This window comes from Melozone crissalis, unplaced genomic scaffold, assembly GCF_028551555.1.
Source record: "Melozone crissalis strain CALT ecotype California unplaced genomic scaffold, PUWL_Pcris_2 ptg000041l_1, whole genome shotgun sequence".
In the NCBI taxonomy this organism is placed as follows: domain Eukaryota; kingdom Metazoa; phylum Chordata; class Aves; order Passeriformes; family Passerellidae; genus Melozone; species Melozone crissalis.
Window position 1 is genome coordinate 10,317,027 of NW_026535819.1, and position 140,092 is coordinate 10,457,118.

Consider the following 140,092-nt stretch of genomic DNA (forward strand, 5'->3'; position numbering starts at 1 on the left):
GTGTCTGTACGTTATGTTTACTCGCCTGTAAATGATGTTTACACACTTGTTTACTCACTTGTTTGCTGTGTTTTGTAAACTGGGGAAGAAGTGAAAATGGGATCTTTGCTTTGGACTAAGGGAGACATTGTGGCAGTGATGGTTTCAGTCCTTGGATTCTCTGGGGGTGTTGGGAAATGTTTAATTTTGGGTCGATCCAGACCAGTTACACGATTAGACACCTTTCAGTGCCATTAAAATCTGCACATCCTGTTGGGGCTGGCAGGCCCAGCTCCTGGGGAACCTTTAGGGAGGACACTGAGAGGGGAACAGCTCACCCTGCACCCCGTAACCATCACACCCCGACCTTGACATCACCCTGGGCTGAGCCCTCTGTCAGTCTGGGCCTTTGGGGGGATTTCTGGGCTGATGCAGAGCTGCCAGTGCTTGCAAAAGCGAGGGGATGGGTGTGAGCAGGCTGGCAGAGCAGTGGTGCTGCCCGGGGTGCTGTGCCCTCGCCCAGCAGGGCACACTCTGCTCTCCTGCCCAGGGCTGGCAGTGCTGATCTCCAGCCTGAGCCTCTGTGAGCTGGGGGAGGGCAGGATGTGCCTGGCCCTGTGTGAGCCCTGCAGCTGAGGGGTGGCTGGGGCCCTCAGCCTGTCCCTCAGCCTGTCCCCTGTGTCCCCAGGCCAGCTGAAGCTGTCCATCCCTCAGCCTGTCCCCTGTGTCCCCAGGCCAGCTGAAGCTGTCCATCCCTCAGCCTGTCCCTCAGCCTGTCCCCTGTGTCCCCTGTGTCCCCAGGCCAGCTGAAGCTGTCCATCGAGGCGCGGGGCCGGACGCTGGCGCTGCACGGTGAGTGTGCCCTGGGCATCCCCAATGAGCCACCCTGGGCTGGGGTGGGACAGCACTGCATGCTCCTCCCTCTTGGTCCTGGTGGGAACAGCCCTGTGGTGCATTGGCATAACTGGGAGCTCTTTGGTTAAGGGACCAAACTGAAATTTCCAGAAACCTTCATGTGTTTGCACCCATGTGTATAAATTACTTTTATTCCACGTGAAGACAAAAAAGGCAAAGACAATTTGGAAAGTCTGGAATGCTTTGTGTCTGCCAAAACACTTTTGCCATATTTGCCAGGATTTCCAAACTGTTCTGTTGCCTCCAAATGCTGCATTTTTAACACCAGCAGCATTTCTTCAATGAAGGTGTTTTGATGGTGATTGTCAGAGAGGCCAATGGGAGTGTCAGAAGGATCTCTTTTTTTGGGAAACACCTGTCTGGGGATCTGGCACAGGCTTTACCCCAAATCCCTCCATCTGGAGCAGCCCCAGCGTGAGCTGGGTGTGAGTGGTGGGGTCTTGTCCTGGCACATGCCAACACATCCCTTGCACATTCCTGGCACATCCCTGGTACATCCCTGACAGAGCCCTAACACACCCCTGGCACACCCCTGGTACATTCCTGGCCCATCCCAACACATCCCTGCCACATCCCTGGCATATCCCTGGTACATCCCTTGCATATCCTGGCACATCCCTGGTACATCCCTGACAAAGCCCTAACACATCCCTGGCACATCCTGGCACATTCCATGCACATCCCTGGCACATTTCTGGTACACCCCTGGCACATTCCTGGCCCATCCCAACGCATCCCTGGCACATCCCGTAACACATCCCATGGCACATCCCTTGCACATCCCTTGCATATCCTGGCACATCCCTGGTACATCCCTGACACAGCCCTAACACATCCCTGGCACATCCTGGGCATGACCCTGGAACATCCCAACACATCCCTGCCAGATCCTGACACATCCCTGGCACATCTCTTGCATATCCTGGCACATCCCTGCTAGATCACTGGCACAGCCCTAACACATCCCTGGCATGCCCCTGGCACATCCTGGTACATCCTGGCCCATCCTGGCCCATCCTGGCCCATCCTGGCACATCCCATGCACATCCCTGGCACACCCCTTGCCCCAGACAGCCTCAGGGTCCCAGCAGTGGGGCTGAGGCAGCGGGGCCAAGCAGCGTGGGCCAGTGCCAGGGCAGTGTCAGGGCAGTACCAGGGCAGTGTCAGTGTCACTGCAGTGTCAGAGCACTGTCAGAGCAGTGTCAGGGCAGTGTCAATGCCAGGGCAGTGGCAGTGCGGTGCCAGGGCAGTGCCAAGGCAGTGTCAGTGTCACTGCAGTGTCAGAGCAGTGTCAGGGCAGTGTCAGTGCCAAGGCAGTGTCAGTGCCAGGGCAGTGCCAAGGCAGTGTCAGTGCCAGGGCAGTGCCAGGGCAGTGCCAAGATGGGCTGTTGATGTTTACCTGGAGGTTCTGTTTGGCTCCAGGGGAGGGAGGGCAGGGCTGGGGAGGGAGGGCAGGGCTGGGGAGGTCGGGCACAGGGAATTGCAGTTTGTGCCACCCGGATGCTGAACTGCTCTGCCCCAGCTCAGCCCAGGTGCATTTATAGCACGGGTGGGTTAAAGGGAAACCATCAACCCCTGCCCCTGTGTGAGGGATCAGCCTGGGGAGCAGAGGGCTGTGGGGAAGGGAGATGCCTCCCCTGCTGCTCTGGGATGTGATAATTTCATTTCCTTTCCAGTCATGGAAGCCAAAGGTCTGATGGGAGCAGAGTGCCATGTGTGTGACTCCTATGTGAAGGTGGGTGCTCCTGGGGCTTTGCCCAGGGACCTTTGTGCTTTTTGGGGACAATTTTGGCGTTGGCTCCTCCAAGCTTGCTCTGCACTGTTTTTCCCTTCCCCTCCCTTCTCCATCCTGCTCTGGAAGAGCATCCCCAGCATGCAGGGACAGCTCATGGGTTTTTTTGGCAGTGTCTGGGTGAAGCAGAAAAGGGGAGGGCAGGACCCTGCTGAGGGCTGTGCCCACCATTCCTTGCAAGAACCCCCCAGAGGGTGCCCCAGGCCTGCTGGGGGTGTTTGCTGGCACAGGGTGGGCACTGCTGGGATGGGCACAGTGCAGGAGGCAGCTCCTGACAGGGCTGTGGGTCAGACTCAGCCAGCCACACTCGGGTGCATCACTCCTGATTTTCTGCTCTGTTCCCTCCCTCCCCTGCCCTGAGGGGTTTGAAATGCAATTACCTGGCAGGAGAAGGGTGGGATGGTCCCAGCCAGGCTTAGCATGGGCTCAGCAGGATCTGAGCTCAGCCATCCATGCAAGTGCCTGTGCCAGTGTCCTGCCAGGGCAGCTGGGGTGTGCTCTGGGAATGTTAACCCTGCTTGTTTTCCTCCCAAAGATGTCCATTGTGCCAGATGCTGGCTGCAAGTGCAGGCAGAAGACGAAGACAGTGCCAGACAGCAAAAACCCTGTGTTCCATGAGCACTTTGTGTTGTGAGTATGGCAGGGCAGGGGCAGCTCTGGGCCATCCCCGTGTCACACAGAGCCCTGGGGACCCCGTGCCACTGTCCCAGGGCTCCCTCCCTACGCCACAGCCCTGTGTTTGCTTCTGCTTTGTGATCTCTAATAAACACTGAGCACGCCTGAGCAGCCCTGCTGCTGAGATGAGAAGTGACAGACATTATTCTGCTGCTTTTTGTGGCTGGAGTGCCTTGAACTTTTGGGCAGAGCTCTCAGCACACTCAGCATGGCACTGCTGCTCATGCATGCTCAGACCTTCTTGCTGGGCAGGAGCTGGACAAACACACTGCATTTCCAAACCTGGCACCTGCAGTGGTGTGACTGAGGAAGGTAAAAGGGTTTCCTACAGCTCCAGCATGTCTCTGCATGGGGAAGGAGTGCATGGCTTAGTGTTTGAGTAGAGCTTGTCCCTGCTGGTGGCAGGGGCTGTGCCAGCCCTCTGACCCATGCAGGGCTGGGTTTGGCACAGGGTGCTGCTTTCAGAGCATGAACTGGGGGATGTTCCTTGCATTTATTTACCCTTTGGTGTTGGATGTGTCTTCCTGCAAGATTATTTGCCCCTGAAGCCACGTGAGTGGTGTCCCCACACCTGCCCAGGAGGGGTCCCATTCCCTTGCAGCTGTCAGGGTGAGCAGATTGCTCTTTGGGGAGGTGCTGCAGGGCTCTGTGCAGGGACTGAGGGAGAACACCTGGCTGTGAGGAGGCTGAGGAGGCTGTGCCTGTGAGGGCAGCCCTTGCTGGGTGCTCCTGGGGGGCTGATGGGCTGTGCCCCCCTGTTACAGCCCCGTGAAGGAGGAGGATGAGCAGAAGAGGCTCCTGGTCACAGTCTGGAACAGAGAGAGGAATTCCAGGTAAGGGGCTGCCAGCTGTCAGAGGATCCTTTTCAGGTGTGGCTGCTGTGGCAGAGACCCTGTCCCCTGCTCTGGTCACCCCATGTGAGCTCCTCCAGGGCCCCATGGGCTGGCCCTGACCTCAGGGCTGCTCTGCTCAAGGCCTTGGGCCAGGGATGTCCCAGCTGGGTCACACTCGTGGGCAGCCAGTGCTGGGGAGCACCATGGGCAGCAAACCCTGCCCTTGGCACTCTGCTGGTGCTGCCTGGTGGCCACCAGCATTTAAACCCCTGTGGCCACTCGTGCCTGCACTGTTGGCCAAAGGCAGGTGGGGCTGGGGTGGGCTGGGACCTCCCCTCCCTGTGGGGACAGTGCAGGGGGGCACAGGGGGCTGGCACCTTGCAGGCTGTGCTGCCAGCCCAGCAACACCACCTTGGCCAAGCTCCTGCCAGCACCAGGTGGGCTGGAGGTGACCAGGGGGCTCCAGCCCAGCTCCTCCTTGCCCTGCAGGTGTGCTCACACCAGGGGCACGTCCTGGGCACTGCCTGGCACCCAGCATGGGCAGGGATGTTGGGGTGAAATGGGGTGCCAGGGGGGATCTGGTGCTGACAGTGCCTGAACTCTGGTTTGTCCTGCAGGCAGAGTGAACTCATTGGCTGCATGAGCTTTGGTGTGAAGTCCCTCCTGTCCCTGGACAAGGTACCTCCGTGTCCCAGTGCAGACTGTGGGGCTGGGGCAGGGCTGTGGGGCTGGGGCAGGGCTCTCTGGGCTCTCTGGGTGGATGAAAAGGCTTTTCCCATGGTGGGAGAGGGTGCCTGGGGAGTTGCCTGCTCCCATTCCCAGTGTGGATGGGCAGTGTGAGGCTGGGTTGCTGTGGGTGCTGGGGTGGTGGGGAGGCTGTCACAGGAGGGATCCTGGCACAGGGGGTGTCACTGAGGGCATCCTGGCACAGGGGTGTCACTCCCTTTGGCAGGGACACAGAGTGGCAGCGATTGGGGGTGCACAGAGCTGTCCCTCCCCCCCAGTTTGCAGGGGGGGACACAGGACATAGGGCCAGGCTGGCACGGGTCACATCTGACCCATGGGACACACTCAGGAGTGTGCTGATGATGGGCACAGAGCAGCCACAGAGGTTTTTTTTGGCTGTTCCTGCAGGAGTTCTGTGCCAGAATCCCCGTCCCTGCTGCCGAGGGTTTGGTCACAGTGCTGCTGCCCCAGCCTGGCTGCTGCTGGTCAGTACAGCCGGCTCTGCTACCCGAGCAGGGATCCCGGGGAGCACCATAGCCTGGGAACGCTCCATCCCATGGGAGTGCTCCATCTTAAGGGAACTCTTCATCCTATGGGAGCTCTTCATCCCATGGGAATGCTTCATCCTAAGGGAACTCTTCATCCCAAGGGAACCCTTCATCCCAAGGAAATGCTTCATCCTAAGGGAACTCTTCTTCCCAAGGGAGCCCTTCATCCCATGGGAGTGCTCCATCTTAAGGGAACTCTTCATCCTATGGGAGCTCTTCATCCCAAGGAAATGCTCCATCCCATGGGAATGCTCCATCCCAGTGCCTGGTTCTGTCCCTGGGCAGCAGAATGTCTCAGCAGGCTGCAGGGGTTTCATGGAAGTGTTAATACATCCCCTGAGCTCACAGACTCACAGATTATCTACACAGGGAGCATTAAGTCCAGCTCCTGCACAGACAATCCCACCCAGTGCCTGAGAGCGTTGTCTGAAAGCTCCTTGATTTTTTAAAGTTTCACAGCTGAGGTGTGGATGTTTTCTGCATAGTAGGACACAAAAAGGAGCTGTTGGTGGTGGTGGACTGAGAGGTGGGTGAAGCATGGCCTCCTCTGACATTTGGACAAGTGAGGTGCAGCTTTTTTAAAACAGTTTGGTGCTCACAGGAATTCAGCAAGGCTGAGATGAAGTTCTGTCCCCTGGCTGCTGCATGATCCTGCTGGGTATTCCTCTAAAAACCTGGAATCTGCTGGGTATCCCTCTAAAAACCTGAAATCTTGGTGCTTCAGTAAAAACCTGGAGTCATGGTGCTTCAGTGTTGCTCATTCCCCCTTGCAGGGAGGATGGAATTTTAGCTGTGGCTGAGAGCAGGACTGTGGGCTGTGTGTGTGTGAGCAAATCTGGGCACCTCTGGGGCTGTAGCTGGGGCAGCTCCTGCCCTGGATGGGTGCAGGGGGCTGAGCAGCTGCCCTGCATGCACATCTACCCTACATGCACATCTGCCCTGCATGCACATCTGCCCTGATGCACAGCTGTTTCCCTCCCCACAGGAGATCAGTGGCTGGTATTATCTCCTCGGGGAGGACCTGGGCAGGACCAAGCACCTGAAGGTGGCCATGAGGAGGCTGAAGCAGAGCTCAGGTGTGTCCCAGCACGGGAATGTCCCAGGGGTGTTGGCAAGGCTGGCAGGAGGAGTCACTGCTGTGTCTGAGCCCGTGTGTGGAGCAGCCCCAGCCCCATTCACCCTGTGGGCACTGCTCGGCCCTGTGGTCTCTGGCATCCCAAAATCTTGTGGGGTGGGGATTTTGGCTGGTTCAGCAGTCCCTGTTCTCCCCTTCAGCCTCACTTCTGGAGCTCTTTGGGGACCCCAGCCCTGCAGCCATGTCCTTCTCTCTCTTGCTTGGCTTGTCCTCCTGCTGCCTCCTGCCTCTCAGACTTGGGGCTCATTGCTGTGGCCACTCTCTCTTTGTCCCTGGGGTCTGGGCTGGATGTTTGGGGGCTTTTTCCTCCTGTTTTGGTCTCACAGTGCTGCAGAGAGAGGAGGAGCAGGGGCTGGCAGAGGTCAGGGTGGGGCAGCAGTGCCTGTCCCAGGCGTGCCTGGGGGGATGTGCCCATGCCATGTAAAGGTCCATGTGCAGTGTGGGCTTGTCAGATGTGCTGTCACACTCATAGAGACTTTTCCTTTTTAAAAAATGTTTTAAAAATCATTTCAGAAGCCAAGCCAGGAAGTCAGGGTGCAGCCCAGGAGAGCCAGGACGCTGTGAGCCTGCAGCAGCTGAAGGTGAGTGTGACAGGGCTGTGACCCACAGCACGGGGAACATGTGGGGTCAGTGCCTGCCTGAGGGGTTTCCAGAGAGCCAAGGTGTGGTGGTGTGCACAGGGGTCTTAGGATGAGGGAAGAGATGAGAATGTTGACTCCATATTTCAGAAGGCTTGATTTATTATTTTATGATATATATTATATTAAAACTATACTAAAAGAATAGAAGAAAGGATTTCGTCAGAAGCCTAGGTAAGGATAGAAAAGAATGATAACAAAAGCTTGTGACTGACTGACACAGTCTGAGCCAGCTGACTGTGATTGGCCATTAATTAGCAACAACCACATGAGACCAATCACAGATGCACCTGTTGCATTCCACAGCAGCAGATAACCACTGTTTACATTTTGTTCCTGAGGCCTCACAGCTTCTCAGGAGAAAAAAATCCTAAGGAAAGGATTTTTCAGAAAACATCGTGGCTACACCAAGGGACAGTGTTTTAGTGGGGTGATGCTGGGGTGAGGGAGCTCTGTCACCTCCCTGTCACCCCATGGCTGTCACAAGCAGTTTGTTACCCCAGCCAGGCCCCAGCTGGTGATTTGGGTACTAACCCCCATTGCCCCAGGGATCTCCTGTTTTCCAGAGTGTTCCCACTCCAGCCAAAGCCCCAGCAGTGCCTGGGCTGGCAGGGCTGGGCTGGCAGGCTCCTGCCCCACCCCACGGGCCCTGCCCGGTTCTGTGGCTCCTTGGACACGTCTGCTCCTCTCCTCCTTCCAGGACCGTGTGCTCTGGGGAGGGAAAGGCCCACGGTGGAGCCTGGGTGATTTATAGGAGAGGCAAGGATGGGAAATGGGAACACAAACACATGGTTTGCATCGGAAATGGGGCTCGGGCGGCCCCGTGATTTATCTGTGCTGAATTCCGCCCTTCCCCGCGCTTCCCTCAGCTGCATTTGCAGTTATTTGTTTTACAGCACAGGGCTGAGCAAGACAAACAAAGCCAGCGCCCCTCTCCTCCCTTCCTCTCCGGCAGTCGCCACTGACTTGAGCAGAGCTGGCTGGGAAGGAAAGCTGCTTCTCCTCCTCCTCCTCCAGCCCCAGCCTGGCAGCGTGGCTGCCCTGACAATGCTCTGATGGCTCTGCCACCACAGCTCCCCTGGCAGTGCTGAGGCTCCTCAGCTCCCTGCCTGGCCCTGCCACCCTGGTTACTGTGCAGGAGAACCTGGATTTTGGGTTCCCTCCAGCCTTCCCTCCTTTATCATCCCCCTGTAGGAGTGTGGAAGGTGTTCTCTCCTGTTGGAGCCCCATCTCCCAACTCTGGCAGAGGGGCAGCTGAGCCCTGCTGCTGCCTGTGCTCAGAGCTCCTCTTGCCTTTAATTCCCAAATTCCACCATGGATGCAGCTCAGTTGACTTCAGTGCTTCCCCCTCGGTGACTTTATGAGCACAAAGCACAGGGACATGCACATCCTCTGGGTCTGTGCTTTCAAAAACAAACTTTTTCTTGTTTTTTTTTTTTTTTTCTTCTACAAACCCAAACCTCTGATTTTTTTACGAGCATGGAGTCATGTCCTTCATGGAGTGAGGCTCTCACAGCCAGTCCTGTGAAACGCCGCTCAAACATCCTCCAAGTGTTTGTGAGAACGTCGCAATAACAAAGCGCTCCGTGCGCCCCAAGAATGCCACGGGAACAAAAGCCACATCAACAGAGCTGGGACTGGGGAATACTAAAGAGTTGACAGGAATTTTAATATAAAACTCTCTCCCTTCCTCGTCAGTGAGGGCTTTCAGGAAGCCTCTGGCTTATCGTGGAGCGGCATACAGCGCTCGCAGGGGCCGGGGAGGTGAAAGGTGGCTTCCTGCCATTCTTCTCGGGAGCTGGGTTCCCATGGGCGGTCATGCCAGCGTGACTGGGGCTCCTTCCAGAGCCAGCAGTCCGGGAGAGCCACGGGAGCTGCGGGGTTTTCATGGGCTCGGGGGGCACAGCCATGAACCGCTTCCATGGGCTCTGCAAGGTGTGCTCGGAGCCGCGGTACCGGCAGGTCTGTATCCCTGCACCCACCCTGGAGCTGATCCCTGAGAGCCTGGGAGATCCCTGAGAGCCTGGGAGGTGCCTGAGAGCCTGGGAGATCCCTGAGAGCCTGACAGATCCCTGAGAGCCTGACAGGTCCCTGAGTGCATGGCAGATCCCTGAGAGCATGGCAGATCCCTGAGACCCTGGGAGATCCCTGAGTGCATGGCAGATCCCTGGGAGCCTGGCAGGTCCCTCAGAGCCTGGCAGGTCCCTGAGAGCCTGGCAGTTCTCTTGCCATGGCTGGATATGGGCAGTGGATTTGTAGGGCTGGATGTGGCGAATGAATTCATAGGGCTGCATGTGAGGAATGTATTTGTAGGGTTGGATGTGGGGAATGCATTTGTAGGGCTGGGTATAGGGAATGGATTTCTATGGCTGGATGTGAGGAATGGATTTATAGGGCTGGATATAGGGAATGGAATTGTAGGGCTGCATGTGGGGAATGGATTTGTAGGGCTGGATGTGAGGAATGGATTTGTAGGGCTGGATGTGGGGAATGGATTTGTAGGGCTGCATGTGGGGAATGCATTTGTAGGGCTGGATGTGAGGAATGGATTTGTAGGGCTGCATGTGGGGAGTGGATTTGTAGGGCTGCATGTGGGGAATGGATTTGTAGGGCTGGATGTGGGAAGTGGAGTTGTAGGGCTGGATATGGGGAATGGATTTGTAGAGGATTCTTAAAGCTTGACAGAAAGCTCACATAGTATATAAACTTTGAGATAAGAAATGCTGGTGTAAAACTGTCATGGAATAGGACAGACATTGTTGTGAGAGGAATGGAGCTAGAAACAAATTTCAAAGCATGGCCTTGTAAATAAGACTGGATACTTTGGAGAAATAGAACTATGAAAGATGCATTGTAGTGGGACCCATGAGGGGTAATTTTAGATAATTGGCTTTGAGGCATTTATAGCATAGTGTGGCAAAAAGTTGATAGGCCAAGAGACACTTATAATGTATTATAATTAGGAAATAATTAGCTTCTGATTTTGATGGTGTGCATTATAACATCTGTATTGTCTCACCCTTCACATGAGACTGAAAATGGAAGAAAAGTTTTTAAAATGCCTCTCAATTGCCCCATCTCTGGGTCAGAAAAGGGCATAACCCAACAAATGGACTCTGTGGGTGCTGCTTGTGAGGCATCACCTTGATATCGTTACAATTTGTAAATTACAGTGAGGGTAGAAGGAAAGCATCTTCACATGGGTGCCTGTGGCTCATCTCTGCTTGTTGCTGCAGTGGAGAAATGTGCAGGGAGTGGTGCTTTTTAAATATATATAAATTATTAAAATATAGAAATATATGCAAATATAAAAAGATATATTTACTGTACAACTTGCAGGTAGCATGCTGATGGTAACAGTGTTAAGCTGCAAGCTTAAACAGTGTTAAGCTGTCCTAATTTCCCCCTTATTAGAGAAGAAGCAGAAGCTCTTTTAAAATTATTTTAGTGGTTTTGGGAGCCACCAGCACTTGTTTCCTGTGAGTAGCTCACTGTGCTGGTTCCAGTTCTCCCAGTGCACAATGCCAGCTGCTGCTTTTCCATGTGCAGGTCCCAGTCTCCTGCATTTCAGAGAAATATTCTCTCTGTGGTCTGGACTGAGATTCCCAGCTCAGGGTCAGCTTCTCCCTGTGCTCCTGAGCTCATGGTTCAGGTTCTTCCAAAGCTGCTGTGGGGGACAGCAAACACTGGGAATTACAAAAGCTGCAGAATTCCAAACCCAACTGCCCCCTCCTTGCCAGGGCTGTGGTGACCACCTCGTGCAGGAAAGCTGCTCTGCCTTGGCTGGATAACAACTGACTCTGCCTTGTCTCTTAGAGCTCCTCAAGTCTTTATTTTGAAAATTTCCTTTGTGTTTTCTGGTAAAGTTTGGGTACATCAAGTCTCCCCACCCACCTCCCAGCTCATGGCAGATGCTCATAGTTCTTTAGCTGTGTGCATGGCACCAAAATGGGTAAAAAATGGGCAAAAAATGGGCAAAAAATGGGAAAAAATGGGCAATGACTGCCTGTGATAGCCCTGGTAGTGGGAGGTAAGGAGCATCAGCAGGGAGAAGTGGCACAGGGCAGGTGGGGGGCAAGGTCAGCCAGCTCAGGGAGAAGGTCTGGGAGATCTGACACAGGGAAACCTTGGGCTGGGAAATGCTGTGGAGTCTCTGTGGTGGGAGAGATGCTGGGCTGGCTCCTGAGGTGTTGGAGATGAAATTGTAGGATCTGGAATATGCTGAGCTGGAAGGGACTCACAGGGACCATGGAGTCCTGGTTTATTCAAAGTACAGAGCCACCTCTTTGAGGAACCAGCAAACTCCAGAGAGAAAAAGGTCAGCACAATGGGACTGGATCTGTGTTTGAGTCTGCCACGGCAAGCCAGTTTCTCTTTTGAAGCCTGATTTTGTGCTGAGCAATCACACAGGGACAAGGTGCAGGAAATGAAAGGAGTGAAGAACCATATCACCCCCTTGGCAACTTCTGCTGAATTCCTCAGCTTCCTTCTGCCTGTTTGTTCTCAAAATAATACAGGTCAGATGTAGGATTTGTAATTTGCTTTGCTCTGTCAGTAAAACAAGCATCTTGACTGATGTCTTGGGGGCTAATCAGGTATTTACAGGATCTGTCACACTGAGCTGCTGCTGGAAGCCAACATCAAAAAAATAAGGATAATTTTATTAATAAGCTCAATGCTCCTCGAATCAGGAGGAGAAATGAGCCTAAATCAGCCCAGCATCCATCCTCTCCAAACTCAGTGAGGGAAAACACTCTCAGCCCAGGGAAGGGGTGATGCACACAGATGTCTGGAGGACAGGAGCGTGCTGAGCTCCCTCCGGAGCAGGGGAGTGCTGCTATTTCTGTATTCTCCAACAGGAAATGAAATGTTTAAGTGATTTGCTTAGAGAAGTCAGTGTCAGGGCCAGACTGCCAGGTTTTCCTTTCCAGTGGCTTCTCAGACCTTTCCTTACACTTGGGAGGGCTGGGAGCAGAGTGTGTGCTAAACAAACACTCCTGTGGTGTTCCAGAGAGCCTTGGCTCCTTCTGGCACTGCCTTTAGCCCCCAATCCACCCTGGGGGTGTCAGGGACAGCCCTTCCCCATCTCCAATGCCATGTGCCAGCATTGCCAGGGCTGTGGGGCAGTGAGGGGGGGATGATCACACCCAGTGGCTGCTCTCCCACCTGACAGGTGTCTCCCTGCAGATCACCATCCCTCGGGGCACTGACGGCTTTGGCTTCACCATTTGCTGCGATGCCCCAGTCCGTGTGCAGGCTGTGGACTCTGGTAAGAGACTGGATCCTTTCCATCACTCTTGATTTGAATCAATTCTTGCTCTTTTGCTTCCCAGGCTGTGGACTCTGGTAAGAGACTGGATCTTTTCCATCCCTCTTGATTTGAATCAATTCTTGCTCCTTTTTTGCTTCCCAGAGCTGGTTGTGATTCTGGAGCTCCCATGCCTCGCAGGACTCTGGGTACCTCCAAGAAAGTTCATTAGATGAATTCTCTGTTGCCTCTAATGAGGTCAGAGGCCCCTGGGTTAGCAGTGTGTCACTATTTTGACAATGTTTTGCAGTAATTTGCAGAGATTTTGTTCCCTTCCCTCTCCAACCTGAGAACTGTCTGGGTGGGTGACCTTCAGAAATCATTTGGGGGGAAAACAGGTCAGAGGGGATCGGGACTGTGGAAATCCTCAGTTCCCTGAATAGAACCTCTTGCTGTGGACCTGTGGGATGGACTGGTGTCTCCAGTGTGCTCTGCTGCTCCCACTGCACCCCAGGAAACGTGGGGATTGCATGCAGCAGCTCTGAGGGAGCACTGCTGGCTCTGTCCTGGTGCTCTGTGTGTGTGGATGTGCTGCAAGGTGAAGCTCCAGGCTGGCTGACCCCATTTCATTTTTGAGTGTGGGTGTCAGATGGGGTTTGGAGGAGTGAGGAGCTCTCTGGGGGTCTCCAGGGCTTCTCCTTCCCCTCCCATCACCCTCCTGCCTGGCAGTGACTGGAATTTATCCCCCTCAGGTGGCCCAGCAGAGAAGGCAGGGCTGCAGCAGCTGGACACGGTGCTGCAGCTGAACGAGCAGCCTGTGGAGCACTGGAAATGTGTGGAGCTGGCCCACGAAATCCGGTGAGTGCTCCCAAAAACCCCAGGGCAGGGAGAGCACTGAGGGACTGAGGGAAGAGGAAAGATCTGAGGGATGCAGGGAAAGGATTCCCTGGAGGAGAAGGAAGAATACAGGAAAGGATTCATTGGAAAGGAAGGATGCAGTAAAGGATTCCCTGGAGAAGGGAGGATGCAGGAAAGGATTCCTTGGAGAAGGAAGGATGCAGGAAAGGATTCCCTGGAGGAGAAGGAAGGATACAGGAAAGGATTCATTGGAAAGGAAGGATGCAGTAAAGGATTCCCTGGAGAAGGAAGGATGCAGGAAAGGATTTCTTGGAGGGGAAGGAAGGATGCAGGACACTGGGAGAGGATTCCCTGGAGAAGGAAGGATGCAGGAAAGGATTCCCTGGAGGGGAAGGAAGGATGCAGGAAAAGATTCCCTGGAGAAGGAAGGATGCAGGAAAGGATTCATTGGAGAAGGAAGGATGCAGGAAAGGATTCCCTGGATGGGAAGGATGCAGTAAAGGATTCCTTGGAGAAGGGAGGATGCAGGAAAGGATTCCCTGGAAAGGAAGGAAGGATACAGGAAAGGATTCCCTGGAGGGGAAGGAAGGATGGAGGGGCGGGGGAGCACGGGAGAGCAGCAGAAGCTTTGGAGGGAGGAAGCTGCAGGGCTGGGTGCAGCACACGGTGCTCCAGCCCTGATTTCCCCACCCATGTGTGCCAGGAACTGTCCCTCGGAGATCATCCTGCTGGTGTGGAGGCTGGTGCCGCAGGTGAAGCCGGCCCACGAGGCCATGCCCCGCCGCTCCTCCTGCAAATCCGCCTACGACCTGCAGTCCCCGCCGCAGAAGCGGGAGAAGAGCGGCCCCGCGCAGGCCGAGCAGCGCCGCAGCTGCCACATCCTGTACGACGGCACCGAGGGGCTGGGGCTGCACTCCTGGGACAGGTACACGGAGCTGGGCAAGCGGGGCCCGAACACCCTGCCCGCCCTGTCCCGGGTGCCCTCGGCTGCCGACCAGAACTACATCATCCTGGCGCCGCTGAACCCCGGCAGCCAGGTACGGCTGGGGCTGTGCAAGGCCCGGGGTTGCAGCCTCTGCTGGGCCTGCTTCAGCCTTATCCAGCATCAGCTCTAAATACTTGCCCGTTTTACAAGCCACACCTCTGTCTCCTTTCACTGTTTTCCTAAAGCATTTCCCTGCTGCCTCCCCTCAGGGCTCACCCCGGGGTGTGGGGAGGATGTGGGGAGTGCTCAGAGAGCCTCGGCTCCATCTGGCACTGCCTTTAACACCCTTTCCACCCATTACCCGTGGGGCTCACAGTCACAGCCTTGTTCCCACTTCACAAACCACACTGTCGGTCACTGCTCTCATTTTCTGCTGCAAAAATGATTTTCCCCCCTCTCTGAAGTGCTTTGGCTTGGCTAGGTTTGGCATGTTGCCTTCTGTAGCTGGGTCACTGTCCCTGGGGCCTGCTGCAGGTGACCATGTCCCCACTGCACAAAACCACACTGTCGGTCACTGCTCTCATTTTCTGCTGCAAAAATGTTTTTTCCCCCTCTCTCAATTGCTTTGGCTTGGCTAGGTTCGGCATTTACCTTCCGTAGCTGTGTCACTGTCCCTGGGGCCTGCTGCAGGTGACTGTGTCCCCACTGCACAAGACCACACTGTTGGTCATTGCTCTCCTTTTCTGCTGCAAAAATGTCTTTTTCCCCTCTTTGAAGTGCTTTGGCTGGCTGGGTTTGGCATGTTACCCTCTGTAGCTGTTGTGTCACTGTCCCTGGGGCCTGACCGTGTCCCTGTCTCTGTCCCCACAGCTGCTGAGGCCCGTGTACCAGGAGGACAGCACCGCTGTGGGTGAGTGTGCCTGGGCTGGGGCGGTTGCTCACGGCCCCCAGCTCCAGCCTGGGCCTCCTGGCACCACCAGCTCCCTGTGCCAGCCCTGCACAGCTGGGGTTGAGGGCAGGAGCAGCCCAGGGGCTTTGGGATCATTGAACCCAAAGGCATAGGGGAGCTGGGCACGGGGCGAGCCTCACATGAGGGGTCTGGTGGGCTCTCAGAGGGCTCTGATGGTGGGGACCTCCAAGGCAGAGTGAGACCTCTGAGCATCCTGCTTCCCACTGTCTCTGGGCCCATCCATTTTCTCAGAGGAGAACTCTCTGTTCTCCTCACCCACGAGGCCTTGCTGGGGAGCTGCTCCCTGCTCTGAGACTCCTGCAGTGCCCCAGGAGTGAGGGTGGCTGTGCCTCACATCAGTGCCACCAGCTGTGCCACATTTGGGGAATATTCAAGCCCTGGGCTGCTGCAAAGTCTCTGGGCCAGTTCTCCTCAAAAATCCTTTGAAACATTAGCTCATAACACAAACCACAGCTGTGAGAGGTGTGTGTGGGAGCTCCCTGGGGATGGGTGGACTGTGGGAAGAGTGGGCTGAGGTGGTGGCAGGGCTGGGCACTGCAGGAATCCAGGTCCATGTGGAAATCCCCCTGTCTGCTGATGGATTTGGGAGCTTTGGGAGGCTGTGCTTGCCCGGGCCTGGCTGGGTGCCCTGAGGATGAGCTGAGCTCCCAGAGGATGTGAACCCCTCAGCATTCCCTGTTTGGGGAGGGCACAGCTGGCAAGCTTGGTGCTGTCTCTGAGGTGGGGCTGTGTCCAGAGACAGCCAAGAGTGGGGCTGGCAGAGCCATGGGGCAGTGCTGGGGAGCAGGAGGGAGCACTGAGAGCCAGACCCCCCTGCCTTGGGAGCTCCCAGCCCTGGAGCTCTGCACCAGGAGAATTTTCCACTCTCAGCTGCAGGGGATGTTTTGTTCTCTGGATAATTGCTGCTCTTTCCTGCTGTTTGTGGGTCCTATGAAAAGATGAGCTGGACCACAGGGACTTGTTCTTACAGTAGGGCGGGATTTGAAAGGCTTGGGCTTCTTCCTGTAGCAAATTTTGGATTTTTATGGGTTTGTTTTTAATTATTTAATGTTAAGTTCAGAGGGAGGGAGGTATCAGTTAGCCTGAGCAGGGATGAAGTGTGGCAGCACAGAGCTGACATTTGGGTGTGTTTTTGTGCCAGGACCTGTGCAGGTGATTATTTCCTCTGATAGAACGAGGTGATTTAGGGATAAGAGCAAAAGCAAATCCTGAACAGCCCAGACAGATCTTATCTGGCCTGTGCTGAGCTGTCTCTTGAGCTTTGATGTTATCTGCCAGTGCAACCAGGAAAAAGGGAAAAGGGAAAATGTCAGGGTTAATGCACTTAGAGGTAGAAACAAGCTCTTAGGTCATGAGGGTGCCCCCAGCAGAGGCGGCTGCTCCAGCCAGCAGTAAACAGCCAAGCTGGCTTCCCAGCCCAGGCTGGCTGCTCTGCTGCCTTTATCTGGGAGTAAATGTGCTATTTCCTAATGCTTAATGGAATATGTAATGCTGGGCAGCTTTGTGTGTTTGCTTTGGACCAGACCTTATCTGCCCTGGCCATGGTCAGGAGTGTTTTGGCTCATTTCTGCCTGGGAAGGTGCTGGGCATCCCTCACAGTGCCAGGGTAAAGGCTCTGGGTGGGAGCAGGAGCTCCAGAAGCTCTGTGGTGGGAGCAGGAGATCCTAAAGCTCTTTGCTGGGAGCAGGAGCTCCAAAAAGCTCTGGGTGGGAGCAGGAGCTCCAAAATCTCTGTGGTGGGAGCAGGAGCTCCAAAGGCTCTGTGGTGGTAAAAGGAGCTCCAAAGGCTCCGTGGTGGGAGCAGGAGCTCTAAAAGGCTCTGTGGTGGTAAAAGGAGCTCCAAAGGCTCCGTGGTGGGAGCAGGAGCTCTAAAAGGCTCTGTGGTGGTAAAAGGAGCTCCAAAGGCTCTGTGGTGGGAGCAGGAGCTCTGTGGTGGGAGCAGGAGCTCTGGGGTGGCTGCAGGGAGGAAGGGGAGATGCTGGGGTCCCCAGGGAGCTGCAGGAGAGATGCTCATTCCTGTTCCTGGGACATTCCTGTGGGGGAGAAGGAGAATGCTCCAGCTCCTCACCTGGATGTGTTCAATCCCAGGGGAGAGCTCTGCCTGCAGCCCCAGGCTGGCTCAGTTCACCAGCTACAGGAGGAGGGAGGAAGGAAATATTGGTTGATTTTTCAGTGGGGCTTCTCCTGAAGATGTGAATTTGGTTAGAGAGCCATGCAGCTCCTGTTGGATCTGTTGCCTGTGAGTTTTAGGGCAGTTTTAGGTTGCTGGGGTCCAGCAGGACATGGTCTGGGGTGGGAGGGTGCAGGAGGAAGGCTCCTGTAATCCTCCTTTGGGTGAGGATAACTCTCCTCAGGGAAGAGGGACAGACTGAAAGCCAGTCAGGCTGCTTGGGCCTTTTCCAGCCCAGAATGTAATGCTGACAAACAGAGGATGATGTGATGCCAGCCTCATGAACAGTGAGCTCATCCTTTATAAATACACCCAATGTCTGAGGAGCCACTGCTGGCAGCAGCAGGGATTGATCCAGCCATGAGTGTTTGTGACTCCTGCCTGCTTCTCTGACTCCTCCAATCCCAGCATCTCCTGAGAGCTGTCATTAACCCACTGCCCCATGGCATGGCATTCCTGCACTTTGCTAATTCCATGCCCACAATGCAGAGCAGGCAGGGCTTGTGTGGATAAAAATGTTGAAGTTCCTCTCCTGGGGCCCCTTCAGGCCCTGGCAGGGGCTCTGAGCTCTCCCTGGAGCTTCTCCTCTCCAGGTGAGCACCCCCAGCTCTGCCAGCCTGGCTCCAGAGCAGAGGCTCCAGCCCTGGAGCAGCTCTGGTGTCTCTGGACTCATCCAGCAGCTCCAGGTCCTTGCTGGGCTGGGACCCCAGGGTGGGACAGAGCCCTGCAGGGGCAGACTCAGAGGGCAGAGCCCTGGTGGGATGTGCTGGCCTGAAGCAGAGCTTGCTGTGCCCTCCCTGGGGTCTGTTTGTACCTTCCCAGCTGTGTCTGTGCTGCTGGTGGCACCCACTGGAGTCCTCAAGCCACCAAGCAACAGCCCTGGAGCAAACCCACCCAGGGGCCTCTTGTTTGCTGTGACAGTGTTCACAGGGGTCTCAGGATGAGGAAGAGATGAGGATCTGACTCCATGTTTCAGAAGGCTGATTTATTATTTTATTATATACATTACATTGAAACTATACTAAAAGAATAGAAGAAAGGATTGCATCAGAAGGCTGGCCAGGAATAGAACAGGAAAGAATGAAAACAAACGTTTGTGGCTCAGGGCTCTGTGTCCAAGCCAGCTGGGCTGTGATTGGCCATTAATTACGAACAACCACATAAGACTACAGATATACCTGTTGCATTCCACAGCAGCAGATAGTCAATGTTCACATTTTGTTCCTGAGGCCTCGCAGCTTCTCAGGAGGAAAAATCTTAAGGAAAGGATTTTTTATAAAAGTTGTCTGCGACAGTTTGCCATTAGAAACAATGGAATCAGTGTTGTTATTCCTTGAATCCCTGGGACTCCTGGGTAGCTGAGTGCTGCGTGTCCCTGCAGCTCCTGGGCCCAGCAGCTCCCCAGGGTTCCCAAGCCCTGCTCCAGCCTGGGAGAGCAGGACTGAGCGGGAGTGACAGAGCTGGAGCTCCCTCCTCATCCTGTGTTTCCTTCTGCCTCCTGTGTCCATCCAGGAAATGGCTCCAAAGGGAAATCCCACACGGGCTCTGGGAGGAAATCCAGGCTGATGAAGACTGTGCAGAGCATGAAGAGCTATGGGAACTACCAGAACTGCACCATCGTGAGGCCGCACATCCCCCATTCCTACGGCACCTACGTGACCCTGGCCCCCAAAGTGCTGGTGTTCCCCATCTTTGTGCAGGTCAGTGGATGTGCTCAGTGCCCAATCTCACCCCAAAGTGCTGGTGTATGCCCTATCTTTGTGCAGGTCAGTGCAGCCTCAGGGCTGGATGTGCTCAGTGCCCAGTCCCAGCTCCAGGGAGTGCCCATCCATGCCAGGATCTCCCTCCCAGCAGGATCCCTGCCATGCTCAGCTCTCCTCTGGAGCTGGCTGCACTTGGCACAGTGCTGGGGCTGTCTCAAAGGGAATTGTGCCCTGCCCAAGCAATTCTCTGTTGGATTTTTTATTCTCCTTTTCAGCTTTCAAATGTGGCCCTTGGTAATTGTTTGGGTGAAGAGGAGGTGTCCCAGCTTTTGGGTTTCAGAGCTGACTTTGGAATTGCAGATCAGTGTGGTTCTTCTTGATGGTTCTTGTGCTGTCAGTGTGTGCAAAGGGTTTTTAGTTTAGCTGGTGGTTACACTAAAATTTGGGCAGCCAGGGCCTCACCATCCTCACAGGGAAGGGTTTCTCCCCAGTATCCCATCCAGCCCTGCCCTCTGGCACTGGGAGCCATTCCCTGTGTCCTGTCCCTCCATCCCTTGTCCCCAGTCCCTCCCCAGCTCTCCTGGAGCCCCTTCAGGCCCTGGCAGGGGCTCTGAGCTCTCCCTGGAGCTTCTCCTCTCCAGGTGAGCACCCCCAGCTCTCCCAGCCTGGCTCAGAGCAGAGGACAAGGGTTCACAGCAGTAATGGCTCCACAGGGGATGTTCTGCCTCTGCAGGTGCATGAGCTGTTTTAAGAGAACAACCCTGAATTTGGTGGTGGTAGCTCTAACTCCCTCCGTGTCCTTCATGTGGCCAGAACCCCAAAAATCTCATCTGCTCCATGTATTTTAGCACATTGCTGATGAATCCCTTCCTTCCTGAGCCTGTGGGGAGCCCTTTGTCCTCCTGAGCCAGTGGCAGTGGCACTGTCACCTCAGCCCAGCCTGAAGCCATGGTCCCCATTCCCTGTCCCTCCTGCCTGAGGGCAGTGTGGGCTGGGCTGGAGCTGGGGCTGGTGTCTGATCACCCCCTCCTCCCTATGGCCCCTGGCTGAGCCCTCGGCTTGTGTTGGCAGGAACACAACTGGAACTTCTGCCTCCTTAGTCCCAAAGCTCATTCTGGGTTGTGCCTGGGAATCTGCCCCTTCAGGAGCTGCTTTTCCCTCTGCGGTGTCACCCTGCAGGGCTTTGTGCAGATCCCTCCTGCTCCCACTGTGCTGCCCCTTCAGGAGCTGCTTTTTCCCTCTTCAGAGTGTACAGATCCCTCCTGTTCCCACTGTGCTGCTGCTGCAGGAGCTGATTTTCCCCCTGGTACTGTCACCCTGCAGGGCCCTGTGCAGATCCCTCCTGTTCCCACTCTGCTGCTCCCCAGGCTGCTGCTGCAGAGTTTGTTGTGCACTCAGGACACGTGGACCTGTCCCATTCTCCAGCACTGAGCTGGGTGTGGCACAGAAAGGGACAGGAATTCCTAAAAGTTACTTTAGGAGTGATGCACACCATCAGGTACAGCGCTGGTGCCTGAGGGACGTGGGAGCCTGCCTGCCAGCCCTGTGGTTGTGCTTCCTGCTGACAAACACCCATCACCCCCTGAGAGCAGCCCCTGTCAACTGCTGCTCTTTCACAGCTGGGCTGCTGGAGGTGTGAGTGCAAGGCTCTGTTTTCTCCCCTCACTGGATTGCAGACTCTGTGTCCCTCTGAGCGCAGTGCGGGGTGGCGTCTCCCCGTGTGAGTTACAGCTCAAAGTGAGACAAAGAGGGTTTGGTGGGTGGAAAGTGTATCTCACTAACCACACTGCCACTGGAAGGTGTGACTGTTTCTTTTGTTTCCTTTTTTTTAATTTTTATTTTCCCATCCAAATGTAGCCCCTGGATCTTTGCAACCCAGCCCGGACTCTGCTGCTGTCGGAGGAGCTGCTCCTTCTCGAGAGCAGGAACAGAACCACACAGGTAAAACTCTTCCCCTTTGTCTGGGCTCTCCAAACCTGCTCTTCTGCTGTCTTAGATAGAGGACTGAATTGTAGAATCACCTGCTTTGAGTTGGAAGGGACCTTAATGCTCATCCTGTCCCATTCCATGGGCAGGGACACCTCCCACTGTCCCAGGCTGCTCCCAGCCCTGCCCAGCCTGGCCTGGGGCACTGCCAGGGATGCAGGGGCAGCCACAGCTGCTCTGGGCAGCCACCCTGCCAGGGAACAATTCCCAATTCCCAATATCCCATCCATCCCTGCCCTCTGGCAGTGGGAGCCATTCCCTGTGTCCTGGCATTCCACAGCCTTGTCCTTGCCTCCAGCTCTCCTGGAGCCCCTTTAGGCACTGGAGGGACTGGAAGGGATTCCTCATTACACTGAGAAGGAAAATGTTTCATTGTGCAGTGATTGTATTGATATGATATTTGGAAAGAGTTCTGGACAGTTTATTGTGGGAAAAACTAAATATCAAAACTCTTTTGTGCTAGAAATCAACTGTTGTTCCTGTTGCCTTTGGGCTCAGAGAGGAAACTGTGGGTGGCAAATGCACATCAGTGACAGCCCTGAGGCTCAGGACGAGGGGGTTTGAGATGTTTTGTGCCAGGTTAGAGAAGCACAGAGTGGTTCAGGCTGAAAGGCACCAGGGGAGGTCATCCAGCCTCATCCCCTTGGTCAGGGATCCCCTGAAGTCACTCAGGGTTGTGTCCACATGGCTTTGATGGCTTTGCAGCATCTCTAGGGAAGGAGAATCCACTAGAACTAGAACTAGAAACAGACAGAGAACTTGCTGCAGATGTTCTCAGAATTTCAGTTCCTGAAACAGCTCATGTGTCCTGCCCAAATTCCTCTCGTTCTTCTTACTTCAACTTTCCTGCCATGTTGTTGGGGAGCTCTTGGACTCCGGGGGCACTACAGGACTTTGGCACCCTGGGGATGAGACAGCTCTTACCAAACTGGCAGGGTTTGGATGTGTTGATCACATTTGCTGCTGGCTTCACTTGCATCCAACTGCAAAGTCTGCAAAGCCTTGGAATGTGGGAGGGAGGCAGAGCCCACTTGTGCACTGCTAACCAGAAACATTTATTCTGGGGTAATTTCACAGGCTCTCACAGGGTAATTTGGGGTTGAATTCAGTAGGAGTGAACAATGTGTCATCTCCACTTTCTCTACAGAAAGTTCTGCTTCACTGGTTTGAGTTTCTGGGTGGCCAACAGCAGAAGGCCAGAGCCACTTCCCACCACTGGCCAGTACAAACCAGCAGAGGGTTGTGCTAAGTGACTCCTCTCTCTGGTTTTCATTGTGTAATTCATCCCTTGCTTTGACTTGAATCACTTTTCCTTTTTTTTTTCTGCCAAAAAGTACATGAAAATACATCAAAGTACGTCAAAATTTCCATGATTGATCAGAAAACTTGGCACTAACTTTTAACTAAACCCCTTTCCCTGTCTGCCCTGCTGTCCTGTGCTGCTCAGGCTCTTCTGGGCACCTGCAGAACTGAAACCCAGGTAAACTGCTGGTTGTGTGGCACAGCTGTGCTGGGTGGCTTGGGGGTGCAGAGAGCTCCTCCTGGCTGGGTTGGAGGTACCTGCCTTCAGGCCAGACTCAGATATTTGGAGCAGCAGCCACATCTGGAATATTTATGGATAATTAATGCTGTTTGCAGCCTGGGTGGGGTATTTGTGCATGCGGGGGGGATGAAGAACCCCAGGGCAGGTGTGTTTGGAGGAGCAGAGACCTCACTGTGGGCAGGGTGAGGAGGAAAATGTCTCAGGGAAAGGACTCTGCTTATGATGCTCTTGGGATGAGCTGGAGCTGGGAGAGTCTCAGGTAGCTGATTGATAATTGCTGCCCCAGATGTGCAGGGTGTCTCTGCTTCAGCCCATGCAGCTGAAGAACGAGTCTGGACTCTTCACTTTTCGGTCTTTAAGTTGTTTATTAATTCTTATCTATAAAATTTTCTTTCTGCCCAGCCGAGATCTGCTCAGCAGGGCAGCCACAGGCACTCTGTGTTGTCCTTTTATACTACAAACTACCTATAACATATTTACACTTAATTCCCAATACCTATCACCTGTGTTAGACAGTGCACTTCTACTCTGAACCAATCCCAAAGTGCCAACATCACTGCAGAAAATGGAGAACAAGAAGAAGAAGAAGAAAGGTTGGACACGCCCAGATTCCTCCATCTTGTCCCCATAACCCCCATACCAAAAATCCTAAAATCTACATTTCCGCCCTGTGATAATTTTATTATTACACCATTCAAACTTGTGTGACTTTCATGTCCTCATACAAAGCTGGTAACTTGCTCCAAGGGTCAAAATCAAATCCCCAGGTGCTCTGGGCAGCGTGCCAGGGTCTCTGAGCCCCCTGGCAGGGTCCTCAGCAGCTCTGGACACCCGGAGGGATGCACTGAGCTCTGACAGGAGAGGATTTCCCAGCTGGAGCTGGCGCCAGGCAAGGGCAGGGTGCAGGCCAGGGGTGTGAGGCAGTGTTTGGGAATGCTGCTGCCCTGGGGCTGTGCTGTCTGGGTGAGCCGGCACAGGGGCAGGGGCAGGGCAGCAGGGCTGAGTCAGTGGGGTGAGGAATGAGCAGTGCTGAAGGGAACAGCCCGTGGTGCTGAGCCCCTGCTGGCAGGGACAGTGGAGAGAGCAAGGCTGGGATGTCACCTGTGGCCCTTGGGAAGGGCTCTGTCCTGCCTGAGTGTGTGGCACGGCCATGGAAGGCTTTGTGGAGCTTGTGCAGGTCTCTCTGGAGTGCCAGGCTCTGCTTTGGTCCTGCTGGGCTGTGAGGGGAGAGAACCTGAACCTCTGCAGCCAGCAAGGCCTAAAACAGCCTGGACGCCACAGGTGCAGGAGGGCTCTGACTCCTCTCTTTGCTGGCCTTGAATTCTCTCCCTCTCTGCCTCCTCTGATGCCTGGGCAGAGGCTGTCTTGTGTCCAACCAGTCCTTCCTTCCTTGCTCCATGAGGTTTTCTGTTTTCCCACTGCTCTTCCCACACAGCTGGACTCTTGTGGTTTGCAGGACTGTTCTCTGTGTGTTGTTAATCTGCTTTGCCTGAGAGGCTCAAGACAGGAGGGCCTGGGTGCAGGGGCTGGAGCTGCTCCTTTCTTTCTTTCCCAAACCCCAGAATCTTTTCCCTGTGGCAGTTTCCACCTCAGGCACTGCATCCTTGTCCCTGAGCAAACTCTCTCCCATCTCCTGAAGGAGCCAACCTATCTCTCTGGAGGCTTGCCAGGGTCTGTCCTTTCCCTGACCTTACCTCTGGGGCAATCCTTATTCAGGCCTTAATCACATCCTGTCTAGACTTTGCTGCAATTCCCATTTTCTGGCCTCCTGAAATCCCTCCAGCCCTGGAGTGCCAGAGGAGCCAGCGGGCGATGGCCCACGGGGTGTCCAAGGTGGCCTCTGGCCCTGTCCATCCATCTCCAATGGACCTGGAGTTCTCCCAAAGCCCTGAGGTGTCTGCTCAGTGTGGGCCACACTCCTGCCCTCCTCATCCCTCCTTTCTGCCTCTCTGGTAGGGTCTGCAGGTCAGGATGGATGGATAAACTGTCTAGAAGCCTTTTCTTCTGAGTCCCGCAGCCTCGTGGATGGGCTTGGCTGGGTTAATTCTCCTCTCTAGAGCAGGAGGCTTTCTCCTCTTTCTCCTCTTTCTCCTTTTTCTGCTCTTTCTCCTCTTTCTCTCTTTAAGGCTGCATTTCTGGGCACCTCTTCACAGTGATTTTGTTGCCACCTTTTTCTTCCCAAGGTGTGACATTGGCTCCCTCCTGCCCAGGGCAGGGCTCAGTGGCAGTCCCAGGGTTATCCCCCTTGGCAACACACAGGCCCATTGCTCCTGCCTTCCCTCTTGGCTTTCAGTTTCTCCTGGTTTCCCTCTTTAAATGTGTCCCTGTCTCCTGTGCCAGTGCTTTGCCAATCATGTCCTGTAGCTGCTCAGGTCCCTCAGCAGGAGAGCTTTGCTGTTTGTGGTGCAGAGCACACCCAGATGAGCAGTGTGGGGACATCAGGGTCAGCTCTATGAACAACCTTTCCCCCCTGTAAAATCTGTTCAGACCCCTAAAAGGCCCATGTGACAATGGCCATTGGCCTCAGTCACTGCAGCAATGACCCAGGGTGCCCATCCCTGTGTTCAGAGAGTCCTTCTGTCCTGGCAGCTCCTGGATTTCTGACTCTGGGCTAGGAAATTCTGCTAAATACCCAAAGCTACTTTCACCCTCCAGGGATCAACTCTGGTGAATTCTGTGACTTGCCTGGGTGAGCTCAGACGTTGTGTTTGTTGTTTGTTTGCTCTTGGCTTTTAGGAGCCCTGTGGTTTCTCAGGGTAGATCTGTTTGCCAAGGGCTGTTACAGACAGGTCACAGCCTGTGGGTGTGGGATGGCAGCCCAGGGCAGAGCTCCACGTTACTCCTCCAGTCTCCTGCTGCCCTGGGCTCATCCCTGAGTGCCCTCCTCAGCTCTCAGGTGTCCAGGTCTAATCTCTGGGTCTGCCAGAGCCCCAGGCCCACAGTGCTGGGCTGTCCCTGCCTCTGTCCCTGTCCCTGCCTCTGTCTCTGTCCCTGTTCCTGCCTCTGCCCCGTCCCTGTCTCTGTCTCTGCAGATGGAAGGGGAACTTTTATTTTTCCTTCCAACAGCCTGGAGGAGCAGAGGCACCACTATCAACTGCTCTCAGATCAATTGTCTTCCTGGAAGCAGCATCTGACAGAGATGCTCCTACAGAACCTGCACTTTTGTGCTTTTACCTTCAACATCCTGAATACAATCCGTCCCGTTTTCCTGTAAAAGCTCAATGCTACCTGTAAATTCTTAACCATGTAATTCCATTTCCAAGATTCCCTATTGAAACTTGCTTGGCTTTGAAGTGATTTTCTTGCTGCTCCTACTCTTTTTTCTACCCTTTAAACTTCCACAGGCAGTAGGTTTTCAGTTTCTTTCCTCCATTTCTGTGTGACTGTTAGCTGATCATGCTTTTATCTCCTCCACTTTGGGTTGCTGTTCCCAAAATCCCTTCAGCATCTGTTCTTTGGGGTTGAGGGGCCTGAGATGGCACCAGACATGTCCCAGAGCATGGCACAGCTTTGGCACAAGGTGGGCATGGGCTGAGGGTTGTAGTGCAGTTTCTGCCTGGTTATTCCTTGTGTTACCAACAAGATCAGAAGGAATGAAGAGGGTGGATGTGGGCACAAGGCCAGCAGAGTGTTGAGAGCAGAGGAAGGGATTTTCCAAATAACACAGACAAGAACATCCCCTCCCTGGTTTCACTGTCAATTAAAGCTCCACCAGCAGCTTTGTACTTACTGAGAATGCCACAAAAATGAACTTGCACTGCAAGGAGAAATCTTGTGGCAAGGGCTTGGTTTTGGATTTGGAGCCAGATGCTCTTCCAGCATGTGACAACTGTTACCCAGCTTGTCCTCCTCAGGATGTGTCCATCAGCCACAGACACAAACTGTGCTGTCAGCTGGGACTTGGTCCCTGTGGGAGCAGAGTCACCTCTCTGTGCCCCCTCACACCCCTCTGCGACTCTGGGTGTTGTCTCCTTTTGCTAAAAGACCACAAACCCTTCCTTGCTGTGGCTCAGTGTTGCAAAACTTTCCCTTTGTTGTGGGAGGTTTTGGGGGGCACTGCAAGTGCCTCACCCTGAGCAGGTCTGGCACCCACTATGCCAGTGCCACCTTGCAGCTGCTTACTGGCATCTCTGGTGACCAGGGCACAGCTGGGGCTGGGCCAGGGCAGCTCAGGCTGGAGCTCAGGGCAAGGCTCTGCCCCCAGAGGGTGCTGGCACTGCCCAGGCTGCCCAGGGAATGGGCACGGCCCCGAGGCTGCCAGAGCTCCAGGAGCCTTTGGGCAGCGCTGCCAGGGGTGCCCAGGGTGGGGCTGCTGGGGGGGCTGGGCAGGGACAGGGGCTGGGCTGGGGGATCCTGGTGGGTCCCTCCAGCTCAGGACATTCTGTGATTCCATGGTTCTGTGATCTTTGAGACTCTCTGTGTGCCCCAGCTCCTGGAGGCCAGGACAGGCTCACACCAAGCCTCTCATCCCTGGGGGTCTTCTGGGTCCAGGATCTCCAGGGCAGTGGAGAAACCCATTCTTATACTCAAGGTTCCATTAATCTGAACTGATTGGACTGAGGACCTCAGGCAAGTAAATGCAGGGACAGCATTTACTGTCCCTGGCCTGGAGGAGCCCCCAGACCCTGGGACACCCAAGGCTCTGCTGGAGCACAGCTCTGGGAGACTCTCGGGTGATGTTTCCTGTCCACCCCCACAGTGGTTTGAGGTGTCAGGTTTGTCCCCTGCAGCTGCTCTCTGTGGTCCTGCTCTTGTAAAAACCAAACTTTACTTTCTCACTGAGAGCAGCGAGGGTGATCAGAGGGATCAGATTTGCTTTCAGGCTGCAACTTCTGCACAGTGCTGGGATTAGTCGGCAACTTCTTCCCTCCTCCTGCTGTGATTTGTGACTGGTGTAAGTGGGAAGTGACCGGAGGGAGCAGAGGGTGTGTTTGTGTGGTGTGGAACTGCCAGGCAGGTTTATCCCTCCTGTCACAGGACTCACCAGCCTCAGGAAGCGGCTGCCAAGTGAGGGGAGCCTCATCCAAAGCTCGCTGGGTGCAGCAGCCCCTTGCGGAGGGCTCTCTGGGCTCCCTGGTGCCTCTCCCCAGGGCAGGGGACATTTCCAGGACATTCAGTGCCAAGAGATGAGCTCCCTATAGCTCCTCCTGTGCTTCCAGGTGACTCTCTTTGTCTACTCCGACCTGCTGCTCTTCACCAAGGAGGACGAGCCCGGGCGCTGCAACGTGCTGAGGAACCCTCTGTACCTGCACAGTGTCAAGCTCCAGGAGGGTGAGTGTTTGCAGCAGCAGCTGGAGGCATTTTGGGGGTTTTCTGGCTGCTGGCTGCAGAGGTTTCTGGCCAGAAGCACCCTGCTGTCCTGATGCTTCCAGGTCATCCTTGCTGGGGTGCCAGCAGCACCCCTGCTGTCCCTGCATTTGCCTGGGACCTCCATTTCCTGGCACACCTCAGGAGCACCCAGGCCCTTTCCAGCCTTTCTGGGTGCGTGGCTCAGGATGTGGGCTGGCATTGCCCAAGTGGTGTCGCACTGTGACAGCAGGCACTGGCCAAGGCTGGGAAAGGGAACTGAAGCCTTGAGGTTTCCCCCATGGTGCCTCGAGGGAGTTCAGAGATTGGCTCCAAGTGTGGCTGGCCAAGCTCTGATGACCTTGACTTTGCTACTTCTCTCTTGAGCTGCCCACGGTTTCCCTGTTGCTCACATCCATCCCCCTGCTCACCCCTCTGGGGAGGAAAGAGCAAACCCTCAGAGCAGGGCTGGGGACCTTGCCCTCACCCTGCACCTTGGCTGACACCTTTTGTGTCCAGCTGAGGGCTCAGAGAGGGCTGGGATGACTGGAAATGGGTTAATTCAGGCTGTACAAAAGACTGCCTTTAGCTCCACGTGGTCTAAAGAGGAATAAGGGAATTGCTCTACCACATCCTATTTGCTATGGTGGAGCCACTTGTTGGCCCTGGGCCCAGTTTCACCTTGTTCCTTGTGTTGCTTTTGGGTATGGGCTTGTCTTATGTACAGTTACCTGAGTGTGCCACAGCTCCTCCTGCAGCCCAGGCAGCTGCCCTGGGACCCCACAGGGGAAATCAGGATGAGATTGAAGGAGAAACTTTCCTGTCATGAGGTTGGCCAGATATTGAGTAGCCCAGAGAGGCTGTGGGATCTCCAGTCCTGGAAGCATTCAGGACTCCTGAGTGCCCTGCTCTGGGTGCTTGGTCAGGGATTGGACTCCAGAGCCCACCAGAGAGGCCCCTTCCAACCCAAATTACTCTGGAAATCATGAGCCAATGTCTTTGTGCAGTCCTGTGGCCCTGACCAAAAGGAATGAATCCAGATCTGGGCTGCTTCTCCAAAGGGATCCTTTTCTGGGTGAATTTTGCTGCTTGCCATGACTTTCCCCAGCTGAGCCACGAGCCCTGTGGATGGGCTGTGTCTCTCCACATGCATCACGTTGTTCTGAGCTCAGTGCTGGACACCACAGGCTGCCTGTCACTTGTTATTTCCCATTTCCAGCAACGTTTCTGTTTCCAGATGAATTCCCTGACCTATTTGGTGGGAGCAGAAGCACGGGGGAGGGAGATGGGGCACCACAGCCATGAGCCACTGAGAAAAGCCATTGAAGCCTCCCTGGGCTTTGTTGAGTGTGTTCTCAGCACTGCTTATTTCTAAGAAAGGGACAAAAGACATTGTTCCTTGTTAAAGTGCTTTTGGTCAGCTCCTGGGCTGTGTGTGTGTGTGCTGCCTCTGGCTGACCCCAAAGGCTGGGGAATAGCTCTGCTATCAGCATCCCTGCTGCTGCTCCTGGCTCTGCACTGTATTGTGCCTCCTCACCTTGGGCATGGGGGATTTATGGGCAGTTTTCTGCCACTTATTTCCTTCTTGCCATAATGACTGGATCCTGTCTGGAACAGCTTCCCAAGGCTCTCCAAGGGAGATGGGGTCCCTGCAGCCCTGAGCCACTCCCCCCGCCCCGTGCTCTGGGAATCCAGCCCAGCTGCTGTTCAGGCAGCTCAGACCCTCCTGCTTGGGGCAGGGCTGCTTCAAAGGCGGCTGGAGGGAACTCAGAACTGTCTGTCCCTCTTGGCAGGGGTTTGCTGCTGCTCTTCTGAATGACTGAGAGGCCCATGAATAGGAACAGGCGTGTGGCTGCCTCCAACAATTGAGACATCTCCGGTGCGCTCAGGGCCATTGTGCTGTTTCCTGTTCCTGCTCTGTGCGAAAGCAAATCAGTCTGATCTGCCTCACAATGCTGCCTCTTCCTGTTTTACAGCCCAGCACGGGCTGATGAGCTGGCTGCAGTGACACAGGGCTGGCTTCCTCAGCAGCCACTGTGGGAATTTCCACACACGGGATCCTGGTTCCCCCCCGTGGGTGTGCTCAGCTTTGGGACAGTGAGTTTTCCTTTATCCCCACTCTGGGACCCCATCCTCAGCTGGGATCCTGCAAACAAGGGCTTCTTGACATCCCAACTTCTGTGTTGTGCAGCCCCAAGATGCTCAAGGGGCAACAGTGGGGTTTATGGGCCTACTGTCCTTCCTTGGGATGCTGGGGAGCACCCAGGGCTTGCTCTGCCACACACCCCCAGTGGGATGAGCTTATCCCCTCCTGCAGCTGGGTTTGGATGTGCTCAGCAGCATATCCCACACACCAGGGCCTGGCAGCGCCTTGTCCTGGCTGCTGGGTGCAGTCCCAGCCTGGCTGAGCAGAGCTGAGGGTTTGGGCTCGGGGTGCCTGCCCTCAGCAGGGCACTGCCACAGCCGCAGCACCAGATTCCCTCTTTGCCCATCTTTCTGACCCAACACCAGGCATGCACCCCCAGATCCTGAGAGCAGCAGGTGCTGTCCATGGGCTGCTCAGGGAAGTGGCAGAGGCAGAGAGGAGCTGCTGTGCTGGCTCAGGCAGTGTGGGTGTGCAGGACAGGGCTTAGCTGAACAGGGGATGTGTCCCTGCAGAGCTCCCACTGATTCTCGTGCCCAGCCTGGCACAGGCTCAGCTCACGTCACTCTGGAAGGCAAACCAGCCCCAGCTCAGCACATCAGGAAGAGATGGAAATACCTCCAAGTGAGTTCTTTCCTCCTGCTTATTTCTTCTGAGCATTTCCCTGACTTTGGCTGAGGGAATGTGCTGTGCTGCTGTCACGAGAGCAGAGCTGGGGATCATCCCAGGTATCTGCCACCTCTCCAGTGCCAGCTTGTGCCTCTCCTGTGTATTTCTGTGCTCTGGGCACATCAGGCTCTGCTGCTCCACCCTGACCCTCCAGAGACATTGAAGGAATCCTGGCAAACCTGGTTTGTGGTGAAATCTGCAGCCAGGTCAGCCCTGCCTGGCTCTGCCATTGCCCTCCAGCCTCCCCCTGTGCCCTGCCAGGGATCAGCCCTGCCTCAGCCCAGCTGCTGGGATGGGCAGCCAGTGCATTACTGAAGTTCTCCCTAAAGGCTGGTAGAAAATGGGATTTGAGCCATTCCTTAGCCCAGACTGGCCCCCTGCTTTGTGTGTCCTGCTGGGCCGTGTGTGGCAGTGAGTCCTGGAGGGACAGGAACAGCAGCTGCTGGCTCTGGAGGCTGATGGTGCCAGGATTCACAGCTCAGGGGAGAGGAATTTGAAAGGGAACTTAATTCTGGTGGGTTTGCACCTTGTCAGGATCACTTGTTACTGCAGAAAGAATCCCCAGAGGCCCAAGGGGAGCAGGGTCACTCCCTGGGTGTCACACTCCAACAGGACATTGCTTTATGAGGATCCTCACATTGAGAAAAACACTTCATTCTCCTGTGAAAATGTAAAAAGTTTAATAAAGGACAATAGGAGACAAGGACCATGGAGCAAAGGTTATTAGGGCTGGGTGCATCTTGGCACCTAAGTGTTATCTTTGGGAATACCCCTTAAATACCTTTTAATTACATCAGCCCTTTGCATATTCACAGACCTTATGCACAGTAAACTTTTCCCCAAATTAGTTTACTAAGAATTGTTTAGCATATCTGCTCCTCAAATCTGTTTTTTAAGAGTATGTGTATTTTTTGGTTGTGGTTTTAGTCTATTTTTATTATTTCTAGTTTTAGGGCCTTGTTCCACACTGCGACACTTCATGGTGAGTGCTGATAGTTGGCACATCTGTAGTAGGGTCTTCTTCATATGTTTATTGAATGTTATCTCATCTAAGAAGGCAGTTTAATGCAAGTATAGCTATTTCACTAGTATGTCTAAGCTTAATTAACAACAGAAATAAAAACTGTATCTTTATAACAAAGTTACTTTTACACTACTCATATAAAATCCATTTTTATATTTGTGAAAAGCCAATATTATAATATGTATCTATAACAACATCATCAGGGAAAACCTGGTTAAAGCTCCTAAGGAAACACAGCTGGGATGTGCTGCTGGTCCTTTGTGACCTGCTGTGCCAGTCAGCCTGGAGGGTCCTAGGGCAGAGCAGAGCAGGGCCCAGCTCAGGAGCAGCAGGAGCAGCAGGACTTGTGGTGTGCCAGCCTTTCCCAAGGGGAAAAGCACAGGGTGAGGGGGTCCAATGGGCTCCACAGGGAAAACGCAGCCTGAGGGTCCTGCTGGGAGTGATGGGAGAGGGCTGGGAGCACTCAGGCACTGCCATGGGGGCAGTGGGTGTTTGTCTGTGTCCAGGGGTGAGGGATGGGCTCCCAGCCAGGCCCAGCTGCTCCTGCTGCCAGGATCCAGCTCCCCTCCCCTCCTGGGAATGAGGATTTGGAGGGGCAGCCCTGGGGGAGCACAGGGAAGATTTTGGGAACACCTGAGAGGGCCACAGCAGCACTCCCAGTGGTGCTGCCTCCAGCAGCCACTGTCACACAGTGTCCTGGTGTCCCTGTAGGGATTTTCCAGCCCAAATCCTGCAAAATGCATTAAAACTGAAGCTGGCAGTGGAGGCAGAGCTGTGACCCCACAAAGGACAGCTGGAATGGACACCCAGCAAAGGGCTCCAGGCCACTCCTTCCTGGTTTCACGTGGCCCAGGGAGTGACTGCAGAGGCACCCGAGTCCCTCGGTGGGTCCCAGCTCTTATCTGGACATTTGGGCTGCTGCCTGCAGCAGGAGAATTGTTTTCCTCCAGGGAACAGGGTGTTTCCAGCCCTGTGCAGAGCCTGTTCCCATCCAGCAGCTCAGGCTGCTGAAATGAAGCAGAGCTTGTGCTGACACCACTGGCAGTGGGATCTGCAGCCATGCCCAGGCTGCAGCCCTGAGCTCCTGGCACAGATAATGGCATTAGGAGGGCCAGGGAGACAGCAGCCCCACAGTGCTGCCAAGGGGCTGTGAAGGGGCCAGCCAGCTCCTGGAGAAGGGATGTTCTGCTCTGGAGATGGGATATCCTGCTCTGGAGATGGGATGTTCTGCTCTGGAGAAGGGATGTTCTGCTCTGGAGATGGGATATCCTGCTCTGGAGATGGGATGTTCTGCTCTGGAGAAGGGATGTTCTGCTCTGGAGAAGGGATGTTCTGCTCTGGAGATGGGATATCCTGCTCTGGAGATGGGATATTCTGCTCTGGAGATGGGATGTTCTGCTCTGGAGATGGGATATCCTGCTCTGGAGATGGGATGTCCTGCTCTGGAGATGGGATGTCCTGCTCTGGAGAAGGGGTGTCCTGCCCTAGAGAAGGGATGTCCTGCTCTGGAGCTGGTCCTGCTCCAGAGCTGAGGTGACCCTGTCCTGGGCAGTTCCATGTCCTCCTGTGGGGCTGGTGTGTGCCTGGAGCTGGCTTCGCTTGAGGCTGGGGACACACCAGGGCCAGGTAAATCCTCAGGAATGCCTTTTGGTTGGGTGCAGGGAAGGCTGGACCTCCAGGGTCCCTTGGCTAGGTCTCCTTGGTGTCCCCATGCTGGGCAGTTTGTCCTCAGCCCAAAGGAGCAGGATGAGCTCCTGCCCCTGCCCCATCCTGCTGCTTCCCATTGCTCTGGGATTTGGCTCCATGCCCTTGCAGAGGCAGGGCCCCAGCTGCTGGCACTGGGGGAGGCTGGGACAGACAGCAGGACCACCAGGACCACCAGGACCAGGCAAGACTTGGGGCAAGAAGCTGGGAATGAGATGCAGGAACAGGAGTTTCTCTGTGAGTCCTCCTGGGAGCAAAGTGCCCCCAGGGATAGGATGGAGACACCCATCCCTGATTCCCAGGGTGGCTCTGTGGGTGCTGCAGGTCCTGTGCAACCCCTGGGGTGCTCCCACAAGCTGCAGGTGCCAAGGCAGGGTGGGCAGCAGAGCCTGCAGTGCCTCTGAATGCAGCAAACCCTTTCCAAAGGAGGAACCCCGGGAGGATCCCTGCCAGGGCACTGAGTCCCCGCAGGGCCCCGCCGTGCCCGGCCCTGGCAGATGCCACATACATCACCCAGCTCACAGCCTGGTACTGGGGACAACAACAAACACTCATTCAGGGCTGTCTCTCAGCCAGCTCCTCTGCCAGTGGCTCCTCTTGCAGAAATGCAGCTGCAGCTTCACCCTGACCCTGGTTTCTCTTCCCTGCAGGTTCAGAAGATCGCAAGTTCTGCATCCTTTACCTGGCAGAGGTGAGTGCTGCTGGTTTCCACTTTAACCTTCCAGTGAGAGCTGGGCAGGTACTGACAGCTCTGATTCTTTCCTCTGGGGCAAGGAGCACTGAAAAAAATGATTTTAACTTCTCTTTAAATGAATTTGCCAGAAGCCTGGAAAAGAAACGTAATGGCTGTAGAATATGTGAATAAGAAGCTGCTAAAAGGAGCTTGGGTAGCACTAGGACAGGTTTCTTTTCCCCTTCTCCCTGTGGATCTTCCTTGAGACATCTCACTTTTGTTTTCTCTTAGGATTCTTACCCCTGGGGGCAGATTTCTTTGCCAAATGTTTTGTCATTATTTTTAGGTACCTTGCTTTTCTTGCCTTCAAACATCCAGGTTTGGAGCCCTCCAATAAAATAAGGAAGCCCAGTGTGAAAGCAAAATCACAGCTGTAAACCCACATGTAGCTGAGTGCTCTAAGCAGCTTTGGAGTCACCCAGACTGTGGCACAGTCCCTTTTGTCAAATCAAGGACTCTGCAGAGTTGGTTCTCACTGCACCTCCCTAACCATTGAAGGCCTTGGGTTTTTTTTGCTTTTGCAGTGACTTTGCTGTGTTCCTGCTTTCAAGGCCTTGCACTCTCTGAGGTGGGAAGGTGGGTCTGGGAAAGCTCCCCAGGGCACAGAGGAGAAAGGCAAACACTGCTGAGCAGCCCTGTGCAATAATGAGCCATTGTGAGGGCTGGGTGCAAATGCTCAGGGTGGAAGTTGTTCACCTTGAGAGGCTGGAGCTGGGCCAGGGCACGACTCACTGCAGAATCCTGCACTCCTCTCCTGTTCCTTCCTTCCTTGTCTGCTGTGTGCTCTGTGGCAGGGGCTGAGCCTCCCCTGGCTTTGCTCACTGTGTGTCCCAGGCAATGTCACCCTGGGCTGGGGACAGCTGGGCTGTGACTCAGCCAGGCTGGGCTGGGTGCTTGGATGAGTCTCTCCTGCATTTCTCAGGCACTTGGAAAAATGCACTCAGAGCCTGATGTTTGGTTTGGAAGCTTAGTGTCCCTAAGTAGAAGTGACCAAAACAGAGCTGGCTGTGTTTCATGAGATCCTGAGTTGTGAAGAGTGTCTTTGTCAGGCTGTAATGAAGGGCTGGGCTCTCTTCTGAGGGGCCTAATTGGCTGTGAGAGCTCTGGTGATGGAGATCCCTGGCATTGCTGTGGCTGGAGGGGAGCACTTGGATAGAAAATGTGAGAGTTTTGCTTTCCCACCTCCTGTTCCCTCACAGATTTCAACAGTTCTGGAGTGGCCACGCTGTGGGACTCTGCAAACCCTGGCTGCTCCTCCTGGGCTGCTTTGGGGCACTCACAAGGGCAGTGGAGCTTCCCAGCAACTCTGCCACGAGCTGGACCCCAGGGCTGGGTGATCCCCTCTGCACTGCCAGCCCAGCTCTGAGGTGACACTGGGCAGCCCTGGCTTGGGGACAGCAGCACCTGGCCAAGCAGGACATGCCCTGTGCCACCCTTCCCTCCCATCCCCATGGCTGTAAGAGCTGAAATGAGAGATGTGGGACTCCAGGGGCTCTCCAAAATGCACTTTATTGTATACAAAATGCAGTTTATTGTACACAAAATGCAGTTTATTGTATACAAAATGCAGTTTATTCCATCTGGGATGTTACAGCAGCCCAGGGCCGTGGGTGACAGAGCTGTGCCCACAGCTGTCAGCTCCAGCTGCAGGCAGGCCTGGAGACCCTTTGGTTTTGGTTACAATGCATTATAGACTTTTCCTTGCTCAGCATCTTAATACAGTAGAACCAATCTATACCTTAACTTTTATCTATAGCCTATCATAACTACTGTAATTACCATATTCATGTTACTGTTCTCCAATCACTAAAAGTCAGTACATCACAGATTAAGAAGAAGTTGTTTTTCAGTTTTCTTGCAGTGGAAAATTCTGAGACTTTGTTTTACTTGCAACTTTGCTGCCTTGTTTGCCTGTGCTCTCTTTCTGCTTGGTAAAAACATCATCTTGTTTGGGGTGGGTTTATCCTTTGCTCTGAGCCATAAAAACCCCTTCTAACTAACACACCCTTTGGCTCCTTGGTTAGTCAGTAAGATTGGCTCAGCAATTCTTTTCTTCTATATCAAAATTTGCTTCCATCTCTATTCCTTCCTCAGACTCTACATTTAAAAATCTTTCTGCTAAGCATCTGTGAGACCTTCTTGTCAAACTTTCATCCTTCCCAACACAAGGCTGCTGCTCTGCCCTCACCTGGCTCCAAGGTGGAGGGGACAGGAACCTGCCAGCTGTGGGTGCCCTGGGGCTCTCCAGCAGTGGGAAATTGGGGTTTGAAAGGGGAACAAGGTGGGGATGTGCCTGTGAGTCAGCAGTGAGCCAGGGCAGCATGGGGCTCTCCCAGCACACTTCTCTCAGACGTCTCTTCTGGGAAGCAGTGACCTGTGACATGCAAGTCACCTCCCCAGGAGCCACAGGGAGGGGGGACAGGGCTGCAGGGCTGGGGATGGGGCAGGAGAGCAGGAACCCCCAGATGTGCAGCACAGGGGCTGTGCCTTTGGCCCCAGGTGGAGAGTGAAAGGATGGGATGTTCTGGGAGCCAGCCTGGGAGCATTCCAGCATCTGATTCCTGCAGGAAAGCCAGAAAGAGCATCTCCTTCAGGTTATCTCTCTTTTCTTTTTGGCACTCACATTTTGGGAGCAGATCTTTGTTTACAGGCCTATGGGGTGTCACCAGGAGGCTGGGAGGGGACAGTCCCCTCAGAGGTGTCCCTGCAGGCTGGCTCTCACAGAAATACTGCAAGGGGACAGTGGGGAGGCTGTGGGCACCCCTCTGGCCTGGTGGGAGCCTGGGTTTGTGTGATAAGGTGATGTTTGCAGTGGGCCTGCTCTCAGTTGAGGGCTGGGCACTGGGAAGTGGCACTTGCAGCAGTCCTTGGGTCATCTCAGTGCAGCTCTCCCCAGCACCTGGCAGCTCTGGTGTCCAGCGGGTGCCACACTCTGCTTGTGGCACCTTCTTCTGCCCTGAAAAGCTCAGTCTCCTTCCTGGCTGTGGGAACAGCCTCTGCAAGGATGGGCTCTGCAAGGATGGGCTCCCCTGAGGGTCTGGCTGTGCCCTGGGGACAGGGAGTCCTTTTGAGAGGGGCTGGCTGTACCCTGGGGACAGAAATCCCTCTGGAGAGGGCTGGCTGTGCCCTGGGGACAGGGATTGCTCTGCAGAGGGGCTGGCTGTGCCCTGGGGACAGGGATTGCCCTGAGAGGGGCTGGCTGTGCCCTGGGGACAGGGATTGCTCTGCAGAGGGGCTGGCTGTGCCCTGGGGACAGGGATTGCTCTGCAGAGGGGCTGGCTGTGCCCTGGGGACAGGGATTGCCCTGAGAGGGGCTGGCTGTGCCCTGGGGACAGGGATTCCCTTTGAGAGGGGCTGGCTGTGCCCTGGGGACAGAAATCCCTCTGGAGAGGGCTGGCTGTGCCCTGGGGACAGGGATTGCTCTGCAGAGGGGCTGGCTGTGCTCTGGGGACAGGGATTGCCCTGAGAGGGGCTGGCTGTGCCCTGGGGACAGGGATTGCTCTGCAGAGGGGCTGGCTGTGCTCTGGGGACAGGGATTGCCCTGAGAGGGGCTGGCTGTGCTCTGGGGACAGGGATTGCTCTGCAGAGGGGCTGGCTGTGCTCTGGGGACAGGGATTGCCCTGAGAGGGGCTGGCTGTGCTCTGGGGACATGTTCAGGTTCCTGAGGGGGGTCAGGACTGTCTGGCTGCTCAGCCCTGGCAGCTGGAAGGGATGAGGATGGATAGGGGCAGGATGTGTGAGCTCTCATGGCATTTTGGCCCCGTGTCACCCTCAGGGGTCTCTCCCCATCGTGACCTGCTCCATCCCTGGCTCTGTGTGCCCTGAGCCTCTCCTGGCTCTGTCCCTGCTGCTGGTGGCCCAGGGGGGTTTGTGGCTGCTCTCAGCTGGGCTCCTGTCGCCCTGGGCTGGGCAGACACATCCATTGTGCTGCTGTGATGGGCTGGGAGGTCGGAGGAAGCTCTTGAGCTGCTGTTTGTTGCCCACAAATCATCTGCAATGAGCACTAATGTGTTTAGTGCTGCTGAGAGCTGAGAGGAGCCCACGGGGCCAGGCTGCCACTGCCTTTGCTGCTGGAAGAGCTCTCTGCTGAAGCCTTGAGCTGCAGCCTCCTGCTATTGCTCATCTTGAGGGTTTCTGAGTAATGTTCTGACCCATAAGGTCACAGATTTGCATCTGAATGTGACACATTACAAAACGAAAGTATGTTCTAATACCTGTGAGTTCCTTAATTTATTATAAACAAGAGAGAAAATTCCAACCTTCAGGAAGTGTCACAAAAAAAGCTTCTGCTGCTCATCCTGTCTAATTGTGTGTAATAAATCACTGCACAGAGTTGGAACCCTGGGCAGTGTGGCTGTTTGCAGGCAGAGCTAGCAGGAGCTGCAGAGCCTGCTGTGGGTTCCAGCATGAAGGGTGTTTGTTTTTCAGCCTGTGCAAGGTGAAAACTGCAGGGTTTGGAGATCCTGAGTGAACATGGACCCGGTTCTGGAGGGGCACTTGGCATGCTGGAAAGGCTGAATGTAGAATGGGATTGGAAAGGATGTGAGAGCAGAGGGAGGCTCTGCGGGGGTTTGGTTCCTTCTGGTGGCTGTGATGGCCCCAGCACAGACATGAGCCAGGATTTTGGAGGTGGAGGTGGCACCTTTAGATCTCAGGAATGCCTGAGTGTGTACCTGGGATCACAGAGTCCCAGAACAGCCAAGGCAGGGGCACCTGGGGCAGGTGGCACAGGAAAGTGTCCACGTGTCTCCAGAGAGGGACACCCCACACCCTCCCTGGGCAGCTGTTCCAGAGCTCCGCCACCCTCATGGAGAGTTGCTCTTCCTCATGTTGGGTGGAACTCCTGGTGTTTCAGTTGATGGCCATTACAGCTCCTCTGTTTTTTCTGTTTGCCAGCTGAAATGTTAAAAACTCCTGGCAGTGCACTGAGACCCTGCCTGGGCCATCTTTCCTTTTGGGATTTTAAATCCAAAAAGCACAGTTTGAAGTTGAACAGCTCCTGCCTGTGACAGCCTCTGGCTGATTTGGGCACTGCAAGAACTGGCACAGGGTGCCCAGAGCAGCTGTGGCTGCCCCTGCATCCCTGGCAATGCCCAAGTGTTGGACAGGGGTGGGAGCAGCCTGGGACAGTGGGAGGTGTCCCTGCCATGGCAGGGGTGGGATGGGATGAGCTTTAAGGTCCTTTCCAACCCAAACCAGTCTGGGTTTCTGGGATTCAGTGTGGACCCACATTTCTGCACCCCACAGGATTTGGGATGTGAGAGTTTGTCTGCATTTTCCCCATTCCCTGCAGGACACACACACCCCTCATGGGGTGTGTACAAGCTGTCAGCAGGGAATGTTTGCTGCCTGCTGGGCATGGGCAGCCTCAGAGGGAGCTGTGTGGAGCTGTGAGTGTGCTCCAGGGCTGCATTCACACCCTTCCCTGCTCCGGAAATATCCTGCTGAGAGGAAACTGCAGGTCAGGGGTTTAATGCATTGTTACAAGTGTTTGATTCCAGCCCAACACATTCAGACCAAATCGACTTAAAACCAAACAGCTCAGTAAGTTTTTCCTTTGAAAAGCACTGGCAATTTTGATCTTTTTTTTTTTCCTCTGGAAGTTTTCATCTGCAGACACAGGAGTTTGTCCTGGGAAACAGAAAATCCTTCCAGCAGCAACTCCTTGTGCTGCTGTGGTGGGCACTCATTCAGAGCTGAGCAAATTGATGCTGTGACTGTGCCTGAGCTGGCTTTGCCTTGGACATGCCCATCCTGCATGGGAGAGCCTCTGGACAAGTGCCAGGGAAATGCCACTGTCCCCCACCTTGGCCATCAGAGAATCCCAGACTGGTTTGGCTTGGGAGGGACTTTAAAGATCATCTTTAATGATGATGGCCAGGGATGGCACTTGCTGGGCAGGCTTGGACACTGCCAGGGATCCACAGCTGCTCTGGCAGCCTGGCTCTGTGTGGGCACATCCCTGCTCCTGTTCCCACCCTCAGCTGTGCCCAGGGGATGCTCTGGGAAATGATCACAGAATGCTGTGCCCTGTGTACTGTGCCTCTCTCCATCCATGGCCCAGCTCATTCCACAGCAGCATTCATTTCCCAAGGTGTTCTCTGCTCACTGGGTGCCCTTTGGGATGTGGCATTGGCCCAAAGGGAGGAGCCAGGGAGAGCCCAGGTTCTGTCTCCAAACAGCAAATCTGAATGCTGGGAAAAGCAATTTACTGATGGCACTGAGGACGAGTCTCAGGGACACTCTGGCAGATTTTAAACACCTGGGTAATTTGGAGCTGGCTGTTCTGGACACACCATCAGCAGAGTTTGCAAGGAGCATTTTGGGCACTGTCTGGGCAGATCCAGAGGGCACTTGGGCACATGGTTTGGTGATAGGGAGAGGGCAAAAGGGCAGGGCTGGGGTGACATCAAAGCTAGGAGCCCAAGCTGAGGGGAATTTGTTCAGTGAGAAGGGAGTGGAGGTGAGCCTTTGTGTGGGAAATGGGCTGTGTGCTCTGCTGGAATTGTATCTCAGTTTCCTCTCATTCACAAGAGGACAGGAGAAGGTGCTTGTCAGGTTTGTGGCTGTAATCTGTGTGATCAGCTTGTCTTGCACAGGGGAAGGGTCCCCTGGGCTGTGGGGGAGGCACTGCAGGCAGGGCTGGGATCACTCAGGCAGGGCTGCAGGGGCTGGGATCATTCCCAGGGCAGAGACAGCCTGGACACTCCTTGCTCTCACCACTTCTGTGACATGAATATTGTGAGAGAACAGAACTGGGCACCTCTGTTCCCATCCTGTTCAGGGGAAGGGGCGACTCCCTGTGCTCCATTCTGCTGCTGGTGGCCAGGAGATGTTACCCAAGGAAAAATCCTTTCCTGCTCTCTGGCATTGCCTTTGTTTCCTCCATGGCTCATTTCTGGGATGCTGGAGAGATTCCCCAAGCCTTGAGTCACCCCTGAGAGCTGGGCACTGGGTCCCTCTGCCATGTCACACCCACAGCAGCAGCTTAACTCATTCCTGAACTGAGCTTTCCATTTCCCCCTCCAAAGGCCCTCAGGTCCCAGCCCCTGCATTTGTCTGGGTGGTGCTGAGCAGTCCCAGCTACAGCTGCAGGGAGGCAAGGTCAGAGCAATGCCAGCCTGTGGAGAAGCTCCTCTGGGAATGCTGTGACATGAGCCCACGTGCAGATTGCCCCAGATGCTGAGGTGTTCTAAAAGTGCCCAACCCAGCATCCCACGGCAGCCCCAGGTTCCAGTGCAATGTCCCCCTGGCCCTGCTGTCTCCTGGGATGTCCCTGGAGCTGGGACACCCAAGGCAGTGGCTCTGGAGCTGGGACACCCATGGCAGTGGCTCTGGAGCTGGGACACCCATGGCAGTGGCTCTGGAGCTGGGGCCAGGCTGCTGCTCTGTGCAGACAGACCCTGGGCTTCCCTTCCTTGGCCTGGGGCTTTCCCTGGCTCAGATGTTGGGTGACACCAGTGGCAGAAACCCCAGGCTGGCACAACCCAGAGCCTGGGCACTGCCAGCTCTGGGGCACTGCCAGTTCCCAGCTCAGGGCTCCTCAGCAGAGCAGGGAGTGCTCCTGTCCCAGCTGGAGGAGCAGATAAACAGGGACACTCTGCTCTCCTGGTTTTGTGCATCTTCACACAGCTCAGCCTGACCCGGAGTGTTGAGATGACCAAAAAACATTAGTTTTCTCCCCCCAGTTTAATTTTGGGGTCATTTCCCAGGTGTTGGCAAAAAGAAGCGTTGATATGGTGCAGTTACAGTGCTAGAGAGATTTTAAAAAGGCCCAGACAGCACAGAGTGATGATTTCAGAGGGCCCTGGGGCTGTTTGCACAGGCTGGAGCTCTCTGCCCATGGGGCTGTGCCAGGGAAGAGGCAGGGAAAGCTCTGGGGGAGCTCTGGGGCTGTGCTGGGCCTGGGTGGGTGAGCTTGATGCTGCTGGGGCCACTCAGCTCTGAGAGGAAAGGATGTCTGCAGAGCAGGAAGGTGCTGGCCCTGCTCTCTGCAGTGTTTGCAGTGGGAGCTCCGTGCCTGGCTGCTCTCAGAGATTCCTGGGAAGGCTTTTACCTGATGAGCCACTTAAACACAACTGCCTGGTCTGGGAAACAGCCTTGTGTCCTCACTGGCTGCTCCACAGGGGGTGGAAAAGGTTCTCCAGGCTGATTTTCCTCCTGGAGGTTTAACAGAGAACCCCAGAATAGCAGAATGGTTTGGGTTGGACCTTAGAGCCCATCTTGTTCCAACCCTGCCATGGCCAGGATGCCTCTCCCTGGGTCAGGTTGTTCAGGGTCCTGTCCAGCCTGGCCTTGGACACTTCCAGGGATGTGGCATCCACACCCTCTGGGCATCCCCCAGGCCATGCCACCATCAGTGCTCCCAAAAACATGACCCAGAGCAGAGCCATGCAGGGACTGCTGTGTCCTGCCAGTGTTATCTCCATGCACATCCTCTCCTGCAGCACCCCTGGCACCTTTTGGGCATCCCAGCTCTAGACGAGCCCCTGCTGTTAGTGCCAGGGTTTGTTTTTTGGGCATCACCAGTGTGCCCAGCAGTCCAAAACGCACAGGAAGAGCCCTGGTCCCCCCCACTCCCCCAGCAGGGAGCAAACAGAACTTTCTCAGCAGCCCTTGGTTGGTGGAGCATGAAGTCAGCAGGCAGCAGTGCCCTGTTTTGTGCACAGGATATTCCCAGGGCTGGCTGTTTCTCCCTGGGAAGGTTTGCTCTGTGATTTGGAGCCATTGTAGTCTGGAGCAGTTTCCGAGGTACTTCCCCTCTGGGATCTCTGCTGCCCTTGGCCAGGACCCAACCCTGAGCCTTGGAGGGCAGGGCTGGGCTGGGAGCCTGTCCCCAAAGCACCCTGCCACCAGGCTGGGGACAGAGCCCAGGGAAGGAGCACCAGAGCATCCCTGCATCTGTGAGCAGCTGGGGCTGCCCCTGGATCCCTGGCAGTGCCCAAGGCCAGGCTGGGCAGGGCTGGGAGCACCTGGGACAGTGGGAGGTGTCCCTGCCATGGCAGGGGTGGCACTGGATGGGCTTTAATGCCCCTTGCATCTCAAATCAATCTGTGATTGATTCCCTCCCTCTCAGCCTGGGAATGTGTCCCTCACACAGCCAGGACAGACAGTGGTGAGAGAACAGCCCTGGGCTCTGCTGGGCACTGAGCTCAGGGCACCAGAGGTGTCAGACTGAGTCTGGCTCCTCATTCCTGTGCTGTCTCAGCTTTGCAGTGTCACACAGAGCCCCAGGGGACCCTGCACAGAGGGGTGTCTGCAGTCAGGGGCTCGGGGTGTGGGGTCTGGGGGCTCCTCTCATGATTTATGGGCTGCAGAGTGCACAGCCCCTCCTTGTGTGCTGTCTGCTGGGGTAGGCAGGAGCTCTGCATGGCCAGACCTGTCCCTGGCTGCCGTGGGGTTGGGTCCCAGCCTGGGGGAGCTGTTCCCATGGAGCAGGAGGAACTTTTCCTGCAGAGCATCCTTGGCTGTGGCAGGGCCTGGCTGGGGCTGGTGCTGGCTTGGACCATTCTCTGCAGTACCTGCTGTGTTCTCCTGCCCTCCCTCGGGCAGTGTGGGGTGCTGGGACTGCCCTGAGCACACAGCACCTGCAATAACATGTTTGTCACTGTGGGAAGGCAGGCACAAAGCCACTGGCAGCCACTCCAGTCGCTGCCTTTATCTGGTGGCAAAGGCCCCCTTCACACCATCTGCATCCTCCTTTCCCAGCCCTAGAGATCAAACCCTGTTTTCTCTCTGTAAATATTGGCAGGCCAGCAGCAGCCTCCCTGAAGGAAAACAATCAGGGGAGGCTGTTCCCAGCTCCCAGGGCAGCGTGTGCAGGCACAGCTCCCTGACCCCTCCCCAGCCTCCCCTGGGTGGGCAGCTCAGCACCCAGCCTGGACCAGGCTCCAGGGACACAGGACACGAGTTTTATCCCAAATAACACCCAACCCTTCATCTGGCTGCATCCCAAAGGGCTTTGCCTGGGTTTGGAGGCAGCTGTGGGTGCTCAGCCCCTGCAGGTTGGGCTTTCCCCAGTCCAGGTGAAGCTTTTGGGCAAGCAGGTTGATGGGAGAGGGAAAACCAGAGCTCTTTCCTTGGGAAATGCACATTGGAGAGGTTAAATGTCACTGTGGTGCATTTATGTTGGATAAATGCAATTTTGGCTGTTCATGTGCCCCCCTCAGCCTTGCCCACAGTACCTGGCACACACTTTGGGCTGGTTGCCCTTCCCTGAGCTCTGGAGCAGAGGGAATTGTGCTCTCCTGGCTGTGCCACTCCAGGGTGGCCGAGGTTGGGGAGCCTGCAGCAGCTCAGGGGGAGCAGGAGGAGCAGGGGGCACTTTGCTCTCAGCAGCCTGCAGGAGCTGAGCGTGGCTGAGTGCTAAATTCAATCAAAGAGATGGGCTGTAATTGAATCAGGGAGGGGCTCAGGGCAGGGCTAGGTGAGCTCTGTGTCTGTCACAGCCAGGGCACAGAGATGTCCTTGGAGCTGCTTTGAGCCTGGCTGCAGGGGAGCCACAGGAGCTTGGCAGGGCTGGGGGTGTGCAGCACTTCCAGCACCAGGGTGGGCTCCTCACAGCTCCCCAGGGCTTTGGGGCTCTGCTGAGCTCCTGCTTCCTTCTCTTCTGACCACAGATGTGGGGCAGGGAAGTGCCAGCCTGGATTCCATCCCAGCAAAGGGTGCCCATCCTCCCCTCTAAAGTGGGAATGACTTCCTAGGGATGAGTGGGTGTCACAGTGGTGCAGCCTGGTGACCTGCTGGTGTGGGACTGGGACAGACTGGGACATCCAGGATGGGAAAAACTCACTGTGACACTCCAGGGATGCTCTGAGCATCACTGCCACCCAGGATCTGGGGGCAAGAGGGAGCCCCACCACTTCTTGTCCCTGAATCCCAAACCTCTGCTTATTCTGATTGTGCTCAGGAAGCCTGAGAAGGAATTTTCAGTGTTAAAACCTGTAGGAATAAGTGTGGGGATGTCCAGGCATAAGAAAGCTCAAACTTTCTCCTCGTGGAAGTCTCCTTGCAGGGGCAAAGGACTGAGCCAGAGCCCTCTTTCCCAGGAGGTGATGTGGGAGCTTGGTTTATTTACCACTTCAGGGGATTTTGGATGGAACATGAATGAATTCCCATCCAATGCAAACACTGATTTAAATGGTGTGACTAAAGAGCATTTCCCCTTCTGGCTGTGTTATGTCTCTGGAGTCACAAAGCTGCAGGTTCTCTCTGACCTTTCTGGGAAAAACCAGCTACTGGGGACCTGCCCTTCTGGAAGGAAATTCTGGGGGGAAAGAAAAGGTCTTTTTTATGGCCCTCAGTGAACGACTCTTTTTCCTTTCTTTGCAGTCTGTCCTGAAGTTGTGCTTTGATATTTTTTTCTTTTCCCCTCTGGCCACTTAAGGAGATGATCCAACCTTGGGCATTTCTTTATAAAGTGAAACGTGCAAAATCCCAGCAGGCAGCAGATGTTATAATGCTTAATTTTTAGCATGAGAGATAAGCAGTTGAAGGGCTGGGAGGCAGCTGCTGAGGAGACTTGGTCAGAAAGTTCCTTAAGTGAGTGAGATTTGGCCCAAAGAAAACCTGTCCAGGAGGAACAGAAGGTGTGTGCAGGGAAGGGCACAAGAGGAGGTGGGCTCAGCTGGGATGACTTCTCATCATTTCTCTTAATGCCTTCCTTGTTGCATGTTGCTAACAGACAGTGTGTGACCAGAGCTGGAGCTTCATCCCCAGATTCATCCTGGTGAGGAACAGGACAGGGAGGCTGGAGTTTATCCCAGATTCATCCTGGTGTTCAGTGAGGAGCAGGATGGGGAGGCTGCTGTGAAGTTTATCCCTAAATTCTGGTCCTGGTGTTCAGTGAGGAGCAGGATGGGGAGGCTGCTGTGAAGTTTATCCCTAAATTCTGGTCCTGGTGTTCAGTGAGGAGCAGGATGGGGAAGATGCTGTGAAGTTTATTCCCAAATTCATCCTGTTCAGTGAGGAGCAGGATGGGGGACTGCTCTAGAGTTTATCCCCAAATTCATCCTGATGTTAAATGAGGAGTAGGATGGGGGACTGCTCTAGAGTTTATCCCCAAATTCTGATCCTGGTGCTCATGAGGAGCAGGATGGGGAGGATGCGGTGAAGTGCACCCCCAAATTCATCCTGGTGTTCAGTGAGGAGCAGGACAGCAAGGCTGCTCTGGAGTTTATCCCCAGATTAATCCTGGTGTTCAGTGAGGAGCAGGATGGGGAAGATGCTGTGAAGTTTATCCCCAAATTCATCCTGATGTTAAATGAGGAATAGGATGGGAAGCTGCTCTGGAGTTTATGCCCAGATTCATCCCGATGTTAAGTGAGGAACAGGACAGGGAGGCTGGAGTTTATCCCCAAATTCACCCTGGTGTTCAGTGAGGAGCAGGATGGGGAGGCTGCTCTGGAGTTTATCCCCAGATTAATCCTGGGGTTCACTGAGGAGCAGAATGGGGAGGATGCAGTGAAGTTTATCCACAAATTCATCCTGGTGTTAAACGAGGAATAGGATGGGGGCTGCTCTGAAGTTTATCCCCAGATTCGTCCTGGTGTTCAGTGAGCAGCAGGACAGTGAGGCTGCTCTAGAGCTTCCCTGAGTTCTTCCTCCCAGCCCCACCCAGCCCAAAGGCTCTCATTCTCACCAGTTCATGCTCTGGTGCCTCATTAATGTTTGCATATGGCAAAGAGCAATTTCCACCCTCGGTTTCCCCTGCAGTGGCACAGGGTGCAGGACTGCCTGTGCTCTGCCTGTGCTGCTCCCCTCCTGCCCATGGAAGCTCCCCTGCAGCACTCTCCCTGTCCCTGGAGGGAGCTGGTCTCCAATCCCTTTGCCTCTCCTGTGCCCAGGGTGCAGGACAGGGCTGAGAGCTGTCCCCTGCTCTGCTGTGCTGTGTGGGGACAGAGGAGTTTGCAGGGCCTGTGACACACAGCTAATGACCTTCTCCCTGCCTGTGTTTCCTTTACGTCAGAAGTCGGAGTGCTTATTAAGTTTGGAGGCTTACTCCCAGGAGCAGAAGAAGAGGATCTGCTGGTGTCTGGCTGAGAACATCACCAAGCAGCAACATCCGGCAGCGGCTCCTACGGAGAGCAAGGTAAGAGAGCCACGGGAGCTGGGCATTCCTGCCTGGAGCACGGCAGGCTCTGCCTCTGGGGGGCTTTGTCAGGGATGCTCCTGCCAGGAGGGCGTGCAGGAGGCTCTTTGTTTGCCAGGTGAGCAGGGAGTTTGTGTTCAGGCACTGCTGTGTCTGCAGCTTCCTGCCCTGCCTGGGGAGCAGTGGCTGCATTTGCATCTGCTGGCTGGAGCTGAAGCAGGCTGGGCTGACACCTCCCAGCATCTGCATTTGGATATTTGGACAGCTGAAGCTCCACAACCCCGTGGCCAGCCTGCTCTGAGAGCCTCTGGGGCAGGATGGAGAGCAGAGGGACAGGTTCAAGCTGGGATCTCTGGATGCTGATGAAAGGGCTAAGGTGATAGGAGCAGTGGGGCAGAGATTTGCCCCTTCTGTGCCCTTGGGTGGGCTCAGGTGTTTGATCCTGACCCCACAGATGTGCTCAAAGCATAGAGGGCTCGTTTGGGGAGTGCTGTTTTTCATGCCCAGCAAGGCAGCCCCAGCACTTTCCCCACACTGAGGAGCTCCAGCCTGGCCCGGGAGCGCTGTCTCAGCAGCTCTGGCACAGAAATGTGTGTGAGCAGGGCTCTGAGGCTCTGCCTGCCCTCTGTGGGTGCAGTGAACACCCTAAACCACTTCCTCTGGGGCCGGGGCTGCCCCACGGAGCTGTGTGGGACAGTGGCACTCTCTGCTGGGTCCTGTTGTGTGCTGGGGGCTGGGTTTGGATTGCTGGAGAGCGACACTGCTGTGGGAGAGGAGAAACCCCTGGAGGGTGGCACTGCTGTGGGAGAGGAGAAACCCCTGGAGGGTGGCACTGCTGTGGGAGAGGAGAAACCCCTGGAGGGTGGCACTGCTCTGGGAGAGGAGAAACCCCTGTGTGGGGTGTTTGAGGAGTTTTAAGTGCTGCAGATGGGGATTTTGGGGGTAAAACCCCTGGATCCCTCCCTTGGCTGGTGCAGGGTGGCGGAGCAGCTCCTGTCCCCGTGTGGGTCCCTGTCCCCTCTCCATGTGGGTGCCTGTCCCCATGTTGGTGGCTGTCCCCACGTGGGTCACTGTCCCCATGTGGGTGGCTGTCCCTGTATGGGTCCCTGTCCCCGTGTGGGTGGCTGTCCCCTCCCCGTGTTGGTGGCTGTCCCCTTGTGGGCCCTGTCTCCGTGTGGGTGCCTGTCTCTGTGTGGGTGGGTGGCTGTCCCCGTGTGGGTGCCTGTCCCCTGCCGGCCGAGGGCGGGTGCCTGTCCCTGTGTTGGTGGCTGTCCCCGTGTGGGCCCTGTCCCCGTGTGGGTGTCACCGTGTTGGTGTCACCGTGTTGGTGGCTGTCTCCTGCCGGCCCAGGCCGGTGGCTGTCCCCCTGTGGGTCCCTGTCCCCGTGTTGGTGCTGTCCCCGTGAGTTCCTGTCCCCTGCCGGCCCAGGCCGGGTCCCTGTCCCCGTGTGAGTCCCTGTTCCCTGCCAGCCCAGGCCGGGTGGCTGTCCCCGTGTGGGTGGGTGCCTGTCCCCTCCCCGTGTTGGTGTCTGTCCCCTGCAGGCCCAGGGCGGGTCCCTGTCCCCGGGTGGGTCCCCTCCGGCCCAGGCCGGTGGCTCCTCCCGCAGCCGCAGCCGCGGCCCGGCCCGGCCCGGCCCGGCCGGCGCTGCCCGGCCCCGCTCCCGGCGCTGTGGCTGCGGCTCCGCAGGCTCCCAAAGTGGGTCAGCACAAACAGCTCCGCAGGAGACACAGCCTCCGGATTCCTTTTCCTGCACGTTTCAGACGGACTAAAATAGCAACAGCAGCGCACAAAGCCTGAGAACCTCGTTACCAACCCAAGCTCCTGCTCTGCGGGCGGCCCCGGGCCGCTGATGCACACAGGTGACAGCTCGGCCACCTCTGCTGGCCCTGGGGCACCCGGCTGGCACTGCCCGGGCACGAAGCCCTGCTGGAACCCACTGATTCCAGCTCTGTGCTGGGCTGGCTGTGATCCTGACACGGGCTGGGGACCAGCCAGGGTGGAGCTGTGCAAGGACATTTCCAATCTGAGCATCTCAAAAGGGCATCTTGGGGCTCCATCCTGGCAGGAGCTCTGGGCTCTGGGGTTTTCAGGGCATGGGGCTGTTTGTCCTCCCCAGCCCATGGCAGGGTAGGGGGCTGTGCTCACAGCAAAGCCCTGGAGCATCTGCTCCCTGAGCTCTGGAAGGAGCCTGGCCACTGGGCAGGTGAAAAAGTGCTCCAGAGAACATCACATCTCTTTCAAAAGCTTTTCTGTGCCTCAGTAGCCAAGAGGGTGTTCTTTGGGTGATATGGAGAGCCATCATGGGCCCTACAAAGTCATGACAAAGGGGGGTTGGTTATCTTGGCTTGCCAAAGCTGATGGAAATCCCACTGCTGGGGTGTGGGGCCAGGAGGGAGAAAAGGAGTGTGACAGCAACTACCAGGCACTGTAAATTGAGTTTATAGCATCATTTCCATCCCAGCAAGGTGTAAAGAGCCCAGGATGCAATTTTAAAGCAAATCTGGTGTAAAATGCAAGAAGGAGCAGTGAAATGCAGGAAGGAGATCCTGAGGAGGAGGGTGCTTGGGGCAGGGTGGGCACACAGGGCTGGGCAGGAGCCTGAGCTGGGAGAGCTGCAGCTGGGGCTGTGTCCAGGCTGGTTTGTCAGGACAGACCTCTCTGGGGATGCCAGAGCAGTGGGAGACAGGAGCTGGGAAAATCAGCTGCTTCTTGCAAGGGAGAACTGATCCATTAGCTTGGCTTACCAGTCATTTGATACTAGGGCTATTCAGGGAAAAACCCCGGTGTCTGTGCTCTGTGAACAGACAAATTAAGCTGGAAATATCAGCCTGGGCAGGAATCTGATTTGCAAAGCCTTCAAAACTGCTGCAGCTCAGCAAGAGGCAGCTCATTTTGCTGTGGCCACAGTCTGGCCAAGGGGATGTGGGCTTTGCTGTGGGGTGGGGATGAAGGGCCAGCACAGCCCATGTGCCAGCTGTGTGCTGCAGCCAGGAAAAGGGACACTGTCCAAGCACAGAGCAGCTCCTCAGGAGCCTCCATGGCTGCAACCTTCAAGCTGTGCAGAGATCAGACAGCTTTGGGGCTTTGGGTGGTGCCTCCTGCTTTTCAAGGCCCCCCTGAGCCCTCCTGGGCAGGGCAGCACTAAGGGCAGGAAGGTTCCTGTGGCTCAGGGCCAGGCTCTGCAGAGCTGTCAGTGCCTCTGGCAGTGCCCCTGGCAGTGTCCCCAGGGAGGACGGTGTCAGGCCAGGAGGATGAGCCCTGCAGGGGCTGTGTTGGCACTGCTGCTCTCAGAGCTGCTTTTGGAGCAAAGCTGTTGGTTTCTGGGGGACTTGAGCAAATGCAGCATCTGCTTCTGGAGATGGAGGAAGAGACATCCATGAGGGATGCAGCTGTGATAGCCCAGCCCTGCTCCCAGTGGGCTTTTCCTGCCAGAGTCAGGGCAGGAGGAGCTCTGGGGACAGCGTGGCTGTTGTTGTGGTCCAGCTGTCTGTCCCCAGTGTCAGATGTCAGTGTCAGGCATGTGCTGCAAATGGGGCTCTGCTGGCACTGTAAGACTTGGCTGAACTCCCCTGAGCTGCAAACCCACCGTGGCACTTGCAGCAGCTCAGGAATTGCCCTGTGAGGATTTTCTCCACCTGCAGAGCCTTCCCCCTCTCGTCCTTGTGCCCAGGTCTGCTCTGGATGCTGCCCCTGCCCTGTGACTGTGCTGAGCAAGCCCCTGTAAAACACATCCCCATCTTGGAGCAAACCTTCCCCTCTGGGGCTGTGAGGAGCCTGGAGGCTGGCTGGGGCTGCCAGGAACCACAGCCTCGGCAATGTGATTACAGAGGAGCAGCTTTGTGCTTTAACTGCGTTAACCCTGGCTCGGGTGCTGACCATCAGCGCTGGGCTCCCCTCACATTGCTGCACCAGCTGGGGAGATTCAGCCTGGCTGAAGGGAGAGAGGGCAAATGCAGAGACCAGGGGCAGGGCAGGCACCGGGCTGGGGCTGCTCCAGCTGCTTTGGCTGCCAGGGAAAAGCTCCACCGACAGCAAACCTGCTCTGTGTGTGATGGAAAAGCTCCACACACACCAAACCCCTGTGTGTGATGGAAGAGCTCCACAGACAGCAAACCCACTCTGTGTGTGATGGAAAAGCTCCACACACACCAAGCCCCTGTGTGTGATAGTAAAGCTCCACACACAGCACAACCCCTGTGTGTGACGGACCTGCTGCCACCGTCTGATTCTCACTGCTTGTTTCTTTGTGTCTTCCACACTCAGAACGGCTGATTACTCTTCCCTTCTGGCTCCGTGACCTGAGATTACCTCGGAGATGATGGCTGGCTGTATCTGAGAGATGCAGATTATCCTTAAGCTAAATAATTACGGACACTCGGTGGCGTGGACTTTGGGAGTCCAGGACGGGTGCTCCCCTTGTTTCCCGAGGGCGGTGGTGGATGCTCAGCGCTTTCCCAGCCCTGCTGGGAGCAGCGTGGATGACCCGGCCCCTCCTGGCAGCGCTGGCTCCGGTGCTGGGAATGAGCGGCGGGGGGACCGGCCCCTTCCTGGCCGTGCCTTGCTCAGGAAGGGCAGGGCTGTTTCTCTCACTTATTTACAACGTGCTTGACAAGTGCGAGTAAATGAGCTGTCGGCAAAAGCAAACAGTGTGTGATGGAGGGCTGATTGAAACCGGGGCTGGGAGGGCTCCGGGGCTGCTCTGGCACCTGCGGCTGCTTCAGTGGGGGTCACCCCTCTCCTGTCCCACCCCCTGCCTCCTCTTCCTCATCCCGAGCGCCCCAGGCACCCACCCTGCTGTCCCTCCCCAGTCCCTGCTCCTTGGCACCCCCTGCCCCAGTAAATCCCCTCTCCTTGCACTGGGGCATCTCCTGGCCCTCAGTGCACAGTCCAGCACCAGGCTCTGGGGTGGCTGTGACAAACACTTGGGGACAAGGCTGTGGACAGCCCTGTTCCTCCCTGTGTCTCTGAGCAGTTTAACCAGAGTGTGATCAGCTCTTTGATGGGGAAGGAGGGGAGGATTTTGTACCTTCTGATTTTGTTTTCGGCCAAAGTCTTCCCATTTTGGGCTGGGAACCTGCTGCCCCATGGGTGCCATCTGCTCATCTAGGGGGTGCCATCTGCTCCAGGGGGTTCTGCTCATCTGCTGCTGTGGGGCAGGACATGGCCAAGGGTGCAGGAAACCTGGAGCTTCACTAGAGCCTCTCCTGCCACATACTAACATGACAGGCTGGCCAAGGCTGAGCACAGCAGCACCTGGAGGGCCAACCTGAACCTGGCCATACCCTCTGAGCACCTAACTGGGCTGTCAGGGGTTCAAAGAGGGGAGAAACCTTGAGGGTGATTCTGCCCCAGTGAGGGATAAAGCATCAGCTGGCAGCATGTGCAGCCAGGTCACAAAAACAAAACAAAGTCTTGTTCCACTGTTCCACCAGCAGCTCTCATCCTGGACTGGGGAAACTCATTGCTGAGGACAGCCAAAGGCTCCATGGATCTGTGAGGCTGTGGGACCAGAGATGCTCCTCCTCTCTGAGTCAGGCTCCAGTGCAGCTCTGTCCACTTAAAATCTGGAGGAAGCTGTCCCTCCTTAAACAGTCATGGAGCTACAGACTGGTTTGGGTTGGAAGGAACCTTTAAAATCATCCAGTTCTATCCCTCTGCCATGGACAGAGACACCTTCCACTATCCCAGGTTGCTCCCAGCCCCAATATCCAGCCTGGCCTTGGGCACTGCCAGGGATCCAGGGGCAGGCACAGCTGCTCTGGGCACCCTGTGCCAGGGCCTGCCCACCTCTATAGTAAAGAATTTTTTCCTAATATCTGACCTAACCCTGCCATCCTTCAGCTTAAGGACATTCCCCTTTGTCCTGTCACTTCAGGCCCTTGTCCAAAGTCCCTCTCCAGCTCTCCTGGAACCCCTTTAAACACAGGAAGGGGTTCTAAGTTCTCCCCAGAACCTTCTCTACTCCAGGCTGAGCAGCTGCACATCAGTTGCTTGCCAGCCTCCATTGTAAGGACACATCCCAAAGCCCCAGGGAGCTGGGCTGTGCCTGTGGGGTGGCTGGGATGCTGGGCTGTGCCTGTGGGCTGGATGGGATGCAGGACTGTGCCTGTGGGCTGCATGGGATGCAGGGCTGGGTGCTGATCTGTTTATCACCTCCCCTGAGCCCTGGGTCACTGAACCCTGGCCCCCTGGCCTCGCTGCCAGCCCTGTTGCCATTCTGGTGGCACTGAGGGACTCCCAGTGCCCGAGGCAGGGACAGGAGGAGGGGAGCAGAGGGGCCCAGAGCCACAGCTCCCCTGGGATCGTTCCTTTGCTTGGCTGGGCTCCTGAGCCATGAGCAGAGCAGAGCAGGGCTGTCCCCTCTCACACAGGTTCCTGGGGCAGATCTCTCTCTGCCTGCCCTCACCCCCTCACCCCCAGCAGCAGCACAAGGCTCAGGGCAGCCGGGCAGGAGCAGCTGCCAGCGCTTCCATCAGGGCCAGAGGCAGTGTCAAACCCTGAAGGGCTGCTCCTGGCCATCCCCAGAAGGGCTGGGAAGGGGAAAGCGCTGGCAGCAGCGGTGCCTGAGCAGGGTGAGATCATCTGCAAGGGTGGGCAGAGCTGAGTGCTCTGAGCCAGCAATGCTGTGATTTAATGGAGGTGCTGCAAGTGCTTCTTGCAGCCTGCCAGGCTGGATCCCTGTTCTTCTGTGCCCAAACCCCTCCTGCCTGTGCCCAAACCCCTCCTGCCTGTGCCCAAACACCTCCTGCCTCGGGTGGCTGCTCCTTCTCTTCCCCCCGGGCATGGCAGGGCACTGTGAGAGTGTGGCTGTGCAGCCTCTGAAGCCAAGTTGAAATAACTTCGTGCAAAAGTTATCCAAACCCTGATATCTCTGCAGAGTTAAAGGATTTATTCAAAATTCCAGGGGCTTTGGGTGGTGATGCCCAGAGGTGTGTGGGACTGGTAGGCACAGCTTCATCCTGTCCCTGTGGCACCCTGGTCCTCCACCAGGTTTGGTGTCCTGCCCTGAATGAGCACCTTCCCATGCAGCAGCAGGGCAAGGCCTGCCAGCACCACTGCAGGAGGGCTGTGTGTGCCTTTGGAGCCACCAGAGTTGGGTTTGGGACCATTTGGGATTCCTCCCTCCTGTGTGTGGCTCTGGCCATGGTCCTGTTGGAGGCAGTCACAGCAGAGCTGCTCTGCCAGGTCCTCTCCTCCTGGTGGATGTTTCCTTCCAGTGGTCTCTGCTAGCACAGGAACAGCTTCCAGCCCCAGCCTGGTGGTCCTGTGTACGTGGTGTTGGATGAGTCCTTCCCAGTGGATCTGCTGTGGCTGAATGCATCAGGCTGTGGTTGTCACCCCCCTCACCCTGCCCAAGGGACAGAGCTCTGCCCTGCCCACAGAGCTGCAGATTCTCCTGCTGAGCAGCACTGAAGGGAAAGGGTTCTGTGGGCTGATGGCAGTGAGAGGATCTGCTCCTTCCTCCCTCTTTCCCACCACTCTGGATTTTTACTGCCAGGGATATTTATGACCCAGACATCATCTCACAGCTCCGGGTCCCCCGGCACCTGCCCTGCAGTGATGAGGCTGCAGGCAGCAGCTGGAGCCTGCTCAGGAGCTGTATCCTCCCACAGTGGGCACAGAGCAGTGGGTGTGGGCAGGCTGGGCTGGTGGCTGGGTCATTCCTCACTGAGAGGCCCTGGGGACTGGGGTGCTCAAAGTCTCAGGGACATCCAGGCCCCCACAGTGTGTTGACATCATGTGTCCCACACACCTGCAGCCAGCCAGGTGGCCTCAGAGAGGGAACAGGCACAAAACCCCCCAGGCCTTCAGCAGGGCAGGCAGGATGGGAGCTGGGCACAGCTGTGGGGGTGGCAGTGCCAAGTCACTGCTGTCCATGGTGACCACGTGTAGCTGAGCTCAGCTCTGTGTCCGGTGACACCAGGGAGCTTCCACATTTCCTGTGCACTGCAAAGCTGTGGCTGCCTGTGAGGCAGAGGAGGCAGCACAGTCCTGCTCATCCCAGGAGCATTCATGTGGCTGCAGCTGGCTGAGCAGGGGATGTGCTAGAGCAGAGCTGAGCTCAGACTGTCACTGCAGCAGTGAGGGGTGGCTGTGGGGCAGATAAAACCAGCCCGTGTCTGGGAGTGGCTGTGCACACAGCCCTCACTCTGCTGTCTCTCTGGAACCATTAGAACACTTGACTGTCTCTGTTAGTGAAGTGGAATCCCAGCAGGAGAAATGCCCAGACTGGCATCGAGTCCCCAGCCCCGTGTCCATGGCGATGCCATGAGAGGCCCTGGCCTTGCAGGAGCAGAGGGGGGCAGATGGTCACCGTGGGCTGTCCTCTGGATGGACACCATCCACCATCCTGCCTGTTTATTCTCCCTGCACCTGCCCATGTGGATTGAGCTGCTCACAGAGGTTGAGATGCCAAGGGCAGAGCTCCCCATTGCAGAGCATCCTCCACTCCCGAGCCGTCACTTCGCCACAGAAAACAGTCTGGGAAAAAAACCCCACGATCAGCGAACTTGCAGCAGAATTTCCTTAAGCAGGAAGCGCCGGGATCTCTGCTCGGTGTCGCCGGGGGCAGGACAGGGCAGGAGCAGCGCAGGGTGATGCATGGCCCTTCCTCAGGGCACAGCGGCCGTGCGCTGCTGTCAGCAGCTACCAGCACCTCCGGGGACAGCCTCCAGAGCCAGAAATAGCACGGGGGGCACGAGTGAGCCGCGTCTGGGGGAGGCTGGGGCGGTTTCAGCCGCCGCTTGACACGGCCATTAATAACAGCGGGGCAGAGCCGGAGCCAGCAGCAGCAGCAGCCGAGCGCCGCCGCGGGCACATGGGGGCTGCAGCCGGCGGAGGAGCCGCTCGCCCGGCCCGGGGGATGCAGCTCAGGGGCCGCGGTTGGTAGGTGCTACAAGGCCAGGATGCAGCTGAGGGCCGGAGCCGGGGCTGGGCAGGATCCGGCTCAGGCTGAGGGAGCAGCACGGGGTGCCAGGAGCGCTGGTGTCCTTGGGGATCCAAGCTCTGCTCCCTGCCCCGCTCTCTCCTGGGGAACTGTGGCTCCTGCACGGCTCATCTGCCACCAGGCTGGGCTTGAGGGTTGGTAAGGGGCATCCAGGGAGGGCGAGCGGGCATTTGTACTGCGGGGATGTTTTGAGGTTTCCCCTAAAATCTGGGCTGTGCACGACTGTGCCGTCGGCACCAGCTGGCTCTTACTGTGGGATCAGCATTGCAATGTGCCCACAATGTGGATTTTTCTGCTCCGGGACTTTTGCAGCCTTTAGATACCGTCTCTGGACTGGCACTGGGGACCAGCCAGCAGGTTCAGGCTGGAATTGCAGCCGTGGCATGCTCGGAGTCTCGCTGGGGATGGATGGGCTGGGATGCGGAGCTGGGGCTGCGGGGCAGCTGCGGGTCGGGGCTGGCAGCTCGGGGCGGTGTCGAGCCCCTGGTGGCGGCGTGGGGAGGGTCGGTCCCGATTTGGGGCTGGCACCGTGAGCTGACACCGAGATGAAGGGTGGGAGCCGAGCCTGCAGCCGAGCTGCTCTCCCCGGGCACGGGGCTGCTGCCCTCGGGTGGGCTCCGCTTCCCGCTGAGCTCCGGGGCCGCAGGGCTGGGGCTGGGCAGAGCCCTGTGAGCAGCGACCCCCGGGAATGCAGGGATGGGGATCGGGATTTGGGCAGGTGTTGGGGAAGATGAAACAGGAAAGCCCTAGAAACATGATTGTCTGGCAAAAGATTTTGAGAATATAGAAACTGTAAGCGAAACTATGAGCTGACAGCAAGCTTTGAGATACCTTAATACTGAACAACTGGAAAACAATGGTGTGGCCGGCTGAAGGTGATCCCCTTTTGATGGAACAACACCCTCAGCTTGCAGACAGGCCCAAGGGATTGAGCAGACCCTGCCAGCTTGGCAGAAGGAGCCCAAAGAGTTTTTAGGGTTTAAAATGTAACACAGTATGGTAATGTAATGATTCTGATAGGCTGTATGTAAATGCTATAGGATTTGTATCTTGTACTAGATTGGTTAGTGAGAATTAGAATATTCAACACAGAAGAAGATTATTGTATTGTAATATTGTAATGGGAAACTTGCTCTATTATGCTTTTGCTCTCTTGCCCTTTTACTCTCTTACCCTCTCATACTCTCTCCCCCTCTCTTCTCTCATTCCTGCTCTGAGCTGTGTTTGGCAGCTCCCAGCAGGGCCCTGCACCCAGGCCCTTTGCAATAAACCCCAAGTTCCACGATCTGACTCCAGAGATCTCTCGTCTCCGTCTGTCCCGACGCTCCTGCAGGCAGGGATCCCCCCGTGCTTCCCCCCCCGAGGGCTTCTCCTGCCAGGCTTCGCGGTACAAACATCCCCCCCCATCTCCCATCTGCGCCTCCACCCTCCCTGCCCTGCCCTGCCCCGGGCACTGCTGCTGTCCCGCTAATTGCCCGGGATCAATTATTCATTGTGCAGTAATGAAGCAGGGCGAGGGTAGAAAACCCGGCTGAGCATCGAGCCCTGGGCTCTGGCTGGCCTCGCTGGGTGAGGAGCACAGCTCGGGGAATGTTCCTTGTGAGCACTTTCACAATGACTGCCACGAAGACTTTCTCAAGTTTTGGTAGTTCTGCTTTGCATTTCTGGCTCTGCTTTTTTCCCCTCAGCCCCGTGCTGTGCTTTAGATGCTGTTCCCTCTAGCTGGGAGCTTCCTTGGTTCTTAGAAGTCACTTTTAAATCCTGAGCTGCTCAACAGCCTTTCACAGAAGTTTCCAATCTGGTGGATCTGGGCACAGTTTGTCCCATGCTAAGAACCCAAATTGAAAAATATTTTCCTTCTGCTTTAGGAAAGATCTACTTTGGAAAGATTGGTTTTCCTGGATGATGTGGGTGCTCTTTTTGCATCAGCTGCAATCCAGCTGGGGTGGGATATTGCCTCCAGCACAGGGAACCCACTGCTGTGTGCATCTCTCCCAAAATAACCTTGGTCTCATTCCCATGGAGTTAAATGCTTCTGGGGACAGGTGAGGCCTCTCAGACCAAAGGTCTTTGAGGGGCAATAGGAGCCAGAGAGGGACACAGGGAGGATGGAGCTGCCATCGTTGGGGACAGCCACAAGATTGGCTCCTCCTGCAGAGTCCCAGGAGGTCCACCCACCCTTCCTGGGTGAGAGCACATCCCTTGCTCTCCTGCTACATCCATGTCCAACAGCTGCAGGGACTTCCCTGCTTTTCCCAATCCCTGCTTTTGGCTGAGGAGGTACCTGGGTGCGGGGCAGCTCTCTGAGCTGGGTTTTGCCTCCATAAAAGAAAGAGAAAACCTGAGCATCCCCATCAGGAGCCAGGAAAGGCTCAATTAAATATCCCTGTGGCCAGGCATTCCTTGAGCCACAGTGGCTCCATGACTGAGAGGAGCAGAGGCTTTGAAATGAGAAGCTGAGAGCCTCAAAACCCAAAAATCCCTGACCTCCCCTTGCTGGGGATTCCAGGGAATGCCACCTGTGCCAGCACTTCTGGCAGCACCAGGGCAAGGGCAGGGCAGGCTCCAGCTCTCAGTGTGCTGTCTCCATGGCTGGGGTTTCCCCAGCTGGAAGCCCCAGCTGTGGGCCACCAGCAAGGCCACATTATTTAAAGAAATGCTGGAGGAGTCAAGGTTGTGCTTGAACTTATTGAAATTTTCTCTGCTGGCGAGCTGGAGCTATCCTGGATGTGAGCAGCAGCTCAGAAAAACCTGAGTTTGAAGTACAGACCAAGGAGCAGGGAGTTTGCAGTTCTTCTGCTCTGCCTTGGTTTCAATAAAACTTTAAAAACTTGAAAAAAACCTAATTTTTGAGATAGTAAGTGATCCTTGATGGCAAAGAGAACCCAGAGAGTGGGTAACAGGTGCAAGGTTTGAGGATGTTGAAGCAGGCAGGGCAGTGTTGGCTTTTTTTGGAGTGTGTTGATATTTGCTCAATGGGGAGATCATTCTCAGGAACTGTCTTGCTGTTGCTCTGGTCTCAGTCCTATCATCCTCCTTCCCTAAAATGACCCCAGAGAGCCATCCTGGGCTTTGGAGACAGCTCTTGCTTCTGCTTTCTCTTCCCCTTCTCAGGAAATGCTGCCTTGGCCTCTCAGTCTGAGACAGAAACTGGAGGAGTGAAGTGTGAGATCCTCCAGGGAGGATGGAGTAAATCCCCTCAGCCCTGCCCCAGTGCAGACAGGGAAACCCAGAGGCTGGGAATGGCAAATCCACTTTGTTGGGTGCAGGGGAGGATGCAGGTGGTGAAAAAAGGGAAATCTGCACATGGACCTCAGGGACAGCCAGATGCTGAGAGCAGTGAGACCAAGGCATTGGGAATGGAGAAGTCCAGATGTTGGCTGCTGGCTCCTGAGCTGGTGCAGTGAGAGCAGAGGATGTTTGGGGAGAGTCTGTGAGGGGGAAGGACAGCAGCTCCCTCAGACAGCACCAGCTCTGCCTCCACTGCTGCTCCTCCAGCAGCCCCTTGGCCACATGAAGGGGTGAGAAGGTGCAGCCCCCCTCAGGTACTGGAGAAGCTGCTCAGTGGCTCCAGGGCCTAAAGAGGCTCCAGAAGAGCTGGAGAGGGAATTTGGACAAGGGCCTGGAGTGACAGGACACAGGGAATGGCTCCCACTGCCAGATGGCAGGGATGGATGGGATACTTGGGAGGAATTCCTGGCACAGGGTGCCCAGAGCAGCTGTGGCTGCCCCTGGATCCCTGGCAGTGCCCAAGGCCAGGTTGGCTGTGGCTTGGAGCAGCCTGGGATAGTGAACCTCATGGAAGGGGGTGGGATAAGATGGGCTTTAGGTCCCTTCCAACCCAAACCATCCTGTGAGCCTGTGAAACCTGGTCACATCACCATTCTTGAGGTCCCAATCAGCTTTGGGCAGCAAGGTGGCCTTGGCTGATGAAGAGCTGATAAAATCCCTGGTGCTGATGCAGTCCCAGCCAGGAGCAGCTCCGTGGGCTGGCAGTGATGGCATTGCTGCCTCTCCCCAGCTCAGGTGATGCTGAGCAGAGCTCAGCCCTGTGCAGACAGCATTTCACAGCCCTGGTGATGCTCTCAGCCCGACATGGAACCCACCCTGGCTCATGGTGAGGCTGCTGCTCATCCCCTCCATGCCAGAGAAGAGCAGCAGAGGCTCTGATTGAATTAGTGCAAGGATTTAATTTAATCCCCAAATGTCTCTCATTTTAAAGGAGCCTGTTCATTTCCTTCTAGGACCTTATCAGATGCAGGCACCCAGCACTGTGAGCAGGACTGGGCAGGGAGGCAGCGTTGGGGGAGGGCTTTGTGGGCACTGACTCCAGGGCTGTGTGGGTTTTTCCTCTAATTATTTCATGAGATAATGATGGCAGTGATTGCAAGACAAATAAAACATCAGCAGCATCATTGAGGCAGCTCTGGTGCAAATGGGCAGCCTGGCAGGGCAGGGCTGGAACATTCCCTTCTTACAGGGAATTAATGTGTAATTTCACCCCAAGGGTGGGTGAGGGAGCATTTGCTTTGTGCCTGACACCAAATCCAGCTGTTTCATGGGCAGAGTGATGCCATGAAGGGACCAAGCACAACGTGGTCTCTGAATTTGTGTTCTGACTCTCTGGGGGAGTTGAGGTGATGCTGAATTGCTGCTGGGTGAGCCAGGCTGGGTGGGACAGAGCTGCTGCTCTCTGTGCTGCAGGTGCCACAGGGACCCTTTGGGTGTGATAAACCAGGACAGGGCACAGCTGGACACGTGTGGGCTGTGGCACTGAGCTCCAGCACCTTCCTGGAAACCTGCCCAGCTCTTTGCCCCCTGAGCTCAGGCTGGGGGGTGTCTGTGCTGTCCCCTCTGTGCACAGGGGGCTCACACCCCCCACCCCTGGTGTTTCCTGGAGGTGACAGCAGTTCTGCAGCCCAACATCTGCACACAGCTGCCTGGGGATGTCCTGGATATCCCCTCTGTGCTCTGGGGGATGAGGGGTGTCCCCTGCAGGGTGGCTGTCCCTGGGGTGCTGTCACAGGCTGGGACCTCCATGGGGATGGAACCTCTGTCCACTCTGTGGGTGCCTCTTCCCAATGGGATGTGAGGCTGGATGGGCTGACTCCTGGGGCTGCTGCTCCTTTTGAAGCTGAAGTCAGGGGTGTCTTTGTTAACTCCAACTTGCTGGTGTCACTGGGTTTGTGAAAATGCGTGGATCTCAGCTGGGGATACAATGACTTCTTTTCTGGGTGATTTGTTAGCTGGGGATGGTCCTGTGGAATAGTCCCTGCCCCAGGACCTGTGTAGGAGGGAATTGCTTCTTAAAGAGAGGATTTTTTCTCCTTTGGTCTCTTTTTCCCTGCTGGGCTGGTTTTGCCCCTTTGGCTTAGACACAAAAATCACACAGGACCCTGCTCTGGCAAGGGAGGGCTCATCAGAGGCTCCCTCTGCTCACAAAAACAACCTTGGAGCTTCTTTCCCTTGGACTTTTCCCTTTGAAAGGACAGAGCTTGCTCAGGCCTTCCCCAATAGGCAAAGAGACCTGAAAAACCCATCCCCAAAGGCACAAACCCTGGCAGGGGCTGGCAGGAGTGGCTGTGGTTTTTTGGGGCTTGCCCAGAGCTCGGGCTGAGCTGGGGCAATGCAGGGATGGGCAGAGCCCGGCGCTTCCCCTCGGCCTTTGATGATAACGCGGCACAGGAGGGGCCAGAGCTGCCGAGGAGCTGCTGGGTTTCTCCGCAGCCCTGGGGGATCCCGGCAGGGCAGCAGCTCCAGCAAACATCGGGGTGAGGATGCTGCCACGGCTCTACCTCTGTGGCTGGAGCCCAGCTGGTACCGTGGGATTCCTCAGAATCCCCCTCAGTGGGAGCTGAGTGCCACCATCCCGCCCTGCCAGCTCGGGGACCTGGTGTTGCAGGGCTCGGGAGCAGGCCTGGGTGCTGACAGCAATGGGTGACTTGGCACCACCTGAGGACGTGGGGACGATGCCATCCCACCCACCAGAGCACTCAGCGTTGTACAGATCGGTGCCAGCATTGTAGGTGGGGTGTGAGGAGGTGAGAGGCTCCTCAGGAAGGTGCCAGAGAGATGTGGGGATCTGAGGTGCTTCTGGTTTCATCCTTCCCTGTCTTCTCCTCTGGCAGATGCTGGAGACGGACGCCGAGAAGCCGGGGCAGATGCCCTCGGAGGATGGGAAGGCAGCAGTGGGTGATGCCCCTCTGGCTGCCAAGGCAGCGGCTCTGGCCGAGCCCTGGGACGCTCTGGGGGCCACCCAGGCTCCTCTCCCGGCAGAAAAGCAGCCGGTGGCCACGGCAAAGGGAGAGGAGCAGCCCGGCCCCCTGCCCGCCTTTGTGATCCCCGAGCTGCGGCTGGACAGCACCTTCAGCCAGAGCGCCGCGGGCACGGGCGGCGCCACGGACGGCGAGGACGAGGAGGAGGATGAGGAGGAAGATGAGGACGAGGAGGACGAGGAGGAGGAGGAGGACAGCGACGAGCAGTACCTGGAGAGGAACGAGCTGAAGCGCAGCAGCATGATCGAGACGGGCGGGCAGGCCGGCTACACCCTGAGCGTGCAGGGCTCGCTGCGGCGCCGCACGCACAGCGAGGGCAGCCTCCTGCAGGAGAGCAAGGGCCACTGCTTCACCTCCGACACCACCCTGCACTGCCCCGACAGCCAGGGCACCGCCGCACGCTGGGCCCTGCCCTCCCCCAGGACCCTCAAGAAGGAGCTGGTCAAGAACGGCGGCTCCATCCACCAGCTCACCATGCTCTTCTCGGGCCACAGGAAGGTACGAGAGCCACGCTGACCGTGTGCTGGGACAGCTCCTGGGCTGGAGGGGTCCTGCCAGGTGGTCTCTGTCTCCATGAGCATGGCACAGCTCCCTTCTGAGCGCTCAGGAGGGTCCCTGCCCCTGGTAGCAGCTCTGGAGGTGCCAGCAGCCGGGCATGGTACCCAGAGCAGCGTGCTGGGGCTGTGGGTGGCACTGCCACTGCTACACCCATGGCCTGGGCAGCGCTGTCTGCTGGGACTGCTGGTGGCTGAGTGCCCCTGGGGATCTGGGAATGCACAGGGAGAGTCCCTGGTGACAGTCCCCAGCGTGCAGGGGGTGCAGGAGCAGTGGGACCCTCTGCCCCAGCAGCCTTCTGCAGGGCTCTGACCATGGAGCAGCTGTGCTCAGCAGAGATGTGTGGCCCCAGCTGTGCTGCAGGAGGAGCAGCAGAGGCTCTGCTGAGGCAGTTCTGCCCAGGACTGGCCACTGCTATCCCAGGGTCTGGGGTGCTCCTGAGCCCCCAAAGCAGAGCTGGCCCTGGCTGCATGGTGCAGGAATGAGCTGCCAGTGCAGAGACCATTCATGGCAGTGCTGCTGTCCCCATCCTCCCCAGGTGGCACTGGCAGGGTGCTGGGAGTGGCCCCTGGCCCCAAACCCTGTTCTGCCCCTTCCCCAGCTCTGGGTGCTGCTCGGGGCTCTGGTGCTCAGCACAGGGCTGCAGTTCAGTGCTCAGGGTGTGCTCCCAGCCCAGGACCTCCTTCCACAGCCCAGGACCATCCCTGCTGCTTGGGAGCACCTTGCAGAGGCACATTCTGCTCCAGAGCCATGGCTCCTTGGCAGGAGAGGCTGCTGCAGACCCTGGGGTTAAACCCAGGCTGGGTTAACCCTTTTCCTGACATGCTGCTTGAAAAGCCACCCTGATGCTGTTTCCTGGAGGAATTTTTGGGCTCAGCTGGTGAGAGCCCTTCCCAGGGTTACACACTGCTGGGATGGGGCTGCTGTCTGCAGGGGAGCCCAAACTCTCCTGGAGACTGAGGCCAACAATTGTGTGCGGGAGGAGATGGAGGGTTCAGACCCGCCCCATCCCCGGTAAAGAAAAGCCACCCTTGTGTCAGGGACGCGGTCGCTGCCTGTCACACGTGCGAGGGAGGCGGCGACAGCGACAGCGCCGGCTGGGAGCGTCCCATGAGCGGTGCCCTGAAGGAGAGCTCACAGTGCCGCTGTGTGTGCAGCCCCGAGCCTGCAGCCCTGCATCCCTGCATCCCTGCATCCCTGCATCCCTGCATCCCTGCAACCCTGCATCCCTGCAATCCTGCATCCCTGCATCCCTGCAATCCTGCATCCCTGCATCCCTGCAGCCCTGCAACCCTGCATCCCTGCATCCCTGCATCCCTGCAATCCTGCATCCCTGTAGCCCTGAAACTCTGCATCCCTGCAGCCCTGCAAACCTGCATCCCTGCATCCCTGCAATCCTGCATCCCTGTAGCCCTGAAACTCTGCATCCCTGCAGCCCTGCAACCCTGCATCCCTGCCTCCCTGCAATCCTGCAACCCTGCAACCCTGCATCCCTGCAATCCTGCAACCCTGCAGCCCTGCAATCCTGCATCCCTGCAATCCTGCAATCCTGCAACCCTGCATCCCTGCAATCCTGCAACCCTGCATCCCTGCAACCCTGCATGCCTGCAACCCTGCATCCCTGCATCCCTGCATGCCTGCAACCCTGCATCCCTGCATCCCTGCAACCCTGCAATCCTGCAACCCTGCAGCCCTGCAGCGCTGCCCGGGCCGGGTGGGCTCTGTGTCCCTGCCGGGCACCCCGGTCCTGCTCCCCCTGCCCCGGGGAGCGCCCTCTGCTCTTCCTGCTCTCACCTGGGAGATGTTGTTTTCCCGACAGGTGAACGGAGCTCCTCCTGCGTTAAAGTGTTCTAGTGCATGTTAGACTGGGGTTTTTGGGGCAGGGATTGGCAGCCTGTGCTGGCGGAGAGGGCAGTGTGGCGGCTGCACCTCCTGCAGCTCCCAGTTCCAAGCCTGCAGCAGCTCTGGCTGCCTGGAGCCTAAATCCCTGCCCATGTGTTCTGCCTGTTCCTGCTGCCCTGCTCCCTGCTCACATCACCCTGCTCACACTGCCCCATTTCCTCTGCTCTGCTCCCACTGCTCTGCTCCCACCACCCCATTCCCATTGCCCTATTCCCACTGCCCCTTCCCACTGTCCTGCTCCCATTACCCTGTCCCCACTGCCCTGTTCCCACTACCCAATTCCCACTACCCCGTTCCCACTGCTCTGCTCCCATTGCCCTGCTCCCATCATCCCATTCCCATTCCCATGTTCCCACTGCCCCATTCCCATTGCCCTGTTCCTATTCCCCCATTCCCACTGCCCCATTCCCACTGCCCCGTCCCCACTGCCCTGTTCCCATTCCCCTGTTCCTATTCCCCATTCCCACTGCCCTGTTCCCATTCCCCTGTTCCTATTCCCTATTCCCACTGCCCTGCTCCCATGTCCCTGTCCCTGTCCCCACTGCCCCATTCCTGCCGTGCTCCCACTGTCCCGTTCCCCTTGCCCTGCCTCTCCAGCTGCCTGTGGAGGGAGTGCAGCAGTCAGGGAAGGCAGACACGGGGCTGAGCCACTGTGGGATTGCAGCCCCTGCCTACACTTCAGGAGCGCTTTCATTGCTCTGTGCCCTTGATCAGTTCAATGAAACCTCCCAGCTTTTTGGAGCAGGCCACTGATGCACAATTCCCACAGGGAATTCCCCACCAAGCTGTCAAGCACTGCCAACACCTGCACCCAGCTGCAGGGCCTTGCTGCAGGGCCATCACCTCCATCAGCCTTGGTTATTTTCCCATCTGGGAGTGTTCCAGAGGGGCTCATCCCACAGCCTCCTTTAACCCCGTCGTGCCCGCTGTGCCTCCCCGTCCCCCTTCCCGCGGTGGGGTTTGGAGCTGGATGTTCTATGGGCACGGTGGGGCGCCTGGGGCTCCTCGGGAGAGCTCTGCCGCTGCCTTTTGTCCCCGAGGCCGGAGCCTGTGCGGACAATGGCAGGAAGGCGCGGCCAGCCCGTCGGCCGGGGCCGCAGCGGCCGGGGCCGCATTGTTCGGGCCGATAAACTCCGGAAAGCGGGGCCAGAATGGAAGGAAATGTCCGGAACCCCGGGCCCGGGGCTGCGGGGCTGAGCGCTGGGTTCCCACGGCCCGGCCGCGGGGGATGAGCCTGGAAAGCGCCCGGCAGGGACACACAGCCCCCGGGGCTCTGAAACACCCCATGAGCGTGGGCCTGAGTGTCACCATGTCCCCTTGGTTCCATCAGGCCCCGCAGTGTCACAGTGTTCCCTGCGCTCCCTGAGGCCCCACACCACCCAGCCCAGGCCATTGCCCCGGTTCCAGTCGCTCCCAGTATGATCCCAGTGACCTCCAGTCTCACTCAATATATCCCAGTTGCCCCCAGCATGCTCCCAGTTACTCCCACTTCCTCCCAGTTGCTTCCAGCAGGATTCCAGTTGCCCACAGCTACTCAGTCACCATCAGTGCAGTTCCAGTTGCTCCCAGTATATCCCAGTTTTCCCCAACATGGTCCAAACTGCCCTCAGCGTGCTCTTGGTCACTCCCTGTATGATCCCAGTCCCCCTAGTGTCATCCCAGTTCCACCCAGTATGATCCCAGTTGCACCCAGTCACCCCTAGCACAGTCCCTCTCACTGCCAGTATGATCTCAGTGGCCCCCAGTATAGACACAGTCACTCCCAGTTGCTCCAGGTTGCCCCCAATATGGTCCCAGCTGTTCCCAGTGTTGTCCCCTCCAGTATGGTTACAGACACTCCCAGTACATCCCAGTTGCCCCCAGCATCCTCATTCCCAGTCACCCCAGTTTCCCCAGTATGGTTACAGTTGCCCCCAGGAGGAGCTCACTCATTCCCAGTATTTCCCAGTTGCCCCCAGGAGGACCTCACTTATTCCCAGTACATCCCAGTTGCCCCCAGGAGGACCTCACTCATTCCCAGTCACCCCAGTTGCCCCAGCATGGTTCCCCCTGGGGGTCGGGATGCAGGGTTGGGATGTGGGGCTGGCTGTGAGCATCTGCAGTGTGCAAGGATGGATGGAATGCTGAAACTCCTGGGCCATGGTGATCCCGTGGGTCTCCCTGCCTGGTGCCAGCCTTTGTGGCTGTGCTGGTGCTGCCCTGAGCTCATGGCACATCCCAGATCCCCTTGGTTTGTCCAGGCTGCCCTGGAGCAGTGGTCAGAGAGGACAATTGTAAACTGCAATGATATGATTCAATTATAGTTGACCTGCTCTGATTTCTCCTGCCTGGGGACTGCTGGGAACTCCTCATAGATTTTGGGTGCCCAGCCTGGTTCTGGGGGGCTCTGTGGGCAGAGGCAGGATCCCTGTGCCCCCTCAGGAGTAGGAGCACCAGGAGTGGGGATGTGAATGTCCTCCCTGTAGGAGGTTCCACTGTCAGCACCTTGAACCTGGAGGGTACCTGGGCTGTGGCCCTGGGATCTCCTTGGATGCTCCAGGAGCGCCACAGGCTGAATTGGCAGAGGATGAGGAGGGCAGGGAGGTTCCTGTGTCAGGAGCTTGTCCTGTGTCACTGCCATCCTGGGGAAGGGCCCTGTGGGTGCTGTGGGTGCTGTGGGTCTGGGCTGTGTGCTGTGGGTGCTGTGGGTGCTGTGGGTCTGGGCTGGGTGCTGTGGGTGCTGTGGGGATGCTGGCCCTGCTGGCTGGTGACACAGAGTGACACTGTGGGCACGTCCTGGTGTGATGACAGACACTGTTCTTCTGTTCCCCCAGCTGAGTGGAGCAGACCCCGAGTGCAGCTGTGACGAAGGGGACGAGACCTCCCGCAAGAAGCGCAGCAAGAGCCTGTAAGTGTCACACTGGGGGTGGCACCAGGGGTGCCAGGGCTGTTTGTGGGATCAGACACCTCGGCCTCGCCCTGCTGGAGCCCTCAGGATCCCTGTCTTCCCCCTGACTTTTTCCAGCAGCAAAGCCACGAGCTGGGGTCTCAGTTCAGATGGGATTATTTCCAGGGAGGGTGCGGGGTGTGCTGGGGGCACTGCCCAGCCCAGCTGGGAGCCCGCATCCCACCGAGCCCGGGCAGGGCGAGGACACTGGTTCTGGGGAAAAGCAGCGTGCCCGGGTTCAGGGAGAGGACATGGAAGCGCTGAAATCTGAGCTGGGGCCTCCTTCCCGCTGGCCCCATGCCGGGAGGGGAATGGGGAGGTGGGATGGGGAGGGTCAGGCTCAGCCCTCGCCGCACATCCGCGGCAGCGCGGTGGGAGCGGGGACCGCGGGGACCCCCGGGGACACCGGCAGCTCTCTGCTGCCCCCGGTAAGGCTTCGGGGTGCCAAGAAGTGGGTGCGAGCAAGGACAAGGCGGCCGTGGCCTTTGCTGGCCTCAAACGCAGCTGCAGCTGAGGGGGGCAGAGGCATGGGTGAGGATGTGCGGGAGCGAACTCTGCAGAACGGGGATCCGGCCGGGGGTGCCCGGGCCGTGTGCCCCGTGCCACGTGTGCCCGTGCCCTGCTCCCTGCTCAATCACCCCGCGCCCTGTGCCGGGCAAACGGAGCAGCTACACGTGCTCGGAGCGGCCCGGGCTGCGAGGGGGCCGCGCACGCCGCTGTGCCAGCGAGCGGCACTGTGGGCCCGCGCTGCCGCAGCGCTGCCGCCTATTTTTGGCTCTTTTATTATTTCCCCCCCCAGCACTGGAAATGAAAGCGAAGCCCTTGGAGCAGGGACGTCCCCGCGGCCGCGGGGGGAGGCTGGGCCCCCCCGGTCAGGAGAGGGCTCCGCTCACCTTGAGCGGCGGGGGATGCTCGGGGGATGCTCGGGGAGCGCTGGCAGCGCCATTGGCTGCGCCGCCCGTCCCCGCCGGCCCCGGGACTATTTATGGGGCGCGGGCCGCGGTCCGCACTGCTCCTCTCCCGGCACTCGCTGCCGGCCTCCATGTGCCACGCCATGGTGGACTTCTCGGAAAAATACCTGGAAAGGTAGGACAGCCAGCGTCCTGCGAGGAACGGGGATGTGCTGCCCCGGGGATGGTTTGGAAGCAGCGTGGGGTGATGGTGCTGGGCCTCGTGGTCATGCTGGGGTGCTAGGGCAGATCAATTTATAGAGGCAACCCTGGAGTGAAATCAGCAATTATTTTGTGGAATTACTTTTGCTGGGGCATTTATTGTGCAGTGTGGCCGCAGCTGGGGGCTGTGCTGCCCGTGGCTGTCACAGCCTGGGTCGGTGCCACCCCTTCTGTGCAAGGGTGTGCAAGAGGAGCAGCATGGGGAAGTTGGGGAGCTTCCTTGGGAGGTGTTTGCCTGGTGTGTTCCAGCTGGGAAGTCCACCCAGGGGCCAGGATCACCTGCCTGGTGTGTTCCAGCTGGCTTGGTGCCGAGGGCTGTGCTGTGGGGGTGACCGTCCTGTGTCACACAAGGGGTGTTTAGTGCTCTGCCAGCCCGAATGCTGCCCTGCTAAACTGGCACTGCTGGGAACAACTGGGAGCTGCTGCCCCGCTGAACTGCGAGCACAGTGGGATCGCTGCTCGGGGCTGTGGATGGCCGGTCCCGTGTGCTGGCGGGTTCCCGGCTGCCGGCGGCGCTGGCGGCGCAGCGATGGGAGGCAGATGGGGTTTGGAGCGTGAGGCTCCGTGTTTGGATCTGCTTTTCCCACATTAGCGGGTGCCTGGCAGCAGCGGGACGTGCTTCTGCTGGGATCACAGCCCAGGGGGTGTGAAGGCTGTGAAACTGTCCTTGAGGGTATGGATGGCAGCAGGGACGGGGGGAGTGATTGCCCTCTACGGTCATTCTGTGGCTCATTGGACTGAGCCCTGGGGTTGTTGCACCTTTTATTTTACCCTCCTGGGACTGGGGAGAGCTGTGGGTCTGGAGAACATCACCTGGGGTGGTGCATTCGTGCCCTGAACCCCTCCTGTCCCCCTCGTGTCCCTGGGCATGGCTTGGTCAGGTAGAGGTGGCTTCTCTGAGCATCCTTCCTGTGCGACCTTTTTCTGATTCTGCAAACATTAAATTTGCAGAATCAGAAAAAGCAAGAAGTGAAAACTGAAGCTGCTTGCCTGATAAGATGTTGTCAGATAAGGAGCTTCAGATTTAGGGGCCAGTGTCCATGTGTGTTGAGAAAAGACTGATGCTCTTAAGTTTTGATAAATACATTATACCCATAAGCAGTGAAACACTGTCTATGTGCACTTTGTGATGAGATCGAGGAGAGATACTTTAAATGGAAGAAATTAAAAACACAGATGGAAGCTGTAATTCTTTCCAGTTACAAGCGTTCCAGCCACATGTAATTAAGATAGCAATATACTTGCTTTTTAACGAGCGACAGATCAGTGCCATTGGAAGAAGACTGCCAGAAAAGGGAGTGAGAAGCAAGGCCCAAGCACTACAACTTGTCCTTGCTGCTTTTTTGGGGTTTTTGGGGGTGTTTGGTCCCCGCCGTGTCCGGGTGCAGTGACCGCGCGGTGCCACGCGGGGGCAGCACCGCCCGTCCCATCCCTGCCCCTGAATTGGGGGGGGGCTCCTTTTCCCACGGCGCTTCCCAAAAATCCGAAATCCGCACAGCTTTGTGTGCCTGCAGCTCCCGGGGGCAACCGAGACCCCCACGGCCGTGTGTCCCTCAGTCTGTCTGTCCAGGGATGTCGGAGCTGCGCGGGTGACAAAGTGGGGCGTCTTTGCCCAATGCCCTGCGCTGCCAATCCCGGCCAGCCCTTAGGGAAATGTCCCCCGGCCGTGTCCCGCCCGGGCTGGCACCGCACCGTGTGAACACCGTGGGGTGTGCGTGTGTGGGTGCCCACGCAGGGGCACACGGGGCAGCGAGGTCCCCAGTGCTCTCAGCCCGCTCCGCCCCGCCGCCGGCCCCGCTGCCTTCCCCGCGCTCTATAAATAACCCTCGTAAATCCTCGCCGTGATTATTTTTCCCCGCCGTCTCTTGAAAGGCCCCACTATCCGCCTCGGCGCTGATTTTTCCACCTTTCCTCAAGTTTCCCCAGCAACGGCAGAGCCGTCCCAGCCAGCGGCGGGGCTGACACAGCCTTTACTCACTCTCTCACACTCCCGGGCCGCCCCGGGCGCATTTAAAGCTCCCCGAGCTGCGCCCTCCCACTTCCCGTTCGCGCTGGAGCGCGGCAGGAGCGCGGCTCGGGCCGGCACAGCGTCCCCGCTGCCATCCCCGCTGCCATCCCCGCTGCCATCCCCGCTGCCATGCCCTTCTTCCGCGACCTGTCCAAGCCGCAGCCGCTGGAGTTCCACGCCGAGATGCTGCTGGCGGTGCAGCGGCCGCACACGGGCAGCCTGCAGCGCCGGCACACCATGAAGGAGTAGGTGCTGGCGGGCGAGGGGCCGCAGGGAGCCGCGGGTCCCCTCGCCCGCCCCGCTCACGCTCGCTCTTGTCCCTAGAGCCAAGGACATGAAGAACCGCCTGGGGATTTTTCGGCGGCGGAACGAGTCCCCCGGAGCCAACCCTTCGGGCAAGCTGGACAAAGTGCTCAAATCGCTCAAGTAGGTGCTGCGAGCGGGCGGTGCGGGCTTGGGGACCGCGGGGAAGGGGATGGGCATGGGGACCGCGGGGCTTGGGGACCGTGGGGATGGGGACCATCGGGGTTTGGGGACCTTGCGGGCTTGCGGACAAGCCGTGGTCTGGAGCTCCTCACCTCCAGGGAAGCTGTGTTCACCCCGTTTAGGGAAGCTGTGCACAAAGTTTTTGTGTCTAGAGGAGCATTTAAAATATTTTTTTGGATGAAAATCTCCTCTTGGAGGGTGAGAGGTGCTGCCTGCACAGTGGCATCGCAGCAGCTCGGGCTGGAAATTTACCTGACAGCAGCGTTCTCCCAGTGCCTGCCTATGGAACTTTAACTGGCCAGAGGATGGTTTGAAAAACCACTTTGCTCTGGAGATGCTCCAGCAGCTGGAGACAAGCCGTCCCTGCTCTTGCTCCTGGCAGCTTCTCTGGCTGCTTGAATGGGGCAGCTGAAATCCCACCTTTCCACAGCTCTGCATCACCCAGGGCTTCTTCAATTCTTCCTCAGACACTCCAAGTGCCACAGCTGGTGGCACAGACCCCTGGGGTTGGATTTTCTTCCTGCCAGCCTGAAGGCAGGGGTTTCCTTTGGGTGGTGCTGCCTGTGCAGAGCCTGGCACTGCCTTCAGCTGCTCTGCCAGTCCAGTAACAAGGTGGGAGCCAGGGCCAGCCCCTCGGGCACACAGCGTGGCTTTATCCTCTGGAAACATTTAGCAGGAGCTGATCTGGGAGCTGGGAGCAGCTGTGCTGGGCTCACAGCCTGGCTTTTAATCCACTGGAAATGTTTAGCAGGCAGCACAAGCAGCTTTTGCTGCTGAGCTTTGCCAACCTCTGTCCTTTCTCCACAGGCCCACTCCTGAGGAAGCACTCAAATGGGGGGATTCTCTGGAGAAGCTGCTGCTGCACAAATGTGAGTGTGTGTCCATCCCTTCCCTTATGTGTGCTGCCAGGGGAATATCCAGACACGTGCCTGGATAAAGCTGGGATTTCCTCTTTAATCCCTTCCGGAGCTTGGGGATGCACAAAGCCAAATTAGCCTCTCCCTGGTGTGCCCCCCTCCTGCTCCTGCCTGGCCCAGGGGGGATCTTGGGGACAGGGCCAGGGAGAGCTTCAGGTCGGGGTGCAGCCCCAGCTTGGGGAGGAGGGGTCAGGGATCCATGGCTGTGCCCAGTTTGGGGCAGTGCAGAGGGACCATGGAGCAGCTTTAGAACATCTGAGCATGGGAGGACAGCCCTTCTCAGGCACCCCATCCTACACCCAGCCCAGGGGGTGGCATGGGGACCCTGTCCCCACACCAGCCCAGCCTCCCTTCTGCTCTGGGTGCTGCAGCCAGGCTGGGGATGTGGATTCAGCTCCTGGATGGGCTGTGCTGCCCTGGCAGTGCCATCACTGCGTGTTTGCACAAGGGGGTTTTTGGGCAGTGCAGGGAGGGGGTTTGGGCTGCAGCTGTGCCAGAGCTGAGGCTCCTGTGGGGCTGAGGCTCCTGTGGGGCAGCTCCCTGGCTGTGAGCAGGGGTAGAACCGTGTCCCTTCTCCCACAGACGGGCTCGCTGCCTTCAGGGCCTTCCTGCGCACCGAGTTCAGCGAGGAGAACCTGGAGTTCTGGCTGGCCTGTGAGGAGTTCAAGAAGATCAAATCCCAGTCCAAGATGGTGTCCAAGGCCAAGAAGATCTTTGCTGAGTACATTGCCATCCAGTCCTGCAAGGAGGTGAGGGCTGGCTCCCACGCTGGCGTGCGGCTCCTGGCACGGTGCCTGCCTGGGGAGCTGCTCACCAGCCCTGGTTCCTCTGCCCACAGGTCAACCTGGACTCCTACACACGGGAGCACACCAAGGAGAACCTGCAGAACATCACCCGCAGCTGCTTCGACCTGGCACAGAAGAGGATTTATGGGCTCATGGAGAAGGACTCGTACCCTCGCTTCCTCCGCTCCGACCTCTACTTGGACATAATCAACCAGAAGAAGGGCAGCTCCCCGCTGTAGGCCCAAGGACTGTCTGGGGCAGGCTGGGAGCTGTGTGTTTACATGGAATTGGGCAGTGGAGGCCTTCCCAGGAGCTGGTGGGAGCTCGCTGTGCTGCTCGTGCCCCAGGCCGTACGGACAGGGGGCAGCTGAAGGAACTGAGCCGGGCAGGCTGGCACTGCTGCAGCCCCACCATCGCTGGTACGACGCCTTCGGGGTGGCCCCGGCGTGGATTTAGCCTGGAGGGAAGCTCCCACAAGATACTGTGAAGCACCTGCCCCAGCCAGGAGCGTTGCTGGAAGGTGGAGAGTGAGCCCAGCTCGGCAAGGAGGGGATCTTGTGCAGGGCTCTGGCAGGGGGACAGCAGCACCGACACAGATGTGGTCCTGGATTAAAGCCTTGTGAACTGGAGCAGTCCCGGGATGCTGCTGTGCTTCCCTGTGGGCCTCCTCCTTCCCTCCTGGGGCCTCTGGCAGGAGCCCGGCGCTTCCTTGGCTCGTGGTGGGTCCCCCTGGAGCAGCGAGAGCCGGGCCCTTGCCCTGTGCTGGAGGGTGCCAAGCACCCCCTCCTGCCCTCACCCCTGGTTTATTTATTGCCCTCCTGTAGCTGGACACGTTGCTGTGTGCTAGGAAAGCCCCGTGTCCTCCCCGTCCCCAAGTTACAAGTGCAATATTTGTGTGTGTCGCGGCCGATTCTCTGGCGGAGTGGATGCCTTTTTCTTTTTGCAGGTGTGTAGATTTTGTAAGGTAGCAGGTTTTGTGTGCCAGACCCATTCCCTGGCAGCGGGCCGCTGGGGGAGCCTGGTGTAAATATCAATTACTGATGCCCTGACGACGGAGGGTTTGGTGGTGGAGGAAAGCAGAAAAGCAACTCTGAGCAGCAGCCGCTCTCCTGACTCTGGATAACAATGCTGTGTTGGGAAGCAGGGGTTCCTGCTGGCCCTGGCAGGGCAGGGTGCACTGCCTGCCTCCCAGTTTACAGTGCAAAGCATCTCTGCAGCTAGAAACAAACCTACATTGTCATGGTCATAGGTAAATAAAAGGAGAATATAATTTCTTGTAGCTGGCTTTTGTTCGTGCCGTGTTTGTCAGCACCGGTGGAGCCAGTGCTGAAGAGTGTAAAATCCTGTTGCTGTGTGCCTAAAGAAGGGAAAATCTGATTCCATGAATTTCTGAGCTGTTTTTTATGATGGAGCAGCTGCCAGATGCTCCTGAGGCCAGGTCTGGGTGTAGGAGCAGAGTTTTGCCCAAAGTGAGACCGTTCCCAAGGCCGGTGGTCGCTGTTAAACACAGCAGGGCACAAAGCTCTGAGCAGGGAAATGCCCAAACACACCAGTGATCTCCTGCAGCTCCAGGTCCCTCTGGGACACCCCAAAAGCAGCAACAAAAAGCTGTTCCAGGTCTGTGCACAGCTTGGCAGAGCAGCTCCTCCCCAGCAAGGGCAGTGCTCTGGTGTGGGATGCAAATACTTTGTAAAGGCTGTTCAGGGTGTGTGTGGTACCTGAAGTGCCACCTGGTTGTGGTGGGCCTTGGATGGCTCAGGGGTGTGACTGTGGTGTCCCAGGGCCGTGCTGGGCTGTGGTGTGGCTGCCCAGTGCTGCTGGTGATGCCCAGGGCTGTGTGGCTGCCCCACCTGAGCACAGCTGTCCCCAGCAGGTGCCATCTCGGGAGAGCTGCCCGTTTTCCCTCTCCAAACCACCAGCAGGTGCTGCCAGGTGAGGCAGAGCTGAGGGCTCTGCTCAGGGCTTGGCTGGGCCAGCAGGGTTGGTGATGTGGCTGTCCTGGTTGCTCTCCTGGTGCCTCTCCTGGAGCTGCTGTTGGCAGCCCAGGGTCAAGGTCCATGGATGGGGTCCCAGTGGTGCCCCAGGAGCTGCTGGCACCCGGTGGGTGGGGGCACCCTCCCAGCTGCTCCTCCAGGCCAGCCCCTCCTCTTTCTCCTGGCACTGCCCAGAGCTTTCCTCTCCTCTCCTCCCCATCGGGGAGGGTTTCCCTGTGTGTCTGGACTCAACACAGATTTTCTTGCACCTGCCCCTCTCTCCATCTGCACCCTTCTGAGCTCCTCTCTCCATCCCAAACTGTCAGTGTTGGAAACTCACAGCAGGGTCCCTTCATTGTCCATTTTTCCATGTCCCCAGGCTCACTGGGGCACCCCCAGAGGCTCTGGGCTCGGGGGCTCTGTGGGCACTGGGCAGCTCAGTCCCTGCTGCCCCTTCTCCCTGCCCTGAGCACAGCCCCAGCAGCCCTGGTGCATCCCATGGTGCTGCTGATGCCCAGGGACATCCCAACCCCATAACAATGCTGGATTTTGAGCCTAAAACCTCCTTCCCTCCAGGAATTATCCCAGCCCAGAGAGGCAGGGAGGGCTGGGGCTGCCGTGGGAGGTGTGGGGTGGGAATTTGGTGTTTGGCTTTGATCCCTGTGGGGACAAAGGCCCCGTGGGGTGGGGGAATGAGGACCTGGGCTGACTCCCTGGGAAGATGAAATAACCCTGGGTGAGTGGCAGGAGCTGGGTTATTGCTGTAAGAGAATTTATTGCTGGTTCCAGGCTGGCCTGAGTCACTTGGCACACGCCATCCCCACGTGCCTGGGGACACAATTCCCTGGAAGGACAGCCTGGGGCAAAGCTGGGAGGGCCATGTGCTTTTTCCTTGTTTTCCTGGGATGGCCAGTGCCCCCTTAACAGGACAGGTCTCAACATCAACTCAGGTCTCCTCTTGGACTCTGTGGTGACACTGAAGCCACAGCTTTGTCCTCTCTGTGCTTTGGGACAGGGGCTGTGACAGCTTCTCCAAGACTTTGTGCTGCAGAGCAGAAAGTGTGAGGAGCTTGGAGCATCTGCATGGGAACAGCTGAGGGAAGTGAGCCCAGGGAGGGGGATTGTGCTGGGGACATTGGTTGGGGTGGAGATCCAGCCCAGGTTTGTTGGGGGACATTGGTTGGGATGGAGATCCAGCCTAGGTTTATTGGGATGGAGATCCAGCCCAGGTTTGTTCTGGGGACATTGGTTGAGATGGAGATCCAGCCCAGGTTTGTTCTGGGGACATTGGTTGAGATGGAGATCCAGCCCAGGTTTGTGCTGGGGACATTGGTTGAGATGGAGGTCCAGCCCAGGGGGACATTGATTGGGAAGGAGATCCAGCCCAGGTTTGTTGGGCATTGTTGGACATTGGTTGGGATGGAGATCCAGCCCAGGTTTGTTGGGCATTGTTGGACATTGGTTGGGATGGAGGTCCAGCCCAGGTTTGTTCTGGGGACATTGGGATGGAGATCCAGCCCAGTCTGTTGGGGGACATTGACTGGGGTGGAGATCCAGCCCCACTGCCCTGAGGGGACACAGGAGCTCTTTCAGGGACACTGAGCTTACAGCACAGAAGGGGAAGAGAAATGTCCTTCTGTAGCACAAAATCAAATATCCAGGACAAAATCCAGTCATGCCAAGAGAAGAAATTCCTGACTCATCAATGCCCCAAGCCTGCATGAAGGGAATGGGAATTAGGTATATCCCTAATTCCTAATTTGAGCCACAACCCAAGTGCCACTGCTACAGGGACATTCCCAAGGCAGCAATGCTGGGATCAGGGGGTCACCTGGCTGGGTTTGGCCCTGTGGGACGAGAGGGGACATTTCCTGCACTGAAGCCACCCAAGAATGGTGACACAGGAGCTGCTGCCTGTCCTGGGCTCATCCCGAGGATCAGGGATGTGGGGAAGAGCTGCCTGTGGACATCACTGGTGCTGCAGCCAAAGGGAATTTCCCAGTGTGGAAACCGGTGCCTTCCAAAACAGGGAGCAGCTTATCTCAGCAGATAACGAGGATTTATCTCTGGGCTAAAAATTAGTGGTTGCTGAGTTGCAAATAGCAGCAGCTCAGCCATGTTTGTTGTGTGCAAACAGGGCAAAGTCCAGCCAGGTGCTCCTTGTTCATCCATGGCACACAGCTCACCCAGATGAAGGCAAAGCTCCCAGGGAAGGGATTGATGTAGGAAAATGGCAATTATCACCAGACAGAGCTGAAAGCTTCAAAATCTGACGTTTTTGAAAAAGGTAAAATGTCCTAAGATCTTGGATTTAATGTGATGGTTCCCTCACATCCTCAGGGAGGAGGAGGTTGGGATGAACAAAAAGCACTTGGAGAGGTGGGAAAATGTGTCACTTGTCCTAGGTGATGGCCTTGACCCTGCAGGTGTCCCTCAGGTCAGTGTTGCATCAGCTGTCTGATGAGGCTGGCAGCCAGGGATGGGTGCTGGGGTCACCTGTGAGTCACAGAAGCAAAGGAAGATCTGAATGTGGCAGCTGCAAATGCAGCTCAAGCTGCCGAGCACTTCTGGCATGAGGATTTATTGGGAGAAGGGAATGAGGAGGGAGAGAAGGGAATGTGGCCATGCAGGTGAGCACCTGGGCTGCAAGGAGCCTCATTCCAGAGCTGGCTGAGCCAGGAGCACAAAGCTTTGCTCTTATTTCTACAGAAACAGAACTTTGCCTTTTTTTCAGGTGTGTCCTGTGCCCCAAGACACTCCAGCACTGCCCAGCCTTTACTTTTCCAGGGCACCATCCTGGAGGACAAACCTACCCAAATAAACAGAACTTTCTACTGAGCAAAATCATTCCTCGGACCCCTGATTAGACAAATGTTCTCAGAATAGAAGCAAGGCTGCTTTCCAGCCACAGACTAAACACAGCTCAGCAGTTTGATACTGAAACCACTGACACAAGAATTCCCTGCCTGGAGTAAACAGCTGAGCTGCTGTGACAGTCCCTTCAGGCTTATCAGGAGCAGCCTGAGCTCTAATTTGGGTGCTGAGGTGCCCAGGATCTGTCTGGAGCCCCACCACAGGAGCCCCCAGCTGTCTGCAGGGTGGGGATGGAGGTCAGCCCTGTCTGGCTTTGTTTGAGGCCATTGGCATGCCCTGGGTGTGATAAGGGTGCAGAGTCTGTTTGTCCTTCCTGCTGGGGCTGGGCTGGGCTGGGGAGGGGGTGCTCAGCTCATTGTCCTGCCCAGGGTGCCACAGGTGCCCTTCCAGAGCATCCCTGCACTGGGGCTGGCAGGACCAGTGCCACCAACCCCTGCAGGTGGCATTAATGATGTCACCCCCAAATTGTTTTTTGCAAGGGAGCAATTTTTGCAAGGGAGCAAATACAGAGAAAGTAAAAAGCTTCTGAGGTAAAAATAACACCAGACTCAGAGGTTTCTGTCCAGGATACAAACCCAGCTTGGCTGGGCCAGGGCCAGGGCAGGAAATGCAGCGGTGCTGGAGTCCCCTGGGTGCCTCCAGCTCAGCGGGGAAGCATTGTTGTGGCCCTCTCATGGCTCATTTTCTGATTCTTCCCTGCATGAGGTCATTTTTACTCAGCCCATGCAGCTCACACATGTCCTGGAGCTGGGGAGGAAAGCAGACAATGCTGAGTGCAGCCAGCCCTGAGCCTGGGGAGGATGGAGCAAAGGATGGTGGAAAATGCTTTCATTTGTGGCTGAGCAGGGCTGGGACACAGGGAGGGGACAAGGGGCACCTGATCCTCAGGGTGACCCCTGCCAGCACCCCCACCCCCTTTGTGCAAGGTGAGAATCCCAAAATCAGCTCCATCCCCCACAGGCAGGATGATTTTGGGGTTCCCACCCTGGGGAAATCAGGGATCCCCCATTCCCTGCTCCCTCCCTTGGCAGAGAGGAAGAAAAGCCAAGCAGGAGCAGGGGGGGCTGTGGATGCAGTGTTTGCACAGGAGCCATTTGCAAGTAATTTCTTGTCCCTTCCTGAACTAATGGGACAATTACTTGGGGCCCACGTGTTTCTCATGGAAAGTTCCACACGGGCCCTGCGTCATCTCCTCGGGGGAGCAGCCCTGTTGGCCCTGATGTGGTTTTCCAGACAAAGACAAGCAGGTGAAACTGCTGCTCCTGGGCCTGGGGACAGCTGGGATGGGTCACAGAGCACCAAACAAAGCTCCCAGGGCAGAAGGGGCTGAAAGCTGATCCCAGGGCCAAACAAGCTCTGGGATGGAGCTGCTGGGCTTGGCATGGAGCTTTTGGATGTGTCCCTCTGACTGTGGGTTCTGTGCCCTCCAGCCAGCTCAGGAGGGGTGGGAGAAACCAGGGGGATCCTGCAGAGGCTGCTGGGGTGCAGGGAGGAGAGGGGTGGGATGCAGCAGCATCACAGCTTTGGGAAGGACAGCAGGAAATGTTCAGTGCCAAAGTTGTCAGGGTAGCACCAGGTGACACAATAAGGGACAGCAGCACAGCATGTGACGGCTCACAGAGCTGGGGACTGTCGCAGACATCTTTTCATGAAAATCCTTTCCTTAGGATTTTTCCTCCTGAGAAGTTGAGAGACCTCAGGAACAAAATGTAAACATTGATTATCTGCTGCTGTGGAATGCAACAGGTGCCTCTGTGATTGGTCTCATAGAGTTGTTTGTAATTAATGGCCAATCACAGTCAGCTGGCTTGGACAGAGAGCCGAGACACAAACCTTTGTTATCATTCTTTCTGATTCTATCCTTAGCTTAGCTAGTCTTCTGATGAAACCTTTTCTTCTATTCTTCTAGTATAGTTTTAATATAATATATACTGTAAAATAATAAATCAGCCTTCTGAAACACAGAGTCAGATCCTCGTCTCTTCCCTCATCCTCAGACCCCTGTGAACACCATCACAAGGGACAGCAAGACAGCAGGACAGGTGCCCTCATGGCACAACAGGAAACACCCCCAGGGAAGGAGGGGTCCCATTGCTGGAAGGGAACCAGACCTGACCCCAGTCCCAGCTGTGCTGGGGACATTCCTGGCCTGTGGCAGGGTGGGGACAGAGCCCAGGGATGCAGCCCAGCGCTCTGAGGAGCTTGGCATGGACATGGGCAATGTCCCCCAGCACAGAGAAGATGCAGGACAGAGCTGCTGGAGGCCAAAGGCCTCGTGTGAAGACAAATCCTGTGTTTTTCTACGAGGGAAAAATTAAATTCCATAGCTTGAGGATGGGTGCACTGAGTTAATGCTGGAGCTGAGGGGAGAGTCCTTCCCTTTCCCCTCTGAGCACTCACAGTCTGTTTGGTTGTGGGTAAAAGATGGGAGCTGAGAACCAGATTTGGGCTGGGCTGGGCTGTGGGCTGTCCCTGTGGAGCTCAGGGTGACATCTCTGCTGTGCCCAGCTGCTCTGTCCCCTGTCACTACAGCTCATTGCCCTGACTGGTGATTCTGATCTCCACATTGCTGTGCTTTCTACAGATCATTCCCAAAATCTCTTTTTTTGGCCTCCCCAGGCCTGAGCAGCAGTGAGAGCTGTGCAGGCTGGGCTGTGGATGGGGATCCTGGATGCCTCCTGCAGCTATCGCCCCACGTATTTTATTTAATTTGTCATTTGTATGCAAACAATCCAGTTAATTAACTGGATGATCTTTCAGGGAGCACAAGTGTTGCCAGAGGTAGGAAGTCTGATAAGTTGATCCAGCCAATCTTTCCCTTCCTAAAATAAACAATGAGGAAGGAAGTAGGATGGGAGGCCCTGAAAATCCCATTTTAAATAGTGTCAGCTTTTATGGCCGAGCCATAAACCCCCAGTTCCTGAAGCCCTGGCACGGCATTAATGCGATGATAATTATGGCCACACTCGTTACTGCAGCTCCATCACAGCCCAGGAATGGCTCTGGCAGGGAGCAGGGTGGGCCCTGCTGTGCCCAGGGGCCAGGGAAGGGATTCCAGGAGAGCTCCCACTGCTCTCAGCACCCAGGGCAAGGCTCTGCCTCCCTCAGGGCACCCTGGGGAATTTGGAGTCCCCAAACCCTGTGGGCAATTTGCTGGAGTCCAAGACTGGGAGCTGGTGTTATAGGACGCAAAAGAACACAAGCACACACCGCTGTTTTTAAGGTGAAGAAAAAGGGAAGTTTATTTTCTGACTCTAACATTTATAGTTTTCTAAGAGTTGCAGTGGATTGGAGGGTGACAGGGCCACCTCTCCAATGACACTGGACAAACCAACAGTCCATCAACTTTCTCCTCTTCCATAATGGAATGCAAAACAATGAGTTATTTACAGAAAGTGTGTGAGGAAGCTCACTACAAGAATGTCAACATCAGAAGGCTTAGAAAATCTTACAAAAACAGTGGCAGGTGGCAGAGTGACCTCCCAAGGGACATTCCCCCCCGTCCCTGCTCTCCTGCACAGGGAGGAGCCTCGGGAGCGGATTCAGAGCCAGAGGGGGTTCAGCTTGGTCCTCCTGGTCCATCCTGGTGTCTGAAAAGGCTGCAGGGGCACTGCCCCCTCCCACAGGGATGTTTTAGAGGGATGGGAGTTTGCTGGGAGATATGTCAGCCCTTGCTGGCTCCTCATCCTGCTCTCGGGTTGCTGTTGATAATTGCTGCCCTGAGATGTGCAGTGTGTCTCTGCTTCAGCCCATGCAGCTGAAGAACGAGTCTGGACTCTTCACTTTTCACTCTTGAGGTTGTTTATTAATTCTTATCTATAACATTTTCTTTCTGCCCAGCTGAGATCTGCTCAGCAGGACAGCCACAGGCACTCTGTGTTGTCCTTTTATACTACAAACTACATATAACATATTTACACTTAATTCCCAATACCCATCACCTGTGTTAGACAGTGCACTTCTACTCCAAACCAATCCCAAAGTGCCAACATCACTGCAGAAAATGGAGAAGAAGAAGAAGAAGAAGAAGAAGAAGAAGAAGAAGAAGAAGAAGAAGAAGAAGAAGGAAGGCCAGACATGCTTAAGTTTCTCCATCTTGTCCCCATACTCCCCATACCAAAAATCCTAAAATCTACATTTTCACCCTGTCATCATTTTGTTATTACACCATTCAAACCTGTGTGACTTTCATGTCCTCATACAAAGTGGGCAACTTGCTCCAAGGGTCAAAATCAAATCCCCAGGTGCTCCGGGCTGTGTGCCAGAGTCTCTGAGCCCCCTGGTGGGGTCCTGGCAACTCTGGACACCCGGAGGGATGCACTGAGCTCCTCATCCAGGCACCTTCCATCACCCAGAGCACACTGGGTTCCAGCTGAGCTGTCAGCAGAGCCCTCTGGGAGCTGCAGGGACACTTCTGTGACACACAGACCCCACCAGGGGTTACTGACTTGCCCCTGTGGAGGAAGAGGAGACCCCTGATGTGCCACTTTGTCCCCACAGACCAGGACAAAACTTGATTTCTCCTGGCTCTGGAGAGGCAAAGCCTCCTGAGGAGGGTGGGAAGATGAGTTCCTGCTTGTGTTTGTGGCTGCACAGGTTTGTGGGGTCAGGGGTGGCACCCCCAGCCAGCCTGAGCCCTGTGGGGTGGGTCAGACACTGGAGGTGTTTTCCAGGCTCTGGTGTTAAAGATCACTGGTGCTTGGGTATTCTGGTTCCACCCTCTTGTCCTGCTCATCTCTCCTGTTTCTGGGGGTGGCTAGAGCTCCTGCTTGCTGGATAAAGACAGGCTTGGGGAATCCTGCTGTTTTTTTTAACCCTGGGGGGTCCTGTCTCCCCAGTGCTCCATTTCTTGGGTGGGATTTGGAAAACCATCAAATGTGTGATTTACTCCTTGGCCTTCCATCCTCTCTGTTCTCTGCTGTTTCTCTGGCTGAGGGGGTTTGGATGGGCACCCTCACGTGTGGGCTCAGCTGAAGTTTGGCTCAGCTTAAATGGGGCTCAGCTGGAACTGGGCATGTCTTAAATGGGGCTCAGCTGAAGTTGGGCTCAGCTGGAACTGGGCTCAGTCTGGGCAGTGGGGAGAGGCACCACCCAACCCTCACTCCAGTGTCCCACTGGCAGTGATGCTGCAGGAGCAGTGGGACCCAGCAGGGAGGTCCCATGGCTTTTCTGCTCCTCTTCCTCCCCCTGGACCTCCCCACCCTGCTCAGCACACCCTGCTGGCCCTGCCCACCCCTCCTGAGCTCCGCTCCTGCACCTGGTATAGAAGAGCTGGTGAATCCAGGACTTCCTGTGAGATATGGGGGAATTCTCACCCTGGCAGTGCTGCAGAGCCCTCCCAGTGGGGCTTTGTATCTGGGGAACACAGCTGGGCTGGCTAGGGACACTGCTGGGCCACTGGCACAGGCTCTGTCCTCAGAGCATCACGGCCAGGCTCAGGAGGGACTCAGGAGGAACAACAAACACCTGAGTCGGCTCCCCATGGAGTGACAGGACAAGGGGAATGGCTCCAAACTGAAGGAGCAGGTTTAGGATGTTGTTTAGGAAGGAATTGTTCCCTGGCAGGGCAGGCAGGCCCTGGCACAGGTGCCCACAGCAGCTGTGGCTGCCCCTGGATCCCTGGCAGTGCCCAAGGCCGGGCTGGACAGGGCTGGGAGCAGCCTGGGACAGTGGGAGGTGTCCCTGCCCATGGAAAGGACCCTTCCAACCCAAACCACTCTGGATTCCATAATTCCACCCCCAGGCACCATAAACTCAAAGTGTCTGCTGCTGAGCCCTGTTTGCTCTGCTCTGAGCCCATCCTGCTCCTGTTCCTCACTTTTCCATGGCTGCAGAGTCACCAGGAAATGCCAAACTCCTCCAGGATGAGGAGCCAGGGATGGAAAGCCCCTGGGCTGGAGCAGGGTTGTGTGGAGCCCCACTGGCTGCCCTGGGCTCTCCTGTGGTGCTGTGCTCGGTTATTTCCAGCTGTGGCTTCTAGAAACCTTCAGTGCTTTTGCCTCTTTTAGCCCTGGTGGCTCAGAAACTGCTCCTGGCAGGGCTGGGGCTGCTCCTCGTTCTCTGGAAAAACCTTAAAATGCTGCAGAGAGTCAGAGGAACGCCAACTAAGGGAAAAAATAACAACCAGAAAAACAAAACCTGGTCTTTTTCCAATCAGGCTGCAATGTTGTTGTATTTTTCTTAAAAAAAAACACATCTCCTTTTTTTCCTGGATCCAACTGGCCCCTGCACTCTGCATTGTGCCAAGCTCCCAAAATAACTGCAGCTGTCAATGGAAATAAAGCTCTGGGAGACTCTCCCGTGGCTGTCTCACCCTCCTGAGCTCCTGGTGTGCCCCACACTCTGCTGGTGACAAATCTTTGCTGTGGCAGCTCCTGGGTGTCCCAGTCCCAGGGCTGTGAGTGGCAGCCCCCAGAGGTGGCACAAATCAAGGGCAGCACGAGGTTGGCAGCTCTGGTTTGTTGGTGGATCCCTGAAGGTTTAACACTTTGTCTCTGGGGTTGGCAGGGCCCCACTCGTGGCCAGAGCAGGGTTTGGGGTTTTCTGGGCTCCATCCCAGCACATCCATCCTTGGTCCAGCCAGCGATTCCCACATGAATTGTTTTGGACTTGGGAGTGCTGAAGATCTGCATGTTCCAGGTCAGGAAAAGGAACAGGCACAGCACTCGTTCCTCTGGATGAAATCCCTCAAATTGTTTGGTGTTTTTAAAAATTCCTGTACACAAATGTTTTCCTGGCCTACAGCTGCTCCCCTCAGAGGGGCCTGGAAGCCAGGGGGGCTCTCCTCAGGGGTGGCTGCTCTCCCACAGGCACAGGTGTGTTCACAGGGCCCACAGAGGCTCCTTTTCCCATAAACTGCAGAAATGCCCTGGAAAAGCAGGGTCAGGCCCAGCTCCCTGGCCAGGATGCCCTGGACTGGAGCCTCAGGACTCCAGTGCTGGTTTCCTGTGGAAGGACTGAGCTCTGCTGGGGCTTTTGGAACCAGAGCTGGCCTCTGTGAGCAGGGCTGGGAGCTGCAGCTCAGGCTGGCATCATCCAAGGGTGATGGTGCTGTGGTTTCACCCCATTGTTCTCTCCTGCCCTCCCTGCTTTCCCCATCCTCTGCTGGGCACACCCCATTTCTGCAGCCCAGGATCTCTCCTGCTCCACGGGGCAGCACCAAGGGCTGTGGGAAGAGCAGGGATGGGGCAGCAGGTGGAGGGTGCAGGGCTGGGCTGGGGAGTGCCTCCACTCTGACCCAGGTGATGATGAGGCTCCTCTGGGCACCATGGAGGTGACTCCACTCTGAACATGACAGCCCTTCCTGTCCCCTGCCCTTGTCACAGCCCTTCCTGTGCCCTGACCTCCTTACAGCCCTTCCTGTGCCCTGGCCTCGTCACAACCCCTCCTGTCCCTGACAGCCAGCCCTGCAGAGGGCTCCTCCAAAGCTCAAACAGCCAGGTCAGAAGGAGCTGGAGCTGTTATCAGCAAGGGCTGGGAGTGCCAGCCTGGCCAGGCCCTGCTGGGGCACCGTGGGATGAGTCACAAGGGTCACAGGTGAGTAATAAAATGGCTGCCTCTCACTATGAGGAGACAGATATGATGTGGATGTACAGTGATATGTCCCCCAAAGTCCTTTTTCTTTTCCCTTATAACAGCCTCAGGGCATTCAGAGAAGGCTAGTTTGTTACCAGGAGGGGTGGCACAACAACACCTGACCTCCAACCAAGATGTGAGAAGGGAATCTCCACCAAGGGATGGCAGAGCAGGAGCTTGTGGGAAATGGATTTGTAGAAAATGCCATGGAATAGGACAGACATTGCTGAGAGAGAAATGGAACTAGAAACAAGTTTCAAAGCATGGCCTTGAAAAAAAGGCTGGATACTTTGGAGAAATAGAACTGTGAAAGATGCAACGTAGTCGGACCCACGAGAGGTAATTTTAGATGATTGGCTTTAAGGCATTTACAGCATGGTGTGGCAAAAAGCTGATAGGCAAAGAAACACTTATAGTGTATTGTAATTAGGAAATAGTTAACTTCTGATTGTGATGGTGTGCATTATAACATCTGTATTGTCTCACCCTTCACATGAGACTGAAAATGGAACAAAAATTTTTAAAAGGCCTCTCAGTTTCCCCACGTCTGGGTCAGAAAAGGGCTTAATCTGACAGAGTTGACTGACAAAACCTTGGGAGGGGCTGAGGGTATAAAAGGCAGAGCACCCATCTTGTAGAGGAGCATGTGCCTGGTAGTCATGGGGGCTCCCAGCACTACAATTTTTCCTTATTCAGTCTTTTTGTTGTATTTTTTTTGTTAAGGTTTAATAAACCTTTGACATTTTAGAAGTGAGCAGTCATTTCTCACACAAGGGTCACGGGGTGATTCAGCTCTGGGAGTCACCAGTGCCCAGCCTGTGCCACATGGGCAGGGCTGGCACAGGGCACACGAGTGTCCCTTATCCTGCAGGTGCTCAGCAAACCATGGCCAGAGCAGCATGGTGGGGCTGCAGGAGGGGCCAGTGAGCCCAAGGCCAACTCCTGACCACTCTTGGATTGGGGGCTGATTCTCCTTAAAACAATGGGCTGTAAACTGGGGAGGAGCCTGGCAGAGGGGGAGTGCAGGGGCTGAGGCCAAGGCCAGTGTTGTGTGTGATTGCAGCTCTGGACCTGCAGGGAAGGACACAGGACAGTGTCCTGGTGAGCCCATCCTGAACCTGAGGGGTTCTGGTGCCAGGGCACAGGGTGGGCTTTGGCAGGCAGGCCCTGGGCTGATGGAGGAGGTGGGAGAAGAGGGGCTTGGGCTTGGTCAGCTGAAACCACTGAGGCAGCCCTGTGGGTGCAGCAGGGGTGGGAGAATTCTGGTCCCTGCTCCAAGGACTTCCAGCCCCTCGTGGGCAGCTCCATGGGAAGGGCTGTGCACTATGCTGGGCCAGCTGATGGCAGGGGATGTCCCCTGTGTCCCCTCCATGGCCCCTGTGCTCTGGGAGGAGCTGCTGGAAGGGGCCACTCCACACAGGGGTGAGTCCCAACAGGGGTGAGTCCCAAACAGGAGTGAGTCCCAAACAGGGGTGACAGCCCTGGAGCCCTGGTGGGGCTGGGGGCAGCGCTGGGGCTGCAGGAGACCCCTTGTGTGGGACTGCACTGATCTGATGGGTGTGGGAATGCAGCTGCTCTGGGGGGATCCCAGAGGTCCCTCCAGAAACATTCCCTGGAACTGCAGCAGGACATGGCAGGGCTGGAGGCTCTGCAGCTCCAGAGCAATTCCCACTGAGCCCAATGCCCCCAGTGGGAGCAGAGCCCACCTCTGGTCACCCCCTGCTCCTGCCACCCCTCTGCTCTCTCCTCTCCACCTTCCTCTTGCTGCTGGGATGCTGCTGCCTCTGTCCTCTCTCCTGCCTCTGCTGCACTCCATGGATTTGTCCCAGGGCTGTTCTCACTGCCTGGTCCCTGCTCAGTTTCTTGGCATTTTTCCCCTGCAAATCCAAGCCAGGCTGGTGCTTCCAGGGGGTTTCTGCAGGGTGGAGATTTCATCACTTTGTTGTCTCCTATTGTGCTGCTGGCAAGGCTGGGAGCCTTTGGAGGTGAGTTTGTGTTTGGGTATTACCAGAGCAACCCTGGCAGGCTGAGAGCCTTTGCCTGCCTGCAGCACATCTGTCCAGCAGCTGTTTCCAGGCTGTACCTGTGGGCTTGGGGCCTGCCAGGGGGGCTCTGCTCTGCTGGGACCCTTCAGGGGCTGGGACCTGTTGGGGAGCCAACAATTGGCCCTTGGATGTGATTCCCTGTGTGCCCCAAGGATTGGAGCAGGCTCTGGAAAGTGAATTTACAGTAAAAGGCTGAACTCAGAGTAATCACCCAGGTACAGGAGGGGGAGTGGGACAGGGTTGGATGTCTGAAGGGTGTAGGGGGTAAATCCCAGGGGAAAGGGACTCAGCCTGGAGCAAAGGAGGCTCAGGGGGGACCTTGTGGCTCTGCACAGCTCCTGCCAGGAGGGGACAGCCAGGGGGGTCAGGGAACAGGGACAGGAGCAGAGGGAACGGCTCAGGGTGGGCCAGGGCAGCTCAGGGTGGGCACAGCAGGAATTTCCCCATGGAAAGGGGCTCAGGCCTTGGAACTGCCCAGGGGGGTTGACTTGGCACTCAGTGCCCTGTGCTGGGGACAAGGTGAGGGTTGGGCACAGCTGGGACTCCGTGGCTGGGAAGGATTTTCCAACCCAAACAATTCTGGGGTTCTGTGTGCCCCAGTTCAGACACTGCCCATGCCAGAACATAAAGGACCTGCTGTCCACCCAGTGACCCTCACCAGGCTCTTGGGTTTCCTTTGCAATCTTTTGGGGTCTTGAAGCTCCCTCTGCAGCACTTTCCAAAAGGAATAGCCTCCAGCTCTGCAGGCAGGCTCAGTCAGGCTTGGGCCAGAGGCCAGGACAAAGCTCCCCAGCATCCTGTGATGCTCACCCAGCTCAGGCAGGAGAGAGGGCTGGAAATAGCCCTGGAGTTTGGGTGTCTTTGTGCATGGGACCTTGTGGGAAAATTCCCTGTGGTTGCCTGACTGCCAGCAGTTTCCCAAGGGTGTTTGCAAGCAGCAAATGCCTCTGTGAAATACAGGGAGTAACAAAGGCTGGGCTGTGTCTGCAGGGCAGGAACCGCTCCCAGCAGCACAGGAGGGATGGAGAGCACTTGTCCCCAGCTGCTGGGGCTGTGGGATGGGGCTGGCCCTGCTCCTGCATCAGGCAGGGCTGGCTGAGCCCCTGTGGTGCCCCTGGGAGGGACAGGGACCCCTGTGCCCCATGGCATTGCCCTGGGAGGGACAGGAACCCCTGTGCCCCATGGTGCCCCTGGGAGGGACAGAGACCCCTGTGCCCCATGGCGTTGCCCTGGGAGGGACAGGGACCCCTGTGCCCCATGGTGCCCCTGGGAGGAACAGAGACCCTGTGCCCCATGGCATTGCCCAGGCAGGGACAGGGACCCCTGTGCCCCCATGGTGCCCCCTGTGCCCCATGGCATTGCCCTGGGAGGGACAGGGACCCCTGTGCCCCATGACATTGCCCTTGGGCAGGAGCAGGAGGGATCCATCCTGCCTGCCCTGCCCCACCTCGCTGGGATTGCTCCAGGGAAATGGAGCTTGGCCAGCTTGGTTCCCTGGGATAAGGGGACCAATTGGAAATGGAACATTTTGGTGGCAAACTGGTCTTCGGCCATGTCAGTGTGCCCTGGCGTGGAAATGGGATTGCTGGGAGGGGGGAGGGTGTCCCTTGCTCCCCTCAGTGAGACCCCACCTGCAGAGCTGCCTCCAATTCTGGGGACCCAAACAGCAGCAGGACCTGGAGCTGCTGGATGAGTCCGGAGGAGACACCTGAGATGCTCCAGGGCTGGAGCCAGGCTGGGAGAGCTGGGGGTGCTCACCTGGAGAGGAGAAGCTCCAGGCAGAGCTCAGAGCCCCTGCCAGGGCCTGAAGGGGCTCCAGGAGAGCTGGAGAGGGACTGGGGACAAGGGATGGAGGGACATGGAATGGATCCCACTGCCAGAGGGCAGGGATGGATGGGATATTGGGAATTGGGAATTGTTCCCTGGCAGGATGGGCAAGCCCTGGCACAGGGTGCCCAGAGCAGCTGTGGCTGCCCCTGGATCCCTGGCAGTGCCCAAGGCCAGGCTGGGCAGGGTTGGGAGCAGCCTGGGACAGTGGGAGGTGTCCCAGGATGGGATGGGATGGGCTTTAAGGTCCCTTCCAACCCAAACCACTCTGGGATAAGGGATTCTATTGAATAGATTTTCTGGGGTCCTGGGGAGGAATGGACACATTCAGGAATGTTGTTCACAGTCACTTTCAGAGGAGGATCCCTCAGATTTCCTTCACCTTCCTTCCCAAGGTGCAAATTTTTAATAATTGTAGTTCAAAGAGCTGCTTGTGTTTGTTGTGAACCTGCATTTGAACCGGAGCAGAACAACTGCAAAGGAACAATGAGACATTTGGAACATCATAAACTCAGAGGATGGAAAAAAAAATTACCCTCAATTTCTTTGGGCTCCATCCCAGCTCCAGGACAATTAATTCTGTGTGTCCCTCGAACACACTGGATGTTCCCTTTAATGCAGCAACTGCAGAAGATAAGAGCCATGACCTGGCACCAACTCTGGGTGCTGAGGAATTTCTAAGCTCATTTTCTGATAAGAGCCTTCCCAGGGTGGTTGGAAACAGTTTGTCTTCATGGGTACTGTGCAAGGTCAAGTTGTTCAGCCAGGGCCACCCCCCAATAATGCTGAGACTGAAATTAGGGTGGGAAATTAGGGAAACTGTGACACTGCAGACCCTGCATCTCATGGCTGTTCAGGCACAAGGCAGGTCCAGGAAAAGCAGAGGGAAGGAAGAGAATTCAAACTGTAAAATGCAGAATGAAACATTGACATTGTTCTTCTGCAAGGGGAAGGGGTTTCTGCTGCAGGGGTTGGGGTCACCCACCCTGGCCAGCAAAGGTTGCCTGGCTGTGTCTGGAAGAGCAACATTTTCTGCCTTTGGGCTGGATGAGAGCCTGGAAACTGCACCCTGACACCTTCTCCCCACTGCATTTAGTGGCCAAATCCAATCTTTGCATGTCCAGGAGGGAACAATCCTTCTCCCCTGAGCAGGGGAGGAATGAGGAGCTCCGGGTTCCCCACCAGGTGCTGCAGGTCCATAACTCCATTCCATAACTCCATTCCATAACTCCATTCCATAACTCCATTCCCAGCTCCAGCCCCACGGGTGCTGGCTCAGCCCAGGACTCAGTCCCTTGTCCCCCACAGCAGCACCCTCAGGGTGCCCTGCCTGCCCCAGCTGAGCCCTCCCTGCCCTCTCCAGCACATGCCATGGAGCTGACAGCTCCTGCTGGGCAGGGCACTGACCCTGGGCTGGGCACTCGTGGGCTGAGGGCAGAGCTGCCAGGGCTGAGGGTCTGTGAGGAGAAGAAGGGAGAAGCCAGAAGGCAGCAGGATGCACCAGGGCCCTGCTTTGCCCATGAGGCTGTGGTACCACTGAAAGGGGCTGGAAAAACACCACTGTGTTATAGATTGTGTTGGGGAAGATGAAAGAGGAAAGCCTTATAAATATGACTGCCTGGCTAAAGATTTTGAGAATATAGAAACTATAAGCGAGATTGAAATGAAAGCAAGCTTTGAGATCCCTCAGTTACTGAACAACTGGAAAACAATGGCATGGCCAGCTGAAGGTGATCCCCTTTTGATGGAACAACACCCTCTGCTTGCAGACAGGCCCAAGGGTCAGAGCAGACCCTGTTACCTTGGCAGAAGGGGCCAAAGAGGAGTTTTTAGGGTTTAAAATGTAACACAGTATGGTGATGTAATGATTCTTATAGGCTGTATGTAAATGCTATAGGATTTGTATTCTTGTACTAGATTGGTTAGTGAGAATCAGAATATTCAACACAGAAGAAGATTTATTGTATTGTAATGGGAACTTTGCCCTCTTACCCCTTTTACTCTCTTACCCTTTTACTCTCTCATCCTCTCTCCCCTTCTCTTCCCTCAGCCCTGCTCTGAGCTGTGTTTGGCAGCTCCCAGCAGGGCCCTGCACCCAGGCCCTTTGCAATAAACCCCAAGTTCCAGACCTGGCTCCAGAGATCTCTGATCTCTGTCTGTCCCAACCATCGTACCCCATGATGCTCTGACAAGATTGGCTCTCACAATTAAAGGATGACTATTGTGTGAATATTAAGAGAAGCTTTAGTGATGTACAGTTATGTTATTGTAGTTTAGGTGTCCTCTGTTCTCCCCATGGTTCCCTTTCCCCCCCCTCTATTGTTGCCATCAGACAGCCTGGGCTGTCCAGGACAGGTGCAAAGAAGCTGCACAGGTGTCCCTTACCTGGGGCAGGTGGGAATGGGAAAGCTTGGGGGTGCTTAGAGGGTGAGGCATGGCAACACCTGAGCTCCAATCCAGTTACACAGCAGCCTGCATTGACAAATGGCAAAGAAGAGCTGATTGACAGACTTTGGGAAGGGTCAGGGCTGGCTGCTGCAACCCCCAGGGGTATAAAAGCCTGAGCATCCATCTTGAAGATGAACTGGCCATGTGGCATGTTCAAGGGGCAGTTCCCAGCACTGCAGCTTTTTCCTTATGTAGTCCTTTGTTATATTTTTGTTAAGGTTTAATAAACCTTTTAAAATTTTCAAAGTGAGCAGTTATCTCTCACCACTGGCTGAGAAGCCTCCACCAGCTGGACCCAGTGCAGGATCCCCCCAGTCCCAGCTCCCATCCAGCTGGAAAAGGACTTTCCATATCCAGAGGAGTGGCCATTTGCTGGGAATTCATACAGACGAGGACAGAGGGTCACCCCACCTCCCAAGGCCTTGTTCAAGGGGCACAAAGGGGAACAGATGTGCCTTGGCCTGTGAACAAACAGCCCCCAGAGGTTGCCCAGCCTGGGGTCACCCTGCTGGGGCTGGCTGGGGCAGCTGTGAGGTGAAGAGGCAGCAGAATACCTGGGAGCCCAGGAGCAGCACTGCAAGGGGCTTTGGCACTACCAGGGCTCTCTGCTGCACACACACAGGCTGCTTGTGTGGGAGCTGCTCCAGCAAACCCTGGAGCACAGAGGTGTCATTGACTTCACAGGGCCTGGGCACCTCCTTGAAGGAGGCACTTGTGTGCTTGAGGCTCTGGAGCAGGGTGAGTTTGCTGGATGGGCTGGGGTGGAACTGCAGGACACTGAAATGCTTCAGGGCTGAGATCACTCTTGGCCCCGTGGAACGACTGCAGAAGATTTATTGACGTTTATCTTCATTGCTGCAGAAAAATGAGTGGTGTGTTTGAGCCAGAAAGGCAAAATCAGGCTCTTGGAAAAGCAGCAGGGAGAGTTTCCAGTTTCCAAAGCTGCTGGGTGTTTCAGGGAAGGTTCCCCCACCCCAAACCTTGAGGTGCTCCTGCAGTAAAAGCCCAGCTGGGAGGGAGCAGGGCATGGAGCTGTGTCTGGAGTCAGGGATGGCCATAGGGCTCTGATGTGCTGCTCCCATGAGGAAAGGATACCTTCCCTGCCAGAGTAGCCCACAGAAGCCTGGGAAGGTGGGGGGATCACTCTTTTTGGCCCAGATTGCTCTGAAGGGTTCATGTCTTGCCCTTCTGGAGAGTGCACCTGGGCAGAGCATCACCAGCACCACGTCCTGGGCAAGCTCTGCCCTCCAGGGCTCACAGCAGCCCAGGGGATTTTGGCCTTACATTAAATCAGTTGAATAATGTCAGGGAACAGCTGGGAAAATGGGGAGGGGAGTTCACAGGGAGCTGATGGGAGGCTACTGCTGTGTGCAGTGTTTGTAGGATCTCCCTGGGCTTGGACAGGGGTCGAAGGGCACCTGTGGGATCTGCTTGGATCTGCTGCTCACCTGGCTCCTGCTGTCCCTGCTGCCAGGATGGAGCAGGGCTGGCACACAGCTCCTCCCCACCACTGGTGCCAGCAGGGCTGAGGGCTGGGGGTGGGGTTGGGCTGCTGTTCAGAAAATGCTGGACCTCGTGCCAAGAGACTCTCTGGGAAGGAAAAAGATTCCCTGGGCTGGGTGGGTGGAAGAGGTGGCACAAGGAAGGCTCTGTGTGTGCATCCTCCAGTGCCCACCCTCCATCCCAGCAGCAGGAAGAGCCTCTGGGCTGGCTGGAGGACACAAACATTTCTGCTGAGGGCTCTGGGAGAGCCAAGCAGAGCCGTGGTGGGTGCAGCCTGCTTGGCTGGGTGTCCCAGCTGTGGGGCTCAGACCCCTTGGGCTGTGCTGCCCATCTGCAGGGAGCCCTGAGCATCCCCAAGAACAGAGAGCAGGAAATGCTGGGCTCAGGGACACCCTGTGCTGATCCCAGCCCCTCTGGAGGCTCCCTGCTGATGGATTTCTGCCCTCTGCTCCTTCCCCTCGGCAGTTCTCCCAGAGGAAATCTCCAAGGAGCACCTCAGGGGGGCTGAGCTGGGCTGTGCATCCCCCAGAGCCGAGGGATGGCCAGCCCATTGGGAAAAACACTTGTGAAAATGTAAAAAGTTTAATAAAGGACAATAGAAGACAAGGAGCATAGAGCAAAGGTTATTATGGCTGGGTGCATCTTGGCATTCAGCTAAGACTACACTGGCATTTTCGGGGATTCTCTTTAAATATTATTTTTATTACATCAGCCCTTTGCATATTTTTAGACTTTTATATGTATCTATAAACTAGTTTACATATTCCAGGAACTATTTTACATGGTTCTTTGGATCTGCTTTTTTTTAGAGTACGTGTGTTTCCTGGCTATGGTTTTGGTTCTTTTTCTTTTTTTAATCCTTCTAGTTTGGGCTTTGGTTTAAATTTTCTTCAGACAGTGAGTGCTGATAGTTGGTCTATCTATTGTAGGTGTCTTCATTGGCTGTTATCTAAGTAGGCAGTTTAATACAAGTATAGCTATTTACTACTGTCTAAGTTTAATTAACAACAGAAATAAAAATGATATCTTTATAACAAAGTGTCCTGGGTTGACAAGGAAGTGAGATTTAGTTACTTTAACATCACACATATAAAATCTATTTAAATATTTGCCAAAAGCCAATATTATGTATCTATAACAGCATACCTGGCTGATATAGATAGACGTATACAGATGATCTATACAGATGGCTGTGCTATCCTGGCACCCTCAGCAAACATCTGGAGCCCTCTCAGTGTCTGAGGGCTCTGCTCCTGCCCTGGCAGCCCTGCTGGAGTCTCCTGCTCCTCTCTCCAGGGTATTTTTAGCAGGAGCTGCATCTGCCTGGGCTGTGGCTGTGCCCGCTGCTCCTCCGGAGCCGATAAGGGAGCAGCAAGCAAACAATGGCAGCCTCAGTTATTTTTGGCTCTGAGGAGCTCCTCACCAGCAGCATGACTTTTTAATAAACAAAATCCCCTTCATGGAGGGCTCGGGGGAACAATGGCCCCATTGATCCCCCGCATTGCCGGGGCTGCAGCAGAGGAGTCACTGAGGGCCGGGCTGGGGCGGACAAGGGGCTGCACAACAACGGGGCTGTTCTGGGAAGGGCAGGAAAGGCTCCAGGGACAGGAGGCTGAGCTTCCTCTATGTCCCTGGGTCTGTTCCTACCACTGCTGCAGCATCCCTGGCAGCTGGGAGAGGACAGAGCTGGGGGTGGGAGCCCACCCAGCCCAAGGGATTTGGCTTGGAGGGTTGGGGGACATGCCCAGATGGGATCTGGGGAGGTTTGGCCCAGACAGGATTATGGGGAGGTTTGGGCTCCAATGGATCTGGGGAGGTTAGGCCCAGATGGGATTTGGGGAGGTTTGGGCCCAGATGGATTTGGGGAGGTTTGGGCTCAGATGGGATCTAGGGAGGTTTGGGCCCAGAAGGGATGTGAGGAGATTTGGGTCCATATGGGATCTGGGAAGGTTTGGGCCCAGATGAGATTTGGGGAGGTTTGGGCCCAGATGGATTTGGGGAGGTTTGGGCTCAGATGAGATTTGGGGAGGTTTGGGCCCAGGTGGGACCAGGAGAGGTTTGGGCCCAGGTGGGACCAGGAGAGGTTTGGGCCCAGATGGGATCTGGAGAGGTTTGGGCCCAGGTGGGATCTGGGTAGGTTTGGACCCAGATGGATTTAGGGAGGTTTGGGCCCAAATGCGACCTGGAGAGGTTCAGGCCCAGATGGATCTGGGGAGGTTTGGGCTCTGCAGGAAGAGGAGCCAGAGAAGGCTGGGTGGCTGCTGTGGGTGACACAGGGACAATGGCCAGGAAAGGGCTGATGGAGGCCGGGACCTCCTACCTCACCGTCCTCCTGCCCCACTGTCCCTCCAGTCTCACTGCTCCCACTGTGCCTGCTCTGCTACCACACTTCCTTACCCTGAGCTGGGAGGGATCCCCAAGGATCATTGGATCCAACTCTTGAGGGATCAAAGTCCCAGCTTGGTGCCATCAGCAATGTTCTGAGCACTGGGACAGCTGAGGAGGATTTTGGGACACTTCTGTTGAAGCAGGCTGGGTTTTGGGAATGAGAGAGCAGCTGTGCTCAGGGCAGGTAACATCTCAGTGTCTGTGTTGGCTTGCCTGGGTTATCTGGAGATTTTGGGAGAGCTGTGGGTTCCTTCCCTGGGCCTCCCAAGGGAGGTTTGCTCACTGGGAACGGCTCAGGCAGCAACACAAGATGAAGACATCTGATAAAAGGGTTTAGTGGTGAGGAACATCAGTTCTGGGGGCTTGTTAGAGTCCTCTGGAGATGTCCTTTTTGTCAGCCCTGGGTCTGCCATCAAGATGTGAGGATTTGGCTCTTTGCCCTAGGAGAGGGGTCTTTGCTCCCAGCATCAAGCTCAGATCTCTGCTGAGTTGCTCAGCTCTTGCCCGTGCACTTGGCCAACGTTAAAAGGGGAATAAAGTCTCCTCTGGAGAGACATGGGCTTATTTATAAACATTTTCAAGTGTTCTGAGCTGGGCAGATGAAAGGGGCTGGTAAAGTGCAAACCAAAGTCTTCTCATCAATCCTTAACTGTGTGATAACAGCTCAATTTACCCTCTACAGGAGCTTCCCAGCTCCTTTTGACTGCTCTGACAGCTGATTGCTGCAGTTGGAGGGATGCTGAAATGTCTGCAGCACTGAGCACTTTCTGCAGCACCCAGCCTCCTCCTCAGCTCTGTTCCTGGGTGTTTCCTGGGAAAGAATGCACCTTGGAACAAGCAAGGCAGCCAGACAGGATGATAAAATCAGGTTTTCATTTATTTACATGCCAGAAATGTGGTTTTTTGGGCTACAGAGGATCATGGTCAAGTTGTCTGATTTATCATGAGCTTGGCATCCACCTGGAGGAAAAGGCAGACCCCAGAGTCACTGGTGAGACTCAAGGCCAGCTCTCGGGGCATTCCCCATTGGTGCCATCCAGCTTCTCCAGGCTTTTCCCATGTTCTGGTGGAGCTGCCCCTGCCAGGAGCTGTTTGGGTCTGTGACTGTTCGTCTACACAATATCTGTGTGAAAACTCCAGGGAAAGCTGGGCTGGAGGAACAGGACAGAGCACCAGGGATTCAGGCAGAGCCTGACTTGTTATCTGCTGGCATCTGCTCAGCGCTGAGCTCTTCTGGGAGCCTCAGATGTGGTCAGGGCTCTGAGGAGGTGGGGAGGGCTGGCAGGCAGACGAGCATGGCTGGGGCTCTGGGGATGTGATTCCCAATCAAGTGATGCCCCACAAGCATCCTCAGATGGGATCATCCTTTGATGGAGCAGACAAAGAGCTGCTGTCCCTGGGCTCTGCTGGATCTACAGGTTCCAGCAGCACCACACTCTGCCTCCAGCCCAGCCCAAACCAAACCCACCCTCCAGTGCAACCACAGGAATGACCCTGCTGGGCCAGAGCTGCCAGGCTGGCTCCAGAGGGACGTGAAGCTCTTGTTTTCCTCCCAAAGGGACCATGACTGTCAGGAAAATGGCTGGAGGAGTGAGAGGGATGAGCCCGAGGGATGAGACCTCAGCCCCTGTGGCCACCCAGCCCTGGGAGAAGAGCTGGTTCCCATCAGAGAGCTGGGGTGGGGACTCAGGTGCTCCAGTGCTATTCCAGGACCCTTTTTCCCCCAGTCCTGGCTCCAGGGTCCCTGTCCAGAGCATCCCAGCAGGGAAGTGGAAGAGAGACCCTGATCCATCCCTCTCTCTGCAGCTTGGATTTTGGCTCTCTGAGCCCTTGCCTGGAGGTTCCTGTGTCAGTCCCGGTGTCCTGACCAGATCCTGCCCAGAGCCCCCTCCTGGCTGCTGCAGGGTGACCCACAGCCCTGAGGACACAGCATTTCCTGTGCTGCCTTCAGTGGGGATGTGGGTGCTGGAGGTGCCCTTGTGCCAGTCTGTCTCACCCTGAGATGTTTCTGTTCCGTCTCTCTCAGCTCCTGCTGTCTTGGCTGACCTTCATCCCCACCTGAGGAGGAAGCTGTGCAGAGAAATGCCAAATACCAGGTGGGAAATAGGAGCAGGATAGGAAAATTACCACTGCCGAGTCCTTGGGGGAGCAGAGTAACAAATCCTTCCAGGGAGAGCCTGGCACAAGGCCACCTCTGCAGACAGGGAAATGCTCTGCACTTCCATGGCCAGGGAGAGGGCTGGGGGATGACATGGACACCAAACATCTGCAGGGAGGGCTGACAGCTTGGGCATCACTCCCATGTGCCAGGGAACACCCAGACCTGACAGGATCTTGCCTGGGATCCAAAGAACCCACCAGCTTCCCCTCTGCAGCTTCCAGGCTTGAGCAGTCCAGTGGCCTGGGCTGGTGGCCCCAGTGCTGGGTCTTAGCACAGGGCTCAGGCACAGAAACACTGGACCCAGTCTTGGTTTGGAAAGCCAGGAGTCTGCTAAGGAAGGCAGGAGCCTCCCCTGAAATGGAGAATGGAAACCGTCCCCATCCCTCTGAATTGCTATAAATTTTAAATTAAGGGGCTCTCAGGCAAAAATATGGGAGTAGGAAATAACAATTCCTTAATAGGGAAGGAAAAAAAAAAGGATAAAATAAACAATGCAGTGCACTAGAACAACACCGACAGAGTCAGAACCCAACCTGACACCCTGTGGGTCAGGGTGTTGGTGGCAGTCCCATTGGAAATGTGGCTGCAGCCCTCCTGCAGTGTCAGGGGTGGTTCTGTTGGAGCAAGGGGGATCTGTAGAGAAGGATGTATTCTTCCTCTGAAGATCCAGTGGGAGAAGAGGCAGCTGCTGTTCCTCTGGGGAATCCTGTGGAGAAGCCGTGCTGGTGTCTCAAAACCTCCGGATTGTATCTGGGTAGCAATGCTTGGCTCCTCCCTCTGGGCAGGGCATCTCACCATGGGATGTTATAGTCCTTATCAGTCATGCAGGGACATTCAATAGCTGTTATCAGCAATGTCCCCTCCTGAGGGAGGTGTGAACTGGTCACTCAAAGAGAGAGATAAATCAAACTGCCCACTTGACAAAGGTAATCTGCCCTACAGATGGCAATGGAAAACATCTTGCATTGCAATTTTCAACACCCCCTGCGTGGTTCTACCCAACTTTATTCTTCTGGCCAGGTCTGTAGGAGCTCTGAGATGGGTCCTGGCTGCTTCAGGTGCCCTGATGAGTCTGCAACAGCAATGGGGCCATGGCCAAGCATGTGGCTTCCACCCCAGGCTGCTGCTCCGGGTGTTCTCCAGGTAAAGAGGCTGTGGTTTGACACAGGGAAAGCTGGAGAGGTTCTAATTCAGGTGGGGCAGTACAGCAACATTGCCTGGTCCCTCTGGTTCACACAGGAGAGCAAGGGAATAATTGGGGAAAAAACAACAAAGGAGGGGAAGCACAGGCACAGCCTGAGGAGTTCACACAGAGGGGAATGGTGTTGGGTGCATGTTGCAGACATCTTTTATGAAAAATCCTTTCCTTAGGATTTTTCCTCCTGAGAAGCTGAGAGGCCTCAGGAACAAAATGTAAACAATGATTATCTGCTGCTGTGGAATGTAACAGGTGCATCTGTGATTGGTCTCATGTGGTTGTTTCTAATTAATGGCCAACCACAGTCATCTGGCTTGGACACAGGGCCCAAGCCACAAACCTTTGTTATCATTCTTTTATTTCTATTCTTAGCCAGCCTTCTGAGATGAAACTTTTTCTTCTATTCTTTGAGTACAGTTTTAATATAATATATATAATAAAATAATAAATCAAGCATTCTGAAAAATGGAGTCAGATCCTCATCTGTTCCCTCAACATAAGACTCCTGTGAACACGGTCACAGGTGCTCCTCTGGGCTGGGAAGGAGCTTGGAGCCTCTCACACTGCACTTCTGGCCCCACAGGCTCCCAGAGGGGTAAAGTGTCCCCTGGCCATGGCTGGGGACAAGGCTGTCCCTGGCAGCTGCACAGCCCCCAGTGATGGGTGGGCAGTGCTGGGGCACACCAGCCGTGCCACTGCAGCTCTCCCAGGGCCAGAGGCTGTGCCCACAGTGTCCCCAGGGAGGGTGATGGCTGTCACAGCGTTCCAGGAGCCAGCTGGGTCAGTCTTGCAGAGCTCACTGAGCGTGGCTGCTGAGCTAAGGGGGTTTACAGAAGGTGGGGAAGTGTCTGTGGTGGAGCAGCAGGAATGTGGTGGCTCAGGAGGAGGGGACATCTCCAGTGTGTCTGTGCAGTGATGGAGTCCCCAGCCAGGTGTGTGGGGATAGGGAACAGTGCTGAGAACATCTGCTAATTAATCCAGAAGTGTGGTACCCCTTGGAGAATGGGTAAATGTTCCTGGTTCTTCCTTCAGACCCATCTCCAAGAAGGGGAGATATCCAAGGTGATCTTTACCTTGTGGCTGTGAGTTTCAGAGCAGAGAGCCTGCCCAGGACCCTTGGCCAGAGGATAGAGGGGAATGAGAGAAGCTTTTGGCTCATCTTGGCAGGCCCAGGTCTGGTTTGCTTTTGTTTCTGTCTCTTCATAGCACTTGTGAATGTGTTGCTCCTGTTTGTCTCTTGGGAATAGATATTTGCTTGCACCATCAGCCTGGCTTATGTTCATGGGAACTTCCCAGCTGGCTGCCAGACTGTGAGTCACTGCATCCCTCTGGGCACAGCCATGCCCACAATCAGGACTGGGCTCTCCTGCAGCCCTGGCTGCCTGCTGTGGACAGGGAGGCAGAGCTGTGCCCAGCTGGGAGCCCAGAGCTGGGCTGGGACAGCACCTGGAGGAGCAGCCAGGCCCAGAGAGCTCTGCTCTCTCTCAGGAGCTCGGATTCCCTGTGTGGTAGCATTCTGGAAGCATTTTAGCTCAGGTGTGAGCCCATGAGTGCATCCCTGCAGGACACAGAATTGTTGCTTTGCTGACCCTGCCTGGCACCAGGAACAGCTCCAGAAGATGCCCAGGGTGGCAGGAATGAGCAGGAGCAAAGCCCAGCAGTCTCTAGAGGAGCTGGAGCTCTGGCAGCTGTGGGGAAACTGAGGCAGAGCTGAGCCAGAGGTGGCTCTGGGGCTAGGGACACAGGAGGGGTGGGTGAGGAGGGGCAGTGCCCCTGGTTTGTCACACCCAGGAGTGTCACCCCTGTCACCACATCCAGTTGAGCCAATGCAGTGATAGGGATGAGCAGGGACCTTCCCAGCCCTGGGAGCCTGGGGATGTCCTAGCAGCAGCCAGGGGGGTGTGACAAAGCCCCAGACAGGTCCCCACAGCTCTGCCTTCCAACATGGGACAGAGCCCTGCCAGGACACCAGAGCCTGGCTGGGACCCTGGCTATAAACATTTGGTGTCACTGCAGCATGAGCACAGATGTGAGAAATTAATGTGTAGAAAATTTTAAAAACTTGATAGAAGGTTTATATAGTGTGGAAGGTTTATTTAGTGTGTATTTGTATATAAACTTTAAGATAAGAAATGTTGACTTAGAAATATTATAGAATAGGGTTTAGATCTATTATAGAATATTGTTGAGAGAGAAATAGAACTAGAAATAATTTTTAAAGGATGGTTTTGTAAAAAAAGATTAGATATTTTTGAGAAATAGAATCCAACACACAGGGAAAGAGAAAATGCAAACTTTCCAATGCTTTTGGTATTTTTCACTTCTTTTTTGGCTCTCTCCTCTAGCAAGGAGACAATTCCAGCAGTGATACACTTCTGTCCACTGATGTTTCTTTTATGGATCCAGAGCTGTGAGGACAGGCTTTTATGTGCTATCACAAGCCAAATAACCCCACTGTGCTGAGAGGTCCAGCTGTGAGTGCCATGCACTGGCCTGTCCTCACTCTGCTGCAGTAAATCCATGAATGCCAAGGATTCCCCCAGATCCTTTAATATCCATAAAACATCAGCACTGTAATCCCCAGGAAAGGGTGTGAATGTTGAGTATCATAAGGCACCAATTGTGGGTGTTGTGATGACAAACAGCCCTTTTTTCTGGAGTTTCTGGAGTTAATAAGCCAAAATTAGAAAAGCATAAAGATAAAAGCACCCCAGCCGTGCTGCAGCACGGGAGCAGAGCCAGGGCTGAGCTCAGAGGAAGGGGCTTCACTGGGTCCCTGTGCTGGGTCAGAGCTTGGGGAAAGGTTCTGAAGATGAAACCCCTGTGCCTCTTCTCACAGAGCACCTGGCAGAGCTCAGGGATGTCCCTTCCTTTTGTCAGCTGAGTTGTCAGCTTGTCCTGGGATTTTGGGCTGCCACAGAATGGAATCACAGAACAGAATCACAGACTTGTGTTGGAAGGGACCTCAAAGCTCATCCAGTGCCACCCCTGCCATGGCAGGGACACCTCCCACTGTCCCAGGCTGTTCCCAACCCTGTCCAAGCTGGCCTTGGCACTTCCAGGGGTCAGGCAGCCACAGCTTCTCTTGGAAATCCATTCCAGGACCTGCCCACCCTGCCAGGGAACAATTCCCAATTCCCAATATCCCATCCATCCCTGCCCTCTGGCAGTGGGAGCCATTCCCTGTGTCCTGTCCCTCCATCCCTTGTCCCCAGTCCCTCTCCAGCTCTCCTGGAGCCCCTTCAGGCCCTGGCAGGGGCTCTGAGCTCTCCCTGGAGCTTCTCCAGGTGAGCACCCCCAGCTCTCCCAGCCTGGCTCCATAGGACAGAAACCCTCCTTCCCTGCTAGGGTACTTTGGATCCAGGTTTTCTCAGTCCCCATTGTCTCTGGACAATGTTCTGAGCTGAGTTTCCAGGAATGCAACTTTTAACACGCAGCAAAACCACGTTTTGTACATCTCCTTTCATTTCCTGCTGCTCTTCCAATTAAACCAACATGAAAGCCATAATGCCATAAAATATGGGAAACATCTAGAAGAGGAATCATGAAATAATTTCCTCTTGATGTAAGTAAGTATTCCATCCCTCTCAGTGAAACTACTTGTAAATTTTGTCTAATTACACAGCTTTTTATGGTGCTAACGAGTGATCCACAGTCAATATCCTACCAGGGCTCTGACTTGTTACTGCTTTTGAAGTGGGAATCTTCTCTCTCTCTTTTGAAAATGAGTAAATGTAATTCCATGGTTGGGTTGATGCACAGATTCTAAATGTTTATGTATTTCAGCAACAGCACTCTGTGTTTCCTCAACTTTAAATCATTGCTAACATGAACAAGGCCAGGTTGGACAGGGCTGGGAACAGCCTGGGACAGTGGGAGGTGTCCCTGCCATGGCAGGGGTAGAACTGGAGGGGCTTTAAGGTCCCTTCCATCCCAAACCATTCCATTATTCTGTGATTCTATGATGTGCCTCACACACAGCCCCTGACTGTGATTTTACACAGACATGGGCACTTCTGGCTGATTCCTTCCCTGGTGACTGGCCCAGAACTGGTTTTGTCTAGAGTGGAGAGAAGCTGCACCAAGGAGCTTCAGACTTGATATGAGGGAACATTTCTTTGGTGAGAAGGTGATCAAACACTGGAACAGGGTTCCCAGAGAGGTGCTTGATGCCTCAGGTCTGACAGTGCTCAAGAAACATCTGGACAATGCCCTTAACAACAGGCTTTAAATCTGGGTCAGTCCTGCTCAGGCAGATGGTCCCTGCAGGTCCCTTTCTATTCTATTCTATTCTATTCTATTCTATTCTATTCTATTCTATTCTATTCTATTCCATTCCACTCTATTATATTCATCTTTCTCTGACTGAAATCCTAACTCTGAAGGAAAACCCCAAATGCTGGTATTTACCCCAGGACAGATGATAATAGATTTGCACTCAGTAACACAGGTTATTTCATTCTGTTAACATCCAAACATAAACATTAATGCAATCCTAAGTCTATTTAACCTCCACCCAGAGCATCACATTTAATTTGCTGTACTGCTGTGGAGTTAGGACACGATTATCATTATCCAACCGTTCATTTAAAGCACTGAAATGCACAGCCCATAAGCTCAAAATGAAGCTGCTCTGCCACAAAGGAGAAATTAGCAATCACTCATTCAGTTTTGGCCAGCTCTTGAGAAAAGTTTTGGTTCCAGTGTGACCACACTCTCTGACAGGAAACTTTCTCCCAGAACAGCTTGGCTGCCCCGTGGTGAGGTTTGATCCCGAAATCCACTTTCCCACACACTCCCTCTCTCACACTGTGGCTCCACCTGAGCCTTGGGAGATCTCAGGAGAGGTTGGTTCATCTCTGGTCCTGCAGAGCAGGTGGGCAGGCCAGGGCTGGTTTCACTGCCCTTGAAGCACTTTGTGCATCTCCAACACTTGGCTGCACAGCCCAAATCCCCTCTGCAGGGCTGAGGTGGCCCCAGGTGTCACCAAGGCTCTGTCACCTGTCACTGCCCTTGCTTTGCCAGGTACAACTGAAAAATGAAGTTTTTCCATGAGGCTGTGGCCTGTGGAGGAACAACCTTTGCTGTGAAGCTGTTGCCAGGTCTGTCAGGTACCATTATTGCAGGAGGGGTTGATTTTTATTCCTATGTAGGAAGCAGCCAGTTCTTCTGGCAGCCCAGGAGCACCTCCCCACGCTTTCAGCACCATCCCACCACTTTGGGGCCAGGATGTGGCAGCTGAGCAGTGTGGCCTGGAGCAGGAGCATTGCTGCTTCCAGGGACATGGGGCGGGCACAGGAGAGAGCAGAGCTGTGGGAAGGGACCTGGAGGTCCTGGTTGATGGCCAGTTGGACACGAGCCAGCAGTGCCCAGGGACCAGGAGGGACATCCCTGTCCTGGGGGCATCAGGCCCAGCATTGCTGGCCAGGCCAGGGAGGGATTGTCCAGCTCTGCTCCGGGCTGGGGCAGCTTCACCTTGAGCCATGGGGGCAGTTTGGGGCCCCATGATATAAGAAAGAGATGAAACTCTTAGAGAGTGTCCAAAGGAGGGACACAGGGATGGAGAAGGGTCTGGAGGGGCTGTGAGGAGCACCTGAGGGCTCTGGGGTTGCTCAGCTGGAGCAGAGTGAGGGCAGAGCTCCCCGAGGCTGTGGCTGCTCCCGAGGGGCAGCTCCCATCTCTGCTCTGGGCCAGGGACAGGAGCCAGGGCACGGCTGGGGCTGGGCCAGGGCAGCTCAGGCTGGAGCTCAGGGCAAGGCTCTGCCCCCAGAGGGTGCTGGCACTGCCCAGGCTGCCCAGGGAATGGGCACGGCCCCGAGGCTGCCAGAGCTCCAGGAGCCTTTGGGCAGCGCTGCCAGGGGTGCCCAGGGTGGGGCTGCTGGGGGGGCTGGGCAGGGACAGGGGCTGGGCTGGGGGATCCTGGTGGGTCCCTCCCAGCTCAGAATACTCTGATTTTCTGATATTCTGAGTTCACCACGGAGCAGCCCAAGCAAGTGTGGTCACTGCCTCTTCTCTGCTCTGCAAGGGTGGGTGTAGGCCGAGTCCCAGGCAAGACAGGGCTTGAAGAAGCTGCTTTTGTAGCAGTGCTGGTCATGGGGAGGAAGATCCTGGCCTCAACACTGGCCTTTGGCATTGGCAGCAGCTGCTGTGCCAGAGGGCTTGGCTGGCTTGCTGTAAATAACTCCTGGAGCCTGTGAGCTGTGTCCGGGCCTGTGACGGCAGGAGCTGGAGCTGAATCCCCAGCACATGATCGCACTGGCTCCTGGCCATGGCAAAAATACCTCAGGAGGGATCAAGAACTGCCCTGCAGTCAGGACAACTACCATCTCTTACAAGAACAGCCAGGCATTATCTGCCCACAAAACACTGCTGCTGAGGGATGTCTGGAGCCCAGCAGATCCCACATGACCGGGGAAATTGAGGGCTGAGCCTGGAAGTCTGGCTGCTGCCTCAGCCCTGAGGAGCAGCCCAAAGACACGGCTTTCAGAGCCTCATGCCTTCCAGACAGCTCTGACCAAGCCCTGCCTACCCCTGCCCTCTCTGCCTCCAGATCTCTTCCATCTTTTTTGTTCCTTCCTGCCAAGAGGACGCTGATTCCTGCCTCTCCCCATGGGGCTCTCACAGCTGTTGGCAGCAGCACTCCTGACTCTGCTCTGTGGGACTGGGGATACAGGGAGGTGCTCTGGTCACTGCTTATGCTGCTCTTCCCCTCCCTGATCATCCCCATTCTCTGCTGTCCAGAGGATGCTCTCTGGAAAGGAGCTGCTGGACAGGCTGGATAACTACTGCCAACCCACCAAGCTGGGCAGGAAACCTCCTCTCCTTTCTTCCTTGTAGCAGAAATACATCAAAACATTCTTCTGAACCCACATTCAACTCACTTTAGGAAAGGTGTGCCCTATTCCTAAGTAAAGGGGAGACAAAAAGCAGAGAAAGAATCTTTCTCCTGAATTAAACTTGTCTTATCTCAAATCTCATCTCAATCTCTCAATGGATTGATGGGAGGTTCCTTCCTCTGCTTTTGTCAGTCTAGAGAGAGAAGCAGTTCTTGGACATGATCTAAGGAGTGCCTGTGGGAAGGGGCAGCCAGATGAGGAGGATCAGGAAAAATGTCCTGTTCTCCTCTGCCCTTGGGCTGCTGAACTTCACAAATCCCACCAAAGTCCTCTTGACTGCAAGAAGAACTTAAAAAAGTCTCTGGAAGTCCAACACATCAGAGATAATGGGCTGGGGGTCTGGAGGAGGAGAACTGATGTGCACTGATGGAGAAGAGGCTGCAGGATGAAAATGTGAGATGGTGCCCAGGGCAGGGTTAAAAGCTGCTGAGGACTGAGGTAAGAGGGAATTTCCATGGCTCAGTCTTGCTCTGCACATTGCCTGCCCCCAGCCTGTGAGATTAATCACTGCCTTTCACCAGCACCAGAACAAAAAGATCCCTCCCCCCTCACCATGATATAATAATCTGAAAATTCCACAGCTCCAGTTTAGCCAGAGCCAAAAACCTCATTCTGGAGATCCTGCTCCATTTTTCAAAGTCCCTGTGCCTTTGAAGCTCCTGATTTCAGTGGATGACGCTCCCTTCCCAAGGAGCGATCCAGCGCAGGCTCCAAACCCTGTGAATCACTCTGGCCTCGGGGAATTGCCACAAGTCACTTGAGTGGCTAAAAATATCTCTGAGGAAGCAGCACAGAAATACCCATATCCGCTGACGCCGGGCTGGGAGGGCATTCCAAATTAACCTGGTGCTGTTTCTGCTCCTCCTGCCCTGCAGGGCTGTTCCTCAGTGGGAGCAGATCCCAGCAAACACAGAGGTTTGTAGGACACTTGGTTGCTCTCTAGGGGGAGAGGGGTGGTGGAAAAAAAATTGTATGGCTTAAAGGTGGCCCTCAGCTCTGATTTCCAGGGGTTCTGAAGTGCAGGGGTCTGTTCCAGAGCTAAGCAAGGGGGCTGATGGTACTCTTAGAATCATTGAATTAAGCTTGGAGAAGGTTTCTAAGATCATGAATCCAACCATTCCCCCTCGAGTGCACTGCCAAGGACACCACTAACCATGTCCCCACGTGCCACATTTACACATCTTTAACATACCTGCAAGGACAGTGGCCCCAGTGCTGCCCTGAGCAGTTCCAATTCCCTACCACCCTTTCCACTGGGAATTTTTCCCTAATATCCAAACTAAACATACCCTGGAGCAACTTGAGGCTGTTTCATCTTGTCTTGATGGAGTCCAGGCCTGGGTGTGATTCACCTCCCCTGGAGCTGCTTCCAGCTGTGTCCTGTGTGTTTATCTGAACCAATCTTGCCAGGAAGATTTCATCCCAACAGCTTCTCAGTGGGAAGCTACAGGTGGCAGAGGGACACAAGAGTGGGACACAGCCTGGATGTGGTGCTCATCTGCCCACGGGCCCTGCAAGGAGCTGCTCCCTGAGATGGTTCAGCACAGAGCAGCAGATGTGCTCATTCCCCAGGCTGCCCCAGGCAGTGTGGCTGGGATGGGAGTTCAGTGTCTCACACACTTCCACAGGTCCCATCCAGGCAGGAATAAATCAGTTCATCTCAAAAATTCACTCTTTTTTTCCTGTGATAATAAATGCTCTTCCCCAGCCTGGACTCCAGCAGATCCAGCACCATCCAGTCCTGGAGCAGGAGCTCCCTGGAGCTGTGAGCACTTGGGGGTTTCAGGAGCATCACACTCATCATCACAGAGGGGATTCTCCCACCCAGTGCCTCTGGCTGAGGGCAGATTTCTCCTGCAATCACTTCTAGTTCCTCTCAGACCTTGGGTTCACAGCACAGTGCTGGTTTGCTGCCCACTGCTTTCCAAGGAGGCTGATGGTCAGATGGGGATGTCCCCATGGGTCTGTCCCATGTCCTCAAGGACATCAAAGTTGTCCAAAGACAGTTCCTTGTCACTCCCACGTCAGCACTGGGAGGCTGCCAGGACAATGAAATTCAGCCCATTGAGTCCAACTGTCCCCCCTGGAGGACAAATGTCACCTAAGCAGTGAGAGGTGACCCAGACTCCCAAGTCTGATGTCCAGTGTTTCCAGGGCATGGATGATTGTGGCAGTGGCCATAATGCCAAAAACAACACAAGCTCTCCATGCTGGTCCTGTGTATGGAACACACACTTTGACTTCATGACAGCTTGGAACGATGTCACGTCCCAAATGGAAACTGGTTCCAGTGAAGGAGTTTGGCTGTTCCCCAAATTCTGGAGCAAGAGCTGCTGAAATGAAAGGGGGAAGTCATTTGGGTTGGGAAAAGTGTACATATCTAAAAAAATTGAGTTTGACTGCAAACAAAGCAAAGAATGAAAAAAAAAATTGGAAAGAATCAAGTAAACATCCTCCATGATGATATTTCCAGACAGTAGAACTATGGTGCAAAGCTGGCCTGGATTTGTTTATGCTGGAGACAGTCATATCCGTGGAAGATTATTGCATTCACTTCCAGAAATAGCTGGAGAATACAACCACCAAACATCAGCCTTGTACAAAGGTTACATCTGCTGGAGGCACAGCACAGATCCCAGACAGCCAAAGCCCAGGGATTGATGTCATGGACAGCAGCAGGAACATTTCTCTGAGTACAGGGTACCTGGGATCTCCTTAACTTACAGGAATTTGGGCAAATGATTAAAACAAAGCTTATTTCCCTGTGGTTTTTACTGATTCCACACACCCTCCCTCTAAGCCACTGAAGTTATTTCTGTCCCCCAGCTCTGTCAAGGTGAGGTCTGAGCACACAACATCTGCTGCAGCCTCGCTTTGTCCACTGAAAGAAAATCCACAAAACACCACCACAACAGAAAGCAGATCAAAATAACAAAAAAAAATAACCCATTTAAGCCCTTTTTACCCACATTTGCTTTATTTAGTGGTCCTTTATTCCCCCTCCCCAAAGGCAGGTGGGAGAGGAGCTTGGGGCCAGCTGCTGCCCACTGGCACAAGGCCAAGGAGCCCAGGCACCAAAGCCAAAGCAGAAATGCAGCCCCAATCTGTTTGCCCCATGCTGGCCAATGGAGGGAAGGGTTTTTCCTTGGGAAGGGCTCTTTGGGATCAAGAAACTCGTTAAGAACTGAGAGGAGCCTTTCTCGCTCCTGGAGCCTCCTGGCTGCCAGCCCGGGCTGGGATTGAATTACCGAGGAGAGAGGAGGAGAGAGGAGGAGAGAGGAGGAAAGAGGAGGAAAGAGCCCCTCACGGTGCTCTCCAGCAGGATTTGGGGCTGCTTTGTGCCAGTCAGCCCTGCAGCAAGAGCCAGGAAATGGGGGACACCAGGGCCATGAAATGGGGGACACAAGGGGCAGGAAATGGGGGACACCAGGACTAGGAAATGGGGGACACCAAGGGCAGGAAATGGGGACACCAGAGCAAGGAAATGGGGGACACCAGGGGCAGGCCACAGGGACATCAAGGCCAGGAAATGGGGACATCAGGGCCAGGAAATGGGGGACACAAGGGGCAGGAAATGGGGGACACCAGGGCTAGGAAATGGGGGACACCAGAGCCAGGATACAGGGGACACTAGAGCCAGGAAATGGGGACATCAGGGCCAGGAAATGGGGGACACCAGGGGCAGGAAATGGGGGACACCAGAGCAAGGAAATGGGGGACACAAGGGGCAGGAAATGGGGGACACAAGGGACAGGAAATGGGAGACACCAGGGGCAGGAAATGGGGGACACCAGAGCAAGGAAATGGGGGACACAAGGGGCAGGAAATGGGGGACACCAGAGCCAGGAAATGGGGGACACAAGGGGCAGGAAATGGGGGACACCAGAGCCAGGAAATGGGGGACACCAGAGCCAGGATATGGGGACATCAGGGCCAGGAAATGGGGGAGACACCAGGGGCAGGAAATGGGGACACCAGGGCCAGGCAATGGGGACACCCCTGTGATGTCCCATGTGGGGATCTCACGGGCCCCACCCAGCCCAGGTGGCAGCCCAGCCTGGCTCGGTGTCCCAGCTGCCACAGGCACTGCCAGAGCTGTGACCCCAGGAGCACAGAGGGGATGATTTGGTTCCAGTGGGAGCGGGTGCTGCAGTTTCTCAAATCCAGGTTAATTCTCTGCAGGGCAGCCAATGTCCCTTTGTCTGTGCTGGTGACAGCTGCTCCAAGGGCTCTGAGGTCCCCTCACCCCACTGGGCTTGCTGCTGGGCTCTCTTGCTCCAGAATTTGGGGAGCAGCCAAACTCCTTCACTGGAACTAGTTTCCATTTGGGACATGACATCATTCCAAGCTGTCATAAAGTCGAAGTGTGTGTTCTATGTCCAGCACCAGCATGGAGAGCCTGTGTTGTCTTTGGCATTATGGCCACTGCCACAATCATCCAGGCTCCTTTCTCTGGGCATCTTGAGAGCCCTCATCCCATAATGGAATAATGGACATCCAGAGCTGGAGGGACCACCAGCATCATCAGTCCAAGCCCTGTCCTGCCCAGACACCCCAACAATCCCACCCTGGGCATCCCTGGCAGCTCCTGGAGCTCTGGGGCTGTCCCCATTCCCTGGGGAGCCTGGGCAGTGCCAGCACCCTCTGGGGGAGGAATTTCTGATGCCTCATTTAAAAATTTAAAAGGCTTCTATTCCTCTTGTATTTTTTATATTTTTATCAAGCCATAAAACACTTTCTGTGGATAAATGGTGTCAATTTCAGATTTGTCCTTTGGCATAATTAGGGTTTATCAGGAGGTTGCAGCCTGTCCAGATCTCCTTCCACCTGGCACACATGGACACATCCCTGACAGCTGCAGGAGATTCAGGGGGATCCTGGGATTCACTGCTTCAGGATTAGAGCCTTCCATAACTCACCCCCCTAAAAGCCGTGCATGCTCAGTCTGATACGCAACCAGCCTGCTCTAGAAATTCCCCACTTGTCTGATGTTTGTGATGAGAAGTCAGCATGGATTTCAGAGAAAATGATTGATTCAGGTTGAGTGTCACGTGCTGAGATCCCTGTGAAGTCAGGTGTCTGCAAGACAACAAACCCAGCAAACAAAACCCTTTCCTGCTGATTCTGCTCTGCACTGTTGGGGTTTTTCTTTCAGAGAATTTTGGTGTTTAAGGCCAAGGAATTTGTTGTCAGTCCTTGGCTGTAATTTACACTTCAGTGGATGCATGTTATACATTTTGGCATACAAAGATTAATGCAGGCTCACTTTTAAAGTATTCTTATGTGTTTTAAAATGAACACTGACGGCCTTCAGCACTTGCATACCAAACACTTTCCATCCCTCTTGCCATCTGTATTGGATTAAAGAACATAAAAACTTCAGCTGGGCTATTCCTGCTGAATTCCCTGGGATAACTCTCAGGAAGAGAGGGCCATTTTATGATGGACTGCCTCAACATTTCTTTGTATTTAATAGGAAAAAGATCCCAAATCCTCTACAATTCTTCAGCCCTTTGCTAGGGGAAGGAATTCATAAACTTCTGTCCTCAACACAATGCATTTACACCATACTCTGCTGTTTAACACATGTGGGCTGAGAACTTGGGAGTAAATATTCAGCCTTTCCCTCCCTTTAAATTCTGACTTTGAAAATTAAAATTTTAGTGGCAAGTGATGAATCATCATCAGAATTCAAACCATATGGTGGAAGCACTTCTCACATTTTCAACTCTTCTCACTGCTGCTTCTTCCTTGAAAATAACTCAACAATAGATTATTTCCCTCTTAGCTCAGCTGTAATGAGCCACATGAAATGCTTTGAAATCCTCATGGTTTCAGACTTCAGAAACCACAAATATAAGTATGAATATTTTAGCCAAATCTTCCATTATTCTCTTCAAAGAGTAGTTAATACATTATTGGTGATACATGGAGCTTTTGTCCCACAAAAGGATCATTTTAAACATGGAAAACAACTGTATTTAGCTGGCTGTCAGAAGTGTGTCCATGGATGAACTGTGCCGCACATCTGTGCCTTCTGCACTGCTCCTTTGCTTATCCTCATGTTTTGCTATTTCTTAGCAACAAAAGGAAGATTGGAGAACTTTTTTTCCCCCTAAAAATTGCACTAGAAGCATCTTTATGTTCCACTTTTACACTTGACAGCGCACCCTGAGCATTTGAGGCATTTCCTTTGCTCATCCTGCTCAGCCTTTGGAGTGTTACCACTGTCTGTGCTCAGTGCTGTATCCACAGCCATGGAAAAGGCAGCAGCACTTCCAACACCCTCATTTGTGAACTGAAAACTGCTCCTGGAGCCAGTCACAGGCTAAATGGTGACATAAATACAAAATTCTCATTGGCCACAGGGAGTGCTCAGTGCAGCTCTGGTCCTGCCCTGCCCCAGGGGCTGCTCACCCCCTCCTCTGCTGGAGCAGGGTCTGGGGCAGGGCTGGGACAGCTTCAGGTTCTGCTCAGATTTGGGCTGTCCTGGAGCCCAGAGAAATTCCTCTGCTCTGGAGCCAGGCTGGGAGAGCTGGGGGTGCTCACCTGGAGAGGAGAAGCTCCAGGGAGAGCTCAGAGCCCCTGCCAGGGCCTGAAGGGGCTCCAGGAGAGCTGGAGAGGGACTGGGGACAAGGGATGGAGGGACAGGACACAGGGAATGGCTCCCACTGCCAGAGGGCAGGGATGGATGGGATATTGGGAATTGGGAATTGTTCCCTGTGAGGGTGGGCAGGCCCTGGCACAGGGTGCCCAGAGCAGCTGTGGCTGCCCCTGGATCCCTGGCAGTGCCCAAGGCCAGGCTGGACAGGGCTGGGAGCAGCCTGGGACAGTGGGAGGTGTCCCTGCCATGGCAGGGGTGGCCCTGGATAATTAATGTCCCTTCCAACCAAACCTTTCTATAATTCTATGATTCATTAATCTCTGTTGGGGCCCAGAGTAGTCCAAGTGCATCTGCTGGGTGTTTCCACTTCCCTGAGGTTTGACTCAGTATAAGAAATATTTAATTTTTTTTTATGGCAAACTCCCTAAATTTTGATTCAGAAACTGAATTTTGATTTGCTGTCCTTGGGCTGTCCCCTGGAGAGGACAGTGAGATGAGGGAGACCATCTATCTCCTCCCAGAACTCTGATGGGCTTTGCTCTTGACATGATCCTCTGTTCAAATAAAAACATTTTTAGTTTGGGGATGGTTGGTTTTTAAACCAGGCCTTTTTAAAGGTAACATCAGAATGGGGGAAAAAAAAGTTTTTCTGTGTAAAAAAGCCATTCTGAGAGTTTCTGTGCCCCTGTCTGCAGGGACCCTCTCAGCACATGCCTGTTGCTTTGAGCAGGTGTGATAAAAGCAGCTCTTCTGAGCGATAACTGTCAGTGAAATATGGCAGCTCCTGCTGGCAGGCGGAGCACAACCTCTGCCATGTCCTGAGAGGGTTTTGTTCCTCAGGGGCAGCTGGTGAGGCTCAGGTGAGACCCCACCTGCAGTGCTGCCCCAGCCCTGGGGCCCAGCAAGGGCAGGGAGCTGTGGGAGCAAGGCCAGAGGAGGCACCAAGATGGGCAGGGGGATGGAGCAGCTCTGCTGGGAGGGAAGGAGGAGAGAATTTGGCCTTGTTAGCCTGGAGAAGAGAAACCGCAGGATGGCCTCTAGTACCTGAAGGGAACCTGGTACAAAGATGGAGAGAAATTATTGACAAGGGCCTGGAATGACAGGAGAAGGGTGTAAGAGCCTGAATGAGGGATGTGGGACTCCAGGGAGCTCTCCGAAATGCAGTTTATTGTATACAAAATGCAGTTTATTCCATCCAAGGTGTTACAGCAGTCCAGGGTGGTGGGTGACAGAGCTGTGCCTACAGCTGTCAGCTCCAGCTGCAGGCAGGCCTGGAGACCCTTTGGTTTTGATTACAATGCATTATGTACTTTTCTTTTGGTTACAAATGCATTATTCACTTTTCTTTGCTGAACATCTTAATACAGAACCAATATAGAACCAATCTATACCTTAACTATTACCTATAGCCTATCATAACTACTGTAATTACCATGTTCATGTTACTATTCTCCAATCACTAAAAGTCAGTACATTACAGTTTAAGCTAGATGTTGTTTTTCAGTTTTCTTGCCATGGAAAATTCTGAGACCTTTTTTCTACTTGCCACATTTGCTGACTTGTTTGCCTGTGCTCTCTTTCTGCTTGGTAAAAACATCTTGTTTGGGGTGGGTTTATCCTTTGCTCTGAGCCATAAAAATCCCTTCTAACTAACACACCCTTTGCCTCCTTGGTTATCCAGTGAGACTGGCTCAGCAATTCTTTTCTTCTATATCAAAACTTGCTTCCATCTCTATTCCTTCTTCAGATTCTACGTTTAAAAATCTTTCTGCCAAGCACACACATACCTGTGAGACTTTCTTGTCAAACTTTCATCCTTCCCAACACAAGGGGAATGGCCTCACACTGACAGACAGCAGGCTTGGATTGACTGTGAGGAAGAAAATCTTCCCTGTGAGGGTGGGCAGGCCCAGAGCAGCTGTGGCTGCCCCTGGATCCCTGGCAGCGCCCAAGGCCAGGCTGGACAGGGCTGGGAGCAGCCTGGGAGATGCTCCCAGAAATGTGGAGAAGCTGCTCTGGGGGTTCCAGGCCTGTTTGCTCCATAAATTCCCCCTGTTCTCCTCAGGAAGGTCACCCCAGGCCGTTCCCAGGCTTTGGGGCCAACCCATGGCCCATCCTGCCCCACACCTCCCCTGGCCCATCCTGCCCCACATCCCCGGGCCCATCCTGACCCACACTCCCCAGCCCTGGCCACAGCTGGGCTCCCTGGGGTGGGTCCTGCTGAGGTTTTGGGACACAGAGGCTCCACTCCACCTTGTCAGCCCCGTGTTTCCATCCTGGCTCCTCCCTTCCTGCCTTTCCTGGCTGAGTGTTCCCAAAATATCCCCTGTTCCTAATCAGAGAGACACAAGGTAGCCTCGCTCCTGATCTGTTTTGCAGACTGTGGCTGCTCCTCCCCATGGCCTCAAAAAGTCTCCATCAGCAGCTGTTCAAATCAAAGAAATCATACCAGGATGAAGATTTTACACATTTCTTATATTATAATTAAATTTTTTTTCTTTTCCCTAAGAGGAGTGTTGAGATTTCCTCTGCTGAGTTGATTTAAATATTTCTTGTATTAACATTATTATTTTTGTTCACCTAAGAGGAGGATTGTGATTTCCTCTGCTGGGTTTGCATCCAGTGTTAGAAGGATCCTGACCATGCCTTGCTTCCCACTGGATTCAACCCCACACAAGCCCTGAGCAGGGGCCGCACTGCACAAAGAGCTGCTGTAAATCAGCCTGGCAGCAGCAACAAAGTCTGACAGCACCAAGAGAGCCCCTGGTTGGCTCTGCACACTGGAAAGGTCTGGCCCCATGGCAGGGGGGCCAGTTTGTGTTCAGAAATGCTATTTGCTGATTTGTCCATAGCCTGCTTTATATATTTATTTCTGTATTCTGAGTGGAGCTGTTTGCTTTGGCCACCCTGAGGGGCTCTCTCAGCGTTTGGTTTCCAAAGCACACCCCTGGAAAGGGAAGGAGCAGAGTTCCCCATTTGTCAGCACAGCCTGCAGGATTATTTTTCCAGGCGGATTCTGTAAGAGGCACAAGGCAGGAGAGGATTTTATGCAACCAAGTCAGTCTTGGGCCATCCCTGAGGGGTAGCACAAATGCAGCAGCCAGGTGGAAAATGCACCTCTGCTTTGTTCCCTGCATGGGAGGGAGGTTCAGCATTTCAGGAGTTCAGGGGTTCATGATTTCAGGGTTTCAGGGTTTCAGCAGTTCAGGATTTCAGGGTTTCAGGGTTTCAAGATTTCAGGGTTTCAGGATTTCAGGAGTTCAGCAGTTCAGGATTTCAGCAGTTCAGGGTTTCAGGGTTTCAGGGTTTCAGGAGTTCAGGGTTTCAGCAGTTCAGGATTTCAGGGTTTCAAGATTTCAGGAGTTCAGGAGTTCAGGATTTCAGGGTTTCAGGATTTCAGGGTTTCAGGGTTTCAGGAGTTCAGGATTTCAGGAGTTCAGCGGTTCATGATTTCAGCAGTTCAGGGTTTCAGGATTTCAGGGTTTCAGCCTCGCCCTGAGGGGTGGCCTGAGCAGGCTCTGGCAGCAGCCAGGGTCTCTGTGTAGAGCCCAGGGGGTGACTGCTGGTTCTGAACTGGTGGTTGAGGGCACTGAACTGGGGCCCTCAGCTGCAGGGGATGTGCTCCAGGGAACCTGCAGCATCTGCAGGGCTGGAAGGTCCAGCACAGATCCCAGGATCTCCTTTAGGATACCACAAACACCAAACCAGGCTTGTGGGGGCAGCTGTCCCTTCCTGGGTGTCCCTGGCAAAGCTTTGTCCCCACCCTGGGGACGTTGCCCAGTGCCCAGCACAGACCCCCAGCTCTGCCCTGAACCCCCCAGCATCACCCAGAACTGGGCTTAGGCCAGGCTAAGCCCAAAGCAGAGGCTGAAATTCCATGGGTTTGTCTGTGGAGATGCTCGTGCTCCTCTGTGGCTTTCCCTTCATCCTTTCCCTCCCTTCCCTCCTCTGGGAAGAAGCAGGGGGTGAAAAACCCTCCCTCCACTTTTCAAGCCTGTTTGTCTTTGTTCAGCCTCATGTTCATCCCCCTGGAAGGGACCTGGGGCCTGTCCAGCTGGGGGACAGGCAGAGGTGGAGTTGTGCCAGCCTGAATGGAACATTGCCAAAATCCATGGATCCACAGGGATGGTGCCCAGTCCTGTCCTTGCCACCAGGCTCCAGGAGTCACCCAAAGCAGGGCACTGTGCTGGGGTTCATGATTTTAAACATGAGAGGGAGGCAGGCACTGCAAGGCTGGGGAGTCCTTGAGACAAATCCAGCACTGATAATTCCTACCAGACAAACACAAACCACTTCTTATATACAGGGACAAAAATAATGGGAATAACAAACACAGTGGGTAGAACATTTTGACTTCTGGTGAAGCACTGGGCACTGGAATTTTTTTCAGCATCCTTTGGCTGCCCACTGCCTTGGACAGCCCCAAAGTCCTGGTGAATGTTCAGCAACCACAGCTCTGGGTGATTTCTGCAAGATTGACCCTCCTAAAAGGCACCAGCCCAAGGGGAGCCAAGCTCTGTCCCCAAGTGCCACCAGGTAAATGAATCCAGATTTGTTCTGAGGTAGAGCAGGTGGCCCTGAGAGCTGCTTTGTTTCTTTTCTAAACCTTGGAAATGAGGGATGTCCTTAATCTCAGGAGTTCAGGAGATAAACTCACAGGGGCTGTGAGTTCTCTCCTCACAGCCCCTGTGTCACCTGTGTGCTGTGGTGTCTTCCACACAGCTCTGGGACAGGTGGGAACAGCCCCAGGAGCAGCTCCTGCCCAGGCCAGGTGCTCACAGGGCACAGAGGAGCTTGCAGGCAGTGCCTGGGCTGGCCAGAGTGGGACTGTCCCCTCCCAGGGCAGGAAAAGGGACAGGAGGCCAGAGAACCCAGCCCACAGCCATTGCTGCCCCACTGCCTCCATGCTGGGCATGGGACAGGATCATGGCTCAGGGATGGAGCTTGGACAGGGCAGGGATGTTCCCCAGGATAAGGATGTTCCTCCAGGACAGGGCAGGGATGTTCCTCCAGGGTGTGACAGTGCTCACAGGGGTCTTGGATGAGGGAAGAGATGAGGATGTGACTCCACGTTTCAGAAGGCTGATTTATTATTTTATGATATATATTACATTAAAACTATACTAAAAGAATAGAAGAAAAGGTTTCATCAGAAGGCTGGCTAAGAAGAGAGTAAGAAAGAGAATGATAACAAAGGTTTGTGGCTCGGCTCTCTGTCCAAGCCAGCTGACTGTGATTGGCCATTAATTAGAAACAACCACATGAGACCAATCACAGATGCACCTGTTGCATTCCACAGCAGCAGATAATCATTGTTTACATTTTGTTCCTGAGGCCTTTCAGCTTCTCAGGAGGAAAAATCCTAAAGAAAGGATTTTTCATAGAAAGATGTCTGTGACACAGGGCGGGGATGTTCTCCTAGGACAGGGATGTTCCCTCAGAGCAGGGATGCCCCTCCAGGGCACTTTTCCTGGGGGCAGCTCGTGGCCCTGCACCTCCAGAGGCTCTGGGTGGCTCTCTCCACTCTCCTGCTCTGGCCAATCCCTCCACTCCCCTTCTGGACCTCAGCTGTGCCTCAGGGTGCCCTGCAGGAGATTCAACTCGAGCACAGCCACGACTTTCTCTGAACAGTCAGCCCAGAGTCCTTGACAGGACAGCAAATCTCTCCTTGCCCAGTGATCCAATATGGGTTTTCCAAAGGAGCTCAGTTTCTCCTCTGCAGATGGTCTCAGCTGAGGGCACAAATCCCTCCCTGATGCTATTCTGGGGTTTCCTGCTGCTCTATACATTACCGGGGGATACTTGCATAATTTTAAACTCAGTCCTATGTAGGGCACTTCTTATTTTTAAAAAGGAAGTTCAAAGTCAAATCCTCCCCAAAACTCCTTGAGAAGTCTATTAAAGTGTCCTACTTTCTCACAAGCCCTTGAACCAGAACATTCCCCCCTCAGCATCCTCCTGCAGCCATCCCTCCTCAGCAGCACCATGGGCACCACAGCAGTGTCCCCATCCCCGTGGGGACCTTCTCCACCCCTCCACTGCCACCAGGGGACCCCATGGTCACTGTGTGGTGAGCAGGGGGTGCTGTGATGGTCACCCAAAATCAGCATGTGGATGTGCCAAGGCCTTGCTGGTGTCCCTTGTCCCCTGTGTCACTCTGAGTGACCCTGGCAGAGCTGTGTCCTGCTGCTGCTGACTCTGGGGTGTTGGAGACTGAGATCAGCATGATCTCAAATAAAACCTCCCACTCTGGCTGAACAGCCTTGCCCTGAGCTCTGCTGTGCTGTGCAGGTGTTGCTGGATCCTGCTGAGCAATTTCATCCTCCTGAGCCTCCAAGAGGGCAAAGCCCTTGGGAGAGTGGAGCTGGCACTCCAAAGTCACCCCCTGGCTCTGCTCCCACACTCAGGATGACACCTCTCTGTTGGGAAGGGTGAAAGTTTGACAAGGAACTCTCACAGATATGTGTGCTTGGCAGAAAGATTTTTAAATGTAGAGTCTGAAGAAGGAATAGAGATGGAAACAAGTTTTGATATAGAAGAAAAGAATTGCTGAGCCAGTCTCACTGGATAACCAAGGAGGCAAAGGGTGTGTTAGTTAGAAGGGGTTTTTATGGCTCAGAGCAAAGGATAAACCCACCCCAAACAAGATGTTTTTACCAAGCAGAAAGAGAGCACAGGCAAACAAGTCAGCAAATGTGGCAAGTAGAAAAAAGGTCTCAGAATTTTCCATGGCAAGAAAACTGAAAAACAACTTCTAGCTTAAACTGTAATGTACTGACTTTGAGTGATTGGAGAACAGTAACATGAATATGGTAATTACAGTAGTTATGACTATAGATAAAAGTTAAGGTATAGATTGGTTCTACTGTATTGAGATGCTGAGCAAAGAAAAGAATATAATGCATTGAAACCAAAACCAAAGGGTCTCCAGGCCTGCCTGCAGCTGGAGCTGACAGCTGTGGGAACAACTCTGTCACCCAGGACCCTGGGCTGCTGTAACACCTTGGATACAATAAACTGCATTTTGTATACAGTAAACTGCATTTTGTATACAATATACTGCATTTTGGAGAGCCCCTGGAGTCCCACATCCCTCATTCATGCTCCTACACCTCTGGTGCAGCTCCAGTGAGGGAAGCACAAGGAGCTGCCACTGAAGGTCACCTGCAGCCCCGGGGTTGATTTTGGGGTCCAGATCCCTGTTTCATTTCCAGGTGCTGCAGGCTGGGGTGGCCCTGCCTGCACTCCCAATCCTCATCTCCCTGTCCCTGCTGGATGCTCTGTGCTGCCAGACCTCTGCAGGGCAGCAAAGTGAGAGCTTAGCACAGCTCCAGCAGGAGGAGGAGGAGGAGGAGGAGGAGGAGGAGGAGGAGGAGGAGGAGGAAGGGGAAGAACGAGTGTGAGATGAAACAAGTGAGGTGAAAACTGGGTGCTCCTCAAAGGAGATCATTGGCCTCCAAGGGTCTGGGTTTCACTCAGCCTTGACAATTCAAAGGAAGAGACTCCCTGGAGGATGGGAATTAACACCTAAAACCATTATTAAAAGCTTTATCATCACCAAGTTTATTAAAATAACTCCAGCTGCAGAGATGTGTTAATGATGACAACACAAACCACAGTGCTTGGGCTGACTCATAGGAAACTGAGCATTTTCCCTCTCCCCAGTCATGGGCCTGGTCCTGGAGAGCCACTTGCTGCAAGCCAGGATCCCAAAATCTGAGTGAAAGCTGCTTATGAGGGTTGGGAGAGCCAGGGTGTGAGTCATGGTGTCTTTGGACACCTACAAGATTTTCCTGAATGACACTGGGTGCTAGAAATAGAAAACACAGTTAGGAGAGACTGAAATAGAGATAAATCACCCCAAACCCTGATTCATCAAATTTTTGGCCATGAGCTATGTGGGAAAAAAGCCCTTTGGCTGCACATGAGCAGCCCTGTGTCACTGGCAGTGGTGCAGCTGAGGGGAAAGGCTCCAGCAGCACAGGAACACAGGAACACAGCCTGGGCCAGCCTGGAGCTGCCTCCACCACACTGGGGACCTTTAGAAATGGCAGGAATATTATCTGGCCACTTCAGAAACCTCTCCTGGTGCTTGCCCTGCCTAGTGCAGCTGCAGCAGCACTTGGAGAAGCCTCACGGACACCTCAGTGGGAAAAGGAAAGTTTTGTGATGAGGGTTTGCTTGCATGACATCCAGGAAGCTTCCCAATGGAGCAGGTTCCCAATAAGGAAAATCAGAGTTTCCAGTATGCTCTCCTAGAAAGCAGCATGGAAAGTCCTTTCCCCTGTCCTTGCAGTCCCTGTATTTCTGATGATTGCTTCAGGAGAGTTTCAGCCTCTCTTTCCCTCCCTTGAAGCCAGTTTGGTTTCCTTTTCTTTTATCATTAAATCACCCAATCCTTATTGGATATAGAGCAGCAGTTTTACAGAGAATCATGGAATCAGAGACTGGATTGGGTTGGAAAGGAACTTAAGGACCAATTTATTCCACCCTTGCCATGGCAGGGACACCTCCCACTGTCCCAGGCTGCTCCCAGCCCTGCCCAGCCTGGCCTTGGGCACTGCCAGGGATCCAGGGGCAGCCACAGCTGCTCTGGGCACCCTGTGCCAGGGCCTGCCCACCCTCACAGGGAACAATTCCCAATTCCCAATATCCCATCCAGCCCTGTCTTCCTTAAGGCCATTCCCTGTGTCCTGTCCCTCCATCCCTTGTCCCCAGTCCCTCCCCAGCTCTCCTGGAGCCCCTTCAGGCCCTGGCAGGGGCTCTGAGCTCTCCCTGGAGCTTCTCCTCTTCAGGTGAGCACCCCCAGCTCTCCCAGCCTGGCTCCAGCCCTGGAGCAGCTCCGTGGCCTCCTCTGGATCTCTCCAGCAGCTCCAGGTCTTGTGCTGAGGACCCCAGAGCTGGAGCCAGAAACATTCTGTGATTCTATGAGAAAATCCCACAACAAGAAGCATGGGGCTGGGGCTCAGCCCAGGGCAGGGGGTTTGGGATCCCAGCTCACTCTGAGAGCCCATCCCTGGGAGCCCAGAACCTGGCCCAGAGTGAGCTCACAGTTATTTATCAGTTATCTATCAGTTATTTATCACTTATTTATCAGCTATTTTTCAGCACCCCTCTCCTGGAGCCCCGAGGGACCCTCAGGAGCCCCCAGCTGCAGGCACTGAGTGGCAGCAATTTGCTCTTGTTGAAGGCCCAACCTCTGCCTTTATTATTAGCTTCATAATTACTTTGTTGTAAAAACTCGTCACCCTTGGAAGTAATTAATTCCTTGGAACCAAGCACAGCAGATGGGCTTCTAATTTATTGGAAATCACGTCGGAAGCAGGGGAGTCTCTCGCTCAGTTTGATAAACACGGCATTTTAACCTGGCACTTCATTCCCTTTCAGACTTCCCAGGAAATCTCCCTTTGGGGGATGGATGCTGACTCACGGCGGGGCTGAAAGGCTCAGGATGGGAGCAATTTGTGAAGCGTGGCCTTGCTTTAATCCTTTCTGGGCACATTTCCTGTGGGCAGGATGTGCAAACAGCCCGGCAGGAGCTGCCCTGCTGTGCAGGCAGCCGGTGCCTGGGAGCCTGGGACAGATTTATGGGGCTGGCCAGGTGCAGGGGCTCCCTGCAAACAGCTGGAGCTCAACTCCTGCCCCCGACAAGGAGGATTTCCCATATGCCAGCCTTGCTCCAGCCCCTGCTGCCCTGAGGGCTCTGGGCTGGGATTGCAGCTCCTCAATGGCAAAGGTTTCCATTCATGCTCCAATCTGCCCATCTGTTCTCTGGCCCCTGAGCCTGTAATTCTCCTTCCTGCAGCTTGAAAGGACAGCTGAACTCGGGATATTGGGCTGGCAATAAGCAGGCAGCTGACAGAAAGAGACAGCAAAGCTCCCAGCAGGGAAAATGAGGGTGAAACAAGAGCAGGAAAGCTTGGGCTGCACTGGAGCTCATGGAGGCACTTTGGGCTCCTCAGTTTAGGCCCAAATCCATGTGGGAATGAGGCAGTGAGGGAACAATGCCAATGCCTGGGGAAAGGTCTGGCATGCAGGGATCTCCTGTCTTGATGGGGATGGAACTCCTCTCTCTGCCTGGTTTGGGTTGGAAAGGCTCTCAATGATCAATTCATCCACCCGTGCCATGGCAGGGACAGCTCCCACTGTCCCAGGTGCTCCCAGCCCTGCCCAGCCTGGCCTTGGGCACTGCCAGGGATCCAGGGGCAGCCACAGCTGCTCTGTGCCACCTGTGCCAGAGCCAATTTTTGCTCTTCAAGGCCACTGGAGCTGGAGAAACTGTGACCTCATAACCCTCAGGGCCCAGAAAATGTTTTTTGAATAATTCCAGCAATAGCTGTAGAAATTTCTAAAGGAAATTACCTACATTTTTTTCCTTTTGCTCAGTAGAAAAATAACTTCCCCTCCCAATTTTTCAACATTTCTGCAGAAATCAAAGCTCTTCCTGGAACTGGGTTTTTAAAATTTTGTGGAAATCCTTGGCAAAGTCTTTGTGTGGGAGGCTTCTGGACAGTTGGTGTCTGTCTGTCAGCCCAAGAGCCTAAATCCTGGAGGGAGTGCTGGGGGCAGATGACAACCAGAGGCTATTGGAAGTGTGCAGTCACTTAAAGTGCAGCAATTAAATGTGGGATCATTCATGGAGGGATGAAGGCTCCCAAGGGCCCCCAAAAGTTCCCTCCCAGCAGGAACAGGTAGAGCTGCACCTCCCAGGCAATCAGGGCTCTGTGGTCTTTCCCATGGATGTGTCTCCTCCTGGAGAAGCCATCCAGCCCCAAAGCCCCTCTGTGACCCCAGGAACGATGTTTGGGGTCTCATTTCTCCCCAGTTCATCTCCTGAGAGCTTGGTCCTCATTTGCTCACAACAGGAGAGGAAACCAAGGGCCAGAGCACCCAAATCCCTGTCATTTTCTCCCTGTTCTTGCAGGGAATGACTTAATCCATGCTATTGTTTCCTACTCCACTTGAATTTCCACTTAGCCACATTTCCATTCTTTCTGCAGTTCTTAAAATATTTTTTGACCTTTTTACCAGGAAAGAGGAGAGACCTGGCCATGCCTTTCTTGTTCACTTTGGGGAAAGGTCATTTGTCCACAACATATTTTTGTTCTGTTTATACAGAACTTAGCAAAGAGGAGAAAAATGTGGAATTTATTTCTGCTGGGGAAGGAGCAGATTTGCATTTTCCAGCCCTGGCTTGAGCAGCTTTTAGCCCTCACGGTTGGCTGGGCTGCTCTGCCCTCTCTGCTGCCCTTAATCTGAGGGATTAGGAGCAATATAGATCTGCCCACCCTGCTTGTGAATTTATTCCTAAAATAGTAAACAGCCTTGAAAAAATGAACAAATCACGGCTGTATCCTCACCTCCTTGATATCTTTGCTGAGTTTTCTTTTCTCCTGTTTGCAACTGCAAAAATCAAAATATTCTCTTTTTTTGGGGGGGGGGGGACTTGTTTAAATCCTTTTTATACACCTCACTGCTGGGAACTCTTCTTTCAGTGCACCTCATCCTTTCACCCAAACCACCCCAATTTATGGAGATGTTTTTTCATAGCAGCTCAGAAGCCTTGAAGAACATATCCAAGATCAACATTTCCAGGTGGTCTGAAGTTCTCTCCATGTCCCTCTCCTTCCAGCCACCAAACAGGGTGTGAGGGACCCACTTCAAAGACTTCATGGAGCTTCTTAGGGCTGAGGGAGACAATGGGGTTTGTAGGACTGATTCCTCTCCTCTCCCTCTCCTTCTCCCTCTCCTCTCCTTCATTTTCAGATCCTTCCCATCTGAGGTTGCAGTGACCAGAAACCCCACACAGAAAGGAACACAAGGGATAATCCTTGTGGAATTGTGCATCTCATTTTTCCTGCTCTGAGTTCCTGTAGCAGCTTCCAAACCTCCTCATCCTTTGGTGTGCTGGAGTTAAAGCATTTGGCTGAAAAGGAATCACAGCATGGCTACAGTAAAAACCCAGACACGGGATATAAAAAGCCTGCTTCTAAATTTAAACCTCTGTTAACAGCTAATTTAAGCAGCTAATTATACTAAAAATGCGTGAGCTCCAAATTCACCAATTAAAAGTTAATTAAATGAAAACTCAGTGAGCTTCAATTTGTCAGTTCAATCCATCTGCTTCCTGAAGCTTCCTGCGATCCCACAGCTTCAAAGCTGTGCCTGCAGTGGGAACCGTTCAGAGCCATCACAGCCACACAAATGTCCAGAATGGCAGGAAAAGCCCCGAGCTCCATAAAACCCGGGAGCAATTAGCACCGGGAGCAATTAGCACCGGGAGCAATTAGTGGCTCAGCCCTTGGGAGCGTGCCCAGCCATCTCCCGTGGTGTGGCCCGTGGGGACAGGGGACAGGGCCTGAGCAGGGGACAGCGGGGCAGGGCAGCACAATTAACGCAGCACTCATTAAACCCGCTGGGTTCCAGCAGGGATCGGCTCCGTGCTCTGCCTGCAGACAGAGGAACATCCCCGGCACACCCTCCCTGCCCTGCCCTGACTGTCCTGCCCATCCATGGATGGATGATGGATGGATGGATGGATGATGGATGGGTGGATGATGGATGGGTGGATGATGGATGGATGGATGATGGATGATGGATGGATGGGTGGATGGATGGATGGATGGATGGATGATGGATGGATGATGGATGGATGATGGATGGATGGGTGGATGATGGATGGATGGATGATGGATGGGTGGATGATGGATGGATGGATGATGGATGGGTGGATGGATGGATGATGGATGGATGGATGATGGATGGGTGGATGGATGATGGATGGATGGATGATGGATGGATGGATGGATGGATGGATGGATGATGGATGGGTGGATGGATGGATGGATGGATGATGGATGGATGGATGGATGGATGGATGATGGATGGATGATGGATGGGTGGATGGATGGATGGATGGATGGATGGATGGATGATGGATGGGTGGATGGATGGATGGATGGATGGATGATGGATGGATGGGTGGATGATGGATGGATGGATGGAGGGATGGATGGATGGATGATGGATGGATGGATGGATGGAGAATGGATGGTGGATGGAAGATGGAGGATGGAGGATGGATGGATGGATGATGGATGGATGGATGGATGGAGAATGGATGGTGGATGGAAGATGGAGGATGGAGGATGGATGGATGGATGGATGGATGGATGGATTGATGGAGAATGGATGATGGGGGATGGAGGATGGTGGAGGATGGAGGACGGAGGATGGAAGATGGATGATGAATGGAGGATGGAGGATGCACCTGCTGGCACTGGGACCAGCCTCAGCACGGGACAGTGTTCTGGGGCTTTCGGGCTGTCCCTGGCAGCTGATGGTGCTTCTCATCAGCCACATCTGCTGTCGCTCTCTCATTGTGTTGGCTGAATAGAGCAGTGCTGCAAACAGAGCAGGGGATATTGGGATCAGCATTTTCCCTCAGGGCAGGGAGGTGGGGAAGGGGGAGCTGCCAGGGCCGGGGCTGCTGGGCTCCTGTCCTGCCTGCTGGGTGCTGAGCACAGCAGGAACACAGCAGGACACCCGGGCCCTTTGCTGCTGGTCCCAGGGGTTACCCTGATTCATGAGTTTGGCATGCTCAGCTGGACATCAAAGGAATTCACTTCCAAAATAAATAAAAACCCCACCAATGTTTCTGTCCCTCCCTCTCCAACTCTTGCTGCCCACATGCTTCAGAGCAGAAGAAAGATTTTCACTGATACTGCCTGAGCTGGGATTTCAATTCCCAATGGATGCAACTTCAGGTTCCAGAGCCCGATTCTGCTGTGGTACCTGGGTGTCACCCCAGCACTGAAGCCACCACCTCCTGCACACGAGCATCCAACCTGACACAGGTGCCAAGCCAATGAGAGACAGCAGCTCTGCAGTTCTGTATTTGCAGGGACCCCTGTGGCAGGGAGGAATGATGAATCTCACTCCATGTTCTCAGAAGGCTAATTTATTACTTTATAATATTATATTATATTAAAGAATACTATACTAACTAAAGAATAGAGAAAGGATACTTACTGAATGCTAAAAAGATAATAATGAAAACATGCGACTCTGGAAAGAGTCTCGACACAGCTTGGCCCTGATTGGCCAAAGAGTGAAAACAACTCCCAGCAGAATGCAATGGAACAATCACCTGTGGGTAAACAATCTCCAAACACATTGCACATGAGCACAACACAGGAGAAGCAAATGAGATAAGAATTGTTTTCCTTTTCTCTGAGGCTTCTCAGCTTCCCAGAAGAGAAATCCTGGTTGAAGGGATTTTTTCAGAGACTGAATGCCGCAATTCTGGGCAGCTCAGTGACTGCAGGGGCCCCTCTGGAGGCAGGCAGGACTCCCCTCCCTGCAGCCACCCCACTGGCTGGGCTGGGCTGGGGCTCCCTGATTTTCAGCACCTGCATTTCTGCCACCCCCAGGGCCTTGCTTTGATCTCTGTGTGCCTCAGCTCTCCCAGCTGCCCATGTTCTCCATGTGCTCTCCAGCTGGGAATTTTTGTGACATTTCCCCTCTCACTTTCCCCCTGTCTCACTGGGTGAGGACTTTTCCCGCTCCCAGCTGCGTTTATCTCTCATGGCACTGATTTTGTCCTTTGTTTTCACACAGCACAGGCCTGGCTCTTGGCTCCAGGGGGGTGTGGGACGTGCTGTGGTGCTGGTGGCAGGGAAGCAGCTCCTGGAGATGCTACAGGAATGAGCAACAAGTCCTGGCAGTGATCCTGGAGTTTCAGAGCAAACGTGCCCTTCCAGGCAGAGCCAGGGCTCTGCTCCCTGTGGATTTTGTGAGGTTTCAGTCACTGCACACCCAGAAGCCTCGTGTGCAGCACTGGATGGATGGAGGATGGATGGAGCCCAGGAGGGTCCCAGAGCCCCTGTGCTCATCACAGCTCAGAGCAGGAGCCCAGAGCCACGTTCTGAACTGGGAGCACAATGGGGATGCTTGTGCCCATCCTTGCTCCAGCCTGTGGGGAGCTGGGGCTGGGAATGACACCTGGGAAACACCAGGAACCCTTTCTGCCTCCTCTTGTGCACCTGCAGGACAGGGATCCCACCCCTCCATCCATCAGCACCCCACAGGACAGCAGCAGGGCAGAGCTGAAATGTCCTGATGGGGATTTCTATTTCTCTTGGGCTGTTCCTGCCCTGGCTGCAGCCAAGCTGGAGACCCCAAAGAGCAGGAGGGCAGCAACCCCTCTTCAGGGTCCTCTGGAGGGGGGGATGAAGGTCTGGCCCAAATGCCAAATGCCATTTTGAAATAAAGTGCCCAAAAAGACAACATCAGGGGAATGTCTGCGAAATGCTGCACCAACATCCAGATCTGTGCCAACACCTTCAGTGGAATTGGCCCAAACCCTGGGGGTCTGAGCTCCCAATCCCACACAGAAGGCCTGCTGGGAGACAGTTCTCCCAGAGCACTGGGAGGGGAGAGGAGGAGAGAAAATAATCACAAAAAAGGAAAGAAATTGGGAGCAGGTGTGGTGTGGTGGGTTCAGTGGTGACCCAGGCACGAGGCCTTGGGCCAAGCAGGTCCCTGGATCCAGAGCAAAGTGCAGTCCAGCCAAAACCACAGGCTTGGACAGGAAACAGCTCCAGCTTCACACTGAGAGGGAAGAATTCATCCCACTGCTTTGTCCCTTCCCTGAAGGAGCACCCATGAGCAGCAGGATATTCCATTTTCCCAGGGTTTTTGTGCAGTTGAAGCTGTAATTCCCCAAATTTGACTGCACCTTGGGCTGTTGCTACTCAAGAGTGCTCAGAGCTCCTCTCCTTGTGAGCTGAACAGCCCTGGATGCTTTCCCAAGAGCCACCCCTGCTCCCAGGGGAGCAAATAAAGTCATTAGTGAAGCTCTCCAGTCCTCTGGTACTGGCACCAGTCCAGCTCCTGTCTCTGTGTGCTGCTCTCTGTGCTCTGCTCCTCACAAGAATGGATTAAATATCCCAATAATGCAGTTGCAGGCTGCAGCCTCTGCTCGAGCCTCTAACAAACCTCCCTAAAATAATTATTTGACACAGCTAGGGCTGGTTTGGTTTACAAGGCTTCAGCACAGGGTTTATAAGTGAGGTTTGGAATCAAATTCCTGCTGGCTCCTGAAGGATCCATTGGAAAAGCAGCTGCCCTTTGTTTATGTAAGGAATCCTCTGGCCCGTGGAGGTGTCCTGGAGGCAGAGCTGATGCTGAACTTTGGGGTTTTGCAGCAGGGAGGCATCGGGGAGGCAGTGCTGGGCTGGGACAGCTCTCAGAGGGTGTTTGGGTCTGCCCTGGGACACCTGTGACACCTGGGACACTGCAGCAGGGGCCCAGGGCTGCTGCACCTGCTGGGAACAGGGATTAAACCTTCACCTCTCCAGGAGCAGCTCTGGGTTGCACAATTGTCTCCCAGCATCCCTTCTGTGTGGGATTGGGAGTTCAGACCCCCAGGATTTGGGACAATTCCTCTGAAGGTGTTGGCACAAATCTGGATATTGGTGCAGCATTTTGCAGACATCCCCTTGATGTTTTAGGTACCTCATGTCTGGAAGCTGTTGCTAGAACGCAGAATTAAGGACACACCATGGCAGAAGTGTAACCTGCAGAGCACAGGGGCTGCTTTGCCTCTCCCAAAGCCCTGGGGAGGTGGTCAGGAATGGAGGAATGGAGGGGTGGGAGCAGGTCCTGGGTGGGATTGGCTCCTGGGGGGATGTGGCAGCAGGTGGCACTGCCATGGCACAGGGAAGGGACCATGCACAGCTGGAGCAGCTCCCCAGGCTGGGCTGAGCTCTCCTGGAGCCCTGAGCAGGAGATGGGAGCACCCAGAGCTCCTCCTGGACAGCATCTCTGGGGCAGCTCCTGGTACTCAGAGAGGGATGAAAAAGGGAGATGGAACCATCAGATCCCACCATGGGCAGCACAAGGCACAGGAGACACCGTGCCCTGAGCCACAGTGTGGTCCTGGGCAGGGTGATGCCCTCACAGGGGACACAGGACACTTTCACCTCTCTCAGCTCAGCCTGGGAAGGTTCAGAGGAACATTCCCCATTTCACAATTTGTCTTCCAGTACTAACAAACTGAGAAAAACTCACCTGTGTTTGAAGCTCTGTGTGTTTTTTGGAGAGTCTCCTCTCCAGCCAGCCCAGATGTTGCTGCACGGGCTGTTGTGCCTCCTGCCCCTGTGGACACCTGTTTGGGAGGAGAATCCTTGTTGTTCCAACAAGTGCAGGCTTCTGCTCAATGAACATCAGGCTTTATTGACAGAAAAAGTAAATATTGACCAGTGGAAAGTTAAAGCCAATATTTACTCTGAGTTTCCCTAAATCCATGTGTCTACAGAAAGTGAAATTCAAAGTGCTGACCCACAAATTCCCATTTGTGACACTGCCTGGCCCCATCCAGCCCAGGGATTGTCCAAACTGTTTGTTCCCTGATTCCCAGACATTTCCAAAGAAGGTGCTCAGGCCTTGAGCAAGGGGCTGACCCATTCCTTAAACAGATTTCTTCCCACAGGGAATTACAGGTGCAGAAACTTGGGGTTTGGTAATCTCCAGTGTCAGAGCCAGGAATTCGGTCAATACATGAGATAATTTCTTGGCAAATAAACTTATGAGGGAGAACAAACAGAAATTCCCCCTGCATGGCTGGAAAGGAAATGTTGAAATCTCAGTGAATCACAGAAAGGTTTGGGTTGGAATTTAAAGGCCACCAAATCCAACGCCCCTGCAGTGAGCAGGGACATCTTGAACTGGATCAGGTTGCTCAGAGCCTCCATCCACCTTGGCCTTAAATATTTCCATCAGTGGCCTCACCCCAGCCCCAGGAATTGTCCCAGCAAGAGTCAGGAATGACAAGGGGGTCACAGCTTCCTTCCAACTCCAATTGAAATATTTTATCTGCTCTAATCCTACCTAACCCTCTAGAGGTGGCATCTCCACCCTTGCAAAGTGCCCAACCTTAACCCATCCTGATCCTTCACCTTTCCATTAAATCCCTTTGGCTCCCAATATTTTCCCAATATTTTCCTCACAGTCTCACCAGTCTCCCAAGCCTCCCCTGCTGCTGCTGTTTGCCATGTTTGGATTTCCATGTGGCAGATGTTCTTTTTAAACAGATATTTTCAGCCCAAAGGAGCGGGAGTCCAGCTGTGCTGATGGGCACAAACAGAGCCACATTATCACTGCTGCAGCCAGGCATGAAATGTACCCAAACCTGCAGAGGAATAAATGTTTTGAAGGCAAGGCAAGGCAGCCTGTTCAGTGCTGAGCTCAGGATTTATTATGAGGAGAAACATTTATGTTTAGGGCCCTCATTCAGTTTTTTTTTTTTTGGGAGTATAAAAATAGCAAATTGTCAGTAAAATGTTTTGGAGTAAGAATATTGCTCTGGGGAGAGAAAATTCTCCCTTGGTAGTTTAATTACCCACTTTTCTAGGGAGTGATTACAATTTAACTAAACTACAATTTCTAGACCAGGGAGTAAGAAAATATTTGGAGCTCACCTGAAGTAACCAGGACCTTACGCCCCTCTTTGGGATTGCAGCCAGGCTCCAGCCCTGTTTGGGTTGGAAGGGGCCTCAAAACCCATCCAGTGCCATGGCAGGGACACCTTCCTCTGTCCCAGGCTGCTCCAAGCCCTGTCCCACCTGACCTGGGACACTCCTCTCAGAGGTGCTGGAAGGTTGGGTCACAGAACAATTTTAATCCTTGTTTTATCTTTTCTCCAAAAAATTGGCCAATTTTTTTGCCATTTGAGGGCTCAGCCACAAAGCAAAGTTCAGTGACTTTGGGGAGATGGCACAAAACCCTCTGGGGGCTCAGGGTATTCTTGTCTGGTTCCTGCTCCCCTTTGGAGAACAGCAGGAGCACAGGACACCCAAGAGGGAGCTCCCAGAGCTGCTCCCAGCCTGGGAAGTGACCTCAGCTCTGGGGGGCTCTTCCAGCAGCAGGGTGTGCAAGGGACTCCTCACAGCTGAGCTGTGTCTCAGGTTGAAAGATTTAGCTGGGAGTGTGTGTTCTATCCCCATCTGTCAGAGCTGGGGCAGTTCTCTGCTGTCCATGGGGCAGTTGTTTCTTTCTCTCTCCCACAGCCAACCCTCCCTCCAGGAGATCTCTGCTGTCCATGGCCACTGAGTGTCCCTGCAGGGCTGATCCCATTCCAGCATCCCATGGGGAGATGCTGCGCCCAGGGGAGGAGCCAAGCATTCCTGCCTGGATCCAATCTGGGCCTGGCACAGCACAGCAGCCTTTGCCCCCTGCATTGCCAGAGGAGCAGCTTTCTGCTGCCCTGCATGGCCAGAGGGAGCCCAGGCCCATCTGCAGCAGCCCTGGAGCTGCAGAGGAAAACTCCCCCCTTGTGCAGGATCCCTGCTGCAGCAGAGCCACAGCTGGCACTGCAGGAGGGCTGAGCCCCCCTGGGATGGGGCTGGGACACCGCCCTGACACACAGGGGGCAGGGCATGGTCTGACTCTGGCAGTGGGGGTTTTGTACTATTGCATTTTTATTTTAATTTTCCTGTTAAAGACCTGTTATTCCTATTCCCATATCTTTGCCTGAGAGCTCCTTAATTTCAAATTATAACAATTCAGAGGGAGGGGGTTTACATTTTCCATTTCAAGGGAGGCTCCTGCCTTCCTTAGCACACACCTATCTGCTCAAACCAGGACAAGCTGCCAGCAGCTGCTGGTGCTCAGTGCTGGGAGAGCTTTCCCAGGGCGGGCACAGAACAGGAGCCCAGACCTGTGCAGGGCTGGGCCCACCAGGGACCCCCTGTGCTGCTGGCAGGAGGCACCTGGGCCCTGTCAGTGCAGGGGATCAGGGACACCAGGGTGACACCAGGGACACCAGGGCCCACAGTGCCCAGGCTGAGGCTTTTCTGAGCAGCAGCTCTGTGTGTGCACCCTCACTGACAGCAAACCTGGCACTGAGGAGCTCCCTGGGCCTTGCTGGGGTGTCAGGCAGCCTCAGCTGCTGTGTTCAGGTCTGGGGCTTTGTATCACACGCAGGGAGTTTCCACCTGTGGCTACTGAGGGGTTTTTCGGTGCTCCTTCCCTGTCCCTGCCCCAAAGCAGGGCTGAGCCTTTCACTGTGTGGTGGAAAAGCCCCCAACAGACTCGAGTCAAAGCAAAAGCAGACAGTTCCTTTTCCAGAACTGTCTCTGCCCACAATGGCCAATGACCTCAGGAAAGGCTCAGAAACAAGAAAAAGAGAAGAAAAATCAAGGTCAGATTGAATCGTTTTTGGTTCAGCCGCTTTCTGGCCAAAATAAATCAGAGACATCCTGACTCGGAAGCTGAAATAAAAAAATATTCACTTTATTCAGCTTGGCTGACCCTGGAGGCCTCACACTGTTACCCCTTCCTTCCTCCCACTTCCCCACTCCCACCCTGGCAGAATTCCTGTGGGCATCCACGCTGCTCTTGGGCCTCCAGAGGTGATGGGAAACATCTCCAATGCTGCTCAGGAGTTCAGGAGAGGGCTGCACCTGACACGTGCAGAATGTAGGTTTACATGGGATATTGGGAATTAGGAATTGTTCCCTGTGAGGGTGGGCAGGCCCTGGCACAGGGTGCCCAGAGCAGCTGTGGCTGCCCCTGGATCCCTGGCAGTGCCCAAGGCCAGGCTGGGCAGGGCTGGGAGCAGCCTGGGACAGTGGGAGGTGTCCCTGCCATGGCAGGGGTGGCACTGGGTGGGCTTTAATGTCCCTTCCAACCCAAACCAGTCTGGGATTTTGGGATTATTGGACTCTGGGATTCTCTATCATAGGAGGTGACACCTGTGGGTTTCTGCTTTCTCCTACCTCCCTGGGCCAGGTGTCCCCATAAGGAACAAGCATCAAGACCTGTGCCACGTCTGCCAGGACACTGTGGGGTTATTGCACTAAAGGGTCACCCTGGGCTTTCCTCCTCTTGGCATTTTTATCCAGGAGTCCTCACAAGTGGCCAGGGCGTTTCTGATGCTGGCAGAGCTCCCTGGGTCGGTGCTGGACTGATTCCAGCCCTTGTCTCCTCCTGTGGGAGCAACAGCAGCCCCACACTCATTCCCACGCAGGTCACCTCTATTTCAGGAGTGCCTGCTTCCCCTGTGGAGGAGCCTGGGGAAAATGTCCTCTAAAAATTTCCAGGAGCCCTCTGAGACTGGTGAGAATAAAATCAGTTAGAGGAGACAGGGAGAGACCAGAGGACAGAGTTTGGGACAGCTCTGCTGGGATGAGAAGCCCTGGCTGGCTGAAACAGAGCCAAAGAGCCCATTCCCCATCTCCAGGTTATTTTCACCTTCACTGAACTCTGCACAAGTCCTTGTTGCACCATAAGGGCAGAGAAGCCCTCAAATTTGTGTAAAAATATTCAGCTGACTGTATAAAAAGCAGGTTTCCTCCCCAAAGAGCTGCTGGGTAGTGATGTGGGAGTTCTCAGAAAGCATTTGGGGGGCTTGGAGAAAGAAAACAGGGCTGGAGATTCCCTTGTGCTCCTGGGGAGGTGGCTCATCCCTGGAAGATGATGGCTTTTCACTGTGGATCTGAGCTCTGGCAGGAGCTGACAGCAGGATCAGGCCACAGGGTAAAACCCACCTCAGTGTCCCTGTCCCTCAGCCCTGCCCCGTGAAGGCACTGGGGTAAATGTTAAACAGTACTAAGAAAAAATGTCAGAAATGACCCCATCCTGTTCCAGTGGGCTGTTTTTGTAAAGTAAAAAAAGATTGCTTTTTTGCATAAGATAAACACAATCTTGCCTTTCCCCCACCTCAGGAATGGATTGCACTTGGAGTAAAGAACAGAAATAGAACCAGGAAAAACTTTGTGTGGCAACAAACCAGCCTGATGTTTGTGGTGCTCCCCCTGGGGCTGCTCTGAAAATTCTCCCCTGGCTGCATCACTGAGTTAAGAAAAGCTTGTGTTAACTCAGTATTTTTCTTTTGGAAAACTATTTCTGGAATGTCTCTTGTTTCAGCAGATTACATCAAGTGACTCCAGTGATCTTGTGGAGTCTCAAAGGCTCAGCTGGAAAAGACCCTTGAGATCATTCAGGCCAGAGTGAAGCCCCTCCTGAAGGGCTTTAGGGCAGGCTCAGCTCTGCCCACCTTTGTTTTGTACTTGGCTCAGTTCTACACAACCCATTTCCTGCCTTTGCAACCATTTCTGGGATTTTTCTGCTTTGCATCCATTCCCTACCAGAAGTTTCTGGCACATCCCATCCCATCCCATCCCATCCCATCCCATCCCATCCCATCCCATCCCATCCCATCCCATCCCATCCCACTTACTTGGCATCCATGTCACTGCTCAACTGCTGCCTTATCTTCTTTTATACATACATAAATATATGTATATATTTATGTATGTATAAATATATATTATATATAAAAATATAATATATAATATAATAGATATATAATATAAATATAGATAATTATGTAATATAACTATATACAATATATATAATATATATTATATTATCATATATAAAATATATCTAATGTATATATAAAATATATTATATGTAATTTAAAATATTCATATATTTTATATTGATTATGTGATTCTGTGATTTATATATAAATATATTATAATATATAAATATACATAATGTATAATATGTATAATATATAATAATATAGAATAATATCTATAATATCTATAATGTATCACATATATTTATAAAATATATAAATATATACATATATAAATATAATATCTATAAAAGTAAACCCAAATGCACAAGCAAAAATACATGTAGAATTTACAGTTCAGAATCTGTGAAACCAGGAGCTGAGAAGGAATCAAACACCAGCACAGCCATGGTGCCAGTGGCAGTTTCCTGGGGAACAGTGGAGGAACATCACATTGGTCTTTTTGGCCACCCCAGCAGCTTTTTGGAGTAAATCCTCAGCACTACTAGTCAAAGAAAAGTGCTGCTATTTGTGAATTTTACTGATATTGGACATTTTCTAATGTCAAAATGGCCTTGACACAATTCACTGGAGATCTAGAGTAAAGACAAAGAAAAACCCTGGGGGTGATTTCCAAGCACCTCCTCACCCTCCTGCCTCCTCCATCCCACTCCTGAGAGGCATCAGGAGATGCCAAGGCAGAAATCAGGGCAAGGCCCACCAAGAAATTGGGTTCCTCAAGGATTTTTCAGACTGGGGGTGCTGAAAATCCCAATACAAGGATAGTCCCACAGGAGGACCTAAGTTCTACCCTTGAGTACCTAAAGCAAGGGAAATTTGGATGTTTTTGGACCAAAGAGCTGCTTCTGACACACAGAGTGGAGGATCTGATGAAGTGCAGCTATTCTGTGCGAGATCAAAACCCACAGATGAAGAGGCAGCAGCTCCAGCTGGGTGAAAATGGTCTGAATTAGAAAGAAAAAATGCAGCCATTGTTTTGGTACAACGATCTGCCAGAATTTCCTGAAGACCATGTAAATACATCATTAGACCACAAATATTTTTAATCTATAAAAAGCATCTGTCAGACAAGCTCCAGCTTTTAATGCACCCAAATATGGTCTGTGACGTCAATCCCAATCTATTTCTTTCTGAAAAATGTACAATGCAGCAGTTGTTGAGGCTCTTTTAGCAAATATCAGAGGGAGAATTCATGGAGGTCTTGAAAACCTTAATGAAGAAGTGTTCCTTTCTATGCTAGACAGGAAACTCCTGCAGAAGCAGAAACATAACAAATATTCCCAAATTCAACATAATGCAGAGGTGCCTTCAGCACTCAGCAAAGGTTTGGAAATCCTCCCCAAAATCAGAATGTTGGATGGGATTTGCTATAACAACCTCACATTCCTGGGAAAAAAAAATCAAAATGTATAAAATATTTAATGGCAAAAACGGCTGAGTGGAAAACACTGGAATCTTGGTCATGGGAACTGGGGTTGCAAAACCCTTCTGTCATGAGACTGCAGCTCCCAAGGCTCGTCCTGGGCTCAGTGGGGCTCCTGTCATGCCTGGTGTGTCCAGAACAGGAGAGAAGGATCCAGCTTGCCTGAGGAGGATCCAACCTTCCCAAGTGGAGTCCCGTCAGCCCCAGTGCCCAGCTGGGCTGTGCTGGGTTGCAAGGGAAGGGTCTGTTCTATCCCCATCTGCCAGAGCTGGGGCAGTGTTGCCACATTTATCTGCACAGAGAAAAGCAAGGCACAATTCTTCCCAAGGATTTCTGAGATTCACATTCTCTGAACCTCACAGAAAGGGAAAACACAATTCTTATCACTTGCTGTGCCTGCGTTGTGCCAAAGGAGAATGCAATATGGAGATTGTTTATCCAAAGTGATGGTGTTTTGTTTCCTTGGCCTATCAGGGCCAAGTGTGTTTGTGTGTTTGTGTGTGTGTGTGTGTGTGTGTGTGTGTGTGTGGGGAGACTCAGAGCAGTGTGAGCAGGTGTGTGCAGAGTGAGTGCTTAGCAGATTCAGTTATAGATGTATAGAATAATATAGTATAATAAAGTAATTAGTTAGCCTTTTGTTATCCATGGAGTCAGATGCATTATTCTCTCCCCTTTGTTGGAGTTGCTTTGGATTTACAAAAGGGCAGTTCTCTGCTGTCCATGGGGCAGTTTTTTCTTTCTCTCTCCCACAGCCAACCCTCCCTCCAGGAGATCTCTGCTGCCCATGGCCACTGAGTGTCCCTGCAGGGCTGATCCCATTCCAGCATCCCATGGGGAGATGCTGCGCCCAGGGGAGGAGCCAAGCATTCCTGCCTGGATCCAATCTGGGCCTGGCCCAGCACAGCAGCCTTTGCCCCCTGCATTGCCAGAGGAGCAGCTTTCTGCTGCCCTGCATGGCCAGAGGGAGCCCAGGCCCATCTGCAGCAGCCCTGGAGCTGCAGAGGAAAACTCCCCCCTAGTGCAGGATCCCTGCTGCAGCAGAGCCACAGCTGGCACTGCAGGAGGGCTGAGCCCCCATGGGATGGGGCTGGGACACCTCCCTGACACACAGGGGGCAGGGCATGGCCTGACTCTGGCAGTGTTGTTTTGTATTACTGCATTGTTTATTTCATTTTTATTTTCTTCCCTAATAAAGAACTGTTATTCCTGCTCTCATATCTTTGCCTGAGAGCTCCTTAATTTCAAAATTACAACAATTCAGAGAGAGGAGGTTTATATTTTCCAGTTGAGGGGAGGCTCCTGCCTTCCTTAGCAGACACCTGTCTGTTCAAACCCAGACACTGTGCCCTGGGGTCACAGGGGAGTGACCAGGTGGCTGTGGGAGCCCTGCCTCTGCTCCCTGGTGGAAACCACACCATTGTATATTTTAACCTCCAAAGGAACCCATTCCTAATTAAAGCTCAGTCCCAAACTCATCGTTGTCCTAACCATGTGCAGCCTTCCCTAGGCCGTGTCCTGGGATGAGCAGTCTGGGAGGAGATGGGTGCCATATTCACATTTTCTGAAAATCCCTTCACCCAGGGTTTTTCTCCTGGGAAGCTGAGAAGCCTCGGAGAAAAGGAAAACAATTCTTATCTCATTTGCTTCTCCTGTGTTGTGCTCATGTGCAGAATGTGATTGTTCCATTGGATTCTGCTGGGAGTTGTTTTCACTCTTTGGCCAGTCAGGGCCAGGCTGTGTCAGGACTCTGGAAAGAGTCAGGAGTTTTCATTATTATCTTTTTAGCATTTTCTAAGTATCCTTTCTGTATTCTTTAGTATAGTCTAGTATTCTTTTATATAATATAGTATTATAAAGTAATCAATTAGCCTTGTAAGAACATGGAATCAGATTCATCATTCCGTTCTTCATTGGGGCACCCTGCAAATACAATATATGGGACCCAAAATCCCCCTTCCCTCATGCTGCAGGATTTCCAATGTGTGGGGTAAAGCTGCAGGCAGGTCAGGGCAGGGTTTGAACATTCCCCACTCAGTGCAGCTCTTCCCTCCGAGCACACGCCTTGTCACTCTAATGGCAGCAGCGTGTATTTTGATTTCTACTGGCTAATTGCTTCTTAACATTGTTATTCACAGAGAGTTTCTCTGCTTTGTTCTCATTTCAATGAAACCGAGACAATAAAATGTCAAGAAATACCAAAACAAAAGCAAACCTCCTGTAAATGAAGCATTTAGGTGGCATAGCTGACAGAAAAAAGATGGGGAATGTGCCATTATGGATTTAGTGTTGCTGTGAAATCACCTTCATTTCAAGTTGTAGTTTCTGTACTGTTTTCTGTTTGTTTGATTAATATTTTACAAATTCTGACAGAAAATGCATCCTGTAAAGTACAAAAAATAACATCCCTGGTAATAAACAGCCAACTGAGGCTTCTCTTCCCTGCTTTTACTGCAACTGAATAAAACAGCACTGACTAAACATCAAGAGGGTTTTTTTTTACACAGAAAAATTGGATTTATATATGGAAGAGTCTTATTTCTAAAAACAATCTTTGGTTTTATTCATAAAGGCTTAGGCAGAGAATGGAAAATAGATTTAAATGATCAGATCTTTCCCCTGCCTTGCTATGAATGGCTGGAAACCTGGGAAAGTGTCAGCGTGCTATAAACAAAACCATGCTCTGTTTGTCCTTCCTGTGCTCATAAAACAGAAATAGGGATTGCAAACAAAGCAATCTCACAGCCAGCACTGCTCCAAGCTGCTCTTGGTGGCATCAGGGATTTGGGGTTTCCTGGGTCACAGAGATTTCTGCTTTGTCCTCTCATGGGGAGTCCCAAATCAGGGGCATCAAGTGGAAATGCAGCTGCAGAGAGCCCCTGATGCAAATTTTCATCTCTCCCCTGATCAGGGATTGCAGTGTCTATGCCAAATAATAGCCCTAATTATAATTAGATTCAAACTGAACTCCTAAATCAGCCTGAGATTCTATTTAACAGTAATCTACTATAATGCAATGGTTAATCATATCTAACCTTAATACCAGCCTAATCCTTCAAATTATTTCAAATTTAATTCCAGCCCAAAGGCAATTATCTCTTGAAATTTAAAATCTAAGTCCTTGAGTTTAATCATCCCCATAGATATAACCCTGAAACTTATCTAAACCTACAGACACAAAGAAAAACCTAATTGTATATTTTAACCTCCAAAGTAACCCATTTCTAATTAAAGCTCAGTCCTAAACTCATCGTTATCCTAACCAAGATTAACTCCAACTGTAATCCCCCATCCTGATCTGCAATTCTCTAAATAAAAGGAAAATAGCAAAGGAGAAATCCTTTTTATTTCCAGCTGGATGTTGTACACAGACAAGGGAAAGATGTGGAGAGCTCCACGTTGTCTTTGGGGCTGAAATGCTGGTGCCCCCCTTGTGCCAGGGAGGGGAGGTGGATGGAGGGGGCTCCCCACGGGCTGTGGGACCCAGGCCAGGGCTGGAGCTGCAGAAATATCTGCAGTTGGCAG

At 54.5% G+C, this 140,092-nt stretch overlaps 1 protein-coding gene across 3 annotated transcripts; it reads left to right on the top strand.

Moving 5' to 3' along the window:
• The first annotated feature begins 9,139 nt into the window (after positions 1–9,139).
• Positions 9,140–74,523, top strand: RGS3 (regulator of G protein signaling 3). 3 transcript variants are annotated; one of them, XM_054283915.1, is made up of 16 exons: positions 9,140–9,203; positions 12,429–12,510; positions 13,242–13,347; positions 14,051–14,384; positions 15,143–15,182; positions 18,924–19,111; positions 20,972–21,055; positions 27,803–27,914; positions 34,120–34,160; positions 47,170–47,292; positions 62,368–63,012; positions 67,785–67,858; positions 71,402–71,503; positions 72,371–72,432; positions 73,063–73,229; positions 73,319–74,523. In XM_054283915.1, the coding sequence occupies exons 1-16, from the start codon at positions 9,150–9,152 to the stop codon at positions 73,502–73,504; spliced, it is 2,400 nt and encodes a 799-aa protein (XP_054139890.1). In that variant the 5' UTR covers positions 9,140–9,149; the 3' UTR covers positions 73,505–74,523. The 3 variants fall into 3 exon arrangements, with proteins under 3 accessions (XP_054139890.1, XP_054139892.1, XP_054139891.1); XM_054283917.1 differs by lacking the exons at positions 9,140–9,203; positions 12,429–12,510; positions 13,242–13,347; ... (7 more) ...; positions 62,368–63,012; positions 67,785–67,858 and adding an exon at positions 68,934–68,983; XM_054283916.1 differs by lacking the exons at positions 9,140–9,203; positions 12,429–12,510; positions 13,242–13,347; ... (7 more) ...; positions 62,368–63,012; positions 67,785–67,858 and adding an exon at positions 71,191–71,322.
• Positions 74,524–140,092: the final 65,569 nt, after the last annotated feature.

Coding starts and splice junctions, on each gene's coding strand:
- RGS3 (XM_054283915.1), top strand. CDS start 9,150: ATGAACCGCTTCCATGGGCTCTGCAAGGTGTGCTCGGAGCCGCGGTAC. Junction 12,511..13,241: donor TGTGCAGGCTGTGGACTCTG/GTAAGAGACTGG, acceptor TATCCCCCTCAG/GTGGCCCAGCAGAGAAGGCA. Junction 21,056..27,802: donor GCAGGAACAGAACCACACAG/GTAAAACTCTTC, acceptor CTGTGCTTCCAG/GTGACTCTCTTTGTCTACTC.